The sequence below is a fragment of the Rhinatrema bivittatum genome, chromosome 1 (assembly GCF_901001135.1).
Source record: "Rhinatrema bivittatum chromosome 1, aRhiBiv1.1, whole genome shotgun sequence".
Classification (NCBI taxonomy): domain Eukaryota; kingdom Metazoa; phylum Chordata; class Amphibia; order Gymnophiona; family Rhinatrematidae; genus Rhinatrema; species Rhinatrema bivittatum.
Window position 1 is genome coordinate 516,691,738 of NC_042615.1, and position 127,010 is coordinate 516,818,747.

The window sequence follows — 127,010 nt, forward strand, 5'->3', positions numbered from 1 at the left end:
TAATGATTTGACCCTTAAAGTCATTTTCTTTGTGGCCATATGTCCAGCTAGAAGAATTTTGGAGCTACAGGCTTTGTTGTGCAATGATCCCTTCATACACATTTCAGATTCAAGGGTGTCATTGTGGACAGTATCTTCTTTTTTGCCTAAGGTGGTCTCAGCATTTCATGTGAATCAGACTGTGGAGCTTCCAGCTTTTCATGAAATGGATTCCTCCACACTTATGCAAGGGAGCTTAAGCTCTTGGATGTGTGAAGAACTTTGTTGAGGCATCTCAAAGTGATTAAAAGAAGGTCAGATCACCTGTTTGTTTTGTGGAGTGGTTCAAAAAGAGGTTGTCAAGCATCTAAGGCCACTATTGCATGGTGGCTTAAGGAGGCCATTGGTTCAGCGTACATAGCTAAGGGTTGTCTGGTTCCTGATGGTTTCAGGGCCCACTCAACACGCTCTCAAGTGGTCTCATGGGCGGAGCCTGAGTAGGTTTTTCTGCAAGAGATTTGCAGGGTAGCAACGTGGAAGTCTCTGCACACTTTCACATGGTACTATCATTTGGATGCTGGGGATCCAGCGAACAGGTCCTTTGGTGAGAGTGTTTTGTGACCAGGACTCTCCATGTCCCACCCTAGTTAGGAAGCTTTGCTCCATCCCAAGAATCTGGACTGATTTGGGTACGTACAGGGAAATGAAAATTGGTTCTTACCTTCTAATTTTCATTCTTTTAGTATCACAGATCAGTCCAGAACCCGCCCAATCTGTGAAAGTGGAGAGTCGTCCACTGTTGGCATGGAATACAGACTTGTTTGTTGGGGATCATACTTTTGGTTTTTGAAAAAAAAAAGAGTTTAGAATTCATTATCAAGTTCTCTTAGATTTTAGTATACAGTTTTTAGGATTGGGTACAGGTCAATACTGAGGAACTGCTGGTGGCACTCGGGGTTATGTAGTAGTGTCAATAAAACTTTCTCTGTCTCCATCTCCGGGCAGGGATGCAAAACCCTGAAGTCTGGACTGATCTGTGGTACTACAGGATTGAAAATTAGCAGGTAAGATCCAATGTTCTTATATTTAGCACAGTTTACCAAGTGGAAACAAAAAATAACCAGGTGTGAACTGAACCCCAAGTTTCCAATGAGAGAAAGGATAAACATAAGTAAAATAATATGACATCGTTGTGAGTCTAAAACAGCTAAAATGGAAATTACCACGGTAAGTTACATACTGCCCATGCCATCCATTGGCAAATAGGAGTTTTCTAATATTCAATGTCCAAGAACTTATAGAATCATGTTCACCTACAGCAGAATTTTAACCAAGGTTTTTTGCTTCACAAATATCTTTGTAAACCTGTGTTACTCTATTCTTCTCTTGCTTGATGTCTCCCTTTTGCCCCCACCAATCCCCCCCCATTTCGTTCCCCCACCTCTCTAGCTCTCTCCTTTTTCTATTTCACTTTCTCAGTGCCGATCTCTCCCTTACTCCGTGTATCAGAGCAAAATATCTTTGCTGATTCACTTCATAAACAGGGAAATCTGGCAACATTTTTCATCTTATCTTTGAAAGTAAAACTATTTGCACATCTTCATTGTTCAACAGCCAAATCTCAGCTGAATGCAGTTCTTTATGCTTGAGAAATATAAAAATGTAGCATTTGCTAGAGCCTGGCACTGGTACACACTCTGCTTTGCCATTAATAGAATGCTGAAAGTTTTTCATTTGCAAAATTGTTTATTAACTAATAATCCTACCCAGTCCTTTTGTCATGACAGAGCTGCCAATAGTATTCCGTTCTTATTTGAAAGACTATTAAGCATAAAGTGCTCATTTGATTTCCTGAAACTGCATGACTTATAAAGAATTTGCAAATATATATAGAGAGAGAAAGGAGATGAAGACAGTTTTTTGGCATTGTTTTAAACTCTACACAAAGTCATTGTTTAAAAGAAGTTACAAAATGCAATAGCAGCTTTCAGTCATGAAACTTAGCAAACATGTATAAAGTAACCTAAATATCCTTATTGGTAATAATAATAATGATAATGATAATAATAGCAGTGCAACATGTAATATTCACATTTCAAGTATCAAAGTTACACCCACTCAGTGCCTTTGCAATTGTACTTCTAGATTTCTTGTTATGTGACATACTCAAATCAGTTTCATGCTCTGCCTGATTGAAGCAGTTCATGGCAAACGTGTGCTGTTTTTAAATATACATGCTTGCAGCTATGATAAGCCAGCTCCTGGAAATGCTGACTCAAAGTGAAAAAGCATTTCTGTAGGAGGTGTGACAAACAAGCAGTAACTTTCCGCTTGCTGCCAGTGCTCATCCAATCGTTATCCTTCCATCAGAATACATTATATTCAGTCTGGGTTAAAAGGAAAAAAAAGTCAGCTGAGTGTTTCAGTCAGGCTAAAAGCACAGAGCCTGTCTAAAAGTTCATTTCACTTGTGTTCTAGGGAACGGGCTAAACCATGTCTGATCAAAACTGTGCTCCAGCTTTCCCAGCAGTGCCAGAACCACTCAAGAATCTGAAAATCCAATACACTAAGGTTAGTACAAGTGCATGGGTCAGTAGTTTTAAGTTGCTTGCTTTGTTCATATTGCAAGATACTGTTGATATGATTCTCAGACGGAGAAAAAGAAACTTGACTAGCTGCATTTTCACAGTCTGGCTAGGATGTTGACTTAATTGCAGAGTTGCTTTTAACTTTTCTGACAATTGTTTCTCTGAAATCCTCTTTCCTACCGAAGAAATGTTGGCAGGATTTTGTCATGTTTCTGCTAAGCATGTTGTTCTCTGATGTCCTTTGAGATACTTGACTGTAAGTGTGAGTGGAATGTGATCAAAGCAAAGAAAACATTTTCAGTAAACATCTAAACAAACAGCGCTGTTGCACCAGGTTTACTATAGTATATTGTAGATGTTTACTTCATAAGCAGCAATAACCTTCATATTTCATAAATGTAATGAGGATAATAATGTCATCAAATGCTTAACCTGCACTGGGTTTACAAGTTTAACTCGCCCATCCAGGCTGTGGCGCACATTTTTGCACTCAGAAATTAACACCTGCCGAAGCAAGCATTAATTGCTGAGCACTCCTAAAAGTAGTACAGAAAAGCAGAAAAAAACTGCTTTTCTGTACAGCCTCCTACTTAATATCATTATGATATCATTATGATATTAATATCATTTTGATATTAATATCATTTTGATATTAATATCATTTTGATATCATTATGATATTAATATCATTATGATATTAAGTAGGAGGAACAAATCTTTCAAAAAATAATTAAAAAAAAAAAAGCACTGGCAGTCGGGTGCAGGAAACGGCCGCTCAATTGACAAGCATCTATTTCCTGAATCCCTGGCTGTGCGCCCTTTAGGGAAACCGATGCTGATAAATTCTGTTTTCCTAATTGGCGGACAGCCGACGCTCACGGTCTCCTTGATAATGCAACCCCTAATTTAAATATTGCATGGCGCCCCCAGGAGGGGCACCTGGGGACACGTTAGGAAAGCGGGCGCTGACTGTTCAGTGCCTGCTTTCAGCGAACAAATATTGCATCGGTCCCATTGTTCGTATTGTCTCCCTCATGACTCCTCCCACTTTCACGTTAACTTCGGATAGCCTGCTTGTGTTCTGCATTAACATGCACTTAAAAGTCCTCTGAACTTTGAACAAAGCGTTTGCAGCATGTTTTTCAACTTTGTGCATTTGGCCATACAGGCAGACTGTTCAGTGAGAGTAAATGCAAGATATTTCAAAGTGAGTAGAAAACAGAAATGAAATGGTGGATGCCAAAGGGGTTGCATCTTTATTTGTTGTAAGCTGGAGAAGTGCACAGGAAATGTGTTTGAACTTGAAAGGCAATCCAGTATGTGATAGAACTGTGAAGCAAGAATTGATGCAATGTTCTAAAACTCCTTCTGGGTTTCATAAGGCAATGGCTGAATATTAAACCTAAATTTCTATTGTTTTCTTATACTTATACAAAAATATATACAGATTTATCCTTTATTCTTTTTTTTTCCCAAGTGACTATCATTTCTGAGTTACAAGTAAGCAAGTGAACAGATTGTTACATCAGGTATGCACGTTCAGTCCATAACAGTAAAGGTTTCATCCATAAAAGACCTTTGAGAATGAGGGATTATACTTGGGTTTTGGTGCACTGATATGACATAGTCCAGAAATGTACACCACTGAAAAGCAAGGAAAGTAAAATAAACATATACAGATATATAATTCATTTTTGTGGAAGAAAAGAATAAGTTCAAGTTTAGCACAGATCTGGTGGGATTTCAGGATAAAAGCTGGGTTACTCAGCATTATCACTCCTTGAAAGGAAATAGACAAATAACAGAAAGCGAGGCCAACATTAGCACACAGCTCAGTATGAGAATCACATGCTCCTTCTTCTGGCCCTGGCCACTTATCACCACACCCTTTCCATGAGACCTACAGTGGCATTTCAGACAGTAGATATAATATAGTTATTTAGATGAAAGACCTAGTGTTTCCTGTGGCAGCTCAGGGGTTTATACTGCGGCAGAGGTTAGAACATTCTGCAGCAATTTTCAAGACTCTTCAGGCAATTGTGCTGTATATTTGCATAAATCAGCATATGTTTAACATGATTTGATAAACACAAAAATCAATTTTTAAAGAAAAATTTCAGGTTTGGTTATTATGGGCCCAAAACTGAAAGCTGGCCGTTTAAGTAACTTAGGACTGGATTTATCAAATGCACATGTTAGGAAAGGGGGGGTGTTTTACGGTAATAGGCAGTTTATGCTAATACCTATCCAAAGTGCTATCTTAGCACAAAATGTCATAAGTGCCAGAATTGATGTATTTCCTACATACAACCACTGGGGGGGACCATGTTTAGTAGGTGGAGAGGGGGAGAAAGAGAGAGAGATGTTACCCAGGTAGAGAGTCCATCAAGCTAGGTTGAGAGAACATTGCACAAATCTCATCTTTGGGTGAGTTTCCTTACTCCAAAGGTCATCAAATCTTCACAAGAGAGCACTGTTCTGTTCGTACATCTCACTTTAAATGCCCCTAACCCCTACACTAATACCTAAACCTCACCTCGAGTGATTAGGTGGGCCTCCCATAGAGATATAAATACCGATCTAGTGTTAGGGTTTTACAGTTTGTCTCTCACTCTCTCTTTCACTCTCTCTCAGCTAATGAACATAGGGGCATATTCAGTGGCCTGTACTTAGCTGTATAACTCCTGCACTTTGAATATTGGGTCTGATCTATTTAAAAATTAAGACACCAATATTTAAAGAGGTTTATCTGAATAACTTGGGAGTTATCTGGATAAAACCTGTGGGATGAATATGAGGCCCAGTTATCTGGTTAACTTAGGGATATTCTGGGGCATCCCAGTGTAAAGATGAATTAATCAAATATTATTTGCCTAATTCTAGACTCCCCAATGATATCTTTAAGCTTATGCAGCTATATTCAGACAATACATCTGATTAAACACTGACGTGTAGTTGAAGTTCGGGCTGGTGGTCTCATACCCTCCATCCCCAGGTTCCCCAAAATCTTTAGAAAATGTTGTGGGCTAGCATCTCCTTTGCAATTGGAAATGTCAGAAAATGTAAGAGTGCCTCCTCATTCCCCCATCCACCCCTTCCTCATTGCCACGCCTCCCTCCCATTCCCCCAAGTCGACCCAAAACTTCCCACCACTTCTGGTATCCCCTAAATGGCCCTGGCCACCTGGGCCACAGCAGAATCATCTCACTCCCGGCTGCATTTTATGCATTGCCCTGACAGCAGTGCCAGTGGTTTGCCATACCGGCATTGCTGTCAAGATAGTACTTGACATTGCTGGGAGCCCTATGCTTGTATGGCAGCTCCAGTGGCCGGGATCATTTGTGGGGGTGCTGAGGAGGGGGCACCTTTACATTTCCACCAAGCAGGGGCTGACCTGCCTCCTTGGGCCTTTTGGCCATCACATTTTCAAAAGATTTCAGGAAACACAGGGGGTAAGGGGCGAGCCCAGCTTCAATGCCACATGTGGGGAGGTAAGGGCCTGGCCAGCAGCCAAACTTTTATTTTTAATGTCTTTTGGCACTTATCCGGCTGCATTCTTTGTAGTCTGTATTCAAACATCGTCGGCAAGTTTTATAGTTTTCTGACTAAAAGGACATTTATCCCACTGAATATCCCAGATTAACTTATCCGGCTAACTTCAGCCTCGCGTCAGTGTTCTTCTCTCGTTCTGTTTATTTCTAATGTTTTCCTTTTCTTTATTTCCTTTCCCTGACTCCTTTCACTGTTTTGTTCTCGGTCTCTCCCCTGTGACCTGCCTTTCCCTTCCTACTTCTGGAGGAGGACTCTTCTCTTATCGCACACCCTCTCCAGCTGCCAGGACGCCTCCTTTCTCAGCCTAACAGGCCTTCCAATTACCTCTGCTCAGGGCCTTTCTACCTTAGCTTCCCTCACCTCGCCTTCTTTCCCATCCCTTTAATCATCTTTCATTTTCTCCTCTGTTCCCCCATTACCCACTGTTTTTTTTTTCTTCAAACTCTCTTTTACAGTTTCATTCATGCACCTGCCAGCGCTTGTTTCAGCTTTTTCCGAGTGACTGTGTCTTTTATAACACGGCGTTGCAGGGCATTGGCATTGGTCCATGATTGTGTTTTGCAAGACAGAGAGCCGTGAGGCAAAAAACAGGAACAGGTTGCTGCGGACAGGGGTGGGGTCAGGCAGAGGTTTATAAAAAGAGAATGAGCTTGCAGGATTTGGGACAGGAGGGGTGGTGAGAGGACCAAAGGTTTTCAGGCAGCCAGATCCCAGCTAGCTTTATGTTCTCCGATTACCAGTTATTTTAAAATATCTACATCAGTGCGAATACCCTTTTTTTTTTTTTACTCATATTGTTGTCCTTATGCATTATAGCATGAATGCATAATGAATGTAAGAGACGCGGTTAATCTGTTGTTCTTTTACAGTGGAGACTGCTATCTTTTTTACACTGGACAGGCAGTGAGCCATCTTTCTCTCTCCTCTTTCACTGTCTTCCCCTACCCATTTCTTTCTTTCTTTCCCTCTTACTCATCTTTCTCGCTATCTTCTTTGTGTCCACCTTTCTCATTGTCTTCTCACCCCGTTTTTCTCACTTTCTTTCATTCTCTCTCTTTCTGTCGTACACATTTCTCTCTCTCTCTCTCCTGCACTCCTTGCTCTGTCCCCTCTTCTTGCTACCTGACCCGTCTCTTTCTTTTACCATCAGCACTTTTACCCACTTATTCTTTCTCCATCCGTTTGGTTGGCAGGACCTGAGGAATCGCACCCTGCCAGCCCTGTTGTGTAATCTCTTCAGCTGGTGGGGAGAGTAAATAACCGTCCCCTGCCAGCTCCACTCCTTCTCTTTGTCTGCCAGTCTAGCTGTTTAAGGAATGACCCCAGCAGTCTACCCCTCTCAGTGGCTCCCTGGCTCTTTGCCTCTGACACACACGTACATTTGTATAGGACAGTGTTTCTCAACCTTTTTTGATGCCAGGTGGGCTGACTTCCCAAACTGACGTGGACCGGCTGGCAGGTAGAGTCGGAGGAGACTTTGGAAGAATGAGGGAGGAGGAGTTCCCTGCTATTGGTGAACAGCATAGGTGTTGCCTTTGTGGCTAAAACTTAAGGGGGGAGTTACCTGATTCCCTCCCCTTCAGGAGTTCCCCCCAGTCTCAACCCTGTTTTAATTACAAGAATTATGACAAATGAGCTGTGCTTCTTGCACCCAGAGCTGGAGAGGGGAAAAAAGAGCAGGTCTCCAAAATACAGAGGATAGTGTTGCCAGGGGCTAAAATGACTTGTACTGGTGAAAGTATGGGTTGATGCAGGCACACATCCATTCCTACACACATACATGACCTTCAGGCAGACTCCCATTCATTCTTGCACACACACACACACACGGACCCCCCCCCCCCCCCCCCCAGGCAGGCATCCATCCATTTATTTTTACACACGCACCAGGCAGGCACACATCCATTCTTACACACACATACATGACCCCCCCAGGCAGACGTGTAGGCCAGGCAGACGTGTAGATGAAGTTCGGGCCGGTGAAACTCCTTTGAATCTGAGCCTCTTTGTGTTCTACCGATGGCATATTTAACACAAGTCTGTGCGATATAATTGTTGCACTGATTGCAGTACAATAAATGAAATAAACAGTTCAAGAATAACTTCCTAAATTGTAAAATCTTTTCTAAAATCCTCTTTTTTTAAAATAAAGAAGTTAATGACTTTAACCAGACGATTGTGCTGAACTGCTGTTGCGTTTCTGTGCTTACCTTTTTCTTACATATTGTTCAGCTATTAGAATTACTTTTCAAAGAGTCTTTCTTTCTTACAGTCAGTGGAGAGTTGGGTGTTTATTACAATTAATAAATATATTTGATCATGGCTGGAAAATTGAAGGCCATGGGTAAACAGCAGATGCACAAATTTCTTTATAGAAAGTGAACTTAAATAGATAGCAACGCATTCTTTGACATTTATTAGAGTAAATTAGGAATCAGAGATGAGTTCCCTCTTGAGAGAGCCACCCAGAAGTGTACTGGCTCCTTTCAGTAGAATAAGTGGCCAAAAACACAAACCCCCCATAACCAGAAGAGGCCAAGCCGATAGCCCAGTGCTATGTGCTGTTGTGCAGGAGATGCATGAGGGCTGCAAGCTCATTTTCAAAGGGAAACGCCTTGCAGAGTTCTCTTTGGAAAATGCAGGCTGGTGCACAAAATGTGGATACATTAAGCACCTGCTGGAAAGTCGGCATGGAGAGATCAAAACAAAATCTCTGAGAATGCCTTCACGCCCCTGACCTACCCTCTCCTCTTTTTCCTTGCGGCTAAAAACGCACTTACTTTTACCCACATCGGGGGCGAGGCGGGCCCTAATCCTAACACATTTACCCATGTAAAAACATTTGATTATTGCCCTCACAGTGTTGACAGTCTCCGAGAGGGAGGAGGGAACCCCAGCCAGCACACAACATTGACCCCTCCTGCCTCTTCATGAGTACAATGGCACCAGATTGTGAGGGCCCATGCCTCTTAACTAGATTTATTTATGGATATATTTCAGCATTTATGCAGTGTTCTAAATGAGGCCACTGTACAACAAATTGTTATAACGACTGGAATAGTTATTAGGTAGCTGCAAATAAAAAAACTCATGGCAAAGCAGCCCCAGTTGGGACACGTTCTGATTAAAGCAGAATAAAGTCCTCCCCCTCCCCCTCCCAAAAATAATGTTTGCCAGCAAAAATGAGCAGAAATATAACCATGACTATTTCACAGACAGCTATTTATCTCTATAGTTTAAGCAAATACATTTTTTACTAATCCAGTGCTCCTTGAAATAAAATATTGGCAGATACACAATAAGAATTAAGGAGCTGAGAACATACTGTATGCGCCAAGAGAGTCGTATTTTATTGAAATGCTCTTCACACCAGCTCTTGAATAGTATAGGCTGAGCCTAGTTCTGCCATCTGATCCAGGTTTACTGGGACAGGTGGATTCAGTCCTGTTTTTTTTGTCAGACCTCATTTCTTGTCATCATGGGAATTTGTGGTCCTGCTTTTATTTATTTTTTTTTTCTTCACATAAAAAGGTTCAGAAAGCAATAAAATGAGGTTAAAGAAAACTAGAAATGGATCAGCTTGCAGAAGTTGGGATAGATAAGATGGCGGCATTATTGTGCCTGAGTCACTTCGAGCATGAAAGAGTTATGTGTATCCACATTTTTAAATGAGATTTCTAGTCACACAGGCTGGGTTAGCTATGGGATGGCCTTCATAAGTCTTTTGGTGTTCTCATATACTTTTGTCAATGTGACAAGAGGCAGGTGGCATCTTAAAGACTAACCAATTTATGGAGGCATGAGCTTTCAAGGACAGCTTCCACTTTGTCATGCATCTGATGAAGTGGACTCTGTCCTTGAAAGCTCATGCCTCAATAAATTGGTTAGTCTTAAAGGTACCACCGGCCTCATGTCATTTTTGCTACACCAGATTAACATGGCTATCACTCTGAATATCTGAACCTTATGTCAGTGTGTTCAAATTACACTTCAGATCTATTTTTTTATTTCCATTTCTCCATGAGTCCTGTGATCTTCTAAAATTTAAAAATTTATTTATTTATTGTATTTATTTATTTATTTATTTAACATTTTTTATATACCGAAGTTCTAGCAACAATGTTGCTAATCACTTCGGTTTACATATAACATTGGAGTGACTTAACAAGTGTGTCTTACATGGAACAGGAAAATGAACTTGGAGAAAAATTGAATAAATACTAATAACAAATAACATTAAAACAAAAACAGTAGTAATAGAAATGTTATATACAGGCGATTAAAATGAATCAATTATGAATAAGGTATCTGCAAAATAGACAAGAGGGATTGGAAAATTAATTCTTTAGTTGTTGAGCTAAGAGGTATTATATGGCATAGACCTGGAGGAGGGATTTGTGAATAGTATTCAATCGTAGGCTTGAGAGAAGAGCCAAGTTTTAAGTCTTTTTTTAAAAGTGAGGGGGCATTGTTCAAGCCTGAGATCCGATGGTAGAGAGTTCCAGTGGATCGGACCTGCAGTGGAGAAGGCTCTTTTGTTTGATGAAATTTTGAGTGGAGGGGTTTTTTATTTATTTAACAGTTTTTTATACCGACCTTCATAGTAAATAACCATATCGGATCGGTTTAATGTAAAAATGTAATTTTAGTAGTGCAATAGTTCAGTGAACTAAATTTTCTTTTCTAATAACCTAGGCCAAATAAGCTCCACATGTTAAGCCTTGCCTCACCTTAACTGTCTGCAAAGAGGACAGGATGCACACTTAGGTCTTCATTCTGCTACTAGCTGCTGCCAAGTTGTTTTGCAAGAGAATTAATAGGACTACTCAATTTCTAGGGTATGGTCAACGCAATGAGGCAGGACACAATAGCTCCGGCCTAGCTTGGCCCATCTGTAGAGCTCTTCATGGATCAGAACTCTTCATGTCAAGGAGCAAAGTGAGCACTGAAAGAGCTGGGTCAGGCCCAATGTTCATTGTCAAAACTGTAGCAAGCAGCTATGGCAATTATAGTCATTCTACTTTATGCTGGCAGCTATCCAATGCTTCTCACTTTTAAAAGAAAATAGGGATATAATTTTCTTGATTGTAACCGTACATTTCTCTTTAATTAAGATATAACTTTCCTGGGAATGTTCTGAAGAAATATCCTTTGAAGTGAGTGCATTACTTTCCATGCCTGAAGAGATCCAAATGGCTACCACCCTCCCTATATATTATAAAAGGCAATTTGCGTGAGTTGTGCTTGTCTCTTGGCTGTGAGCAGCTTGTGCACAGCCAGCAGTTAGCATGTAGCACACCGTGCAGGCCGACAGAGAAATAGGCAGCGACCTGGAGCCGGAGGCTGTCCAGCGGGCAGGGAGATGGGGGGACGCAGCAGAGAGCGGCGGGAGAGTCTGCTGGAGAAGCGCGCAATGGCAATGCAGCACGGAGCTGGAGAGCTACCTGCTGCGGAACGGCCAGTGGTAGGGACACGGCTGGAGCCAGGTCCATGTTGAATAAGTGCAGTGGCCGTGCCCACCCATTATTTTGTGATGGGCCCCTCCAGCTACTATAATCACAGCTTTATTTGTGCATAATGAGAGATTCCATAAATCAACATCTAACACCCATTTCTCTTGGCAGAACATTATAATTGTCACAGTCAAGCAACGTGATTTCAACGGCTTGAGAAGTAAATGTTTTGTTGCTTCATGATACAAGGACAAAGTCCTTCATTTGAAAACGATTTTTTTAGCACTTACAAAGATTAATTAATGGACTTGCGTTTTAGATTATAAGTAAGTCCCACAAGGAAGTTATTTTCTTTCACTCCAGTTCATGACTAGCAAGACTTAAAAACCCGTAACTTTAAAAAGATGTAACACCTGGTTTTGTGCTCCTTTGTTTGTTGGACACTGAAGCATAAAAAAATAAATAGAATCAACATTCTGTTCAGCTTACATTACATTTTGTTTCTTAGTCCTTTGTCACAGATATAATTAGTTCACAGGCAAACTTTCTGTGGTGCTGCCTCTTTTGAGATAAAGGCAACTCTGAAATCTGGGGACAATGGGACATAGAAGTAATACAACTAAGAATCTTTTCTGTATAAAATCTGGTGAGAACTCATAGAACATGGATTCTGCAAATTCCAGAGTTACTAATTCAGTAGAAACATTTGCTTATGTGCTTTTTAGTTTACTGCAAAAAAAAAAAAAAATTGGATTCTTTTTCTCTGATTCATCGAAAACTGTAAATGCATTCAGGATCAGTAGTGGGAGAGGCTCCAGAGAGTCTCAAAACATCCTTATCTTTGTTCCACAACTGTGGCTAAAATACTATTGTGCCAAAAATGTTTGGAGAGATGCCGTGCAGATTCCTCCAGAGTGCATAGGTGTTCTGCTGTTCTTGCCTCTGCGATGGGGCTGGTGTCTGGATGCACACAGCTTCAGAGGAATTAATGGGAGCCCCCGTTCTCACACCACCAAATTTATCTCACCTCCATTTTTTCCTCTCCTTTATCTTTTCTCACCCCCAGATTATTTATTTTTGTCCCCTTCTTCAGTTTCTTTCCCCTCATTACTTCCTGTCATTACCCCCAAATCCATAGGGAGGGGAGTTTTTTTTGAACAACGTGCAGAGCCAACATTTTCAAAGTGGACTTATGTGTCCACTTGGAAAATTCCTAGGGCTATGCTGGTACCGCATGGACATAGGCACAGGAAGAAGTTACACCTGCTCCTGAGGAGCTGTAACTCCTTGCATGTACATTTACAGTACATGCATACTTTCAGAAAAGTGAAAGCATATATGTAATGATTTTTTATTTGGACCACCTGCAAGTACAATTAGACCTTTGCAGTTATTACAGAATGCTGCTGCCAGGGTTTTGACAGGCAGCAGAAAGTGTGATCACATTACTCCAACCTGAGTCGCTTTACATTGGTCCCTGGTAAAATTTAGAATAGACTTTAAAGTTCTCTGCTTATTACATAAATCTATCAATAATGAAAAAATAGAATGGTTAAAAGCATCCCTACATCTTTACAACCCCAAAGAAATTTGAGATTTGCAAACAAAAGCCTTTTAGCTATTCCGTCGGTACAGCTGTACATTTGAGCGAGGGGAGGGAGAGAGCCATTTCAATTGCTGGACCTAAACTATGGAACTCTCTACCCCCAGAATTAAGGTTGCAAAGAGACTTCCAGGTGTTTAAAAAAAAAAACTGTAAACATGGCTTTTTAAACAGGCTTTTGAAAGATCTGATTGAATAAGCAATGCACTGGAATCAGTTCATTATTAATGAGTAGGTAGCTAACTGAATATTGGTGATAGAGGCTTTATTTCCTTTTGTCTCTTCCTGATTTGTATAATTTGTTTGTTTAATTAGAATTATTAGCCTTGTTTTATTTTTTCTTGTAATGTATTTGTTATTTTATAGTACATTTATGATTTTATTTTTTTTACAATTTTTACTCTTTGTAAAGGACTTGAACAGGTTAATGTAAATTGGTTATTTACTCTCTCAGATAATAGAAGGACCAGGGGGCACACCATGAAGTTAGCAAGGAGCTAATTTAAAACAAATCAAAGAAAATTCTTTTTCACTCAGTACATGGTTAAGCTCTGGAATTTTTTGTCAGAAGATGTGGTTACGGCAATTTGTGTAACTGGGTTTAAAAAAGGTTTGGATAAGTTTCTAGAGGAAAAATCCATAAAATGCTATTAATTAATAAACAATAGTAGCTTGGGATCTATTTAATGTTTGAGTACTTGCCAGGTACTTGTGACTTGGATTGGCCACCGTTGGAAACAGGATTCTGGGTTTGATGGACCCTTGGTCTGACCCAGTTATGTTCTTATGTACCATCTTGGAAGCCCACATAAAATGTATGCCATGCATTATTAAGGGTTGAAGGGAAACTAATTGACTGCTAGCATGGTTTAGAGCTAGCTAAATGCAAAAGGGCATCATTAAAAAAATGGAAAGTTTGCCCAAATGGTGAAAATGGGCTTGAGCATAAGCACTGGCAAATTAAATGTAAAATAGTAATAAGGCAGGCCAAGAGAGAATTTGAAAAGAAGCTTGTCAGAGAAGCAAAAACTAATAATAAAAAGTTAAATTTGAAGTAACAAACCTGTTAGAGAGTCAGCTGGATTTCTAAATGACTCAAGGATAAAATGGGTGCTCAGGGAGAGCAAGGAAATAGCAGAAAAACTGAATGAATTATTTGCCTTTCTTCACTGAGCAGAATGCTGGGAACAGACCCACACCTGAAACATCTTCTGATGATGATTCTGAGCAATTAAAACATATCTATGATAATGGAGGATGTAAAAGATAAAATTAATAAACTAAAGAATAACAAATCAGTAGGACTGGATGGTATCCATCCCAGAGTTCTAAAAGAATTCAAACATGAAATTGTAAACTTTACTAGCTATCTGTAACGTATCATTTAAAACAGTCACAATGCCTGAAGACTGGAGGGTGGCCAATATAACGTCAGTTTTTTTAAAGGGCTCAAGGGATGAGCCAGGAATCTATAGACTGATTAGCCTGATGTTCATGCCAGGCAAAATGGTAGAAGCTTTTTTTTTTTTAAATAAATTATTGGTTATACGATAGAGATGGCTAAAATTGGAAAGAGTCAACATGCTTTTAGCAAAGGGAAGTCTTGCCTTACAACTCTAATAGATATTTTTGAAGGTGTAAATAAATATGTTGATAAAGGTGAATGAGTTGATATAGTATATTTGAATTTTCAGAGCGCATTTAACAAAGTCCCCTATGAGAGACTCCTCAGGAAATTAAAAAGTCGTGAGATAGAAGACAGTGTCTTATGCCTGGTTTAAAGACATGAAATAGAGGGTAGGATTAAATGGTCAGATTTCCAATTGGAGAAAGGTTATTAGTAGAGTATCACAGTGATTGATTCTGGGATCTGAGCTGTTTAACATATTCATAAATGATCTTGGAAAGGGAGCTCGAATGAGGTGATCAAATTTGCAAATAATAGAAAATTATTCAATTTGTTAAAAACAGCAGGAGATTGCGAGGAACTGCAGAAGGGCCTCGCGACATTGGGAGACTGGGCATCTGAATGGCAGATACAATTTAATGTGGAAAAATGCAAAGTGATGCATATAGAGAAAAATAATCCCAACTACAGGTATGCAATGTTGGGTTTTGTATAAGGAGTTGCTAATCAGGAAAAGGAACTTGGGGGTCCTTGTGTACAGTATATTGAAATCCTCAGCTCAGTGTGCAGCAGCAGTCCAAAAGCAAATAGAATATAGAAATGATCTGAAAAGGAATGGAGAATAAAACAAAACAGATCTTATTTTATTCTATATTCTGTCTTTTAGCCTCTTCAAAGCAGATTACATTCAGGTGCCACAGGTATTTCCCTATCCTCAGGGAGCTCCAATCTAAGGGGGTTATTTTCTAACCCTATCACACGTGAAAAGGGACTTTTCCCACGCAATAGCTAGATCGGGGCGGCATCGGCACCGGAAGAGGAGGAGTCGGGGCGGCGTCGGGGCGGACGCTGCGGAAACTTCGCTGGTGGTGATAAGGTAAGAACCCTTATCCCTGCCAGTAGTGCGCCCAATAGCACCACCTTTTTCGATGGAGCTATTGGGTGCGAAAACCGGCAACAATAACACCGCAGTGGTGCAATCGTTGCCGGCTTTCGCAGGCCCGCCCCCGCTTTGCCTCCCACTCCCATTACCGCCAAATTCAGAGAGCTGCGCTATGTTAGAAAATCCAGCCCTAAGTTTGCCCCTGAAGCAATAGAGAGTGAAGTGACGTGCTCATAGTCCAAGGTGCAACAGTAAGATTTGAATGCGAATTTCCCTGGTTCATAGCCTACTGCTCTAACCATGAAACTATTCTACTATCTCTATAATCAATCCATCTTGAGCATTGTGAGCAGCTCTGGTTCCCCCCCCCCCCCCCCCACCCTAGAAAACATGCAGAGAAGGGCAACAAAAAAGATCAAGGAACAGCTCCCCTGTGAAGACAGGCTACACAGACTAGGGTTCTTCCACTTGGGAAAAGACAGCTGAGAGAGAACATGCTAGAAGCTAATAAAATTACGAGAGAGTTAGAATAAGGAAATAGAAGTACAGTTATTTATCCTTTCAAATAATGCTAAAACAAGGGGACACTCCATGAAACTAACAACTAATAGATTTTAATTAAGTTATAGAATGTACTTTTTCACTCAGAGTGGGGTCATATTCAGTAAGGTGGGTAGTGAACAAGTTATCGAGTTAAAGTTAGCTGGAATGCTTGTCCTGTTTGTTCAGCAGCATAAACATCCCACTGAATGCACTAGCCTAAAGTTGTCCGGCTGTATGTAGACTGATATACACCTAACCAGCTATATCTGAATATAGCCAGGTTGGTTTTTAAGTACTATTTAACTGTTAGAGCAGCGCTGGAGTCGCCAATACCGGGGAAGTGGGTCCCTCACTCTCGGCAGGGAAATGTTAGTTATCAGGGAGGAAGAGGGTTGGACTGGATAGATGGGAATGGGGGTGGACTGTGTGACATATCAACACTGCGGGTGACTGGGAGGGGAAGAGGAAGCAGTCCGTAATGGATGAAAACTGGGGGAGAGGGCCTGCCCTACAAACCCTGGGGACTTTTACAGTGTTAAGAGAGATTTGGAGGGTGTAGGAAATAAGACCCAACAGGGCCATGTAAGATGTTTTGGAGGTAGGGAGAGGGATGGGATCTGGTTGCTGGCCCTTTTCTTTTCTTTTCTTTTTTTTTTGTGAAGATTTTGACAGTGCTACTTAGGTGGATAACTTTTAAAGATATCCAGTCAGATCTAAATTTATCTGGCTAACCTACAGGCAGATACAGTACAGTGCGCTCCAATGGAGCACACTGTTAGCCGGCATTTGGACGCACGTTTTGGACGCGCTAGCTTTACCCCTTATTCAGTAAGGGGTAATAGCACGTCCAAAATGTGCGTCCAACCCCCTCGAACCTAATAGCACCCACAACATGCAAATGCATGTTGATGGCCCTTTTAGGTATTCCCGCACGATTCAGAAAGCAAAATGTGCAGCCAAGCCGCACATTTTATTTTCAGAAATTAGCGCCTACCCAAAGGTAGGCGCTAATGTCTCCGGGCACCGGGAAAGTGCACAGAAAAGCAGTAAAAACTGCTTTTCTGTGCACCCTCCAACTTAAAATCATGGCGATATTAAGTCAGAGGTCCCGAAAGTTTAAAAAAGTAAAAAAAAAAAAATTAAAATGGGCCCATGGCTGATGGGTCAAAAACTGGACGCTCAATTTTGACGGTGTCCAGTTTCCGAACCCGTGGCTGTCAGCGGGCTCGAGAACCGACACCGGCAAAATTGAGCGTCGGCTGTCAAACCCGCTGACAGCCGCCGCTCCTGTCTGAAAAGAGGCGCTAGGGACATTAGCGTGTCCCTAGCGCCTCTTTTTACCACCGGGCCTAATTTAAATAAATTAAAATACTGTATCGCGTGCACAGGAGAGAGGGAGCTCGCCCGCTCTCCTGTGATTTTACTGTATCGTCCCGATAGCCGGATATATCTGAAATTTGGCTGCGTTAGCTGGATAACTAAAACCTTCTCCGGAATGTCCCTGGAATGCCCCTTTTTTATCTGGCTGTAATTTAGCTGGGTAAGTGGTTGAATATGTCAGATTTGCCATTTAGACCATTTGTGAGTTATCTGTCTAAATGGCTTTTGAATATTGACCTCACGTGTACAATAGAGCTGTGGAATCTGTTGCCAGATGATGTAGTCAAGACGACTAGCATAGCGGGGTTTAAAAAAGGTATGGACAAGTTCTTGGAGGAAAAATCCATAACACATTATTAGCCAGATAGACTAGAGAAAAGTATTGCTAACATGGGAATGAATAACAGATATAGATTTAAGTTTTGGGATCTGCTGGTTCCTTGTGATCCTGACTGGCTACTATCAGAGACAGGCATTGTGCTAAATGGACATGGGTCAGACCCAGTCAGACTTTTCTTAATTTCTTATGTTTATAGAGGATAACTCTCAGAGAATGCCACGTTAGGGGTGTGCATTCGTTTGCAATGTATTGGTAATCCGCAACGTATATGCCATATTCGTTGTATTCATGGGGATCGTGAAACGTATGGCGAACCCCCTTGAATACAACGTATCACTAATGAATAAACCCCCACCTTCCTGACCCCCCGAGTGCAGGAGATCGCTCCAGGACCCCTGCTGGACCACCAGGGACTTTTGGCAAGTCTTGGGGGGATCAGGAGGGTGGGGGGGGGTTTGTAGTTAATTAAATTAAAAGGGTTGGGATGGGTTTTTTTTTTTGGGAAACTAATACATATGTAACTAATGAACAGATCGGGATCCCCTGAGAACGGATGCAACGGATTTGGGTCCCGACGAATACGAATACCGAATGGGACGAATCCGTCCCTGCTGCACATCCCTATGCCACGTAGCCTCATATACACATGTATATGGCCACACAATCTACTACAGAAATTTATAGCCTTTGCATATCAGGTATGTGTGAAACTTGGGATTTACAGAGAGTTGAAACAGATTTACAAAAATTGAAAAATTGAAAAAATTGTAAAATTATACACAAAGGGCCTGATTTTAAAAAGCATTTACTCACTTAAAACTGGATTTTACTCGAGTAAATGCACTTTACTCGTATAAGTGGGCTTTTGAAAATTGCTACAATATATGCCATGAATTGTCCATAGGATTTGCTCGCGTAAGTGTCCTTTACTCTAGTAAATGGCTTTTGAAAATTGCTACAATAGCAGTTACATTTACACGTGTAAATCCTTATGAAAATTACCCCCAAGTTGAAATAGACTCGGACCGTAAATGATTAGAAGACCGGATGGCTTCCCTTTGAAAACTGTTGGGAAGCATGTCGTCAGGCTTGCTGATGCGGTCTAGATAGCAAATACAATATTGACTAATACAATTTTTTGAGTGTTGTTGAGCACAAGAGAGGGGTCTTTGCAGTTTTTTCCTTTTTGGACATATAATTTGAGTGGATGGAAAAATATTAAGCTCTTTACTTTTTTCAGATTATAAAATACACATATGTCTACCCTCACGGGTGAATATCTACTATAAAACGTACGCATGAGTATTTAATGTGCACAAATAATTGACTTGCTCACACAAAACCCTATTAACATGCAGAAGCTGGTATATTTTAAAAGATGCATGCTTAATTGAAATTGCCATTTCATTGAAACCTCCACCAGTTCACCCAGATCTTCTCCAGGTTATTGAGACCCTCCTAGTTCTTCACAATTAACTTCTCCTAGGCCACCCAAATCTCCCACCTGGCCAATAGCAGACAAGAGAGGAGTCTGATGTCAATTGCGCAAGATAATTAGCAGAAGTAAAATTTCACAAATAATTTGCCAAATATGCATGCATAAATACAAGCTACTGACATGTGTATATGCTAATTTTACATGTGTAAATGTTTTGAAAATTCACCTCTTAGTTTCTAGCGATGTCTTATCCATAAAGAAGTGCTTTAGATGTAATACACCATGCTACAATCCAGCATTAAGGCTATGGCTATAAATTGTACCAGATACCACCAGATAGATGCAGGGATTGTCTTGCAGGGGCAACATTTCTTTCAAGTCAATGAATTAAACAGGCAATAATCTTAAAATAACGTTGGCATCTTGTTTTCTTGCAGATATTTATAAACAATGAATGGCATAATTCTTGCAGTGGCAAGAAATTTCCAGTGTATAACCCTGCAACTGAAGAACTGATTTGTGAAGTCGAAGAAGGGGACAAGGTAAGTTGTCTAAAAGCAAGAGATGCCAAGTGTAAGAGATTTCTTTTTCTGGTACATCAAATATGTGTATTAGATGCTAACGGCTGGGCTCCCTTGATCAGTGCTCCCAGTTTTCTGTGGCAGATTTTTCAAAATTATGCAGGAATTAACGTGGCAAATTTTCATAATTTTGCATATGTGTGCATACTGAAAGGTATTTTTTTAATTTATAAAAATGGTTATTTTCTCACATTTCTGTGTCCATTGTTTGTTTAGAGGAAAAGGGATCCTGGTGATTGGAGCTGGGGAAGGAATCTGGGAATGGGGGGAGAAGGGAGCTGCAGAAGAGGGGAAGGGGATCTCAGGCAAAAGGAGCAGAGGGATGAGGATAAGAGATAGGAAAAAGAGAGGAGCGGAAGGGAGGGAATGGAAGAGACTTCAGGAATGAGGAGAAAAAAGCAGGGACAGTGAGGTGAGAAGAAAGGGAAGATTGGGGATGGGGAGGAAGAGAAGGAGGAAGGCTCAGGCATTAGGCAGGAGGGAGGAAAAGAAGAGAGAAGGGAGGTCCTGAAATCTTGGCAGAGGGAGATCGGAGAGAAGATAAGGAAGGATCACTCTGCAGGCTCCAGCCCAGCCTCCCCTCACATCCCAACACCCGAAACCCAGCTCTCTTTTTCTATCTCCCTTACCATCCCATACTCTCTCTTTTCTTTCCTTTCCTCTTTCCACCTCAGTTATTTTATTGCTCCATCCCACCTGCCTATATATATTATATATACCCTCCCCAGCATCTCTTTCACACAACCCTAATTCCCAGTCCCGCTATCACATCCCATTCTCCCCATCCCTTGTCACACTTCCATCCAGCCTCTCCATCAGGCACCCCGTCTCCCAGCCCCTTTCCCACAGCCCCTCCATTCTCTCTCTATCATGACCCTATTATCTTCTGTTTCACACAATCCCCATCTCCTCGTATCCCCTTTTTTTTTTTAACTTGGTGATAGCAGCTTGGAAACAGCCAGAAAAAAGAATAAGGAGGCAGACTCTGGCTGTTTCCCGTTGGTGCAATTTATTTACAGTGGAGAATGAAGAGTAAAGCAAAATCAACAAATAGTACAGCTCACCTTCACTTCAGGTAGATACACAGTCCTCAAACATAGCAGGCTTTCTCATGCAGTGGCTTCCTGCCTGCTCCCTGGGGCCTCTCTAAACCTTCCAGGTCCTGAGTTCTTAAACTCCCTTCACCCAGGATTCCCTGTGGGTTTGTATTTTAAGGAGGACCGGGAGAGACAGCTGTGCCCAGTTCCTTTAAGATAGTCCGGGAACTTCCTGTACACTTCCTCACATTCCCCCCCCCCCCCCCAGCCACTTCCATTTCAGACAATCACCATCACTCACCTATCCCCTTTCCCTTATCCCTCAGCCTCTCCTATTTCACAAAACCCACCCATCACACTTTTATCCCTTATGCCCAGCTTCTCTCTCCCCCTTATCCCACAGCCCTTCTCATTTCACCACCCCCCCATCATACCTCCATCCCCTTTCTCTTTTCCCATTTCACATTACCCCCCCCCCCCATCAGCTTTCCTTTAACCCCCCCTCCCATTTTACCCATGCCCCCCATGGCCAGCCTCTCCCTTCTCCTCCTTGTAGGTGCTGGCGAGGCTGCAAGGCGGAGGAGGAGAGTGCAGCATGTCAGGTCATTTCCTCCTCTTCCTCTGCCAGTCGGGTCTGACTGCTCTTTTCAACTGCACTAGAAAGCAACGGTGGGGCCTGCCCGGCAGAGGAGAAGGAGGGGGCAGCCCTGTATCCTCCTCCTCCCATGTGATGAACATGTGGGTGGGGGGGAGGTGGAGGGGAGAGAGAAACATATCAGGAAGGGATTCTGCTTCGGTGGCAGCTGCAAATGCCCCTACGGAACAGTCATCTTCACCGGACTGGGCCCAGCTTCCCTGTTCTCCTGCGGCAATTCTGCAAATGCAATGCAAATTCCACAGGAAGGGACAGATGTTTTTGTCATGTTTGATCCTACGCAAATCAGAATTTTTCATATCGACCGACCTTCAACAGGTCACATAACACAATAGACTCTTGAAGGTTATGAAGTTGATATTCAAAGGCTTTGGTCAGGTACCGTTTGGAGATTCCCAAACAATAACTGAAACTTGAAAATTTCCCTCTGCTCCCTGACAAAATTTTGTGTGGGTACCTCATCTTCGGCACAAAATTTAGCAAGATAAAAAGAGGCGGTGGTAAAGGCGTCCTGGGATCATAGTTAAAACTTAGCTGGCTAAAGCTAGCTGGATAAGTCTGGTTAGAAAAATACCTATCCTAAAGTTGTTTAGCAAAATATTTATTTGAGTTTTTCCACTGAATATCCAGATAAAGTTGTCCGGGTAACACTACCCAGGTAACTTTCCATCTAAGCAGCCCGCTAAATATCAACCTTTCTCTACTTTGTTTATACAGGCAATCTAGTTACTTGTTGCACAGTTTCATATCTACTTTCTCTCCTGTTATTCTGAAAACGTGGAAAATGGCAATTGCTTCTAGGTAAATTGCCATGAGAAGTGGGCAAATCCAGTAACTGAAGCAATCGCTCCAGACCCAGCGATCTAGATTCCAGTCATCTACTGAGGAACCAACAAGTTTTTAGAATCGGAGTGAACAATGACGTTAACAAAGCACTCCATATCGCCTTTCTGTGGCATTTTTAACAAACAAATTTGAGATTCCAAAGCAGAGAGGTAGATGAGGGTGGGAGAAATATTTTTTTCCTTTCACAGACTTTAGCAATTCTAGCTCACCTGGAAAAATTCACGAAAGAGTATACGTGTCTAACAAATGATCAATGAAATCTAAACTAAATACACAATGGGGCGGATTTTAAAAAGCATTTACATGCGTAAAACTGGGTTTTACGCATGTAAATGCACTTTACTCGAGTAAGTGGGCTTTTGAAAATTGCTACAATATATGCCATTGAATCGTCCATAGGATTTATTCGCATAAGTGCACTTTACGTGAGTAAATGGCTTTTGAAAATTGCTACAATAGTAGTTACATTTATGCGCGTAACTCCTTTGAAAATTACCCCCAATATTACAAATGGAGATGCTAATTAGTCTTTTCTTGGGAGCATTTTTCTGTCTCCATTTCCCAGATGGGTAAATTTCCAGATTCACTTGAGTCCCACAGAAGTGAAAGTGTTAACGTTTTCCTGTTTTCCCTCCTACCCGTTCTGATTGTCTCTACCTTATGACATGTTAACTGACAACTGCAGGGCTCCGTTCTTCATACACCTTAGTCACCTCACATTAAAGTGGTCATTTGTGAACGTTTTTGCTGCATAAAGCTGGAAGTTATGCGTGTAAGCAGCGTGCGTGCCAGCAGTGTCATGCATATATGTTAAAGGGGGAAAAAGGGGGGACGTTTAGAGACATTCTGGAGCAGGGCTCGGAAACTCGTGCCCAAGTTAATATTTTGTAAGCAGCATACGTGCATACATTACCGAATGTACGCATGATTTTACACCTGCTGACTGAGTCGCGGAAATGAAATTGCATTTCTCTTCTGTCGACAATTTTCGGATGGGAGTTCTGGGCTAAGTGTTGGAGGGAGTCAAAGTGAACCGGTGGAGGAGTGGGGATGCTGGTGATTACAAGGATGTGCACAAGTGAGTATTTTCATAAACAGAGTAAGAGCATACTTTATAAAATCCCACCTCTGTGCAAATACTACTAATTATGGGGCAGATTTTCAAAGCCCTACACGCGCCGGGCCTATTTTATAAAGGCCCGGTGACGTGCGTAAAGCCCCGGGATTCGTCTGAGTCCCGGGGCTTCAAAAAAGGGGCAGGCGGGGTGGGGGCCAGAGGCCTCCGGCACAGCGGCCATTTGCCGCTGTGCCGGAGGATCGCGTGCCGGCAGGCTGCCGACGAGTGCAACTTGCGCCTGCACGGAGCAGGCGCAAAAGTTAAAACAAAGGTCGGGGGGGGGTTAGGATAGGGCTAGGGGGCGGGAGGATTAGTGGAAGGGGAAGGGCGGTTAGGTTAGGGGGTTAGGAAGTTCCCTCCGAGGCTGCTCCGAAATCGGAACGGCCTGGGAGGAAACGGGGGAAAGCCGCGGGTTTCGGCGCACGCAAGATGCACTAGTGTGCACCCCCCTTGCATGTGCCGACCCCCGATTTTATAACATACGCACACATGTTATTAAATCGGACGTCCATATGTGCGCGCAGGGTAGCGCACGCACATGGACGCCCGTGCGTAGGTATTAAAATCTAACCCTATGTGCACATGTGGCAACTGTTTTACACATAAAATTGGTACATATACTTTTCTAAAATAGGTGTAGAAAGTATGCAGATCCCTGCATTTAAAAGGTGTGCACATAATGAAAAATAAGTATGTACTTTTGGGGAGGAGATACACTGTATTTTATAAACTATAGTATTTACAAACCCTGCACATAGCTTTCAAAATGCAGCCTTTATTTTCGACACAGCAACTTGTATGCATATATTCTAACGTACATGCACTAATGAAAATTATCCTCTTAAAACTTAGTTATGGGCCGTTAAATACTCCGATTACACTGCATTGAATGTCACGTCACACTTTTGGTAAGAGCTCCTGACTGCTCAGACTGAGCAGAATGATTTTTTTTTTACTATCTACACATTTTCGAATAGAAAGTATTCCGTGCAGCTATGGATTCTGATTCCATTTAACATGAAGGAGGAGGATGGGTGGTTGCTAATTTGGAGAATTTGATTCTGAAGCAGCCGTGCACTGCTGACATGTGGAACTGGTTACTAACAGATGATATTTATTTTGCCAAAAGATAAGATGCTCTACACTGTTTTTGTTATTGTAGTAACATGGGTTGGCCTGACCATTTCCATCATTCCCCTGCCTTGCCAACCTGGAACGCTAACATTTAGAGCACAATATACAGATTGTATATGTTGGGGGGGGGGGGGGGGGGGGAAACTGCAGCAGCTTTATTTAGATGCAGAATATGCAAAACCCAACCCAAGCCAAAATCCAATGGTGTGTCATGTGACCTGCCATAAATGGGCAAGCGAAGCCACCAACTCCTTCCTCCTTCTGGCTGGCTGAGCCCTCTACAGGACCATAGGTAGGCCCGAGATCAAGTAAGAATTACTCCAGGTACCCCCGCCGTGCTACCAAGCTGAAGTGTTGTGCATACCTGGGAGCTATACCCTAGCAACCTTCGCTTGTTTTTCAGTATATTCACTCCCTCTGGGTAAGATTCACAAAGTCTTCTACCTAAGTATTTCAGGCTTATCTTTTGAAAATTCACCCATTGGCTGTAGATCTTGGGGGATATCTGTTGTGTCTGACATTGGCCACAGGATAGATTACTAAGGTGACATGGTGTTAAATATCCGGTAATGGTCAGACTTAGGCCAATGAATTTTTAAGGGGGCTTTATCTTCTGCTAGCTAAACGTTTCAAGGAACAATCTTTTCTTGCCAGGCCTTATCTTGACTGAAATAACTTGTGCAAAATAGGGGGGGGAAAAAAAAAAAGCTGAAGTAAATGTGATGTGCAGCAAGATGAGATCAGTCTTAGCTCCCTGCAACTGAACCTAGTTAGTCCATTTCAGTCCCTGTGGCTGGGAAGTGATCTAAACATGTGTCACATATAGCAATGCAGCACTTTCACAGGCACCTGATAATATAATGTTAGAGCCTGGTCATACTGGGGGATTGAAACATCCTGTTAAAAAAAAAACATAATCCAAAACCTATAATTTCTCTCTCTCTCTCTCTCTCTCTCTCTAGAGAGTTGGGTAATAGATATGGAGGTTTACTTACCAGTCACCAATTCTTTGCACCAGGAATGGTTGAATTCAAAATTTGTGATCCAAAATCTATTGTCTGTGGAACCCTGAACCTACTGTTTTGTGATTTTGCTTAGTAAAAAGGAAGGGGTCAAAAATCTTTAAGAGAATGAAGGGTTTTGGGTTGCTGAAACCTTCCTGTTTTGTAGTGTATGGTGAAATACTCCATACTTGGAGTATTTGGTTAGCATAATGTAGTGAGAACCACACAAACCATGGTTCAACTCTCACTGATGCTCCTTGTGACTTCAGGCAAATCATCTCCCTTTCCATTATCCCAGGTAGAAACAGATAATAATCTCTCTGGGGACAATGAGTTACATTCTGTAGATTGCAAGCCCTCTGGGGACCTGAATACAACTCATCTTACCAATGGAAAAGTGTATGCTAAATTGAAATAAATAATTTTACTTGTGAAAAAATAAAACATTTGTAAAGACAAACGTGGATTTTGAAAGCCCTGCATGCACCAAAGTCGGGAGATACACATGTCTCAGGCCAGTGCGTAGGGATGTGCAGAGCAAAATTTTATGTTCATATTTCTTATGTCCGAAAGGGGGTCCCACTTGCGGCCAATATGGACATAAAAAAAATCTAATGAGTTGGGTATATGTACATATGTCGCCCATTAAAGTCAATGGGGGAAGGATTTCCAGCCTATTTTTGGCTGCAGAATTGTGGTTTTCTTATCAATTGGCCCAGGAGAGAGTTCCCTTTCCTTTGTGCAGGGAAGTACTCCCTGGAAAGGGTCCACCCCTAGAGTTGTGTGTACCCGGTGTTTACATTGGCGTCCAGTGAATATCGTTGGCGTCTAGTGAATTCCGTTGGCGTCTAGTGAATTCAGACGGTACTTACGCACTTCAGCAGATGACAAAGGAATTGGAGGATCTCTCAGAAATAAGAATACGTGTGGGAACACAAGGTCTGGATGAACAGGCAGGCACAGCAATGGAGTTAAAACAGCAGTAGGAACACAAGGCCTGGATGAACAGGCACTTCCTTCGAGGACAGAGGTCAATCCCAGCTAGGGACACAAGGCCTGCATGAACAGGCACAGGAACTAGGTTAAAACACTGGTAGCTCGCCAGCATCTTTCTGATGCATGCTAGAATATTGGCAGCGGTGTGGGCATGGTCCGTCAGGTGGGTGTGCAGTAAAGCCCACCTCCACCCTCATGCTTGTTCAGGGAAGGACTCCCTGGAACGGGTCCACCCCTAGAGTTGTGTGTACCCGGTGTTTACATTGGCGTCCAGTGAATATCGTTGGCGTCTAGTGAATTCCGTTGGCGTCTAGTGAATTCAGACTGTACTTACGCACTTCAGCTGATGACAAAGGAATTGGAGCCTAGGATCTCTCACAAATAAGAATACGTGTGGGAACACAAGGCCTGGATGAACAGGTACATCATTCGAGGACAGAGGTCAATTCCAGCTAGGGACACAAGGCCTGCATGAACAGGCACAGCAACCAGGTTAAAACACTTGTGGGAACACAAGGCCTGGATGAACAGGCACAGCCACTGAGTTAAAACACCTGTGGGAACACAAGGCCCGGAAGAATGGGCACAGCAACTGAGTTAAAACACCTGTGGGAACACAAGGCCTGGATGAACACGGATACTCGGATAGTAATTATGTGTTTTTTTAATGTATTTATATTCTTATTCGAAAACGTTTCTAGCACGTCATACTTGATTACACTCAGGTACTGTAGGTATTTCCCTATCCCCAGAGGAACACAAGGCCTGGATGAACAGGCACCGCCACTGAGTTAAAACACCTGTGGGAACACAAGGCCTGGATGAACACGGATACTCGGATAGTAATTATGTGTTTTTTTAATGTATTTATATTCTTATTCGAAAACGTTTCTAGCACGTCAGACTTGATTACACTCAGGTACTGTAGGTATTTCCCTATCCCCAGAGGAACACAAGGCCTGGATGAACAGGCACCGCCACTGAGTTAAAACACCTGTGGGAACACAAGGCCTGGATGAACAGGCAGGCACAGCAATGGAGTTAAAACACCAGTAGGAACATGGATGAACACTGATACTCGGATAGTACAATTTTTTTTTTATGGATTTATATTCTTTTTTTAAAAAGTTTATAGCACTTCATTTATTTTTATATTTATTTGTCATTTTTATATACTGACATTCTTGTATTCAATGCAAATCATACTTGCTTACACTCAGTTACTGTATGTATTTCCCTATCCCCAGAGGAACACAAGGCCTGCAGGAACGGGCACAGCAACGGAGTTAAAACACTTGTGGGAACACAAGGCCGGGATGAAGAGGCGCAGCAGTCGAGCACAGAGGTCGATCCCAGCTAGGGACACAAGGCCTGGATGAAGAGGCACATCATTCGAGGACAGAGTTCAATCACAGCTAGGGACACAAGCCGCGGAGGAAAAGACACTAACCAGGATCCTCCAAGCCCTCATTTTCTCCAAATTAGACTACTGCAACTCTACATTTCTTGGACTCCCTTCCTCATACACAAAACCACTCCAAATGGTTGAAAACGCAGCAGCCCGTCTACTAACAAACACTAGGAAAAGAGACCACATTTCCCCAGTCCTAAAAGACCTCCACTGGTTACCAATTCAGTTCAGAGTCATTTACAAATCCATCACCTTGATATACAAAATCTTTCACCAACACACCATAATCGACCTACAAATTCCTCTCCGTTTATACAAATGCACAAGACCGACCAGGGAAGCCTACAGAGGATGCCTCCTTGTTCCACCCTCCAAAACCACTTATCACAGCACCTTTAGAGATTGAGCCCTTTCCACAGCAGGTCCACCGTTATGGAACTCCATCCCCCCAGATCTCAGAAATGAACCTTGCCTCCTAACCTTTCGGAAAAGACTCAAGACATGGCTTTTCAGGCAAGCCTTCCCGAACTGCACCTAACACACACCATCAATAAATTCTCAGCTCAGAAGCTGTATATATTGGACGCCATATTTGTAATGTACTCTTGTATATTTTTATATTCTACACATGTATATAATTAACCTCCTCTATCCCTCTTTATTTCTTACACTCCCAGTTCATAGCCCCAGTTAATTGTAACTGCATCTCTTCACCACGTGTATTTATGTTATAGGTTGTTTTCTTTGCACCCCTGTTTTCTGTAAAGCGACATCATGTGAACGATTTCATGAATGCCGGTATAAAAAAACCTTAAATAAAATAAATAAGTAAGTACCGCAAGGGAAAGTTGAAAACAACTTTGAAGAGGGAGTTCAAGAGGGCGTGAAATTGTAAAGAGGTAAATGGGTGGGGTCCGTGCAGTCCGCCCGCAGGATTCAACCCGGCGGGTTCGGTCGGACCGGGGTTTCGGCGGATCCCCCACCCCCACCCCTTTCGCGGGGGGTGGGGGAGGGGCGGGGAACGCCTCCCGGACGGCCCCGGGCCCCGCAGGGCGCATTTCCTCCGCGGCGGTGCGCCGCGACCGGCAACGGGTCGGCTGGGAAGGCCCAGGGGGGGCAGGTGGCCCGCTGCTCTGGCGGCGCGTGTTATAGCCCCCCCTCCCGGCGTTTCCTCCTTCCCCTTTGGCAACTGTTAGCTTGTCTTAACCTCATTCACTACATCTATGCAGACGATGTTCAGATTCTTATTCCCATAACAGAATCTATTAACAAACTTGGCTATTCTTACAAGCCTTCCCTGATCCTTCAAACTTTCACTAGATAAGTACAGCTACTCAGCTTTGAATATGGAACTTCGCCCCTCCAATATTCTCCTCATTTAGCTACCCTACTTATGCACTTCAGAAAATGACAAAGGAATTGGAAGATCTCTCAGAAATAATAATACGTGTGGGAACACAAGGTCTGGATGAACAGGCAGGCACAGCAATGGACTTAAAACACCAGTAGGAACACTAGGCCTGGATGAAGAGGCACATCATTCTAGGACAGAGGTCAATCCCACCTATGGACACAAGCCGCGGAGGAAAAGAAACTAACCAGGATTCCCTCCGTAACGGCGAGTGAAGAGGGAAGAGCCCAGCGCCGAATCCCCGCTCGTCCGGCGGGCGCGGGAAATGTGGCGTACGGAAGATCGCCTCTCTGGCGCCGCTCGGGGGCCCAAGTCCTTCTCATCAAGCCTCAGCCCGCGGACGGTGTTAGGCCGGTAGCGGCCCCCGGCGCGCCGGGACCGGGTTTTCTCGTAGTCTGTTTGTTTGGGAATGCAGGCCAAAGTGGGTGGTAAACTCCATCTAAGGGTAAATACCGGCTCCGGCGCGTGTTATTGCCCCCCCCCCCCCCGGCAGCAGCTTCGCCGTTTCCCCGGCCGTTTCCTCCTTCCCCTTTGCCAACTGTTAACTAGTCTTAACCTCATTCACTACATCTATGCTGACGATGTTCAGATTCTTATTCCCATAACAGAATCTATTAACAAAGCCATCGCACTTTGGAACAACAGCTTACAAGCCATCACTAATCTCCTCAACAGTCAAAGCATGAGATCTTATTAAGAAACTGACATTATCCTCAACAAATTCTTACTCCTAGCAAAACCTCTACCAAGTAAGTACACAGGGGTCTGTATTTTCATACCCCAGTGCTTGCTGTTTGAATACCGCTCTTGCCGTACCGACCCGCAGGGACCACCTAGGGACACAAGCTGTGGAGGAAAATAAACTAACCAGGATTCCCTCAGTAACGGTGAGTGAAGAGGGAAGAGCCCAGCGCCGAATCCCCGCCTGTCCGGCGGGCGCGGGAAATGTGGCATACAGAAGACCGGCTCCCCAGCGCCGCTCGGGGGCCCAAGTCCTTCTGATGGAGGATCAGCCGGCGGACGGTGTTAGGCCGGTAGTGGCCCCCCAATAAAACCACCAAAGACTGCTTCTATAAACTGCAAGTTTAAAAAAGGATAAGACCACTCTTCCACGCCAAACACTTCAGAACCATCCTCCAAGCCCTCATTTTCTACTACTGCAACTCTACATTACTTGGACTCCCTTCCTCATACACGAAACCACTCCAAATGGTTGAAAACGCAGCAGCCCGTCTACTAACAAACACTAGGAAAGGAGGCCACATTTCCCCAGTCCTAAAAGACCTCCACTGGTTACCAATTCAGTTCAGAGTCATTTACAAATCCATCATCTTGATATAAAAAATCATTCACCAACACACCATTATCGACCTACAAATTCCTCTCCGTTTATTCAAATGCACAAGACCGACCAGGGAAGCCTACAGCGGATGCAATGCCGGTATAAATAAATAAAATAAATAAATAAAATCAATAAGTACGTAAGGGAAAGTTGAAAACAACTTTCAAGAGCGAGTTCAAAAGGGCGGGAAACCGTTAAGAGGTAAACGGGTGGGGTGCGTGCAGTCCGCCTGGAGGATTCAACCCGGCGGGTTCGGTGGGACCGGGGGTGGTTTCGGCGCATCCCCCACCCCTTTCGCGGGGGGGCGGGGAACGCCTCCTGGACGGCCCCGGCCCCGTCCAGGAATAAAAAATAAAGTAAATATATAAAATCAATAAGTACGTAAAGGAAAGTTGAAAACAACTTTCAAGAGCGAGTTCAAAAGGGCGGGAAACCGTTAAGAGGTAAACGGGTGGGGTGCGTGCAGTCCGCCTGGAGGATTCAACCCGGCGGCGGGTTCGGTGGGACCGGGGGTGGTTTCGGCGCATCCCCCACCCCTTTCGCGGGGGGGCGGGGAACGCCTCCTGGACGGCCCCGGCCCCGTCCAGGAATAAAAAAATAAAGTAAATATATAAAATCAATAAGTACGTAAAGGAAAGTTGAAAACAACTTTCAAGAGCAAGTTCAAAAGGGCGGGAAACCGTTAAGAGGTAAACGGGTGGGGTGCGTGCAGTCCGCCTGGAGGATTCAACCCGGCGGGTTCGGTGGGACCGGGGGTGGTTTCGGCGCATCCCCCACCCCTTTCGCGGGGGGGCGGGGAACGCCTCCCGGACGGCCCCGGCCCCGTCCAGGAATAAAAAAAATTAAGTAAAGCAGTAAAATCAATAAGTACGTAAGGGAAAGTTGAAAACAACTTTCAAGAGCGAGTTCAAAAGGGCGGGAAACCGTTAAGAGTTAAACGGGTGAGGTGCGTGCAGTCCGCGGCCCCGGCCCCGTCCAGGAATAAAAAAATTAAGTAAATATATAAAATCAATAAGTACGTAAGGGAAAGCTGAAAACAACTTTCAAGAGCGAGTTCAAAAGGGCGGGAAACCGTTAAGAGTTAAACGGGTGGGGTGCGTGCAGTCCACCTGGAGGATTGAACCCGGCGGGTTCGGTGGGACCGGGGGTGGTTTCGGCGCATCCCCCACCCCTTTCGCGGGGGGGCGGGGAACGCCTCCTGGACGGCCCCGGCCCCGTCCAGGAATAAAAAAATAAAGTAAATATATAAAATCAATAAGTACGTAAAGGAAAGTTGAAAACAACTTTCAAGAGCAAGTTCAAAAGGGCGGGAAACCGTTAAGAGGTAAACGGGTGGGGTGCGTGCAGTCCGCCTGGAGGATTCAACCCGGCGGGTTCGGTGGGACCGGGGGTGGTTTCGGCGCATCCCCCACCCCTTTCGCGGGGGGGGCGGGGGGGCGGGGAACGCCTCCCGGACGGCCCCGGCCCCGTCCAGGAATAAAAAAAATTAAGTAAAGCAGTAAAATCAATAAGTACGTAAGGGAAAGTTGAAAACAACTTTCAAGAGCGAGTTCAAAAGGGCGGGAAACCGTTAAGAGTTAAACGGGTGAGGTGCGTGCAGTCCGCGGCCCCGGCCCCGTCCAGGAATAAAAAAATTAAGTAAATATATAAAATCAATAAGTACGTAAGGGAAAGCTGAAAACAACTTTCAAGAGCGAGTTCAAAAGGGCGGGAAACCGTTAAGAGTTAAACGGGTGGGGTGCGTGCAGTCCACCTGGAGGATTGAACCCGGCGGGTTCGGTGGGACCGGGGGTGGTTTCGGCGCATCCCCCACCCCTTTCGCGGGGGGGCGGGGAACGCCTCCCGGACGGCCCCGGCCCCGTCCAGGAATAAAAAAAATTAAGTAAAGCAGTAAAATCAATAAGTACGTAAGGGAAAGTTGAAAACAACTTTCAAGAGCGAGTTCAAAAGGGCGGGAAACCGTTAAGAGTTAAACGGGTGAGGTGCGTGCAGTCCACCTGGAGGATTGAACCCGGCGGGTTCGGTGGGACCGGGGGTGGTTTCGGCGCATCCCCCACCCCTTTCGCGGGGGGGCGGGGAACGCCTCCCGGACGGCCCCGGCCCCGTCCAGGAATAAAAAAAATTAAGTAAAGCAGTAAAATCAATAAGTACGTAAGGGAAAGTTGAAAACAACTTTCAAGAGCGAGTTCAAAAGGGCGGGAAACCGTTAAGAGTTAAACGGGTGAGGTGCGTGCAGTCCACCTGGAGGATTGAACCCGGCGGGTTCGGTGGGACCGGGGGTGGTTTCGGCGCATCCCCCACCCCTTTCGCGGGGGGGCGGGGAACGCCTCCCGGACGGCCCCGGCCCCGTCCAGGAATAAAAAAAATTAAGTAAAGCAGTAAAATCAATAAGTACGTAAGGGAAAGTTGAAAACAACTTTCAAGAGCGAGTTCAAAAGGGCGGGAAACCGTTAAGAGTTAAACGGGTGAGGTGCGTGCAGTCCACCTGGAGGATTGAACCCGGCGGGTTCGGTGGGACCGGGGGTGGTTTCGGCGCATCCCCCACCCCTTTCGCGGGGGGGCGGGGAACGCCTCCCGGACGGCCCCGGCCCCGTCCAGGAATAAAAAAAATTAAGTAAAGCAGTAAAATCAATAAGTACGTAAGGGAAAGTTGAAAACAACTTTCAAGAGCGAGTTCAAAAGGGCGGGAAACCGTTAAGAGGTAAACGGGTGGGGTGCGTGCAGTCCGCCTGGAGGATTCAACCCGGCGGCGGGTTCGGTGGGACCGGGGGGGCTTTCGGCGCATCCCCCACCCCTTTCGCGGGGGGGCGGGGAACGCCTCCCGGACGGCCGCAGGGCGCATTTCCTCCGCGGCGGAGCGCCGCAACCGGCTCCGTGTCGGCTGGGAAGGCCCAGGGGGGGCAGGTGGCCCGCCGCTCCGGCGGCGCGTGTTATAGCCCCCCCTGGCAGCAGCTTTGCCGTTACCCCCGCCGTTTCCTCCTTCCCCTTTGCCAACTGTTAAGTAGTCTTAACCTCATTCACTACATCTATGCAGACGATGTTCAGATTCTTATTCCCATAACAGAATCTATTAAGAAAGCCATCGCACTTTGGAACAACAGCTTACAAGCCGAAGCCACCACTAATCTCCTCAACAGTCTAAACCTGGTCCTCAATGCCTCTAAAACTAAACTCCTCTTCATTTCCTACAAGCAAGAAAACCTCCCATCTCAGATCCATCACAAACACCTTCTCACCCACAACCATGTGAGAGACCTGGGAGTAATTATAGACAACCGTCTTGACCTAAAGAATATGATCCAAACCACAACTGTAAGATATAATATTATATCTTAATGGGCCTCGACAAAGGAAACTCTTTCCTATTGATCTTGTTAGACCTTTCCGCAGCGTTCGACACGGTCAACCACGCCATCCTCCTAAACCAGCTTTCGTCCATAGGAATCAGCGGCACCGTCCGATCCTGGTTCAAAACGTTTCTCGATAACAGAGGTTACAAAGTTAAACTCCAAAACAAGGAATCCTCAAGATTTGACTCTGTCATAGGAGTCCCTCAAGGTTCTTGATTATCTCCGACCCTATTTAATATCTATCTTCTTCCTCTCTGCCAACTTCTTACCGACCTCAATCTAAAGTACTTCCTTTACGCAGATGATATTGAAATCATCATCCATATCAAAGACACATACTCTAAAACTCTTGACTACTGGGAAACATGCCACCAGAAAATCAAACAAGTAGTAAACAACCTACACCTCATCTTAAACTCATCCAAGACAGAAATCCTACTCATCTCTCCTGAAAACAATATCTCCAACACTACTCTTCCCAACAACCTACCTACCACACAAGTTACAGACTTAGGAGTGATAATAGACAACCGGCTAAACTTCAAGGCACATATCAACAAAACAACCAAAGACTGCTTCTATAAACTCCAGGTTTGGAAGAGGATAAGACCTCTTTTCCATGCTCAAGACTTCAGAACGATCATCCAAGCAGTCATTTTTGCGAAATTAGACTACTGCAGTTCCCTATTGCTAGGTCTGCCCTCATCCTATTCCAAACCACTACAGATGGTTCAAAATTCAGCAGCCCGATTACTAACAGGCGCAAGAAAGAGAGACCACATATCTCCCATTCTGAAAGAGTTACATTGGCTACCCGTCCACTTCCGTATCATCTATAAAGCCATATGTGTCATCTTCAAAACTATTCATCAACGCATCTTATGCACTTTAGCTGATGACAAAGGAATCGGAAAATCTCTCAGAAATAAGAATACGCGTGGGAACACAAGGTCTGGATGAACAGGCACATCATTTGAGGACAGATGTCAATCCCAGCTAGGGACACAAGCAGCGTAGGAAAAGAAACTAACCAGGATTCCCTCAGTAACGGCGAGTGAAGAGGGAAGAGCCCAGCGCCGAATCTCCGCCACTCCGGGTTCGGGGATCTGAACCCGACTCCCTTTCGATCGGCCGAGGACGACGGAGGCCATCGCCCGTCCCTTCCGAACGGCGCTCGCCTATCTGTTAGGACCGGCTGACCCATGTTGAACTGCTGTTCACATGGAACCCTTCTCCACTTCGGCCTTGAAGAAGAATGCTCAGTCTGTTTAAAAGAACAAAATTAACGGACCCACTCAAGGAATATGCTCAGTCTGTTTAAAATAAGAAAATTAACGGACCCACTCTGAAGGTCAATGCTCAGTCTGTTTAAAAGAACAAAATTAACGGACCCACTCAAGTACAGGCAGGAACAGCAACGGAGTTAAAACACTTGTGGGAACACAAGGCCTGGAGGAACAGGCACATCATTGGTGGACAGAGGTCAATCCCGGCTAGGGACACAAGGCCTGGAGGGACAGGCAGGCACAGCAATGGAGTTAAAACACCAGTAGAAACACAATGGCTGGAGGTACAGGCAGGAACAGCAACGGAGTTAAAACACTTGTGGGAACACAAGGCCTGGAGGAACAGGCACATCATTGGAGGACAGAGGTCAATCCCAGCTAGGGACACAAGTCGCATAGGAAAAGAAACTGACCAGGATTCCCTCAGTAACGGCGAGTGAAGAGGGAAGAGCCCAGCGCCGATTCTCCACCACTCCGGGTTCGTGGATCTGAACCCGACTCCCTTTCGATCGGCCGAGGACGACGGAGGCCATCGCCCGTCCCTTCCGAACGGCGCTCGCCTATCTGTTAGGACCGGCTGACCCATGTTGAACTGCTGTTCACATGGAACCCTTCTCCACTTCGGCCTTGAAGAAGAAAGCTCAGTCTGTTTAAAATAAGAAAATTAACGGATCCACTCTGAAGGTCAATGCTCAGTCTGTTTAAAATAGCAATATCAACAGACCCACTCTGAAGGTCAATGCTCAGTCTGTTTAAAATAACAAAATTAACGGACCCACTCAAGTACAGGCAGGAACAGCAACGGAGTTAAAACACTTGTGGGAACACAAGGCCTGGAGGAACAGGCACATCATTGGTGGACAGAGGTCAATCCCGGCTAGGGACACAAGGCCTGGAGGTACAGGCAGGAACAGCAACGGAGTTAAAACACTTGTGGGAACACTAGGGCTGCACAGTAGATGCCGGTCAGACACAGCGATTCATGTCAAGAACATGTGCTGCAGTGCTTACTGCTTACATTATCTTGAGCATAGGAGGCAATTGGAACTGCTGCAAGGCTCCTTTCAATAGCTTTTATTCATTTTGCCATTCACAAGGAAAATCGGGAAAGCCAAGCACTGGCAGGTTTACTTTCAAAAACACTAGCATTTCCATCAAGACCGGTGAAAGCCTTGAGCGGTGAGGGCTCATGATATCCCCTGTCATTGAAAAAACACGTTCACTGGGCACACTTGTTGGTGGACATGACAGATATCCTTCAGCCACTTTGGCTAGGTGTGGCCAGACAGTGGACTTGTGTGCCCAATATGCCAGCGGATCTGTCTGCGTATTCTCTATCGGCTCTGAGAGATACCGTTTCACTGACAGCTCTGCTGCTGTCTCCTCCTGTGCTTGGGAGGGCTGAGAATCACTCAATCCAGTTACTTTCTCTCTCGCCTGTTGCACTACTGATGTATCTTTATGGCCAACATGCCTTGGGCGTTCTGACGTTGAGGTGGAGGCACTAGTAATAGTATCTGTCACTGACACAGTCCTTCTCCTGCCAGGGCTAGCAGCAGCACAACTCTGTGACGTGCCTGCTGTTTGCACCTGTGCTTCAAGCCTAATCTGTCTCCGCCTATGGTGCTCCTGTTCACGGACCTGTGCTAACAACAGCTCCTTCACAAATGACAGACAATTGGTCTGTAGGGCGATTTTACCTTTCACACGGGGATCACAGACAGAGGCGAGCATGTATGTGCTGTCCTCTGTTAAAGGCCTTAATCTGTCTTTCACCTGCTGCTGCAAAACGTCCACACACTGCAGCACCTCAGCAGTCATTCCCTCTTGCCGTTTAATGCCTTCCAAATGGTCATCCAGGAATTTCACTATAGGGATGATGTCAGCCAAGGTGGAACTTCTGGAACTCAGCTCCTCCGTGACGTCCTTGAAGGGCTGCAGGATTTTTACCAGCTGACTCATGACTAACCAATCGTGATGCCCTAGGGGATTCTGTACACCTATGTCTATTGTACCAGAAAGTTCATGAAGGGGTGTCTGCAGCTCCAATAACCTCTCCAGCATCATAAAGGTGGAATTCCACCGGGTGGGAACGTCTTGAATGAGACGCTTCTGGGGCATATCCAAAGCAGTCTGATTTTCTCGGAGAACCTGCCCCGCCCTGACACTTCTGTGGAAGTGTGCTGCTATGTTCCTGCACTTCTGTATTAACCTACGCAGGTATTCAGTCTCCTTGTCCTTGGACTCCAAGCCCAAACCTGACTTCACTACCAGATGCAGAGTGTGTGCAAAACATCGGATGTTCTTAAACCGCCCATCGCTTATTGCCTTAACCATGTTTGCACCGTTGTCTGTGACAAAAAAGCCTGCCCGCGTTTTACTGTCTCGCTGGTGTACTTTCCAGCTCGCCAGCATCTTTCTGATGCATGCTAGAATATTGCCAGCGGTATGGGCATGGTCCGTCAGGTGGGTGTTCAGTAAAGCCCACCTCCACCCTGATGCTTGTTCAGTAATAGAGCTGCTGGCTGCCCCTGCCTCTGCCATGTCCCACCAGTGTGCTGTCAGAGAGAGGTAAGAGTGTGCAGCATTCATGGCGGTCCAGATATCGCAGGTGAAATGCACTCTTCCGTCTGCCTTACCTAGCAGTGCTTGCACGCGACTGACACAGTGCTTGTACAGGCTGGGGATGACCTTTCTACTAAATGTGGTTCTGGAGGGGACTTTGTAATTTGGAAGTACGACCTTCAAGAAACGTTTGAAACCCACATTCTCAACTAACTGCAGGGGCTGGTCATCAAGGGCAATCATTTCCCCAATGCTCCTGGTTACTACTTTTGCGGCTGCCTGCCTCCTACCCCGGGATAGCGTTACCGCACTCCACCCCATTTCCTCCATGGTGCATTGTCGCTTCTCCCACATGTCAGTGGGTTTCTGGCCTGCCGCCTGACTGCTAGAAGGGTATGAGGGCGTGGGCTGACTCTGCTGCTTTCCTACCACTGCACCCTGGTTGGAAGGGGAAGGGGTCCCCTGACGGAAAATGCTACCATCCCCAGATGGCAGTAATCTTGTTGGGTGTTGCCTCTTAACATGATACTCCATGCCAAAATTTGACAGATGTCCCAGTTGCTTGCCTCTGCTAATATCCCTGGCACAGTAATTACACCGAGCATAACGCGGGTCTTCTGTCACTTTAAAATGTGCCCAGATCGCAGATTTCTTTTGTGATCCTCCTCTCTTTCCCGCCCTGGGGGTGGATGGTGGCACTGGAGTTGAGGTACTACTGGGTGTGGGTGGTGCACCCACTGCACCCGGCGAAGCAATGCCAGCGGGGGCAACAGTCACCCTCTGTCTCCCTTCTGACAGCTCTTCCTCCTCCTCGATATCAGTGGAATGTCTCCCCTGCCGCAGATTTCTGGAGGTGGAGGCTAAAACAGGACTAACTGACAATTCTACCGAAGATTGCTCAGGTATAACATCTTCCGTTTCTGATGAGAATCCCATCCAAGAAGATTCTTCTTCTGAATCAGAAGCTAACAGTGCCAGCGCTACCTTGTCACCGCAAAGTTTTGCAGGACACTTCTGTCCCCTGGATGCTCTTGGGTGTGTAACTTTTGTCTGGCTAGACTCTGCCTCCTCTTCACTCTCCTCCAAAACTACAGTGCCAGAAACAGGTGCTGGCGATTGCAAAGTTTCATGGTCTGATTTCTTTTTTTTTGCCATGGAACTGCCATCCCCTACAAAGACGTTTGATTGCGACAGTTGCCTTTTTACCTGTACTGGTGGTGTTGCGCTGGTGTCTTTTGCGGTGCCTCCGCTGCCATTCCCACTAAGTCGCTTGCATCTCCCTTTCCCTGACATTATGGATTTAATGTCAATGAGTACTAGTGGTAACACTGCCCACTGTCCCACAATAATAATGTTCGGTCAGTTTAAAATAACTAAATTAACAGACCCACTCAAGAAGAATGCTCAGTCTGTTTAAAATAACAAAATGAACGGACCAAGTCAAGGACAATGCGGTTAAGTCTGTTTAAAAATAGCAGATTGAACAGACTCGCTGAAGGCCAATCTTCACTCTGTTTATGCCCACTGCCTGCCTGGCAATGCACGGAATGTGTCTGTCTGTGTGTGTGCAGTGAGTGCACAGAGAACAAGCTTCCTTTTCAGTAGATATGAGGCAGGGTACTCCCAGCCCTGGAACTGCTGCCCACCCAGCACTGAACCACTCAAGGACAATGCGGTTAAGTCTGTTTAAAAATAGCAAATGTAACAGACTCGCTGAAGGGCAATGTTCACTCTGTTTACAATGCCCACTGCCTCACTGTCTGCCTGGCAATGCACGGAATGTGTCTGTCTGTGTGCACTGCAGTGCACATAGAACTAAAGTAGATATGAGGCAGGGTACTCCCAGCCCTGGAACTGCTGCCCAGTGCCCACCCAGCACTGAACCACTCAAGGAGAATGCTTTTAAGTCTGTTTAAAAATAGCAAATGTAACAGACTCGCTGAAGGGCAATGTTCACTCTGTTTACAATGCCCACTGCCTCACTGCCTGCCTGGCAATGCACGGAATGTGTCTGTCTGTGTGCACTGCAGTGCACATAGAACTAAAGTAGATATGAGGCAGGGTACTCCCAGCACTGGAACTGCTGCCCACCCAGCACTGAACCACTGAAGGAGAATGTGTTCACTCTGTTTACAATGCCCACTGCCTCACTGCCTGCCTGGCAATGCACGGAATGTGTCTGTGTGTGTGCAGTGAGTGCACAGAGAACAAGCTTCCTTTTCAGTAGATATGAGGCAGGGTACTCCCAGCCCTGGAACTGCTGCCCACCCAGCACTGAACCACTCAAGGACAATGCTTTTAAGTCTGTTTAAAAATAGCAAATGTAACAGACTCGCTGAAGGGCAATGTTCACTCTGTTTACAATGCCCACTGCCTCACTGCCTGCCTGGCAATGCACGGAATGTGTCTGTCTGTGTGCACTGCAGTGCACATAGAACTAAAGTAGATATGAGGCAGGGTACTCCCAGCACTGGAACTGCTGCCCACCCAGCACTGAACCACTGAAGGAGAATGTGTTCACTCTGTTTACAATGCCCACTGCCTCACTGCCTGCCTGGCAATGCACGGAATGTGTCTGTGTGTGTGCAGTGAGTGCACAGAGAACAAGCTTCCTTTTCAGTAGATATGAGGCAGGGTACTCCCAGCCCTGGAACTGCTGCCCAGTGCCCACCCAGCACTGAACCACTCAAGGAGAATGCTTTTAAGTCTGTTTAAAAATAGCAAATGTAACAGACTCGCTGAAGGGCAATGTTCACTCTGTTTACAATGCCCACTGCCTCACTGCCTGCCTGGCAATGCACGGAATGTGTCTGTCTGTGTGCACTGCAGTGCACATAGAACTAAAGTAGATATGAGGCAGGGTACTCCCAGCACTGGAACTGCTGCCCACCCAGCACTGAACCACTGAAGGAGAATGTGTTCACTCTGTTTACAATGCCCACTGCCTCACTGCCTGCCTGGCAATGCACGGAATGTGTCTGTGTGTGTGCAGTGAGTGCACAGAGAACAAGCTTCCTTTTCAGTAGATATGAGGCAGGGTACTCCCAGCCCTGGAACTGCTGCCCAGTGCCCACCCAGCACTGAACCACTCAAGGAGAATGCTTTTAAGTCTGTTTAAAAATAGCAAATGTAACAGACTCGCTGAAGGGCAATGTTCACTCTGTTTACAATGCCCACTGCCTCACTGCCTGCCTGGCAATGCACGGAATGTGTCTGTCTGTGTGCACTGCAGTGCACATAGAACTAAAGTAGATATGAGGCAGGGTACTCCCAGCACTGGAACTGCTGCCCACCCAGCACTGAACCACTGAAGGAGAATGTGTTCACTCTGTTTACAATGCCCACTGCCTCACTGCCTGCCTGGCAATGCACGGAATGTGTCTGTGTGTGTGCAGTGAGTGCACAGAGAACAAGCTTCCTTTTCAGTAGATATGAGGCAGGGTACTCCCAGCCCTGGAACTGCTGCCCACCCAGCACTGAACCACTCAAGGAGAATGCTTTTAAGTCTGTTTAAAAATAGCAAATGTAACAGACTCGCTGAAGGGCAATGTTCACTCTGTTTACAATGCCCACTGCCTCACTGTCTGCCTGGCAATGCACGGAATGTGTCTGTCTGTGTGCACTGCAGTGCACATAGAACTAAAGTAGATATGAGGCAGGGTACTCCCAGCCCTGGAACTGCTGCCCAGTGCCCACCCAGCACTGAACCACTCAAGGAGAATGCTTTTAAGTCTGTTTAAAAATAGCAAATGTAACAGACTCGCTGAAGGGCAATGTTCACTCTGTTTACAATGCCCACTGCCTCACTGTCTGCCTGGCAATGCACGGAATGTGTCTGTCTGTGTGCACTGCAGTGCACATAGAACTAAAGTATATATGAGGCAGGGTATTCCCAGCCCTGGAACTGCTGCCCAGTGCCCACCCAGCACTGAACCACTCAAGGAGAATGCTTTTAAGTCTGTTTAAAAATAGCAAATGTAACAGACTCGCTGAAGGGCAATGTTCACTCTGTTTACAATGCCCACTGCCTCACTGTCTGCCTGGCAATGCACGGAATGTGTCTGTCTGTGTGCACTGCAGTGCACATAGAACTAAAGTAGATATGAGGCAGAGTACTCCCAGCCCTGGAAATGCTGCCCAGTGCCCACCCAGCACTGAACCACTCAAGGAGAATGCTTTTAAGTCTGTTTAAAAATAGCAAATGTAACAGACTCGCTGAAGGGCAATGTTCACTCTGTTTACAATGCCCACTGCCTCACTGTCTGCCTGGCAATGCACGGAATGTGTCTGTCTGTGTGCACTGCAGTGCACATAGAACTAAAGTAGATATGAGGCAGAGTACTCCCAGCCCTGGAACTGCTGCCCAGCCAGCACTGAACCACTCAAGGAGAATGCTTTTAAGTCTGTTTAAAAATAGCAAATATGAGGCAGAGTACTGCCAGCCCTGCCTGGCACTGCCCAGGATAAAATGTACAGACTCACTCAATAAGAATGTTCTTTTTTTTTTTTCCCTAACAAAGAATCTGTTCTGTGTTGTCTATCAAATCTGGTTCTGTTCTGTGTTGTCTATCAAATCGGGTTCTGCTATCTTCTCTGCCTCAGCCTGCCTAAGCCCACCCAGCACGATCCCAATCCCACCTCCCCACTGAATCGCTGAAAATGTCCGTCAGTCCTCGTGCTGCTGCTGCTTTTATAGTGCTGCTGGCTCGTCAGGAAATCCTCAGAGAAGCACGGAATGACAGCGCGATTCGCTGCATTCAGTGCTTCTCTGAAAAGGTGAACGCAGATTCGCTGCGTTCCGGTATCCATGCCGACCTGTCCCACCCTTTCCTGTGAGTCACTGAGACTCACAGGACAGGGTCAGACAGGTTGGCATGGTTACCGCAGGGGCGCCGCCATTTTCAGGTAATCCGGGGCTCCGAGCTCGAGTCGCAGGTAATGGCGGCGAGAAAGCGCGCGCATGGCGATTCGCCGTATCCGACATATCTATGTTCATTTATGTCGGAAATCTGCTCGTATACGCCCCATCTTTTTTTTAAGTTAAAAAAAAAATTTGAGTTGCGTTTTCCATATGCGGTCAATCCGAATGCACATCCCTACCAGTGCGTGCTGCACGGATTTTAAGAAGAGCCCATGTACATGCGTATCTTCCGGTATGTGCACAAATCCAAAAATTCAAGAAGGGTGGAGCATGGGCGTGTTAAGGGAAGACCACGCACAAGCGTGTGTGCCAGGGGTCTCCACTGCGTAACTTTACTTCTGCTATTGCTGGCATGTAAGTCAAAAAATAAAAAAAAATCAGGGCTAGCCAGCGGGGTTTTAAGGGTTGGGTCTATCAGGGGAGAAGGGAGCCTTTCAAATTAGGAGGGTTAGGAAGTCCTATCCCTATACTGGGCGAACTGGGAATTAACGGGAAAAGGGGTGAATAGCTTCGGTGTGCACCCTTTATAAAATTCCCCCACTTTCATGGTAGACACAGTATTTGTGTGCACATGAGCGCATCTATATAAAATTGAGTGCACATATATACGCGTGTACAGCCAATTTTAAAGCATACACACACATGAGTGTGTACGTTATAAAATCATTGTGTCCATGCGCATGAGCCGGCATACGTGCGCATGTGCGCAGGTCTTAAATTTCATCTCTATTATTTTTCCTAAACTCGATTATCAAGAACCATCCAGCTACTTCAATTTCCAGGATATCTACAGTAAATATTCATGAGATTTATTTTATTTATTTATTTATAAATGTTATATGCCATCGTTGCAAATGAAGATCACAATGCTTTACAATAGTAACATACATATTAAAGGTCAAGACATCAGGATTGATATATTTGACAACTTGGAGATGGTGCAGGCCAGGCATATGTCTCTCATGTAATTATTATGGATATCCTAAAATCCAGACTGGCTGGGTGGCCTTTAAGGACTGGGTGAATACCACTGATTTATAATGTGCATTTTTTATTTCAAATAAAGTATTATTTAAACAATATGTTTTTTGTAATATCTACATTACTGTTATAGTTTGATTAATATGTATAAATGAGAATATGAATGTCTTTGTACATGCATGCATGAAACATGATATGATGGCTATGATAAAACTGATGTACAATTCTCGATGTCACAATTCCTAATTTTGGCTCTCTTTTTTTGTAGGAAGATGTAGACAAAGCTGTTAAGGCAGCACGAGCAGCCTTTCAGCTTGGGTCCCCATGGCGTACGATGGATGCTTCAAAAAGAGGAGTGCTCCTAAATAAACTAGCTGATGCAATTGAAAGGGACCGTTTGATTATAGGTGTAAGTGATAATGTTGTCATTAAAAGCAAGGTGGAAAGCTGGGGAATAGTGCTCTCTTGTCTAATCCATTACAGTTGGTGACATAGTCCAGGTAATAAAGACTTCAAGTGGGGTAGACATGTATTTAGCAACAAAAATGTACTGTCTATAAGATACCACCAGCCTCTTTGTCATAACACAAGTAAGCTATCACTTTTGAGAGGAAATGATAATCCATTTTGAACTGCATAGCAATTGGCAAATTACCATACTAAACTTTTCCCATTTTAAATTTGATGACCATCCTATAGCTGTTATGGTTTCCAATAAAAGAATGAAAGGTAATGTTCCAGCAGGGGGAAGTAAGGGACGATATATGGGTGTAATAATGTGAGGAATGCAATCCATGTGCTTTCAGCTCTGGAGAAGCAGAATATGTTGCTATGACCCTACAGCCTGGAGTATATTATTACATTTATAGGATGCTTAATTAAATGTTGTAATTATCCATGTTATGTGTATGTATATATGAAAAGAAATGGCATCATTTTGGACATCATTCAAGTTTTGATCAAGGTTCTCAAAAAAGAAAGCCTCTGAATTGTTATTATCCAAGATTTGATTATAAACTGAATAACTGATTAATATTCTCAAAAATCTGTTTATGGTTTCATCTGTAGACAATGGAATCAATTGATGCTGGAAAACCATTTGTTGCTGCCTACTTGTTCGATATAGATGGTGCCATTAAATCTTTGCGTTACTGTGCAGGGTGGGCTGACAAAAATCAAGGCCGTACCACCCCAATAGGTGAGTGGCATTAAGAGAAGTGTTTCAGAAATAAAATTATAATAGTTTTGTTTTAAGGCGAGATTAGGCCACCCGGTAGAAAAATTATTTAGCTACAGTGATTAAAAGCATTTCTGAAGCAAAGGATCTTGACTTGAATGAAAACTCCCTTGGGCCCAGCTTCAGAAAATCTGAAGCAACTTTGGTTTGGCTTTGGATTTCCTTTTCAGACATTACTCTGTCAGCTAAGGCTTATGACAGAACTAATTTCCGCCATATAGTAAACGGGAAAAGAAAATGATCTAACATGCTAGACAGTTCCTAGGCTGTAATTCTGGAGGCTATAGATGGGAAAGAAAGGAAGTGATATGGTCTAGAGACATACATGGAGTGTGAGGCAGTACAACAGTACAAAGAAGTAAATACAAAGCAGCTCGCTTCATTTACAGACATGGGTTACATAGCTCGATTCATTTGCAGTTATGCTATTTTTCAGAAGATTACTAGTGTATGAGGGCCTTTCCCACTCACGTCTACTTGTCAACTGTCGTACTTTATAGGTTTCTTCCTCTTTTTCTCCCCGTCAGTCTGCGTCACTCCAGTCCCTTGTCCCCAGCCAGCATGTCCGGATGGCCGAGAAGACCATTGCCAGCCAAAGGGAAGAGGATTTCCTCTCCAAAGCATACCCTCAGCATTGCTCGTTAGCTAGCAGGGTGCGGCACCATCGGGTGTGGGGTGGGGGAGTCAGGGTGCAGTTCAAGAAGCTGCTGGTGAACTGGAGAAGGCTGGGAGAACTGGCGGAGGTGTTGGTGTACTAGTGACTGCAAGTACTCGCTCGTGCTTTAAAACATACCTGCCTCTGCATTTAATCCTGGGTGCTTATTCATGCACTGTCACGATCATTTCACCTGTAAAATATGCGTGCATGTGATTATAAAACAGGTAGAGAAATTATTCGGTGCAGCATGTGCATGAGTACGTGGACACACCTAGATTAAGGCTGGTATTTTACAAACTGCATGGCAGGAGTTGCATAGTTTATAAAATGCTGTATAGTTAGGGCTTTCAGAGAAGAGATAACGAAAGTTTCAGTTCTCTTAAATAATAACCCAGATTTATATGCGGAGGCAATTATTATGTGAAGTATGCGTGTATAGTGTTTTTAAACTACTTGCTTGCAGCAGTTCACCGATATCTCAACCAGTTCCACTCAATCCTTCTCCAGTTCACCTAGAACTCTAATACTTCACCCTGCACCACCACAAGTTCACCAAGACCTCCCACCCAATAACTTTAACTGTCAGAGAAGTCCTATTTCACTTACAACAGTCAATTAGCAGGTATAAAAGTATATGAACAAGTTTGTTAATATATATGCATATATCTCCTACGAAATAGTAACTACCGCACATATGTCTGACCCCACCCTGGAATGCTCTAGACTGCCCCTTTCTTCCCAGTAAAATACATGCCAGAAATTAATGTGTACTTCTATTTATAAAATAGCATATACATGTCACATATATGCTATTTTTATGCTCCAAACCCCTGTAACAATTTACTACTACATGTACTTCCAGCGTCTAGATGACTACTCTGTCCACCGTCACCTCCCTAACTAGCTACAATGTTAAAACCCAGAACTACTCATAAATTACCCCACTTTCAAACTTCATTTGCGCAAATGCCTTACCTTCATATTCAGATGTCTTTATTCTGTTTGAAAATTGTAAGCTTACCATAACTTTAAATTTGATTTAATTTTGATTTTAATCCACCTTGAGACTAATGACACTGCAACTGTAAATTTGGTTTAACTTTGTAATCTGCCTTGGGAAAAAAACAGAATATCAAATGCCTGTAAATCAAATAAATAAATAGAATGGACTTGGATGCCTGAGAAATTTTCAAATATGAGTTAAGCATCTAAGTAGATTTAGACAGCTAAAACTGGACACCTTGGTGTAGGAGACTGGACGCATTGAGTTCACATTCAATAAGGTAGAAATCTGAAACCATCCTAAGTTAATGCATCAAGTATTTAGACATCAACCAAGATGGTCCAAGAAAACAAACCGGTAACCGATCCAATATGGCTAACAGCGAAAAGACAACAAGGTGGATTCAATAAAGTCCATTTTTACCGATTCCACCTTGTTGTCTTTTCGCTGTTAGACATCAACCAAGATGACTCATTTAGGGGTCCATTCTGGTATTCAGATGAATTCTTAGATGTTGTGTAATATTGACTGCAGTCTCCATTCTTTTGCATTTTCTATGGGCATAAACATAGTTGCCTAGAATCCCAAGTTGGAACACAACTGCTTAGCTTTCAATCTTCGCCCTACGTGTGCAGTATTGTTCAGCTAGCACATCTATTTATGTCCGTTTTCAAAATTCGACTTAGAAATGTGTACACTTTCAGCAGATCTGACTCAATAGCCAAAGAAAGTAATAATTGTGATATAACATTTCAGGTACAAAAATGTATAACTGCAATGCATCCAAATACACAGTTTTTTGAAACATTTCTGTGATCTTGTTTCCTTCTAGATGGAAATTTCTTTTCATTTACCAGACATGAACCTGTTGGTGTATGCGGACAAATTATTCCCGTAAGTGGAAATCTTTGAAATTATATTTTGTTACAAAATACTTTTTTTTTCTTGTTCGAATGGATATTTGTAAGCGAAACAATATCTTTTCACCTGCACCAAGGTAGCAAAACTTAACAGAAAACTCCAGGATCATCTTATATTGCTTTTACTAAATTTGTATTTATTCATTGGGGCAATTTTTAAACCCTGTGGGGAGCTTGCAGACCCTAGGACAGTGTTGTTTCAAAGGGAAACTGCTTCACCTTTGAAAAATCACGGCATGCCAGCCAGAGCCAGAGGTGCTTTAATAACCACAGACTTTGCACTTGTTTTTGAAATTTCCTCTTTAGAAAATCGTTCTCTATGAGGCCTATTTACTAAAGGTTTCTCCAGTTTTGTGTCTTTGAGAAAAATGCTTAGTAAATGAACCCCCCCCCCCCAGCCCCCTATATTTATTATAACATTTTCTAACGTCCCTTTATTTCTTAGAGCATGATCCTGGCTGTCCTCAAAGTGGTTGTCTGTTTCTGCTATAATCAAAAGCAAATTTGGAAAGGAATGTTTGAAGACAAAATGGCTTCTGGCAGAGATGAACTTGAATCTTAATATTTGCCCAATGCAGTCCCTTTGACTCTGTTCACATCCAAATGGAGGCCACACTCACATTCACAAACTGCTTGAAGATTCAGTAATGCTTGACATCTGATAACATTCACACAATGTGGGCAGTGGAAAGGCTACGTCTATAACCTTTCCCCCCACCCCCCCTGGAATTTGATCTCTAAAGACTCACGCAGCTGAATACTCGATAACAAGAGTTTTATTATATTGGACAAATGAATGGCCGCAGCCCATATGCATTACATTAACAAGTAATAAATAATAATAAATAAATGCAACCACAAGCAACATTAGCAAAAATAAACAATCCTGAAACTTTGTTAACTTAACTAAAGATTAACTCTTAGTGCGAATCACATAACTCGCTGAGGCGCATGCACACCCCACCCCCCCGGCCGTAGAAGCCGGGCAGCTGCCACTGAATCCCTGGCCGTGGAAGCCACGGCGTCATTACCGGTGACCTGACCGTAGAAGTCAGGGTCGTTTGTTCCAAGTGCCTCAGTACTCATCTTGTCCCTCACCCCTCTTGGCCGTTGAAGCGTCGAGGGTCTGTGTTGGGCCGCTGGCCCAGTCGGAGCCGCCTGCTCCAGTGATCCGAGGGCCGCCGGCTCCTGGGCCGTGACCTACATAACCTAAAGGCGGGGGTGTCGCTTTGCTGGTCACCACACCAAGGTTCCCTGGTAGCGAATCCGCTTACCAGGAAACCCCCCCTGCCTAAAAATGAAACTAACCCGGCAGTGCCTGGCTGAAAAGGGAATCGCACGCGCTGTGCTTCCCCTTTTCTACCCAGGCACCGCCGGGCCCGCCCTCACCCCCCCCTCCCCGTCCTTCAGCTCCCACCCTGCCTTGCCTTCCCCACCCACATTGTGCCCTGCTCCCTAATGGAGTCACGGGCTCTTTATATTCAGACCAATCTGAATGCTAAAAAAAAAAAAGTCAGGTTTGAAATGAGTCAGTGTTGCTTCTGGTCAGCAAATTACATTAAAGTCAAATATTCACAGGTCCAAAAGAAGATTTACACACCCGTTTCTAATGTTAAGACTTAGAGGAAATTTGAAGAAATACTATTTTATTGAAAGGGCGGTAGATGCCTCTAGAAGTGGTGGAGACCAGTACTGTGACAGTATTCAAGCAAGCTTGGGACAGGATATAGGAGAGAGTAGCAAAAACAGGACTGAGAGATTAGAAACAAATGGGGGGGCTTGTGTGTTGGTATAAGTACAGAAGTTTGTATCTTTCCCTACCAATAATGACAGAGGACCAAAGAGGGAAGACAATAAATCCTGCAGGTGGTCAAGCCAACAGCTGAGATACATTCGTAGAGGTAAATTTTCAAAAGGATTTACACATGTAAATGTGACTACTATTTTAGCAATTTTCAAAGGTCATTTACCTGTGTAAAGTGCACTAACACAAATAAATCCTATGGAGAATTCAATGGCATGTATTGGAGCAACTTTCAAAAGCCCACTTACACGTGTAAAGCCCAGATTTAAGGGGCTAATTTTAAAAAGCATTTACATACTTAAAACTGGGTTTTACACATGTAAATGCACTTTACTCAAGTAAGTGAGCTTTTGAAAATTGCTACAATAGTACGTGACATTTACAACGCGTTAACTCTTTTGAAAATTCCCTCCCAACAAGTACATTTTCAAAACCTCGTGCATGGAAATCCCGGGAGATACACGCATGTGCACTGTCCTGGTGAAGCCGACATGTGGAACTTACTCCTGCTCGGTGCAGCGAGTAAGTTCTAAAACAAAAAAACATTCTGATAGTTAGGGTAGGTTTAGGGTCGAAAAGAGAGGAGAAAAGGGAGAAAGGATAGGAAAGTTTCCTCCCATTCCGACGTGCGTATGTTATAAAATCGGCGTGTCCATGTGCTCGTGCCAGGAACTGCACGCACATGGACATCACGCTCGTCTTTTAAAACCTACCCCTAAGCGTGCAAATGCTTTTTTTAAAATCAGGCGCTTCTCTTGAGCAGTGGAGAGCAGGGGCTTCCCAAACTGTCCTGGTACCCCAAAGCCAGTTAGGTTTTCAGGGTATCCACAGTGAATATGCAGGAGATGCATTTGCATATTCTAGGTCTCCAATATTTACATTTCATGCCTATTTATTATGGGGATCCCAAAAACTCAACTGGCTGATTTGTGTATGCCCTGGTGTAGACATTATCAATCAGGCTGATTGGGAGGGCCACGTGGTTCCTGCCTTTCAACATAACGTAAAGACATTAGTTCAGTTCAGCCAATCTGTAAGTTAGTTACATTGTAATTTTTTTATAGCTGTGATCTTCTGAAGAAAGAATTAACTAAGAAAACAGGGAGTTAATTTCCTCTATAACTTTTGTTGCCATGCGCACCAGGAACTTTCTCTACACTCTGTGATGACGCCATCAGTGTACACAGCATTGTACAGGAAGATTTGGTTTTAGAATAACATTTACTTTAGAATAATGCCTATGTTTTGAGCAGCACATGTTTACATAACTTATTTGGTCATAGGATCTCTTTCTCAAAGGGCTCACTGAATAAGTTTAAGAATATATGTGTGTAGTGAAGGGGGAAGGACGAAGTTAAATAACTTGCTAAAGGTTACACAGTGAGTAACAAACAGGGGAAGATTATCAGGGTGTCCAGGTTGACAACACTGTACTGTAATCAGTGCGTGCTACCCTGAACGCCCTAACTGTATAATAAGACATAGAATAAAAAATAATGCTTAAGCTGATATCATCTTCAGATTAAGGTTCAACATGAAAATCACATTCTGATTTCTCCTTGACTTTCAGTGGAACTTTCCATTGCTCATGATGGCTTGGAAGATCGCCCCAGCTATTGCTTGTGGCAACACAATTGTCATTAAACCATCAGAAGAAACACCGCTGAGTGCTCTATATATGGGAGCTTTAATTAAAGAGGTTTGTACATAATTCAATATTATCACATGTCTATGAGCAGGGATCCTCATTTTGGGGGTTTTTTTCCCCCCTGGGAATTTATCAGGGTTTATTATGACAAGAACAAAAAGAGGATAAAATCAATGGGAAAATGTGACTCATTATTTTTCTGGGTAAATCTTGGAATTTATTTTGGTGAACAAAAGCCAGGACAATAAAACATGTGGATTCTTCCACTCGCACCACTCAGCAGCATCCCTATCTCTGCCTCTATCCCCTGCCTAGCATGTCCCTCTCTCCTCATACCCCCTCCCAACAAGAATCTCTCTCTTTCATCCATCCCCCTCATTAGTATTGGCACCAGGTTTCTCCTCTTTCCTTCGGCAGCATGGATGCTGAGAGTCCTGTGCTCTGCAGCACCTCACCTCCTTTTTTGCAGGGCGAGGGAGCCTGCTGGGAAGTGCTTCTGGTGAGCATGGGCTGCTTCAAATGCTGCATCGGGGGCATCAAGCAGCAGGCACCTTATTTAGGGAGAGAGGGAGGTGGGACTTGAAGTGCCATATCTGTGACCCTGAAGGGCTAGCATTCGCTGGTGGAGGGCAGGATTTTGAAACACTGCAGGTGCCTTGGCCCACACTGGCTTCCAGCAGTTAATGGAGGCCTTGAGACGCTGCATTTGAAGCTCTATAGTTGCTCTTTAATCATCTTAAAATCAGGGTGAAAATCGGTTTAAACCAATTGGCACTTTTGGAAAAATCAGGGAACTTATGGGTAAAAATTGCTCTAAAAACAAAAGACCCTATCTGTGAGGCACAATCTGCTGCCCTGCATGTGGTTTAGCCAATACCTTTTCTAGTTTACTAGGTATTTCCATCTTATCATACTAAAGCAATATTCATCCTCATACAAAAGAACTTACTTTTTTAGACTTTTGCCATTGAAATACATTATGACTAAATTGTGATTATTGTTAGAGATGGACTGATCTAACTCTGGAGAATTTGTGATCTTAAATCCCTGTTCTGGCAGATCTCCAATCACAGGTAAATTGTTTTCAAGATGGAAATGTGTAAGAGAGGTAGTGACAACCACAGAGAAAAAGAAAGAAAGGCTCATTCTCAGTACAATCTAGAACAGGGATGGTGAACTGCAGTCCTCGAGTGCCACAAACAGGCCCAGGTTTTCAGGATATCCACAAAGAATATGCATGATATAGATTTACATGCACTGCCTCCATTGCATGCAAATCTATCTCCTCCACGTTCATTGTAGAGATCCTGAAAACCTGGGCCTGTTTGTGGCACTTGAGGACTGCAGTTCACTATCCTTGATCTAGAGAAAGTTTAAAAAGCAATATTTAATACAAGAAAATTTGATACATATCAAAGTTTGTTTCCTATGGTGGAGTCATCATTACGGTGTTCCCAAAAGAACTTGCTATGTACCAGCAAGAAACTGTGTGTCTGTTTCTTCCCATCAAGACTGTAAATGAAGATATCACAATGCTATCAACCTCACAGCATGCCTGAATGAGTTTATACCCCATAGGGAGAGTAAGTTTGTAACATTACAGATTACTATGTGCATAAGTAACACCAATTTTCAACTAAATGACTGAATCGGTCTTCTCTCCTTTCCCTCTCCCCCTCCAGTTCAATCCCTGATTCTCAATTTTCATCTCAAAGCCAAAAATGGTCTTCTCTCCCTTCTATCCCTCAGCACAATCTCTGGTTCTCTCTCCCTGCCTGCCTTCCTTCCTTCCCTCAAGCTTCATCCCTGCACTGGCCCTCCTTCTCATGAGCTTAATCCCTGGTCCTCTTCCTCTGTTTTCCTCTCTCTCTCTCCATCGCAGTTCTTAGACCTTTTTCCTCTCGTTTTTTGCCACCCAACTCGTGGATCTAACCATGTCTGATTCTGCCAGAAGCAGCAGGTCTGGCAGTGGTACCCTAATGACAATCAAGCCGCCTTCAGAGCATGTGCACAGCTGTGGAGGCCTCTGCAGGAGCAGCAGCCCATCACTATGTCCTCTCCCTGTTGAAACATGCATCTAGGAACACATGAACTTTCTTACATAGGAACAGGCTACTTTAGTGTCAGAGCACAGTGTTTTGTGCCTCCCTCCCCTTTCCTCTACTACTGTTACATATTCATTTCTATTGCGCTAGTAGACATACATGACAGCTTGCATAAGCTAGCTCTTCTGTGCTCTAATGGCACGCTTGCTTCTGCCAGAAGGTCACCAGAATTGTTGACAGCCAAATCTGAGACATTTGTTCCCATGGGACTAATAATGGGTTCACTGAGCAAGCAGTTCATAAGAAGTCTGAGAAACTTGTCCCTGGGGGAAAGTTTTACCAGCTGAGCTTCAAAATATGTAATGTTCTCATACCTAAAAAAAACATTTTTTTTTGTTAACAAAAATACAGGATGGCCCATGGAAAAGTAGCCTGCCTCCAATGCACTGGTATTAGAGGTGGGCTACTTTTCCGTGGGCCACCCTGTATATTTGAGGGCGATATTCAAAGGGTTTAGATACTTAATTCAGGAAATTAGGCTCCTAAATTGGTCCTTTTGAAAATTAAGAAGGGTTGAATGCCTAAGTGTAGGCTTCTAGTTTCAGTAGTCTCCAAAATTTAGGGACTTAATGGGTGGGTGACTATGGGGGCAGAGTTAGGCTAGGGAAAAAAGTTAGGTGCTTAGTCTGACTTTTCACACTAGATACCTAAGAGCCAAAACCTAGTTACATTAATAACAGAACTAAATGTTAGGCATGTGCATTCACTTTTCACGAATTAGACAATTGCAATGGGTGCTGAAAAATGAAATGACTTTTTCCACTAACATGAAAAATGGGACCGATGGAAAAAAAAACCCGAACTGCGGGAAAAACAAAATTTCCCACGGGGGCCTGAAAATGAAGCCCGAACCAATAAAAAAAAAAATGCACATCCCTATTATAGGTTTCTATGTTTTAGGATCCCTAACTTAGGTGAATTCAGCTGAAAAATAAAGGGCATATTTACTAAGCTGCGCTAACACATTAACAGAATTTACTGAGTGTTAAAACACATTAGCTCAGCAAAAATGGAAATAATGTTCAAAACTTGCAAGTTCTGCCTATTTCCTGGCCCATAAACCCGGCACAATGAGAGTATGCAAATGAGCTGATTTGTATGCAAATGCATGCAAAGAAATGTATTGCCATGCAAATGAGTAGCACAGCTCGCCAAAAAAAAACAACTTTGAATGCTGCGCTACTCCTGGAAATTTAGGTACACCAAAAGAGATATGTTTTTGATACTATCAGGGGCAGAGTTTAAAGGTACAAGTTGTATCATCCAATGTTCTGGGCGGCTTCCAAAAAAAATGTATAATTTTACAAAAAAAAAAAAAATCCAACATAATACAAATAATCAAAAAAGAACCTACACATTAAAACAATTTAATAATGATCAGCAACAGTTGCTAAATAAACACTTTAAAACTTAAAAAAAAAATACTGTTGGGGTAGATTTTCAAACCGCGCGATTTGGTGTACTTTTGCTGGCGCATCAGGCGCAAGCAAAAGTACGCGGGATTTTAGTAGATACGCGCGTAGCCGCGCGTATCCGCTAAAATCCTGGATCGGCGCGGGCAAGGCTATCAATTCTGTATAGCCGGCGCGCGCCGAGCCGCGCAGCCTACCCCCGTTCCCTCCGAGCCCGCTCCGAAATCGGAGCGGCTTCGGAGGGAACTTTCTTTTGCCCTCCCCTCACCTTCCCCTCCCTTCCCCTACCTAACCCACCCGCCCAGCCCTGTCTAAACCCCCCCTTACCTTTGTCTGGGGATTTACGCCTCCCGGAGGGAGACGTAAATCCCCGCGCGCCAGCGGGCCGCTAGCGAGCCGGGATGCGACCTGGGGGCGGGTCCGGAGGGCGAGGCCACGCCCCCAGACCGCCCCGGGCCATAGCCATGCCCCCGGGCCCGCCCCCGGAATGCTCCCGACACGCCCCGAAAACGCCACGCGGTTCGGGCCCGCCCCCGACACGCCCCCCTCAGAAAACCCCGGGACTTACGCGAGTCCCGGGGCTCTGCGCGCGCCGGTAGGCCTATGTAAAATAGGCTCACCGGCGAGCAGGGCTCTTAAAATCCGCCCCTAAATGTTTTGCAACAAGTCTGCTTACTTAAAGCCACAGATTTGATCCTGCTCCTTCCTTATATCCCATCCCTAACTGGTTCCGCTCTGTCTGGCTTCAAGTCCAAAAAATGCATTGCTTTGCTTCCCCTGTAGATTTTAATGGAACTGAACCAAATGAGCTGAAAAGGATTCAGATTTTTTTTTTAGGGACTTTGGCTAAGAGATTCAGTTGACCTGAGCCAAGCCAAATATCAACTCACTTGTTGCATGTTGCCATTTGGATCATAACAAATGCATATCCCTAATACACACACACATATAGCCTTCAAACATTCAGTACTGCACAAAACAGTATACCTTCAGGATATTCCACAGTTGCTTCCCTGGTGGGAAGTACTTGAATGAGCCTTTCTTGCATCCACAAAGACTATCATCCTACTGAGGCAAGGTGCTCAGTATTCTCATCTTCATCCCTGACCTGAAAAACCAAAGTACATTTTAAAAAACTGTAACATATGTTAGGGGCAAATTTTATAATGCTCAGGTTGCTTACAAGCCCATGGGTACTTTGTAGCTGTGGGCTTACGAGCAAATTTTCAAAGGGAAATTCTCCAGGGTGTTTTCATTTGTAAATTCAGGGCTTGCAAGAACCATGGGTACTTTTATTCCGGGGGTGGGAAGATGGGGTGAGGGGTGTACTTTTCAGTTACCTTGATAAAATTGTTTGAAAGTTGTCCTCCCCAGCCAGTATAGAGCATTGCACCATAGCCTTCTTTTTCATGGACCATCATGAAACCTTTCTAGCCTCCCGTACATTGTGTATGTTCTAAGATCAAATAGTCAATTAGAAAAGTGTATGCTTGCTGGGTACCTCCTCCAATTTTTACTACTCGTCCTAGAGTCTCTGTCTTTAGATTGGGAAACTATACTGGAATGAGCCAAACTAAAAACTAAATTTAGCACTAATTTTGAGCTCGTTCAGTCAGTATGGAAATTAATTTAGGTGATGTTGTATGGAAGAAACAATGTTGCAGCACTACACTTTTTTTTTTCATCATTCACTTGACATTGTCAACTGCTACGTTTTGTTTGGTTTTTTTTTTTAGGTAGGAATTCCACCTGGGGTAGTGAATATTGTTCCAGGATATGGATCCACTGCAGGAGCAGCTATAGCCCACCACATGGACATAGATAAAGTGGCTTTCACTGGCTCTACAAAGGTATGCCTTTCTGATTGCAATATTTGTTTGTATAAAGTCTACTTAAAAACACATTATCTTACTGAGTCTTTTAAATATAAAATTCAGACCATAAAGTTATTCCATGATGCTTAGTTGAATTGCAAGCATGGCGTAGTCTCTGCCGCCACTATTGACATGGTGACGACCGGCCAATTCACCCATGGTTGGGACAATTCATGCGAGACAGGGGTTTGGGAAGAGAAAGGAGAGGAAGGGAGAAAATCAGCATAGAGGTTTTCCAGGGCTTAGCATTATGGCCTCTTCCCCTTTTTTCTCTAGTATTCCACATGGGAGTTTGATCCAGCCAGGAGCAGGGTCTGCCACTGGTTGGTCAATTCAGGCATGGTTGCTGTTTGGGGAGGAGTTCGGTGCCCCTTTTTAAACCTGAGCACAGGGTTGGATCCCTTTCTTTTCTCTTTGCTTGTGGTAGCTTTTCCCTTTTTCCTGCCCCTTTTTTTGCAGAATCATTACAGTTGTGGATAACCTGAGCCCTGGTTATTTTTTATGTATGATTAGCTGGTTTATAAATGGAGTTTAAGTATGTTTGGGATTGGCTTTAGATTCTAATGGTAGTAGCATGGCAAGATCATCAGGTGCTCTGCAGGGCTTCCTCACCTGTTGGGATTTCATAGGAGGAGGTAAGCGAGGGTGGATGGTGGTCCATTACCTGCTATTAATTAAATGGACTTAGGAAATAGCCACTGCTATTACTGGCATTAGTAGGATGAAATCTATTTAATGTTCTGGGTACTTGCCAGGTACTTGTAACCTGGATGGGCCACTGATGGAAACAGGATGCTGGGCTTGATGGACCCTTAGTCTGACCCAGTATGGCATGTTCTTATGTTTTTATGGTGATGCAGCTTTGTAAGCCGGGTTTGTCTGTTGGCGGTACCCATGGGGCATGGCAGGTTTGCCCCAAGGCTGCAGGCATGATGACAGAGTGGGGGGTCTTAGTTCATTGTAAACACATTTTTGCTTGTCCTATTGGGCTCTGGTTGTATTATTAATAAACTGGCCTATTTAAATTCATTGCCTGTTGTGCATGAATTTTTGAGTGTATCTTTTGTTTGTGGTTGTGGCTGAGGTGTCCTCCTCATTTACCTATGTTAGTATTCTTTATTGCATATAACTCCTTCTAGTTAAGAGGTGGAGGCAACCATGAGCATACCTGTGATTGCATATGGGTAACCTTCTTGGTTTTTGTGGCTCAATCCATGGGGGTCCGTATGAGTGCCCACAGTTTCTCACCAATTTAGACTAGACAGGATACAGATTTGGACAAAACACGCCCCCAGAAATGCCCCCCCCCCCTCCAGGAAAGCCCCGGGACTTACGTGCGTCCCGGGGCTTTGCGCGTGCTGGAAACCTATGCAACTAGAGATGTGAATCAGAACCGGATTCGGTTCTGATTCTGGTTCCGATTCACATCGTGATTTTTTTTTCGTCCGGCCCGATCAGGTTTTTTTTATTGGCTGCGTCCAAGCCAATAACAAAAAACCCACCCCGACCTTTTAAAACTAATCCCTTAGCTTCCCCCACCCCCCCAAAACCTTTTACAGGTACCTGGTGGTCCAGTGGGGGTCCCGGGAGCAATCTCCCACTCTCGGGCCGTCGGCTGCCACTAATAAAAATGGCGCCGATGGCCCTTTGCCCTTACCATGTGACAGGGTATCCGTGCCATTGGCCGGCTCCTGTCACATGGTAGGAGCACTGGATGGCCTACGCCATTTTTAAAGATGGTGCCAGCCATCCAGTGCTCCCTCCATGTAACAGGGGCCGGCCAATGGCACGGATACCCTGTCCCATGGTAAGGGCAAAGGGCCATCGGCGCCATTTTGATTAGTGGCAGCCGACGGCCCGAGAGTGGGAGATCACTCCCAGGACCCCCTCTGGACCACCAGGTACCTGTGAAAAGTTTTGGGGGGGGGGGTCGGGAGGGTGGGGGAAGCTAAGGGATTAGTTTCAAAGGGTCGGGGTGGGTTTAGGGATTATTTTTGTGTGCTGTTTTTCCTGCCCTCCCCCCAAATGATAAGAGAACCCCACGAACAATATTGTGGGGTTTTCCTATCTGTTTCGGGGAGCTCCCAATTTCTGACGATTTTGAAAATATCGTATGAAATTTTCAATCGTCCGAAATATGATTCACATCCCTGTATGCAATATAGGCTCGGCGCACGCAGGGGGTGTTTGGCCAGGTTTTTGAGGGGTACGCAAGTACCTTACACGCGTACCCCTTTGAAAATCTGGCCCATAGTATACTATTAAGAATGACACCAAGACTTTTCAGCTAGTTTTTGATTTGAGAACTTGAACTATCAAGACGAATGGTGGTTTGATTGAGAGGAGAATATGAACTAAACAAAGCTAAAAACTCCATTTTGGACATATTTAAAGTGAGTTTATTGTGTTTATTTATTTATTTGAGGTTCTTTATATACCGCCATTCGTTTAGTAACATCATGACGGTTCACATCTTGTTTGAGTCAAGAGTTGACAGGAAGCAAATATTGAGATGTTCTAAAGTTTCGTTCCAGTTGGAACGAACTGGAATGACAAACTGGATATCATCAGCATATATTTTTTAGAATTATATCAAATTGGATACAATTTTAGTGATAGGAGCTAGATAAATATTTAAAAGAACAGAATGGAGCAAAGATCCCTGTGGAACACCAGTTTTGATAGGAGACAGTGAGGAAATTTCATTATTGACTTTGACACATTGTGATTGATGAGACAGATAGGAATGGAACCATTCAGGAACCTTTCCTGATAGACCGCATTCTTGAAGTCAGAAAATAAGAATGTTGTAGTCAGTGGTGTCAAAGGCAGATGAAATGTCAAGTGAGACAAGAAGGAGTTGATGACCATTATCTATTCCTCTTCTGATGCTATCAGTTAAAGAAAGTACAAGGAGTTCAGTGCTCATGGCATGTCTAAATCCGATTTGATTTGGAAAGAGAATTTCAAATTTTTCAAGATGATCTGATAGTTGATGAAGAACTGCAGTCTCAAGGATTTTTGAAAAAAAAAAAAAAAAAGGAAGGGAAGGGAAGGTTCCAGCAGGAATCAAAATCATTCCTGCTGGAACCAGAAAACTACAATGGCCCTTTGCTACACCCATCCCTATGGAGCATACTGTAGATTTAGTGGCAACAGGAGAGCAGGCTCAAAACAACTATTTCTCTTTCAAATTTTTCTTCTGTCTTTTCAACATGTCAATTTTGTTTCTCATTCTCAACTTTTATACCCTTCTCTCAGGTTTCTGCAGGACACTCTTACTTTGTTACGTTTAGAAATTGTTTTTTTCTTGTTTTTACTCTCCTAATCTTCCATGTTCTTCTCAACCATTTGATTACTTTCATGCTTTCCCTTGGGTTTCTCTCCAGTTTCAGGTTTCCTTAATCCATTTAACAACCTGTGATAAATTAGAGTAAATTCTTATGTCCTAGACATAGCTGACTAGAGAAGATAATCCCCTGTCTGTCACTTCTTTTCTCCTGCTCTAGGTTGGTAAACTAATCAAGGAGGCTGCTGGGAAAAGTAATTTGAAGAGGGTCACACTGGAGCTTGGCGGCAAGAGCCCTGTCATCATATTTGCAGACGCAGACTGTTAGTAATATTATTTATCTTTGCTTTATTTTGTATATTTTTTTGCCATAATTGCTTGTATTTTCACAGGTAGGTTGTCTTCAAAATACAATAACTTACATTTATTTTATTCCACTTTTCTGGCACATCAAAGTGGATTACATTCATGTACTGCAGGTATTTCCCTGTCCCCACAGGGCTTACATGCTAAGACAATAACTTTCAAACCAGTGCGTGGGTGCACATGTGCGCACATTCGTCGGCCTATGGCCAGGCACATGGCTATTTCATAACTTGCCCGTGTATATGCATACGTGTTATAAAATAGCCTGCCCGCGCACATGTGTGCCGAATTTTAATTGGGCGCATGCAAGTGTAAGCAAATGTCACTTCTACTGCATAAATCGGGGGATTTTAAAAGGGGTGTGTGCCGACGCCATTTCCAGTTTTACCAGTTCATCCGTAGTTTACCCAGTTAAGAGATAGGTCCTCCAAACTGCTCTGGTTTAATAGCCTTCGTTCCCCCCAGTTATCCCTGATCCTTAAAACCCTGCCGATCTGCCTATTTATCTTTCTTTTATAACTTACACGGCATCCATAGCAGAAGTAAAGTTACGTGGCAGGGGGCATCAGCTCATGCCTGAGCGCATAAGTATTTGCGAACACATCTCGGCTTCATGCCCTGAAATGCCCACAGCCGCTCCTTTTTCAAAACTTCCAAGATGTGTGTGCTGCTGCATTTATGTGTGGCTTTTAAAAAGCAGCTTGGTGTGTGTGCACACCTGACATAATCATTCATCCTCTAATTAATGTGTATGTCAGGCTTTTATGTTTTTTTGTACCTGAGGCAAGGAACAGTGGTGGGATTTGAATGCTGGTTTTGTTGGTTCATATCCCACTGCTTTAGCCCCTAGGCTACTCCTCCACTCCTGTTTTTTGCAGGAAAAAATTATGCACTGGAAAAAGTGCATGAAGACTTCTCAGTTACAAATGTGCATAAAAAATGTAGATGTTCTCATCATTATTTCATGTTGCCTGGTACAGGTTTTCCATGTGTATAAGCCATTTTATAAATAACAAAAGTCATGCAAATTATTGGTTTTGCACGCACATTTTATTGGCACAAAAAGGGGTCAGTTGTAGCGGCATTCTGATGCAGGGTCAAGAAGTATACATGGGCATTGCTATTTTATATGAGACATATACATATAAATTATCAAATTATTCATGCAATTGCTAATTACTGTGCAAGTGAAATCAGAATTGTCTACAATTTTTGAGTGGGAGATCTGGATTAAATTGAGGGTTCACAGGTGGAGGTGAACTGAAGATGGACTGGGTGAACTGGTTGAGGTATCAGCAAACTGGTGATTTCAAGTACGCACACAAGTATTTTCAAAATGGTATACTCGCATACTTTATAAAATACCTGCCTTAGTACATGTTATATTTTTTTCACATATGAAATATATGCGCTTATGTTTATAATAGAGAACGTAAGCACTTCCATTCTTTCATTAGAAATATTTGTGCATACTGAAGCATGCATGCATACTTTCAGAGCAGAATCATGTGGTATTTTATAAACTGTGCAACTTCCACTATACAATTTATAAATACTAGAATAATTCTGCACGTGTCTACTTACAGGTACAAATACTGTTCTGCGGATAGGTTTGAAAGTTAGGATCTCTGAGTGAGCACACAGAGATTATTGCTAGCATTTTATAAACCCTGTCACGAAAGCTGTATGGTTTATAAAATACTTCGTAATTCTGCTCTGACAGTATGCACATATGCTTCAGTACACGCAAATATTTCCAATGCAAGAAAACTCATACTTTCTCTACCCAGTTTATAAACATAAGCAAGGCTCATTTAAAAGCTTTCTGATATTATAATCTCCCCACCAATTTCTTTTCAAATGGCAAACAATATAGGGGCTAAACAATATACTAACATAACTTGAGTGTAAACTAGGTAGAGAAAGTTGCAACACTTACGAGAAGCCCTCCGATGTATCATCAAACTCTGAAATTTTACAGAAAGATGGCCATCATAATAGGCACTACCAGCTGACTCAAACCCAGACCTTCAATTGCCTTATTAATAATCATTGATCTGTTTCAGTGTCACATCATTTCTCAATGAATGTTACTGTTTAGAACACTTTGATTCTTCATTTTGGATTTTTTAAATTGCAGATAAAAGTACTTATCTTAAATGTCTGGCTTCTTCTCATCGATATTATAGGCCCGCATTTCAAAACGGAATCTGTATCAGGGTAATCGTTTGTACTGCTATTTAATTTTGCAAGAATGATTCTAAAGGCATAATCATTTGGCTTCAAACAGGTATATAAGACAAATCTTCTTCATCTGCTCTGCCATTATAATCGCATGCTGGTAAGAGCTTCTCTCTGTGCTCTTCCAAAAAGAAGAAAAAGAAAACAAAGCATTTTAAACAATAACTTTCACTGAGAAATGATGTGACACTGAAAAAGATCAATGATTATTAATGAGGCAATTGAAGGCTGGTGTTTGAGTCAACCGTTAGCGTCTACTATGATGGTCATTTTTCAATAAATGTTCAGTTTGATGATATGGTGGAGATCTCATAATTAATTGAAACAATATAGGGGGTCACAGATGGAAAAGAAATGGATATATTAATCTTTTTTGGGGCCATAGATTAGCCTTTGGTTATATTACACTAATGATACTTTGATTTGGGAAGCATCAGAAGCAGATTTCTTACAGCTTTTTCAATTTTTAGATTCATGACACTCCAGCTTGTATTTTATTTATGGTGTCTTTTGTTTAGAATTCCAGGCTTGTTGGGAACTTGCCTCGGAGAGCTGGTTTCCTTCTGCAAACAAGTAAAGCAGTGAAACATTTCATCATAGCCCTTTGAGGCAAATTCTCATTTTTGGATCACAAGCCTTGCTTAACAGAATCCTTTTTGCTGATTTTTAAAAAGTATGGGCTTTCAGCTTAATCAGAACAAATCTCTGCTGGGGGTTAAGGGTCCATGAACTTCTGTATTCAAGAAACTTTGACAATACCTGTGAAAAGGTTAAGATATTTGGCTCAACTATTAGTTGCAACATTTAAGATCAAATTTCAATGTTCCAGGATAACATCTGCTGGAAAGGAAAGGTGGAATATATGGTGTTGCATCGGAGGTGGACCCTTGGACCGAGGAGGGGTTGACGCAACCTGTAGGTGAGGACCTACAGGTCCCCACCATCAGCAGGTAGAGTGGGATGAAGCTAGAGGCCACTGGAGCTTCACCTATACCATCACTCATTCCCCTCGGGTTGAGCCTTTGGGTGCCGGGGCCGGCAGGACTTAGGTGGGCCACAAGGTTAGCTAGGGATGGAAGGTAATTCAGCCCAGAAACAGCAGTCGGTAGATGGCGTAGTCCTACCCTGGACTGGATTCGGTACTGGAACTCAAGCGCCAAAGGAACAATGAGTAACTGGAGGTGTTCAAGCAAAGAAAGGCCTAAGCCTTGTAAGTCCACATCCAGAGGATAGGTGAGAGGAGCCGTCACTGACAGGCTAGGATCAGAGCTGGTGGCAAGTGAAAGTTGTGGCAAGCAACGTAGAATTCTGGACACAGGAAAGACTGTAGCGTAGTCATTCAAAGCAAGAGTCAGGGCACGGAGAAGGCAGGCATAGTCAATCAAGGCAATGGTCAGAGCACGGAGAAGTTAGGCATAGTCAATCAAGGCAATGGTCAGAGCATGGAGAAGCAGGTAGGGTCAATCAAGGCAATGGTCAGAGCAAGAAGAAGGCAGGCATGGTCAGGCGTAGCGGAGGTTCGGGGCTGGAGAGAAGCTGAAGTGTAGTCAGGCATAGCAGAGGTCAAATCCAAAGAGTCCGTCCAATACATAGACGAAACAGGAACAAGGAGAACAGGAACCGGGTACCACAGGAAAAGAGGAACACAATGAAGAGACAATTCTAGGATCAGCAATGAGTACTCGGAGTATGTGGAGTCCTGTTGCAAAGGCAACAATATGGAGTGAGGCCTGAGCTTTTATACGCTGAAGAGTCTGATGTCAGCATCCGGGTCTGCGGCCAGGTTACCGCCGCGGGCCCTTTAAAAGAGCTAATGATGCGCGCTCACGCGCCTAGGAAGGGGTGCGGCGTTGATGGCGGCGTCTCTCCGCAGGCGATGCGGAGAGGCCCGACGAACAGGGACATTTTGGCTGGTAACACTGGGTAGCGTGGCAGGGCCGGAGGCACCGAAGGAAACCTGAGGTCGGAGCTGGCGGCCCACCGCCGCCAGCGACGAGGAGCCAGGAGCTGGAGTCTGTGTGAAAAGGTGAGAGGTCCGCGCCGTGTAACATATGGGCCCAGATCGTTCCTGCTGCTTAGATTCAGACTTAATAATGGAAGCTCTTTTGGTCACCTTTTTATTAAATGAGATCAATTTTATGTTGTCTCCTCTTTAACAAAAAATTCTTTTTATTTTGCAGTCGAGAATGCATTAGAATATGCCCACAATGGGCTGTTTTACCATCAAGGGCAATGCTGCATAGCTGGATCTAGGATTTTTGTGGAAGAGCCCATTTATGAAGCATTTGTTCGTAGGAGTATTGAGAAAGCTAAGAAACGTGTGTTAGGAGACCCTCTAACTCCTGGAATATGTCAGGGTCCCCAGGTAGGATATATTTAATTGGCATTTAATAAATGTGATGTTTAGAATTGCACAATTTGTTTATCAACCTTTCGATAACAGAATTCTTGTTTAGCTAGTAATCTCACAAGACTTATGACTGATGCACTGTGGTTCTCTTAATTAAATATGAGAATACTAAGCAGGTACTTTAAGGTGAATTATAAAAGCCCGGCACATGCCAACATTGGGAGGTATGTGCACATCGAACAAAGAGTTCAGTTCAAAGCACTTTGCATAATACACAAACTGATCCATGACGAAAAAGCTGAATGACTGAACACAGCACTTCGAGTACACGGACCACACAGAAATGTAAGATCAGCAAACAATGCTCTCTTAACCATTCCATCAGTAAAAACAGCAAGGCTTACCCAGGACAGGGAACGCGCACTATCTCTGGCCGGTCCCTTGTTATGGAACATTATGCCCCTCAATCTACGACTCCAGAGAAATTTTAAACTATTCAAAACAAACCTCAAAACCTGGCTTTTCAAACAGGCCTTTTACAAAGAGAACGGCGCAAATAAGTAAGGAAGAGCAGGAATAGAGCACATAACACATAATCTCCAAGTACATACCTGGAAATTATTTTTTTTCATTACACAGATGATTGTAGTCAATAACCCGTAATGCCATGAATGAACCACATGTTATCTCCTAGAAGTCATTCATCAATGGAAAATCCATGTCATTAACCAAATAGCTTTTAATCTTTATTTGTTACCGGATACTATTGGCACCTCCATTGTAAAATTTTTGAGCTAATCTCCTCTATATGTGCCATTTTGTAAACCGTTATGATGGTAAATAACTTAATGATGGTATAGAAAAAACTTTTTAAATAAAAATAAATGTAGGACATGAGTGCTCCCAGCAGATTTTAAAAGCTGCCTACATGTGCACGCATCTCCTGATGTGCGAATATCACACTTTGATTCAAAAAGGGGCATGATATGGGCATAGTTTGGGTGGGGTGTGTGGGTGTTACAGGGCAGGGACAGGAGATGTGCATGTAAATACTTATGCACCCCGGCACGTGCCCTCATCCACTGTGGCATAAATTTACTTCTGCTATAGAGGAGGTGTAAGTTTAAAAAAAACCAAAACAGCCATTGTCAAGGGGTTTGAAGGGTTTGGAGTAACTGGGGGGCGTGCAGGCTATTAAACCAGGGGATGTTTGCAGGACCTAGCTCTACTCTGGGCGAACCGGTGGATGGACCTGTGAAACTGGTCATGGCGTGGACTTGCGCCAGTTATGAAATTCCCCCATTTATGTGGCCGAAACCCGGTTTGCATGGTTGGGCATGCCTACTTGCAAAATTAGGAGCACACATACGTGCACCTAGGCTATTTTATAACATATCAAGAACATTTTCAAAGGGCTACGCAGGTAAATTTGGGGGTTTATGTGCGTAGCCGTGCCATGTGTGCGCTGCGCGCATTTTACAACGGGCCCGGCAATGCACGTAAAGTTCATAAGTGCATAAAAAGTGCATAAGTTCCAGCCGAGGGAAAAGAGGCGGCCCAGGAGTGTGGACTGAGTAGGGGGGATTGGTCTTCTGGGACAGCACCACTTGCTGCCGTCCCGGGAAAATGCGCCCCGGGATCCGGCCGGCGCGCACAGATTACTTCTGCTGCGGAGGAGACGTAAGTATTAAAATTAAAAAATTAGGGATAGTTGGAGCGGACTGGGAGGGAACTGGGGGAGGCCCAATTGCGTCGCCGCACGTTGCTTGTAAAATTCCCCCTATGCACGCGAGTCACGGGCCACTCGTTCATGCTCATGTGGATATTAAAATCCGGCGCATGCATGTTATAAAATTGGCATGTCCATGTGCGTGCACTCCTCTTAAAATTGACCCCATGTGTGATTGTGCACGTATATTATAAAATCACTGCATCCCTGGGTGCAGGCTGAGGCACGTGCGTATATGTGCGCCCGCGTGCCTGTTTGAAAGTTATTGTACCTTAGAGAAATGAAATGTAGAGAGAACAATGTTCAAAGCAATGCACTCAGATAAAATAACTTAGCACAAAATGGTCCCCATGTATCCAGCTAAAAGTCTGCGTGGTCTTGTATAGTGCACATACTTTTAGCCAGACTATGAGGAAGCGCTCCAAGAGGCGCTTTTAGGTCAGAAAAGGACAGTAGCCCAGGTGCATGACATTTTAACAAGTGCATGCTCTATTTAACCCCTCTCAGCTACCTGCACAAAACAATAGATGCAAAGTACATGGGTGCTTTTAGCACAAGTACGTTACATTAATTTTCAAAGTGAGAGCACCCATGCTCTTTCTGTTTGAATTAGCATAATTTAAACACGCTAAATGCGTCTGCATACTTTAGATGGATGTGAACCATTTGAAAATTGACCAAAACAATTTGCGGCTCAAGTTATTGTGACTCTATTCACTATGGGGGTAATTTTCAAAGGAGTTATGTGCATAAATGTAACTACTATTGTAGCAATTTTCAAAAGCCATTTACTCACGTAAAGAGCACTTATGCGAATAAATCCTATGGACGATTCAATGGCATATATTGTAGCAATTTTCAAAAGCCCACTTACTCGAGTAAAGTGCATTTACACGTGTAAAACCCATTTTTATGCATGTAAATGCTTTTTAAAATCAGACCCTTTGCATCTAGAGATTATCACACAGTGAACCTCATCTTCAAACCTATCCGCGGTACAGCATTTACTTGCATAAGTGGGCGCGAAGCTTTATGGCAGCATTTTATAAACTGTGTGGCAAGAGCTGCTTAGTTTATAAAATACCATATATTTCTGCTCCAAAAGTACATGTGTATATTTCAGTATGCATGAATATGTCCAATGCAAGAAAATGCTTAAGTCCTCTGCCTATTCTATAAACTTATGGATGTAAATTTTAAATCTGTAAAAAACTATAACATGTGTGCATAATAACCCCAATTTAAACACCCTGACCAGCTCATACAAACCTCTCACCCAAAACTGCAGACAATAGACAACTTTAATTTCACTTGTGCTGGTCAATTAGCAGGTGTATAAGTGTAGGAATGAATTCGGTACATCTCATACAAAATAGCAAATACTGAGTGTACTCCTGTAACACACTGTGGAAAGTGCCAACCCACCCCATTTTTCCACTAGTAAAATATGGGGCAGATTTTAAAAGCCTACGCCTGTAAATCCAGGTGGATTTACGCGCGTAGGAGGGGGTTACGCACACTGCACCTATTTTCAAAAGGCCCAGCGGTGCACGTAAAGCCCGGGGATGTGCGTAAGTCCCAGGGTTGAAAAAACGGGCGGTCTGGGGGCGGGGGCATGGCCAGAGGCCTCTCTTCGGCCGCTGGGATAAAGGTACGGGGGTATTTCTTTTTTGGGCTGGGAAGGGCGGGACAGGTAGGGGAAGGGAGGGGAAGGTGGGGGAGGGAACGGGGAAAGCCATCAGGGCTCCCCTAGGGCTCGGCGTGTGCAAAGTGCACTAGTGTGCACCCCCTTGCGCGCGCCGACCCCGGATTTTATAACATGCGCGCGGCTGCACGCGCATGTTATAAAATCGGACGTACATTTGTGTGCGCGCCGGGTAGCGTGCACAAATGTAGGCCGCGCGCGTAAGTTTTAAAATCTGCCCCTATGTGCGCAAAATGGAAAACACACATGCACTCTCAGCTTTTATAAAATAATATATCCGCACTTACATGCTACTTACTTGTGAATATACTAATTTTACACACAAAACCTCTTTGAAAACAAACTCTATAGTTTTGAAAATCCAAAACTATATACGTATTTATCTCCCCAGAGCCAACCCGACCCTGGGAATACCCCAGCTACAATGTAAGTAAAAGCTTGTGCCTAATGAAACTATGGACGTTGCTTTTCCCACATACTGAGAGAGCAATTTTCAGACATCTGATTTAGACAGGAAATCCCTTTGAAATTTGCCCCTCATCTGCTTTCATCTACTATGTTGCTCTAATTTGAGCTTGGAGCCTGAAAGTGAAGTCATGGGATGCAGAACATACACCAGCTGCTCTGACTTCAGACTTCTGATTGCTTTTTGCTTTTTTGATAATCTCATTGTATTCTATAATGTTAGTCATAAAGGAATCCCATACTACAGTGAAATAAGGTGACTGAGAAGGGTTTATAAAGCAGATAACCCTGGGAAAATTATCAAAGCTACCAAATGTGTCAGGTTCCCAAGGTTCTCAGACTTCATCATTAGGTCTGCATTCAGGATTTGTAAACATATGACCAGTCTCCCTTGGCAAGGTCCCCCTGTGGCTGTGTTGAGGCCCATCCTAATAATTAAAGATCTTGAATGAACAGCTGTCAAAATGATTCTTTCAGTATACAAATATTTTACAACCCACTTGATAAGAAACCCTATCAGTTTCACAGGTTATACTGTAGAAATACTTATTACTTGGCTGGAGCTTTAATGAGATCTCAGCTGGTATTGTAGGATTTGGAAATGTGTTTTTTGGCCCATATTTCTGTTCAGTTGTTAATTCAAAGTTAATCAGAGTATCATTTTACGCAATAATAGAGTTCTGCATCTTTAAAAAGATGGAACTCATAGCAATAGCTTTTTTATTTTAAATTTACAGCAGCTGTCTAAAAAGGTCAAGGCTGACTTAAGTATAGGTGAGCGCTTATAATTTTGTTTTTAAGCATATTTCTGTCTAAAAATCCTTATCCATACGCAAGGTGTTATGTTGTTGATAATGAATAGATAATAAGAAGAGGGAAAAAAAAACACTCTGATAGCCCAAACTGAAATCTTTTCAAGCTGCTGTATTTTGTTCATAGTACAGAATCACTCCTGTTTTCTTGGTCCCATCATCTGAATACACCTTGGGCAGTTGTAACAAGCCATTTATGCAAGTGAATAGTGATTTCTGTGCCTCATGAAGCCATTTGAAAACCAGCCTCCCTCAATATTGCTAAAAAAAACAAACCACGTAGTGTTCCACACTTTCAGCTGCATTCGAGGAAGCTTTCCCAGGGGGTGGGTTAGGCAGAGTCGGAAAATAACGCACGCAGATTGTATTTTCAAGTTTCAGCGCGTTGTTTTCTGTAGATAACCTACCCACACAAAAATGCAGGAGCCAGTGTCCATAGGCACTTTGTACCTGTGGCAAGTTGCAAAGTACATGAGTACCTTGAAAACTGGTGCAAAGTCCTCAGGTGAAAATTTCCTGTGGACCTTGTCTCAAAGTGGACAGTCTGAAAAGTATCCCCCAGCCTGTGAAATCAAAAGATAACTAACAAAGGAGCTGAATTCACAATTATAGCATCGATTGGCCAAGATTGCGTGAAAAAAACACATTTAAAGGATCAAATTATGGAAATGTGGAACAACACATGAGTGGTAGAGGCTTTTTCAGTGCTTTTATTTACAGTGCTTTAAATATTCAGTAATCACAAAGCATTCAAAGTCACAAAACATTTAAGCATTCCTACTTATTTTATTTATTTTTAGTTATTTAAAAGACATTTATGAATCACTCTTCCGGATTAAGAATCAGTCAAAACGATGTGCATAATAAACATCAGCTAAAATAAAACTAAAACAGAACAGAACAAAAATCTGCACACATAATTAAAATGTTGAGAGTTTATCTGCTGCTAACAACCTAGCTTAGCCCTTCAATATACTTTATTTACTGCAACTGCTCAACTTATTTTAGCCCCTTCCATACACTTTGGGCCAATGCAATACTGTGCACTGCGCTAGCGCATGGCTTAACACGCAATTGGACGTTTGTTTTCGATGCAATACAGGATTAGCGCATCCAAAATGTGCGTTCAAACCACCGTATAGCTAATAGTGCTCATCACGTAAATTCCATGATGATGGTGAGGCTAGTAGCTAATACCTGCAAAGCAAAAAAATTGCCACACAGCCAATTCACCCATTGCAATGCGGCAAATTTTATGTCAGCCCAGGGCTGATGGAAAGGTATGCCATGATCAAGGACTCATTCATAAAAACAAAAAAATCCTTTCTGTGATTCCTCCTATTACTATCGTTGTAATACTAAGTAGGAGGAACCACAGACAGCAGAATCCGGCAAAAAAAAATAGTGTCATGTAAAAATAAAATAATTCTGGGCGCCCAAAATAAATGCACAAGATATATGGTCCAGGCCATGTATCTTGTGCGTGTATATTATGCCGGTAGCAGGAGTAAACGGATGCTCGTGTAGAGCGTGCATTTTCACAACCCTCACTGACAGTCACCTCTCCTAGGTGCCTGATGTCAAGGAGGCGCTAGGGGTGCATAATTTTCCCTAGCTCCTCCTTTTTAGCGCAACCCCTCATTTAAATATTGCAGGAGAGGTGGTTGGGCGCACATTAGGAAAACTGGCGCTCAACATTGCATCGGCCCCTTTATTCTCAAGGCTGCTCCACCTCTTTACTCACAGTTCTGGATGAAGGAGCTGCCTTCTCCTGTACTTCCTGGGCCTCCTCCTGCTCCTCTCTGAGGCTATGTTGCATCCTGCTCTGGGAGCCAGCTGGTACCCATAAGGCTCTGTCTTAAGGTGGACCAGGACCAGAGATGGCTGGGACCGATCCTTTACACTGATCTGGGGGGTTTCTCAGGCACCCTCCCTCCCCTACACTCTCCCTCAGCTCAGTCTTATCAGATTGAGCGGCTACTGCTACCAGGGCTATGTCCTGCAGTTGGAATCCACTATTCCTTTGCTTCATTTTTACTCTGGCCTGGAACTTTCTTTTTTTTTTTCTTTGACCCTTGTCAGTATTGTGTTACGAGGTCCTAAACTAGGGACTGCCTCCCTCCTTAACTCAAGAGAATCCAATTCCAGTGTGGCCCTTTCACCTTTTTCCAAGGTTCCCTTCCCCCACCCCTCTGGGGTCTCAGCTGAGGGTTCCCTGTACAACCCCAATTTTTCTTTTACCATCTTCAAAAGTTTCTCTTGTTTCTCTGGATCACACCCCTTGGTTGGTCCCAGAGTCCAACTCTTTATATCGTTAGTTTGTTAGTCCCATCTTGCAGCTTGTCCTCTCCAAGCTGGATCACCAGGACCTCAAGTTCCTCCTTACCCTTCATGACTCGGGCTCCAAGGATTCTTGACCCTTTCTCGCTCACATCTTTGGCCTTCTCCTCCACCTTGACTTTCTGACGATGAGTTGGTCCAATGCTCCTGAATAAGATCTGACTCTTCTTCAGCCAGCTGGACATCCTGGCTCAAGGAGACAGCTTCCGCTCAGAACTGTCCTTGCCTTCTTTCTCTGGCCTTGGCCTTTCAGCTCCTGTTTGTCATAGTCCATGGGAAGTAGGTTAGTCATGATAAGGCACTGTTTCTGCTCATTAAGAGGTAGATTTTAAGAGCCGCGCACAGGCGCACATGTGCCGGCATGCACACCTGGACGCGGCGATTTTGAAACAAATGCGCATATATGCGCGTATATTTCAAAAACGGCTATTCACATGTACATTTGCGTGCTATTTCATACTGACACGCGCATGTGTGTGCAAATGCCACGACGCTAGAGCCCATTTTTCAAATGTGTTCTTGGTTCATCCAGTTAATCAATCAGCCTTCCTACCCCCCCCCCCCCCTCCCGTTACTTTGCCTACCTTTTATCCTGTTAGGCCAGACCACCTAAACCTTACTAAGCAGCCTATAGACCCCAGTGTGTGCTTGTGCACGTAAATATGTACGCAGAGAAATCGTGCATCAGCTCCAGCCTGCCCATGCCCCGCCCCTTTCCCCCCGGAAAACTTTATGCATGGAATGGGAGATACGCGCGTTGTCACAAGCCTTTTAAATCTCTCGTTTTTTTTTTTTGGGGGGGGGGCGCGAGGCTTTAAAATTGACCGGCAAGGTGCTGCTGTTGCTGCTCTCCAGCTTGCAGTGATGCTTTTGTGTCCTGGCTTTCCACCCCCTCTTCCTCCCCCCCCCCCTCCCGGCTCAGGCTTCTCCTCAGCGTGCTGGGTACATGGGGAACACTTCTTGCCTCTCCTATTCTCAGTGGTTTCCAGCTGCTTCTGTACTGGCTGTTCTTCTCGCAGCAGCACTGGCACCACTTGTGTTGCCCTTCTCTCAGGATCTGCTGCTGCCAGGCTTGCTGCTAGGCCTTCATTGACGGTTCCAGCTGCCTCTCTCTCACCAAAGTTTTGGCACCAAGCTTCCATGGTACCAGAGGCTTTCATGGCAGCCCTGCCTTTATTCGCGGGCTCAAAGCTTTTCCTTTTCCTTCAGGGTAGCACTCCAGCAGCAAAACTTTCTTTCATGGGCCACACCCTGTTGCAGCTCCGCTTTCTTCTCTTTTCTCAGGAGACAATATGGCAGCAGGACTTTTCTTTCACCGGCCCAGCAAAAGGCTTGTCCAACACTTTATTTTTATTTTTTTTTTCTTCTCTACACTGGCAGAGCTGCTCTCCGGCCTGGTACACTTTAAATATTTTGACTACTCCTGAAATCATTTAACTACCTGTATCTTGCTTTCCTCATCCCTTGTACAGAACTGTTATTTACCTCAAGTTTAATGCCTCATACCTTGTACAGAACTGTTATTTATCTCAAGTTTAATAGTTATCTGTAAACACTACTGCTATTGCATAGCGCTGTTGTGAGTTCCTGTTGAATGTAAACCGATGTGATGTTACTAAACGATTATCGGCATATAAAAGCCTCAAATAAATAAATAAATAAATAAACTTTAAACTGCCTTTGCAGCCAGGCCCAGGAAAATGTTCTTTTCTGTTTTCTCTCTGTGCACAAATCAGGCTCTGTGTCCTTTTTAATAACACAAGTTTCCAAACAGTGGAAAAAAAAAAACATGTCCTCTTCTTTTTATCTCTCTCTTCCTTCCTTGGAGGCTTGAGCACTGCTCTATAAAAACTTTAAAGCAATCAGGCTTTCAAACAAATCTTTTTTTTTTTTTAAGCTTGGATATCTGGCTGTAAAGCTTAGAAAATCCCACTGCTAACATTATATGTGACACAACACATACGCAGTCAGTGCTTTTATTTACAGTGCTTTAAATCTTCAGTATTCACAAAGCTTTCGTAGTCACAAAACATTTAAGCATTCCTATTCTCAAGGCTACTTCACCTCCTTATTCAAAGTTCTATATGAAGGACCTGGCTTGGCTTCTCCTGTAGTTCCAGGGCTTCCTCCTGCTCCTCTTTGAGGCTATGTACTATCTAAGGTGGCCAACTTTTCCATGGACCAGAACTGGATACCCCACTAAACTTCAGGCTTTGGGAGGGGAGGGGGGGAGGTTACAGAGTACTGTCAGTTGTCAATCCACTCATTACTTGGCTTTCAAGTACCCCCTCAATATGCTTTGTTTTATAAAATGTTATTTCAACTATCCTCATAAACACATCAACCATAGCCTCTCTCATGCAGTTTTACTCTCTTATCACAACTAAAGCCTTTCTAATACACACTCACCTCCAAACTTCCCATAAACATACAGCCTCATATCTTGCACACACACACACTCCCAAACACACAGCCTCTTCTCTCATCCACACATGCACACTCCCAAACACACAATTTCCTCTCTCATATACACTCTCCCAAATGCACATCCTCTCCCATACATACAGCCTCCTCTGTCAGACCCACACAGCCTCCTCTCTCACACACATGCACACTCCCAAACACACAATTTCCTCTCTCAGACAGACACATATACTCCCAAACACACTGCATTTTCCTAGACACAGGCAATTTGCTCTCACTTTCCTTAAAATCTTCCCAGCCTTTCATCTCTGTCTCTCTGGTGCCACCTGTCTCTCAATATGCCCTCCTGCTCCTCTGTGCACTCCTCTCTTGTGCTTCCCTCTGTCTCTCTCCTCCCCAGTGTCTTCCTCTTTCTCTATTTCCTTTCCTTCTGTGTCCCCTTGTCTCATTTGTGCCTCTTCTGTCTCTTCCTTCCTTTCCCCATCAATGTCTCCATCCTTCCCTCATGCTCCCGTTGTGCCTCTCCCCTTTCCTATGACCTTCCTTCCTTCCATACCCCCTCTGTGTCTAACATCTATGCTCCCCATGTGTCTATCTTCCTTTCCCTCCCCTTTTCTCTGTGTCCCCTCTGTCTTTCCCCTTTCCCCTACCCTGTGAGTCTGCTTCTTTCCCCTCCTCTATTCCTGTATCACTTTGCTGGCTCGCTGCAGCCTCCCTCTCTCGGGTCTTAGCCCAGCACTCAGTGAGGGAGGGGGAGGGATCCAGAAGGCATTGCTTCAGGGATCTGTGGAGCCACTGGGAACTGATTCTACTGACTCCCTGTTTTTCCCTCTCCTTTTACCTTTCTAACTTTCTTGAAAGGTAGAGCTAGCAACATTGTGAATTACGCACTTTGTTTTGCTGGTAAACTGAACACGTTTTTTCTCACGTGAGGTCCATGGGATGTGGAACACATGTTTCTAGGATTCTCTTTCTGATCAGAGTAGGGTTGCCTTTTCAGTGCCCTGCCCTGGCGTTTACCAATAAAAGCAGTGGGAACTGAGGGCTGTGTTGTGCCCCGCCTCCTCTCCCCATCCCATTCAATCACAACAAAGGAAAGGAGGCAAGCGGGCAGGAACACAGCTCAGTTCTAGGCTCTTTCTTTCCCTGTGACCAGGAAGCTGTGGGAAACAGGAACAGCCTCCTGCAAAATCCAGTGTCCGGTCAGTACATCTGACCGGACACTGTACAGCTCTGTACAGCACATCTGAAAACCTGGCTGTCGGTCCAGAATCGGGCAGTTGGCAACCCTAGTTCTATCCTGCTCTGGGAGCCATTCGGTAGCAATAGGGCTCTGTCTCTAGGTGGACCAGGACCAGAGATGGCTGGGACCGATCCTTTACACTATTCTGGGGGGCTTCTCAGGCCTTCTGAAAGGGGGAAATTTTGTAACATTGTCCATTTAAAAGTTGGCAAATATGTGCATAAGTAAGGGGACTTATGCATATATTTGCATCAGCTGACCTTCCTGTTGTGAAATTGAATTGTATTAAATATATTTTTTATGACCCCATCCAAATTGGAAGGAGTTCCTCAAAATGGGAATTTTTCATCTGAGTTGCCTGCATAGTACTAATGGAATTTATTAAGGGCTTTTAGAGTTTGGGCTATTATTGTTAGAATCTTATTTGATTTCTCCCCCAAGTAAGGGCTAAATAAGGCAACATATACAAATATGATTTTTTTCCTTATGTGATTTTTTCTTTTTTTTTTTTGTATTTCTAAATAATTGCTGTGCTTTCTATCAAAGCTTTTTTGATTTGTTCTTTTCAAAATGAAATAAAGAGATGATGATAATAATAATAATAATAATAATAATAAAGCAGATCTCCGAAGTATAAACAAATTTGATTTGCAGTCCTGATCCCCACAATGTATTCTTTGGCACAGAGGAACGTACCTGAAGATTGGAGAAATTTAAATTATCGCAAATGGTTTCCTGTGCAATTAAATTCCTCAGTTCAACAGTTGCCACTTCTATGATGTCAGAAGTGGCAAATTGTTCCTGATTGTAGCTCATGAATGTGGCTTGCCCCATTATATGTGCAAACAGGAAAATTAAAGAAAGCTAAAGAAACCAACCCAGTTTCTCAAGTAACATATTTGGGCACATTCATCATTATTCCATAAATGCCAGAAGTTCTTTTATAACATGAGGACTACTTGTTTTCTTACTTCAAAGTAAAGTAGTGTGGATACTGCATTATACTTTGATACAAACAAGCTGGAGGCACTACCTCATCATTTGACAATGCATTTGTGACTTAAGCTTTTATTTTCCCTTCATCAAATCAGTGCTAGCTTGCAAACTTGATTTTACACTGATCCAAGGAAGGGAGCACAGCTCTCGAAAACTAGTAACTAATGCATTTAGTTAAAATATAAAGGTGTTGCCTACAACTTGTTTGTTCACATTATTTATTCTTCAGAGCGAAAAAGGCATGAAGCAACTTGACTGGTGAAACCTGAGAGTATCATTTTGAGTTAGTATGCAGCTGCCAGATGAATTCATGGCATTAAGGGATGGGCAGAGGTAATTTTGCTTTTGGACTTGTACCTTCAATATTTATTTATTTATTTATTTTTTAGAAAAAGCAAGGCTAAAATTTCTTGGGTACAACTGGACAGAATTAGAATTGACTGATCATTGAGTCATTTTGTGAACTTACATTGATCTATGAAGAAAGGGGGAAGTTGCTCAGAAGTTACATTGCTATATAGAGTTCAGTTCACCCTGGAGGCCTGGGTCTTCAAAAGGTGAATGGAAATCAAATGACAGAATTTTCCAAATATCTACTTTCATAAAAGGGAATATTTATAAGGAGCAGAGTGAGCATGAGTTCTTTGTGCCGCGGCTTAGTTAATGCTCCTTGGTCCATGAGGCTATGCCAGCAGCTGGAGAGCTCACTTTGACACAGGCCAGGCTAGAGCTTTACCTGTACCAACTGCCTACATCACGGCTTGAGGCCTTGGGTTCTAGCAGCCAGGAGGATTTAGATGGTTTGAGAGAAGTAAGATAGAATCCAGAGACAGGCCAGTAGTTGGGGCTGGTGGTGACAAGACATAATCTAGGTTCAAGATGAAGGTCAGGTCCTGGTGGCAAGTAAGGGATATATCTAAATCCAAAGCTGAGATGTGTACTGGAGAGCAGGCCAAGACAGACAAGGAACAAAGAAACAAGACAGGATAAGATGGGCATGGCAAAGCAAGATGAGACTTTGAAGAGAAAGACAAGGTCAAGGCAGGGAGACAAGGCAAGGCAACAAAGAGGGGTGGGAGTAGGAACAAGACAAGATGAGGAGAGGAAAAGCTGTAGTGTATGAGGTTGGACTGGGCTGGTAGGCAGGATGAGGTATGGCTGGACTGGAAAGCAGGGCAAGGCTTGGCTGAGCTGGAAGGCAAGATGAGATGGCTGGGCTGGAAGGTAGGACAAGACTTGGCTGGGCTGGAACACAGGATGAGGCTTGGCTGGACTGGAAGGCAGGATGAGGCTTGGCTGAGCTGGATAGAAGGACAAGGCAAAGCTGGAAAGCTAGACAAGGCAAGGCAGAGACAAGACTAAAGGCACTGGCAACTTGACTACAAGTAGCAAGACATGTTGCTGAGGTGAAATGGGAGAGTCAGAAGAGTCCCTTTATAGGGATGATGCAGCTGATATAAGTGCCATGGCCTTATCCTGATATGTGCGCTTTAAGGCTGGGCATCCTACACATGTGGACTCCTAAAGAGAGCAAGAAGAGGGGCGAGGATAGCTACATCCATGCCGCATGGGAGAGACCTTACCATCTGCAGAAGCCTGGCTGTGGTGCATTGCTACGGGTGTCGGGGTCATTTGTGCTGGCTCAGGGGGACTTTTCACAAGCCATCAATCATAACAATACCCCCCTTAAGCCCACTCCTCAGGCCTCTTTTCTTCAGCTTCTGGAGAGAATGTCAATGGTGTAACTTTTCCAACTGGGGACCTGGGAGGTTCGATCTGAGTTCCAGCAAAAGTTTAAAAAATGGATTTTGAAGAGACATGAAGGCGAAGAATCCTAAGAGAAAGAAAATCATGAGTTGAGGGCCCTTGGATCATCATGTTGAATGAGGACAGCCCCTGCTTCCCTGGTAGTTGAATCTACGTCAGCGAAGTGTTTCAAGGTGTCCAAGCTGTCAGCAAAGCTGCAAGGTGACAAAGTCCTAGGTTGTTGCTTATGGCCTTTGTCAGAAAGCAATGTGTACCAGAGTGGCAGATGTGACTGATCAGGCAAGGTAATCTGAACTGCTGTAACCAGAGTGGCACAATGCTCTTGGTAAGAGGGGCCCTAATGCTCAATCTGCAATGTGGGCTAGTCAATCAATAACTGGTGGAGTCTTAGCCAGGGTAACCCAAGGATGACAGGGTTCACTGCCTTAGATAGCATGTAGAACTGTGTGCTTTCTCTATGTGAATCAATCTTCATGGTGATGGGCAACATGGCCAAGGTCATACTGCCAGGCAGAGGATCACCATAGAAATGGTGTGAGGTCTTGGTTAGCTAGCCATATTGGTGTAGCAGTAACTCCTGAATAAAATTGACCCCCCACTCCAGGTTCCAGTATAGCTTAAGTTCTCATGGTATGTTCCCCAAAGGTGAGACATACTGGTACCACTGGTTGTAAAGAGGGAGCCGGATAACACAGTGCCATCTTCCTGACTAAGCATCTGTTCTGAGGATTTACCAGCTTCTTAGGGTAGTGGAAAGTGAAATTCCCCTAGGTGCACAGTAAAGACAGACATTATCTTGTCTTCGCCTCTGTTTCTTTTCTTCTGAGAACCAAGTCCTACCTAACTGTATGGGTTCTTTGGAGGCACTAACCTTCATGGGTCCATGCAAGCTTCATGGAATACTGGAAGTCAGGAGTCAAATGAGTAGCTCAGAGACATCTTCTTCTACAGAACTTGTTCCTGGAACCTTAATTCCATGCAGATAGTCAAGGCAATGAGCACTTCTAGAGAGGGAGGAAGATCTCAGCCTGCCAACTCGTCTTTTATTCTTCCAGTTAGACTTTGCCAGAACATGGCCATTTTGACTATCTTCTCCCTAGCCAAGCTTGCAGAGCAAAGTGGGAAACTCTACTACATACTCTCCCACAGTGCGAATGCCTTGGCGAATACATAGTAATTCTGTTGCTACAGATGAGACTCAACCAGGATATAGAAAATCATATGGAACTGTCACACAAAGTTGTCCAAACATCCAAAGAAAGGATCATCTAGTTCTCACGAGGGAGAGGCCCAGGCAAGGGTAGGACCATCCAACAAGGAGGTTATCTTAACATAGTCTAAAGAAAAACAAGCTGCCTGTAGCTTGAAATGCATTTTGCAGACAGTGAGGAAGCTTCTGCATCCTTTGGTCTCACCACTGTACTTAGGAGGTGACGGAAGCTGCATCGTAGATTCCACAGCCCGAACAGGCCCAGGTGGATGGTTCACCAGAACTGGTCCTGGAGCTGGAGCTGGTAGTTGGGCCTGCACGGCATCCAATCGCTGGGCCAAGGCCCGAAGTAACCTAGTTACATGGACAAGCTGCTGTTGGGTTTGCTGCAAAATCTGTAAGGAACAGAGTGAGCATGAGCCCTTCATATTGCAGTGTATTTGCCAAGAACTACACTGGCAGCTGGAGATCATGCTTTGATATGGGCCAGGCTAAAGATTCACCCGATTCAGCTGCCTCCACTGTGGGTTGAGCCCTTGGGTTTTGGCAGCCGGCAGGACTTAGGTTCAGAGACAGGCCAATCACAGGAGCTGGCCCCTGCTACACTGCTTCCTTTTACTCAACTGAATTCTATTGGTGTGGAATTAGAAAAACAGTCTCTGTAAAAAATGTATAAAAATCTCATTTAAAATGGTTTTCAGTGATATGGGGAACCCTACTGATTGCACAAGAATCTCAATACACTATCCACACAGGTCCCCCCCCTCCCCACTCCCATACACACACCCCATTCCTACCTCCTTCCTGCAGATGCTCTAACAAGTATACACTAGAGGGACCTACCCCATACCCATGTACTCTAGGAATGTATAGCTACTTCTCCATATGCAGCAATATATTTTGTTCTAAAAACCAATGAAATTTGCCTTTGAATTGATTTAGTGAGGAGGTGTAGCTGCCCGTGGATTTCAGCCATGTAACTGCATAATGGTTCTCTCTCCTTGTTCAATCAAGGGGAAGGTGAAAAAAAAAACCCCACTTTGCTTCTGTCCTCGGTTCTGAAGAATAATTAAAAATGTTCATTTCCTCTCTACTCCCAAAAGTCCCTGCTTCAGCACTTCTTCCCAGACTATTACCAGACTTGAACAACTAAATCAGCCTTAGTTTTACAGGTCAAAATATATACTGTAATTTCATCTACTGTGACTCTTGCCAGAGAACAAATATTACAAAAGTGACAACTTATTGTCATTTAAAACAGGTACTTTAATCACATTTATGCAAATGTATGCAAAAGATGCCAAATACAATAAGAGTTAATTTTGTTTTAATGCATTTTTGTGCTGCGTAATAGCGTCCAGCCACCATTGCAACATTTCCCAAAAGTAGTAAAACCAAGCTGAATTTCCAGCAGACACTTCAAACCAGAGGAAAACATTAAGCCTGTTAAATGTTCTTGGGAAGGGGTGAGAGGGAGGAGCACTACTTATCTTTCCTGTGATATTCTTTCATGCAGATTAATAAGACGCAGTTCAACAACATCCTTTCTTTAATTGAGAGTGGGAAAAAAGAAGGAGCCAAGCTGGAATGCGGAGGGGCTCGCTGGGGAGACAAAGGTTTCTACATCCAGCCCACAGTCTTTTCCAATGTTACCGATGAAATGCGCATCGCCAAAGAAGAGGTAAAGACAAAAAAAAATAAAGATTATACTCTGTGTACCTTCCATACCATCTTCATTTTTATTTAACAAATGTCGAAATAAGTCACTAATTATAGCATTTGCCGTTCAGCTTATAAAACCCTGCTCCCGTGAAGAGGAATCTCATTCTCTTCTATATCCCAAGCAAACAGACTCAGCTTTCTTTAGGAGAAAATGGTCAGGAACGTTTTGAAAGGCCAAGTCATGATGCATGGTGAAGAAGCTTCTCCCAAAGAAATAGGCCTAGATCTGTTTCATTTTCATTGCTTTTTACCCATCTGAGACTGCGTGACATTTCTCTTTCCTTTACGATCTACTCTGTTCTATCATGGTAGCATCTCTTCTCCATAATGCATTAAAATCTATTTCAAATCATTTCTATACATATTACAAGATGCTTGGAAAAATTCTATATTGCATTGTTCAAATAGTTGAGACCGGTTTCGGTCTCATTCAATGGGAAAGTGAAGTGGGAAATCCACTTTCTCTACTCTCATTTGACTTTCAGCAATAAATCTCAGTGGGAATATGACAAACGACACATATACACTCAGTACAGACACTTTGGCCTGGATTCATCATTCTTCGCAGAATGATGAATCCTGTGAAAATGGGGGGCAGGGGGGTGAAGGAGGGTGGTCCTTCAAAAGCCCACAGCCTTCACACCACAGCGGTGCATCGGCTGCTGGCTTTTGCACTGAATAGCGCCACCATGAAAGATGGTGCTATTCAGCGCGCTACTGCAGACGATAATGTGTTAGTAACATTATCGCTGGCAGCGAAACCACCGCCGACTCCACCCCCTGCCCCGACTACTCCCCCTAATTTGCATTATATCGCATGCGAAAACGCCCTTTTCACATGCGATATGGCCTTATCACGTGCGTTAGGGCCCTAATGCATGCGATAAAGCTTTGTAAAATAACCCCCTTTGTCAGTTACATGGGCTAGATACCTCAACATGTATTGCTAAAAAGCAGGCTATTTCTGTAGTAACCAATGGGGTAGATTTTAAAACCCCTGCGCGCGTAAACCCTCCCGGATTTACACGTGCAGGGCACTCACGCGCCGGCGCACCTATTGGGGTAGATTTTCAAAGGGGTACGCGCGTAAGATACGCGTGTACCCCCGAAAACCTACCCCAAACCCCCCCTGTGCGCGCCGAGCCTATTTTGCATAGACTCGGCGGCACGCGCAAGCCCTGGGACACACGTAAGTCCCGGGGCTTGCAAAAAGGGGCGGTCAGGGGCGTGACCAGGGGGCGCAGTTAGGGATTGGGGGCGAGTCCGGGGGGGCATGTGGGCAGTCCGGGGGTGTGGCTGAGTGCCCCGACACAGCGGCCTGTGTTGGGGCCTGCCGCGCCGGCGCACGTAAGTTACTACTGCCCGGAGGCAGTAGTAACTTCTCCGATAAAGGTGGGGGGGTTGTAGATAGGGCCAGGGGGTGGGTTAGGTAGGGGAAGGGAAGGGAAGGTGCGGGTGGGGGGGGGGGGGTAGAAAAAGAGTTCCCTCCGAGGGCCGCTCGGATTTCGGAGCGGCCTCGGAGGGAACGGACAGCGCGCACAGGGCTCAGCACGCACAAGTTGCACAAATGTGCACCCCCTTGCGTGCACCAACCCCGGATTTTATAAGATACGCGCGGCTACGCGCGTATCTTATAAAATCCAGCATGCTTTTGTTCGCGACTGGTGCGCGAACAAAAGTACGTCCGCGTGTATGTTTTTAAATCTACCTCATTTTGCATAGGCCGTTGGTGCGCGCAAAGCCCCGGGACGCGCGAAAGTCCTGGGGCTTCGTAAAAGGGACGAGAGGGGACGTGCCCGAGGGGCGTGTCCGGGGGCAAGGGGCTGTCCGGGGTGGGTCTGGGGTGGGTCTGGGGGCGTGGTGACGGTTCGGGGGCAGGCTGGGAGGGCGGTTCCGAGTCCCCCGGCACTGCGGCCTGTGCCGGGGGATGCCAGGATGGCGCGCGCAAGTTACGCCTGCTTCAAGCAGGCGTAACTTGCCCAACATGAGAGACTCTTGAGGAAATTAAAAAGTCATGGGATAAGAGGCAATGTTTTATTGTGGACTGAGAACTAGGTAAAAGGTAGAAATCAGAGAGTAGGGCTATATGGTTGATTTTCTCAATGGGGAAAGGTGAATTGTGGAATGCCCCAGGGATCTTTACTGTGACCACTGCTTTTTAAAATATTTATAAATGACCTAGCGATTGAAACAAGGAGTGAGGTGATCAAATTTGCTGATGATACAATTTTATTCAAAGTTGTTAAATCACCAGAAAATTCTACGAAATTGCAAGAGGACCTTGTGAAACTGGGGAGACTGTGCATCCAAATGGCAGATGATATTTAATGTAGAAAAGTGCAAAGTGATGCATATAGGAAAGAGCAACCCAAATTATAGCTATACAGCCCAGGGTTTCACACTGAGAATCACCACCCAGGAAAAGGAACAAGGCATTATCATGGATAATATGTTGAAGTTCTCTGCTCTGTGTGTGGCGGCGGCCTAGGAAGCAAATAGAATGCTAGGAATTATTAGGAAAGGAATGGAGAATAAAAGAGAGAATATCACTCCATGGTGCAACCTCATCATGAGTATTGTATGCAGTTCTGATCATCACATCTCATAAAAGATATGGCAGAATTAGAAAAGGTACAGAGAATGATGACCAAAATAATAAAGGGGATGAAATGATTCCCCTATAAGGAAAGGCAAAAGAGATTTGGACTCTTCAGCTTGGAGAAGAGATGGCTGAGGGAGATATGATAGAGGTCTATAAAATAATAAGTGGAATGGAATGGGTAAATGCAAATTGGTTGTTCACTTTTACAAAGAGTTGGGGGCCACACAATGAAGTTACTAGGGTAATTAGGAGAAAATATTTGTTTACTCAATGCATAATTAAGTTTCAGAATTCATTGCTGAAGTCTATGGTGAAAGCTGTTAGTGTAGTTGTGTTAAAATATTATCAAGTTGGACTTGAAGTAATCTATCAAACTTTTGGGATCCTGCTAGGTATTTTTGACCTGGACTGGCCACTGTTAGAAATTCTCAGTGTGGCTCAGTATGGCAATTCTTATGTTCTTGTGTTTTTATTGTTTCGATATCCTTTTGCTATTTACTGGAACAGAAGTTTAACTTGCTAACCCCTACCCCTTCCCCCATCTACAAAAATATTTATAGTGAAAGAAGACAGGTGATGGATTGAGAGAGCTTTCATGAAGCTTTATAGAGCGTTACAACTTTTTTTTTCTCTTTAAACTCTTTGAAATAGATATTTGGACCAGTGCAGCAAATCATGAAATTTAAAACAATAGACGAAGTCATCAAGAGGGCAAACAACACTACATATGGACTGGCAGCAGGCGTTTTTACCCAAGACATTGATAAAGCATTGACCGTTGCATCTGCTTTTCAGGCTGGAACTGTATGGTAAGCATCAATTCACTTGAGATATGCTGTAGACATTCAGATGCCAAAATTAATATTCAGCAGGCTGGTGAGCAAGAAATGTACTGACATATAACAGCAGAACACAGCCGGATAAGTGTTCTGCTGAATATAACTAGCTAAATATACTCCAGAAAAGTCATCAAGGGAATACTAGGTCAAATATTTTTCTGACCAGACTCACCCAGGCAATTTTCTGTAGCCGAATTTTGAAAAGGCAATCTGTTACACAGACAAAATGTAGACAGCACAGGGCAGGGGGATATTCAAATCTCTAGTTTTGTCTGGGTAATTTGAAAAGTTGCCTGGACAAACTCTTCAAATATCAACCTCACAATTCCTAGTCTGCACATTCATATAAAGTTACATTTTATTTTTTCTCGTGGCATCCCAGTTAACTTGTTTTTCCCGTTCATTCTGGCATATAGGTATCTTCCTTACACCACTCCAGACATATAGAGGCCAATATTTTAAAAAAAAACATATAATGGATCATTTATCCTGCTAAAGTCAGCGGGATAACTTATTCTGGATATTCAGTGGAATAAACAACCCACTGAATATCCCCAAATAAACCCACTGGCTATCTTTTCAATATCCTCCTCTCCAGCACCTGAAAAACAAACCAAATAATTCCTCCCTCCCGCCCACCCCAACAAAAAGCAATAGTCCTCCCCACTAGCATTGATCCCTTCTCCTGATCCCCTTCCCTCCCTCTAGTGTTGTCAGAGCAAAACTGCTTGCGGAGAAAGCAGGAGGGGGAAGAACGAGTCCTCCTGCCAGCTCGGTTTGAGGTCACTTGGGGGTCAGTTTTGGGGATTCTGAGGAGTGCGTGTGGGGGTGGGGTGGGCAGGTAATGGTGGAAATAGTTTTCTTATAGGGAGGAAGAGGGAAGGGGATCCCCTAGCACTTTTAAACTTTGGGAGGGAAGAGGGATCAGCCCTAGGAGAGGCATTCATACATTGGTAGTGCCAGGAGAAGAGCTTGTGGGACAGTGTGTTTGTTTCTCAGGGGCTGTGAGGGAGGGCCTCAGGGGGGGAAATCAATGCCATGGTGGGTGGGAGGAGCATTTCTTTTCGGGTGTTGGGAAGGAGGATTTGGAGGACATTAGGGTTGCGTTTGTGTCCTGAGAGGGAGAGAGAATTGGGGGGGGGGGGGGGGGGGGGGGGGGGGGGGAGGGCGATAGTGGGTTTGTTTCTTGGATTCTGGGAGGGATCAGTGCTTGGGGGAACATTGTTGGGGGTGTTTTTGGGTGCCGGGAGGGAAGGAGGGGGCTGCTGGCTTTTTTTCTCTAAAAGAACTTAGCAGGTTAGTTCAGTTTTCATTGCTAAATTTGATTGGCCAGCCCAGTAGCACAGCTAGATTTAGCCAAATTTTCCGCTGGAGGTCTAATCCATTAAATCCAGATGAAAATGTGCGTTAAGAGAACCAGTTATCTTTGCTTCCGAGCAGCTTTTTGAAAATTCACCCCCTCAGTATCCAGACTTTCTTGGATTTGGATGGGAAAATTCTTGGTTAGGTAATAATCAAAAGACTGCAATAAATTAATCCCAGGACAGGCATGACATAGATTTTGTTTCTAAAATAAACCTAATACCTTGCTTACATAATCTTGATTTGATTAGATTATTTTGTTTTTTACTTGACAGGTCTAATCACTCTCCTTTAGCCAGGGTCTTGGTAAACAGTTTTTTGTCCCAGGAATTTGCATTAAAATATGGTATCTAAAAAAATTGTCTTTTTTTTCACCCCTTTAAGTCATTGCGGCTCTTGAACTCTTAGCAGGTGCATTCAGGAGCATTTTCAAAGTATAGAAGCTGGAAACATCAAACTAAAATCAACTTTTTTCTTAAATAACATGATTGTTTTTGAAAGAGGGCCCCCAGTCTCACCCTTCCCCCAAAAACACTTTGATTGATGAATAGCTCCATCCAGGGCTGTCACAATGGATGGTCAAGCAGGGTGACTGCCCTGGGCGTCAAGCCTGGGAGGGAGGAAGGAACCACACTGCCCTTTGGAGTCAGTCTGTGAGTCTGTGGGCGCATGCACACCCAAAAGGGAAGTGGGACACCAAAAGCAGTCCTTTCCCTGGGCACTGTTTTATCCAGGGACTCCCTTTTTTGTAAGGAAAGTTTCTACTGAAATGAATCATAGAACAAATTAAGAAACACATTATCCCGGTCAGCTGTCCTGAGATTCTCCCCTCATCTGGCACCTCACCTCACACTGGCTTGCTGCTACCCAAGAGGACCAGTCTGGAATGAGGCAGACGGTCCCCTTTTGACCTCATCATGTAGTTTATAAAATAAAGCCCTTTTTCCCCCCAGCTGCTTACTACTAGAGTATGCTAAAATGAAGGTTGAATGCACATCTCAATAAGATGAGTTTCAAGTGATTTCACTAGCAAAGTGTAAGACAAAATGTTCATCAAAACAAAAACACATGAACAACAGGTTTTTCAGCTCTGCAGGGGGATTTATAAAAACTGTGTTCTTTGACAAATGCTCCAGCCATAGAATTTAATCTGAACATGTTGAAGGACATTTTTTGGTAGTGAGTGAATTTCACTCTTTTTGCTCATTTGCAACTCTCCTTTTTTAAATTATTTTTTTGGGGAAACTTAAAAGGCTGCAGGAACTGATGAATGTCACCAGTTTCTGCCTCTCTTATGGAGATTTCCCCATACAGATCTTTAAGGAACAGTTTTACATATATAAATATTGTGCTTTACTCATGGCCTTACATGTCATGTGCCAGCACAAGATAGTGGAGAATGTTGCTTACGCTTGTTAGTCGATGTCTGGAAATGACCTAATCTGGGGATACAAAGCGCATTAATATGTTAAAGTGCAATAAAGAATTTAATTTGAAATTCAATAGTTATGATAAGCAACCTTCCATTCACCTGTTTATTCAGAAATCATTTAAAAATTAGATATCAATGGAGGAGCTAAGTTATTTAGTAACATATTCAACCTGCCCCCTGCGTGAAGTGCATATGTTATATCTCAAGTCTAGAGCCGGGTGGATTTTTTTCAGAACAGATTTGTTGATCAAGTCACTGAACCTAGAAAAAATGGGAATTTGTCTGTCAAAGCATTTTATTGCTGCTTTCTGAAGACTCATGCTTGCTGTGTCTCTGTCACTGTTAACTTTTGCGTTTGTTACTCTAGCCACACCAGATTTTCAAGGTGTGTCAGAGGGGAGGGTTGGGGTTTTTTTTTTAATCTGCGCAGGGGCACATCCCGGAAAGTAGGGGCTTTTTTGGCTTTGGGTGCAGCTTTTTTGTCAAAAGTGCATTTGAAGAATTTGCTTCGGACTTTTTAAAAATTCACTGCAGATTTAATTGGATTACAGATACGTTTAGGTTTTTTTTCTTTTAATCCAAAACATAAATAATTCAATCAGTTAAAATGTTTTTCATATTTTCACAAATTCGCTATTGAAAAAGTGAAATGAATTTTCCTGGTGGATCTGAGAAAAAAAATCAGAAAATTCTGTCTTGCTCGAACCAGGCTAATATCCTCCTGGTTCAAATTTGACTTTGACTAGTTTGTACTGCAGCTCTCTACTCCCTTGTTTTGATATTCATCTGAGGGTCTGTCAAATCTTGATTAACAATTAAATACAAGATACACAAATTTTCATGCCAGCATGGCAGCTAAGCTTCTTTGTTAACCTAGATTGTCACAATAGGTTCAGTGCTAGTAACTGGAAGGGTAAAAGAGCAGATCAGCAACTCAGCACATGCCCTGTTTCTTATAAATTTCCTCTTAGCATCTGTTGCTTGCCTCCATCCTTACCAACATGCTGGGCTATCTGGACCTTTGTTCTGACCCAATCTGACAAGTGTAAAGTTCTTTAAATACTAGGTAAATTAATGTAATATAAGATTTCACCTGTACCCATTCTGCTATTGGAATGAAATAGTGCTGCACTTGAAAATATGAAAGGATAACTAATGCCTGGTTATTTACATGCTGGGTTCACTAAGTATAAATCCACTGACTAAGCTCATGGTTCCTGGATCCTGTCCAGCTGATTAATATTGTTTAACATCACGCACATATTGCCAAAGTAAATTAGAGGATTAAGTGCTGAGCTTCCCTTAAGCATTTAGGATTGTGTCCTTTAAGGTGGAATCATGATGATTAATGTCGGTAGATGGCACAGGCAGTCGTGTGTATGATTGTGATTATTACTTTTGTATGCGTGTGTTAGAGTTTATGAAAGAGCAGTAGCAAGATCTGTCAAGGGTATTTATGAAAATAAGGAACAAAAATTGTAAATATGTTGCTGTCTATTGAAGGATATATTATTAACATTTATAGGAGCTTGCGTTAAGACTTGTGAGTTCTCTTGATAACTGACTCAAGGCAAGGAGGACTTTGTGTATGTAAAGTGGCATCTGTGGCCATTGTATTTTGTGCCATAGTGGGAAAATGGTAGGGATGTGCAGCCCCCAGATTTTCAGTTTGGATGTTTGGGGTTTATATGTTTGTTTTTTTAGGGGGGGGGGGGGGTGTTTTTATTCACTTCCTGTTTAATTTTTTTTTATTTTTATTTGGTTTGTTTGCCAAACCAAAAAAAAAGAACTAATTAAAAAAAGGCCTCCGGTAGCCCTGACTGGGCCTTCCTGAGCCAAATGACTGCCCCGAGCTGGGACCAGCACTAGGGCCTAGCCCCAAGCCGGAGCCAAGCCGTGAGCCAGGTATTGCCTGGAGCAGGCTCGGAGCCAGGTCCCTCCCCCCCATTTACAAATGCTGGGGTCAGAGAGCCCCCACCTCAGCCCCCCACTTACCCTATTCCCAGATCTTGATGGCAAAAGGGCAGGTGCAATGCCCAATTGTTCTCACCTGGTAAAGTTGCTTTAAAAATGCCACCGTTTGCTTGGAGGATAATGACAAAGTGACATCACTTTAGCACCTTCCTCCAAAGTGGCTGGCACCATTTTTAACATATTTTAATAGAAATGTATGGCCATATATCAAAATGGCACCAGCTGCATCAGTGAAAGGTGCAGAAGTGACATCACTTCAGTGTAATCCTTAAAGCAGACAGCATCACTGGGCAGGGTAACTGGGATTCACTCCTGACCTTTTCTCATCAGGATCTTGGAAGTGGGTAAGTGGGGGTCCAGGGTGGCAGCTGTCCAGCTATAGCACTTTTAAATGAAGGGGAGGGGCCAGCCTTAGCCCTGGCTCTATCTCTGGATCTGGGCAAGCCTCAGCACCATATCTAGCTCTGGGGCAGGCTGGATTATATTTTTTGGCTCAGGGTGGTCTAACCAGGACCACTAGAGTCCCATTTTTTAACAAATGCCACCAGTACAAGAATACTCAAAAATTTGGGAATATTTTTGTAGGAGGCTATTTTCAGTTCATTTCATTCAGAACAAACTGAAAATGGACTCATTCGTTGCATTTTGGGCATTTGTTAAAAACAAATACACATTCTTTAAAACTAACAATCCAACTAAATGCACCACTGTATTACCACAATGTGCACAGTAATTGAATTTATGAAGATGGAGGTGGCTATTTCATATATGTCCCAAGTACCAACCATGGTTATGGCGCCATAATTATTTCATCTGTGGCCCAACTAACCATAATTGGTACTTGGAACACATATGAAAAAGCCACCTTCATCTATATAAATGTAATTGCTGTGCATGTTGTGGTAATACAATGGTGCATTTAGTTGGATTGTTAGGAATGTTGAGTTTTTAGAGTTCAACTGAGTACATTCTCAGTGTGAAGATCAGTTGATTGCATCCTTCAAAACTGGCAGGGCATATAATTTAATTTTTCCAGTGCAGTTTACTCAACCCTTAGAAGATGTTCTTTGTAGTGTTATTTATTAATGTCTCTTCATTTTCTGTATCACATGCTTGTTTCTAAACAAAAATCTTTTTATAGAAAATGGATTCCTTGAGACGTAATAAAATGTTTTGATTGCCCAAGCTATAAAGAAACAAACACTGTTCTTTTTAATAATGTGACTACATTTTTCTTTATGAATGTTTGTTAAGTGGGGCAAACAGAAAATCAGATTGCCTGCATGTATACAATACGACTTTTCAGAAAGGCCCAGCATGGTATACTGGGAATTGAAAGAATATTATACTATGCTTAAAGGTATCTTAACTTCTTCATCAGGGTTAACTGCTACAGTTCATTGTCTCCTCAAGCTCCCTTTGGAGGATTTAAAATGTCAGGAAATGGACGAGAAATGTAAGTAAACAAATAATCTGAACATAATAACAATTTTATAAATTAAGGGTTCCACTCCTTAAAGTGCTTTGATTTCATATAGAAAATGCTGAAACACAGAATCACTTTCCTATGTTTGTGAGTTTATTGCTTGTGAGTGACCTGTCAAATCTCTTACTGAAGCTTACAATGCAATAGCTATGCAGTCATTACTTACCGTTTACCATATTTTTGCTAAAATAGCAGACTGAGAAGAACCCTTAAGGAACAAAGTTCTGTCTGCATAAATCGTTAGGAAAACTATTTCATGTTAACTCAGCTTGTCTCTGTGGAAATAATTTCACATCCCCAGCATTAAAGTAAATGATGGTACAGAATACATGGATCTCACAGAACGTTGGCTTGAATAGCAGCAATATTTATATTTTTTACAAAGGCTGGAAAAAGGAAAAGAAGCATGGCTTTTAAAATTATTTTACATTGCATTTACTGACTCATGAATTTTTCATCTTGGCGCCGTCAGGTTTCTTATGCACATCTGCTCTGTAACTTTCACTTCATATCTATGCCTTCATGTACATGAAAATTAATATCAAATTCCAGGATATGTGCTTTTTCAACCCAGATGATTGTTTCAGGACTTGGCATTATCAGACAGCAAGATGGCCATTGTCTAATGGTATTAGTTACTTAAAGAATCCTCCTGTCATTTGTTACTTTTTACAGCTGAGGGGGGCGTAGGGACATGTTCAAAGGAAAATGGGAGGGAACGGGGAAGGCAGTGCGGCTCGGAGCAGGGGTCGGCGTGTGCAAGGGGTAGATTTTAAAAAGGACCACGCGGGAATACATGTGCACCTGCCGACCCCGGATTTTATAACATGTGCATATAGGGCCAGATCTTAAAATCCACATGCGGGCGTAGATTTGTTCGCACAACCCGGCGCAAACAAATCTATGCCCGATTTTATAACATGTGCGTGCTGCCCGCATGTTATAAAATCCGCATGTTATAAAATCCGGGCTCAGCGCGCACAAGGGGATGCACACATGTGCACCTTGCATGCGCCGAGCCCGAGGGGAGCCCCGATGGCTTTTCCTGTTTCCTCTAAGGCCGCTCCGAAATCGGAGCGGCCTTGGAGGGAAATTGTTTCCAGCCCCCCACCTTTCCCTCCCTTCCCCTATCTAACCCACCCCCAGCCCTACCTAAACCCCTCCCCACCTTATCTTGTTGAGTTACGCCTGCTTCTGGCAGGCGTATGTGCGTATGTGCCGGCTCGCCATCCCCCCGGCACAGGCTGCTGTGCCAGAGAATTCGGCCCCGCCCTCGACCCGCCGTGACGCCCCCGGCCCCACCCCACACCACCCCCCCAAACCTGCCCCCAGACCGCCCATTTTTGAAAGCCCCAGGACATGCGTGCGTCCCGGGCTTGCGCACGCTGCCGAGCCTATGAAAAATAGGCTTGGCGCGCACAGGGGTAGGTTTTCAGGGTTTACGCGCGTATCTTACGCGCATAACCCTTTGAAAATCTACCCCATATTGTAGCACTTTTCAAAAGTATGGGGCAGATTTTAAAACATCTGTGTGGGCATAGATTTGTTCGCGCAACCCGGCGTGGACAAATCTACGCTTGATTTTATAACATGTGCACGCTGCCGCGCGCATGTTATAAAATCCAAGCTCGGCGCACGCAAGTGGGTGCACACATGTGCACCTTGTGCACGCCAAGCTCAAGGGGAGCATCGATGGCTTTCCCCGTTCCCTCCAAGGCTGCTCCGAAATTGCACACATGTTATAAAATCCAGGGTCGGCGCGCACAAGAGGGTGCACAATTGTGCAACTTGCACACGCCGAGCCTCGTAGCCTTCCTCCGTTCCCTCCGAGGTCGCTCCGAAATCAGAGCGGCCTCGGAGGGAACTTTCCTTCCGCCTTCCCCCACCTTCCCCTACCTAATCCGCCCCCCAGCCCTATCTAAACCCCCCCTGACCTTTATCGTCGAAGTTACGCCTGCTTCCGGGCAGGCGTAACTTGCGTGTGCCAGCTGGCTGCCGGTGCACCATCCCTTGGTAGGGCCGCAACAGAGGAGGCCTTGTCCCCACACCCGAACCGCCCCCGAATCAGTGCCCCACCCATGGCCCCACCCCCAGAATGCTCCTTTTTCAAAGCCCTGGGACATATGCAAGATAGGCTTGGCGCACGCAGGGGTAGGCAGGGGCAGGTTTTTGGAGGTTACTCATGTATCTTAAGCGCATAGGCCGGATTTTAAAAGCCCTGCGTGCGGAAATCCGGCTGGATGTACGCGCGCAGGGCACTTGTGCGCCGGCGCACCTACTTTGCATAGGCCGCCGGCGTGCGCACAGCTCCAGGACGCACGTAAGTCCTGGGGCTTCGTAAAAGGGGCGGGGGGCGTGTCCGGGGCATGTCCGGGGTCAGGGGCCGGTTTGGGGCGGGACCGGAGGCGTGGCACCAGCCCACGGGCGTGGTCAAGGCCTCCGGACCAGCCCCCAGGTCGAGTGATGGCGCGCCAGCAGCCTGCTGGTGCACGCAGATTTACGCCTCCTTTCAGCAGGCGTAAATCTGCCAACAAAGGTAGGGGGGGGGGGTTTAGATAGGGCCGGGGAGGTGGGTTAGGTAGGGGAAGGGAGGGGAAGGTGCAGGGAGTGGAAAGAAAGTTCCCTCCGAGGCCGCTCCGATTTCGGAGCGGCCTCGGAGGGAACAGGCAACGCGCGCCGGGCTCGGCGCGAGCAAGTTGCACAAATGTGCACCCCCTTGCGCGCACCGACTCTGGATTTTATAAGATACGCGCGGCTATGCGCGTATCTTATAAAATCCAGCGTACTTTTGTTCATGCCTGGTGCGCAAACAAAAGTATGCGCTTGCGTAAATTTATAAAATCTACCCCATAACCCTTTGAAAATCTACCCCATAATTGGTATTTTATAAAGTACGCACATATACCATTTTTAAAACATGCATGCAAAGCTGAAATCACCAGTTCGCCATCTCCATTTCACCTACCCTAGATCTTCTAGCACTTCACCCCGAACTCCTAGCAGTTCACCCAGACCTCCCATCCAAAAATTATAGATAACAGACACATCCAATTGCACTTGTGCGAGTCAATAACAAGTACATGCACGCATGTTATAAAATCCGGGGTCTGCGCATGCAAGGAGGTGTACAATTGTGCACCTTGCACGTGCTGAGCCGCGCTGCCTTCCTCCGTTCCTCCCAGGCCGCTCCGAAATCGGAGTGGCCTAGAAGGGAACATCCCTTCCCCCTAACCTTACCTTCCCACCCCTTCCCCTAACCTTTCCCCTCCCCTAGCCCTACCGGCAATGACCACTCTGTCGGAGGTCTCTGGCCCTGACCCCGGACTGCCCCCAGACCACCCCGCCCCCCTGCCCCTGGACTGCCCCTTTAGTAAAGCCCCAGGAATTAGACGCGTCACCAGGCCTTTTTAAAATAGGCCCGGCATGCGTAACCCTTTGAAAATCTGGCCCATTACCTTTTACAAAATAGCAATCTGGAACTCCCTTTGAGTAAATCAGGAACCCCTGAGCTGATGCTTCCTATATGCACCTGTTTGGCCACCTTAAGATCATCATCAGCTGAAGCTTCCTTTTAGGCAGCAGCTCTGAACACAGACCTCCAAGTCTGGCAGCCTTTACTAGACTCCAACTTGAAACACTACTTCCCCTGTACAGGTGAGAATAGGAATCTACTTTTCAGACTCTGGAATTCAGACTTCTCCCATCTGAAGTAATCCCTCTGAACTGGATCTTCAGGAAACTAGGAAACCTCCTCAGACTCCTCTGAAAAACTCTGTAGTCCTAGTGCATTGGCACCCTAACCTTGGGCCCTAACCACCCTCCTAGGATAGGATATTCCTTTATCCCCCTCCCTATTGAGATAAGAACCTTTCCACCATTACTTCTTCCCTTGGAGCAACAGAACCTCTTTCTTGGAAAGACACACCCTGAAAAACCCTGTACCACTATGGCACAGGAGTTTTGTTAAAATGTGGACACCTTCCACTGGAGTGCCAACTCCCTACCACTCCTATTCTGACATCATTCACATAAGAATTGCTTTACTGGGTCAGATCAAGGTCCACTGAGCCCAGCATCCTGTCTCTTACAGTGGCCAATCTTCGTCACAAGTACCTGGAAGATCCCGCAAAGAAGTCTATTGAGACCACTGATACTCAATAGTAAGGGGCAAATCTGAGATTCCTTTACACTCACCTCAACAAAAAGATTTTAGAACCACTGTGATAAAATCCTTCCAGGTAGAAAGGCAGGTAAAATACAGAAAGGAAAATCATTGGTTAGTCATAAACAAGCAGATGGCATTTTGTGTAGGCATAAACATGACAAGGTCTGCCACTACAGACTCCATCTTGTACACAGCGCCCATCCGGTGAGGCAATGTTCTTCTTGCATCATCTGCAAGGGAACTTAATAGTTATTGCATTACAGGAATATATATTCAAGGCCATTCATGTGGAAACTGAATGCCAAGACATGTCTGCAATCTTTATGCCAGGGCAATGATCCTAAACTTCAACTCACACCCTACTCAAACAGCAAAATCACACACCTTAGGACTAGAGCTTGGCTGGCATCATTCCACTCTTGATTGCATTGAATGTCTTTGTGACAATCCTCTTAGTTTCTTCACTCCTTCTTCCATGGCTTCTCTGGTTGAAAATCCAGGTATGTAAAAATATAAGAAAGACACACTTTTCCACATTTCTCTAGGAATAGTGAAACATAAGGAACTTCCACATAGACTAAGTACTGGATTTAAAAAAAAAAAAAAAAAGAATATAATATTACACAGTATCACTTTTGTGTAATCTGGCCATCTAGCATAAAATATCAAATTAGTAGACAAATGCATGAAAAATGCAAATGAAAACAAAATTTGGATGAACAACAATTTTTTATTGCATTTAGTGCTTTTTATAGAAAGAATTTTTGAAATGTTTATCCTTTTCAGAATATTTTGTTCCTTTTAAACTAAATATAAAGTCCTTTTAAACCATTGTAATCTCCTTTTATTCTTATACTCTTGAACTGGGTAGGTCATCAACTTGTTTTAAAATGTCCACAGTCCATAAACCCAACAAGAAAACTGGAAATACAAGTCTAAATTCATTTCAATAGGTGTAGCATACTTCTCATCTCATTCTCCTGCTTCCACAGACCTCAGGAATTTCACTGTCTGAGGCTGCCTGGAACCATCCAGCAAATTAAATTCAAACTGCAAGGAATTTGGAAGCAGACATTAGACCATTCCCGAGCTTCACTAGATCCCTCTGAATGTTTTCCACTCCTTGCTGGCCTTCCACCCTGTTACAGATTTTGGTATTATCGGCAAAATGACAAACCTTTCCCGACAATCCTTTCGTTATGTTGCTCACAAAAATGTTAAAAAGAACTGGTCCAAGGACCAATCCCTAAGGCATACTGCTAAAAACAACTCCCTCCTCAGAGAAAACTTAATTTACTACTACCCTTTGTCATCTCCCACTTAGTGGGAGACTCTATTCTAACCCAGTCAGTCACTCTAGGATCCATACCAAGGGCACGCAATTTATTTATAAGTCTTCTATGAGTAACTGTGTCAAAGGCCTTGCTGAAATCCAAGTACACTATGTCTAGCGCTCTCCCTTGAACCAATTCTCTGGTCTCTCAAACAAAGATATTGATCAGATTTGTCTGACAAGTTTTACCTCTGGTAAAACCATGCTGCCTCGGATTTTGCAATCCATTGGATTCCAAAATTGCATACTCCTCTGTTTTAGCAGCAATTCCATTTTTTCACCACAGAGGTCAGATTAACTGACCTGTAGTTCCCACCCTTCTCCTTACTTACACTTTTATGAAAAGGAACCACATCCACTCTTTTGCAGTCCTCTGGAACTACTCCAGACTCTAAAGAAGCATTGAAAAATTCAGCCAGTGGAGCTGCTAAGACATCTCTAAGTTCCCTTAGTAACCTCAGATGTATCCCATCTGGCCCCATTGCTTTATCTACTTTAAGTTTAGTTAGCTCCTCATGAACACACTGTTCTGAAAATTGATTGAGGTTACCTCACTTCCAGTCTTATTTGTATTTGTTTTATGTGGTCCTGCTCCAGGCCCTTCCACAGTGAACACCGAACAGAAATATTTAAGCAATTTTGCTTTTTCCTCATCAGTCTCTGCATATTCCTTCCCTTCACTTTTGAGTCTTACAATGCCACTTTTGCATTTTCTTCTATCACTAACATATCTAAGAAAAAGTCTTGTCCCTCTGTTTCACTGTATTTGATATTTTTTCTTCTATTTGAATTTTCACATTCCTGTCTACTTTCCCAGCTTCTCTTAATTTTTTTCAGATATTGTCACCTTCATTCTATGATCTCTTGTAGTTTATGAGTGCTAACCTTTTATCCCTTAACTTTTCACTACTTCTTTAGAAAACCATAATGCTCTCTTTTTCCTCTTCCCTTTATTTACATTCCTAACAAAAATATCAGTTGCCCTTATGATATCTCCTTTTATTTTTGCCTACTACCTTCTACTTTCCCTAGATTTTCCCATCCAGCTAACAACTCCTTGAGATATTCCCCTATTTTGATAAAGTTAGTTTTTCTGAAATCTAGGACTCTCGTCTTAGCATAAACCTTCATTTCTTGTGTCCTAATATTGAACCATGTCATCCAGATGATGGTCATCTACTACAATATCTGAAATATTGTCCCCATTGACAAGCGCCATGTCAAGTATTGTCCCCCTTCTATGTGGGTTCCTTTACCAGTTGACAGAACAGTTCTCCTTGCAAAGAATCCAGGATCTGCTGCTTCTAGAAGAAACTGAAGTTGGAATGTCCCAAGCAACATCTGGAAGATGCTGAGGATAATCTTTATACATGGGGGTTCAGATATAGGTGCTGCAATATTTCTAAATATAACCATTCATCCCGTTTAGTCTTATTGTAGTACATTAAGTCCAGGGAAATATATGGATAGCAATATCCCCACCATCATTCTACATACTTGTGCAGCAGTCTCTCCTCACGGGACCAATTTGGTAACTGGCAATTCTGACCAGCTCTTAGCTTACACCACAACCAAGTGTAAAAAACCAGAGATAGGTCTAACTGAGTAAGCTCGTATTTGCATACTCCAGATTCTGCCTACATTTGGATCCATGACTGGACTCTAATCCAAGCCCTGGAAAACTAAGGGTGGGCAGGGACTTCCAAAATTGATGACCAAGGTAGCTGGGAGAAGTAGTTCAGGCATGAAGAGAGTTTGGTGATGTCTAAAGTTGATCACAAAGGCAGTACCGGGGTTTTCTATGGTATCTGATTTCTGAAATTCAACTCTCTATGATTAAACAGAAATCTGGAACTCCCTCTGAATAAATCAGGAACCCCCAGAACTGATGTTTCCTTTTTAGGCAGCAGCTCTGAAATACAGACCAGCAAGTTTGACAGTCTTTCACTGGACTACAACTTGAAACTCCACCATTTTCCCTCTGAAGCATTTCCCTGGACAGATGAGGAGCGGGAAACCTACACCTCCTTTCCTTAAGACTATCTCTATCTTCACCAATAGACTCAGGAATTCACTCTTCTCCTATCTGAAGAAATCCCTCTGAAAAGGATTTTCAGGAAAGTAGGAATCTTAATTGTAATCCTAAGAAGAAACTCTCTAATTCTAGTGGTCTGATCATCCCTACCATAGGCTCCAGTCATCCTCCTAGGGTAGAGCATAAGAAGAGCCCTTCTGGGTTAGACCAAGGTTCTTTGAGCCCAGCATCTTGTCTCTGATGGTGAAAAATCTGGTTCCCAAGTATATGACAGATTACAAATAGTGATGTATCTCACTCCTAGGGATAAGTGCCAGCTTTCCCAAGTCTACCTGGCTAATAACTGTTTATGGACTTTTCCTTCTGGAACTTGTTCCACTCTCTTCTGAACCTCACTATGTTAGTTGCCTTGCCCACATCCTCTGGCTTAATTGTGCGCTGAGTGAAAAAACACTTCCTATGATTTGCTGTAAAACTGTTGGTTGCTAGTGTCCCCTAGTCCTAGTGTTGTTTGAAATGGTAAATAAGTTACTTGTTAATAAAAGCACCCTTCCACCATGGCATTTCCCTTGGAGGGAGAGACCAACAGAACCTCTTTCTTGGAAGAATAGTCTCTGAGGAACCCTGTACCATGTGAGCACAGGAGGTTTGTTGAAATGCTTTTGTCTCCCACTATAGAATGCCAACCACTTACCACTCCTCCTCTGTCATCACTCACTTGTAGGGTCTATTGAGACCACTGATGATTTAATAATAAGAAGCAAATCTGGGCTCCCCCTTGTGTCAGTTATGCAGTGGACTCACCAACAAGAGATCTACATTATTCTGATGTAGAGGTACCCAAGGCATTACTCACTGGCGATATCTCATGTTTACCTTGATCTGAATGAGAATAGGAGATAAGCTTGGCTGTGGAATCATCAGTCTTTCTACAGGTTTTTAGACGACTGCTTGTAAGTAGCAAGGAGCTATGATTTCAGGGCTTCATTTTTCCATTACAACATTTTCTCCAAGTTCTGGAGCCTAGGAAAAGTAAGCAAAAATGATCCCCTTGTCCTCCAAAGGAGAAAATCAGGCTGTTATTTTCTATCTGGGCCTCAGGTCCCTGACCTCAGCTGCCCTTAACTAATACTGCTAAGGATGACAAAGATGATAATGGGGATATATGCGGACAGGTTATTACATGTTTTCTGCTGCAAGGCATATTTCTCTGCCAGAATTTCACAAGAAGTTGATCGCTGGTATTGTAGCACTGTTACTACTCTGGAAAGGAGAAAGGAGTCCCATCGGCTGCGAGGGTTGACGTTGTTCCTCATTTTACTCCAAGCTGCACTGCTCATCCTTCAGGCCGCGCCTCTCTCTTCTTTTCTTCAGGCTGATGCTGCACACACTAGCTGGTCTCTTCTTCCCGTTGCACGCACCTGCTGCTCACTACTTCCTCTTCCGGGCCGCGGGGGTGTGAGGGGGGAGGGTGTGGGAAGGAAGAGACCATGCCGATTGCCGCTGACTCCAGCTGTCTGCCATGTTCCGCCCAGGCTGACAGCATTTTAAGCCTGGGCAGAGGACCTATTTTGCTTGGGTAGGAGGAGCAGCTGGGTCAGCAGGGGACTGGGAAAGTATGGCGACACACCTGCGTGTTCTTGGCGACACACTGGTGTGTCGTGACACACCGGTTGAGAGAACCGCTGGTCTAGAAAGAAAGATGTTTGGGCATGCAGGAGATGATACCATCTTAGATGATCCATTAGTACCCTCCTCTCTGCTCACAGACATGCCCGCCAACACTGCTTCACCCCAATGCATACATGACTTGTATTTATTAACTCCAGTACCCCATATACTCCTACGCAAATTCAGTTTCTCCCATTCCTGCCTGGTGTAGGTCAGGGCTAGAGTGCTGCTTGCTACAACAGTGCAACTCCCATTACTTCTTATGGGATTAATTTGGTGCTTTCAAAATGTTTTTTTATATATGGCAGAAAATAGGAAAGCTAAACTGTAACAAAGCTGCTTTTTTTTTTTTTTTTAATCTGTCAGGTAACTCCTCAAAATCTTTATGTTTTTTGTTTCCCACTGATTAAAGTTTCCTTTCAAAAGTCACTTTAAGGAGTCGGTGCTACTTTTTCATTGCCAGGTATGATTGGTGCTTACCTTTTTAAAACTAGCTTTGACACACCATGATACCTATATTAGCCTGCACAGTATCCACAACATCTCTCTTATCCTATTCTAAAACCTTTACTGAAACACACAGCATACATTGGGACTGATTTCTGCCGGAACAGGATGGAATGACATCCCGGTACTTGTTTGATTAGGCTTAACAATGGAAATGGTCACCAGAGCAGAAGTGACTGCCTTTGGTCCCATCCTCAAGAAGGCAGAGCAGAACGGCTGCGTTCTTTGAGTTCCTGCAGCTCTCAGGCAGCAGAGGGAGAGCAGGAGCCCTGCTTGGAGTTATGCACCACTACGCTGCAACACCCCCTCTCCACCCCACCCAGCGGTAGCAATACCGTGGTTGGCTCTTCCACTACTTTCCTCCAGCAGAGAAAGAGCAGTACTGTCATGGATTTTCTCCTGGCAGCCTCTTCCTTCCCTCCGGAGGCAGTAGAAGAAAGTAGTGGTGGTGGTGGTGGTGGTGGTGGTGAGGATTTGCTCCCAGCAGACATTCCACCCCCAGAGGAAGTGGAAAGGATCCACCCCCAGAGGAAGTGGAAAGGAGCAGGAGCAGCAGCACCAGTTTGGTCTTGCAGTTTACACGCTTCCTCTGGAGCAGTGCAAGCACAGCTGCAGTGTGGGTTTGCTCCCGACAGGCTCCGTCACCACCCCCCCCCCCCCCCCCCCCGAGGCAATCCAGAGGATCAGCAGCAGCATGGATTGCTTCTGGAAGCCCTCCCCCGACCCACCACAGAGGCAGTGGAGAGAAACGGGATCAGCTGGCCACATGATTGACTCTCAGCACTTCCCTCCAACTTACCCTGGAAGCAGAAGAAGATCTTGTGGGCAACTGGGACCCCCTACACTATTGGCCAGGGAGGGAGGGAAAGGGTAAGAGCAAGAAAGTCAGGAAGGCTGCTTTTTTTTTTTTTCTATTGTGGCGCAGTGGGGAGGGGAGGGAATTGGTGATCACCCTGGGACTCGAGGACCAACAGGGACTGGGGAACTAACAGACCTTCTAATGCTGCCTCAGGGTCTCCTACTGTGCTTCTCTGCCACCGACTCTTCATCACTGGGCCGCAGCTAGAAAAGGAAAATAAAGTGCTGGGGCATGCAGCTTGCCCTCCCCCTCCCATGCTAAGGAACACCTTCCAGACTTCCCAGAGCATTACATGGCAGCCCCCCCATACCTTACTCTCCTGGAGCGGCCCTGCCTGGATCCTCACAGACACCAATGTAGTTAAAGCTTTTTTTTTTTTTAACTTATGTCAGTGAGTTAGTGAACTGTGTGTCATCAGTGAACCAGTGTATGGGAATGAGCATATATGTGAGATACTGGGCATGTGTGTGTGTGAAAGTGTTTGTGCAAGTCAGTGAGTGTGTGTGTGTGTGTGTGTGTGTGTGTGTGTGTGTGTGTGTGTGTTTATGAGAGCGTTTATGTGTGAACTCCCTATCCCCAACTAATCTACAGCAATCTCAGGGGTGACTGGAATCAAAAGTTCCCAGGTAACGAAGAACAAGGGATTTTTTTTAAAATCCTTATTAGTTTTAATTATTATTTGATGTGTCTGCTAATTTGAAATATTTATTGGTGTTTGGGAACTTTTACAAATTCTACTGTATGAGTTTATTATTGGATATTCTATTCATCAGCTGTTTTGAAATATTTATTCTTTTTATTAGTATGCTTTTCTATTATGATTCATTTTGTTTATTTCTTGATTTTCTTGTATGTTTTAAGCTGCTTGATGATGGTTTCAACTTCTCCATTATTACACTGCTTAGAGTCTGGCTTGTGATTTTCTGATCAATTTCTATCTGCATATTTCTATTTATGGTCTCTTTTTTTCTGTATTTGGTTAGGATCTGTCCTATGTCCTGCATGTATTACTGAGGTGCAGTATTCTGCTAGTGTATAGTGTCTTTGTAGGGATTTGTCACAGTTGGGTTTGCTTTCTTTCCCAAAAGGAAGTGTATTGGTGTTTTAGTGCCTGTTGTAATATTTTCAGTATTGTCTTTTCATAGGTACTGAGTGCTGGCAATTAGTGCTGTTTTGATGTGGGAAGTTTATTCTACTGTGATTGTAATTCAGTTGGCATATGACTTTCTGAAGACTGCTCACATCCAACGCCATCACAATAGGCCTAATATCATAGGGCAGGGGTGGCCAGCTCCGTTCCTTAAGAGCCACATATAGGTCTGGTTTTCAGATTATCCACAATAAATATGTTTCCATGCACTGCATGCAAATCTATCTCCATGGTATGCAAATATACTTCAAGAATGGCTTGTTGCAGTTTCCAATTCAGTTTTTGTCTGCATGCTTCTAGTTATGCATTTTGGTCTCTTTGTTAGATGAGGGTCAGCACATGTGATTCAGGTGAGGTTTTCTGCTGGGGTGTAGTTTCTGTGTAGGGCTCTATAGCAGCCTGACTTGGTCCATTATCCTAATGGGAGATGTATTGGTATCTTAGGCCTGGTGTAATATTTTCTGTGGTGCCTTTCCTTAAATAAGGTGGTTACTGTTTAAGTGCTGGAAATTGGTGCTGTTTTGGTGTAGGCTGTTTACTATTTATGCAATTTCTGTTCAGACAGAATACATATCTTTCCCTTGTGTCATTCTTAACAATAAAATAATACTGGACCTTTATTTTTTATTTCCGCTGTGAATTGTAATGAGCAGTGTGTCACACATGTGAGCGTGGTCTGTCAGGGTGTGTCATGATGGGAAAAAGGTTGAGAACCACTGTTCTAGACCATTCTGAACATTGCTTTTCACTTTCTTCTGTAGAGCATTTGTTTTTACAAGTTGTTACTCGGCTTTTTTCTACTATGCACTCTCCAGATGCCAAATGTATTCAGCGCGACTTGAGCCTTTGTGATCTGTAATTTTTGAAACCAAAGTTCAGTTTCTTATAAATTGATTACAAAAAATAAAAGTGAGATTAAAGATGTATAAAGTTTGAAAGTTACAAAGAGCTAATCTCAGCTTGGAAAGTCAGCTGAGTAAATTTTCAGAGGGGTTACATGAGGAAAATGAGCATAAGTAACCTGTTGTAACCCAAGGCTAATTTAAAAAAAAAAAACAAACCCTATCCTTACTTGACTAGCTGGTCGTGATCCATGATGGAATTGGTGCGACAGGGGCAGAGCTTTGTGGGCTGCAGGGGCTGTCTTAGCCTGTGGCTCCTCAGAAGGGTTTGTTTTAAAAAGAAGCATGGGGCTACAGGAAAAGAGAGAAGGCAGCATTGCGGTGGCAGCGTTAGGCTGCAACAGCATGAGTTGGAGCGGTAGCGTTGTGCTGCCATGAAGGGAGCCAGTGAAAGGCTGCAGAACAGCTGCGGGAGTGCTGCTGACCCTCACAGTGCTAGGGGGATGGAGCAACTGGTGATTCCCGAGCTCCAAGAGAGGCAGCCATGATCACTTTAATATTTGCTGCGGCAGTCTTCGGGAAGCTTCCACTGCTACAAGGAGCCTCTGCTAAGTGTCTGAGGTAGGGGACCAACTTTTCCATGCACCAGAACTGGATACCCCACTGACAGTACTCTTTAACCTCCCCCCTCCCCCAATTCCCTCCCAAAGTGGGGAGGGGGGAGGTTACAGAGTACTGTCAGATGTCAATCCACTCATTACTTGGCTTTCAAGCACCCCCTCAATATACTTTGTTTTATAAAATGTTATTTCAACTATCCTCATAAACACATCAACCGCAGCCTCTCTCATGCACTTTTTCTCTCTATCACAACTAAAGCCTTTCTAATACACACTCACCTCCATACTTCCCCATAAACACATAGCCTCCTATCTTGTACACACACGCGCACACACACACACACACACTCCCAAACACACAACTTCTTCTCAACACACACACACTCCAAAACACACATCCTCCTATTTCATACACACATACACACTCCCAAACATACAGCCTCCTCAATCAGACACAGGTGGTTTGCTCTCCCTTTCCTTAAAACCTTCCCAGCCTTTCATCTGTGTCTCCCTTGTACCACCTGTCTCTCAATATGTCCTCCACCTCCTCTGTGCACTCCTCTCTTGTGCTGCCGTCCTGTCTCTAGTGTCCTCCCTCCCCCTGCTCTTGACTTTCTCTCCCTCTGTCCCTCCTGTCTACCTCTCTTCCCAGTGCCTTCCTCTTTATCTATCTCATTCCTCCTGATCCCCTTGTCTCCTTTGTACTCTTCTTTCTCTTCCTCCCTTTCCCCATCTATGTCTCCTGCCTTCCCTCATGCTCCTGTTGTGCCTGTCCCTTCCTTCCATGTCCCCTTCCTTCCATGTCTCTTTCCTCCCTTGCTCCCCATGTACTTATCTTCATTTCCCTCCCCTTTTCTCTGTGTCCTCTCTGTCTCTTCCCTTTCCCCACCCTGTGACTCTGACTGTCTCTTTCTTCCACCTTCCCTCCTCTGTGACTGTATCCTTGGCTGACTCACTGCAGCCCCCTCTCTCAGGGTCTTGGACAGCACTCAGAGAGTGAGGAGGAGCTACCCAGAGGGCATTGCTGCAGAGTTCAGTGAAGCACTGGGAACTGAGTGCTGTGCTATGCTCCGCCTCCCTTCTTCATCCCAACCAATCACAACACAGGAAACAAGGCAAGAAGGTGGGGAACAGCACAGCTCTCAGCTCTGTCTTTCTCTGAACCAAGAAGCTGTATAAAACCCGGATTTTCACGGTCCGGTCAGTACTTCTGACCAGAAACAGCTGAAAACCTGGCTGTCTGGTCCAAACCGGGCAGTTGGCAACCCTAGTCTGAGGGCATTGGGAGAACCCCTGGTTCAATAGTGGAAGTACAGACCGCATGATTCAGTGACACTGTGATGGTGTCATTTTCCGGGCCACGGTCCAATTGGAAATACATTTTTTGAAAAGTTTGAAAATCAGAAAATAAAAATAAGTAAAAGCACCCCTGAGCAAGGGTTAGGGGAGCCTAAAAAGGGCCCTTCAAAGTTTTTGAAACTTGGGCAGAACTTTGGCAATCCTGATGCTAATATTTACAAAATCACCAAAATACAGCAAACAGATTTTAAAAAGTATACAAAACACCTGAATGGATATCAGAGAGACACAACTGATATCAGATGGGTTTTTAAAGTTTTAAAAAGGTAAAAGAAATAAAAAAAAAATATTTAAAAGCAACATTTCCAGCATCAACAAAAAGTTGAAAAAGCAATTAAAATGGTTAAAAATAGTGTAAAGTGTACTTACAGGTGAATTTTCAAAGAAGTTACTTGCGTAAATGTTACATAGTACTGTAGTAATTTAAAAAGCCATTTACATCTGTGAAGTGCACTTACATGTGAATATCCTATGGATAATTCAATGGCAAATATTGTAGCAATTTTCAAAAGCCCACTTAGAGGGATAAAATGCATTTACATGTGTAAAACCCAATTTTAAGTATGAAAATGCTTTTTAAATCAGGCCTAAAGAGATTTAAAAGCCCAGCGTGTCAAAATTGGGAGACACACCTACAAGTCAGGCTGGCACGTGCCCACCGAATTTTAAAAGTCGCCCAGATACACGCAGATCTCCTGCTGTGTAGGCATCTCAAAAAGTTTTCAAAAAGGGCAGGGCATGGTCTGTGGGCAGGACATGGGCATTTCCAGGGCGTGGCCAAGAGATGTGTGTGTAAATACCTATGTGTGTGTAAATACCTAATCGCTTGGTATTCTCAAAACACCTTAACCTAAAGTTGCTTCTAAATAATGCAGTCTCAAAAGTGCAAATGACACCTGATGTTATACTTGCTGGTTTAGGGAACTTACTCTCTCATCTATAACAAAGCTTCATTCTAAAAGAGCAAAAGAGTTTGAGTGTTTGTGTAACCAATCGCACTCTACTATAATACAAATTCCTTTTGTGTCATCATAGAATTAGGGAATTGTAATTATCTATTTATTTTGAACAATTAGTTAATTGTTCAACAAGTCAACTAGACAACATAAATGGAGCATTTTAGATTACCACCCAGAAGAACTGCCGCGTTAACATAGAAAGGCTCTTTCTCTTTTTATTTATTTAAAGTGCAGTATAATAGGGTGTGCCAGAGCAAGACCATCAAGAAGATCTATGAATTTCTGTAAACAGTGCAAGGATCAATTTGCGCCCCTCAGATATGCAAAACTTCAAATGTTAGCTGTGCTCCTGTACGTACTCAAGATATAGCGTTGTGTCAATTCAAACCCTAGCTGCTTGTTTGAAGAACTACAGAAAAGTGCATGCAGGCTGAAGATACAAAAGCCAAGAGAAAATCTAGCTCAACAGAGACACATTCATATCAACAGAGTGATAAGAGAGAGAAGATGTTAAAAAAAAACCCAAAAAAAACCCACACAGAGATAACAGGACAGAAACAAGAAACAAAACACAAGAGAGAGAAAAGAGGACCACAGAGAAAGAAAGAGGAACGAAATAAACAGTGTATACCGTACCTTGTCTACCGTCTCCAGAGGAAAACGTCCTGGGGTAGATTTTCTAAATCTACGCGCACGCGTACTTTTGTTCGCGCACCAGCCGCGAACATAAGTACGCCGGATTTTATAAGATACGCACGTAGCCGCGCGTATCTTATAAAATCCGGGGTCGGCGCGCGCAAGGGGGTGCACATTTGTGCAACTTCTGCGCGCCGAGCCCAGTGCACACTGCCCGTTCCCTCCGAGGCCGCTCCGAAATTGGAGCGGCCTTGGAGGGAACTTTCCTTCTACCCCCTGCACCTTTCCCTCCCTTCCCCTACCTAACCCACCCCCCCCGGCCCTATCTAACCCTTCCCCCTACCTTTGTTGGCAAAGTTACTCCGGCCAGAGGCTGGCATAACTCTGCGCGCACCAGTGGGCTGCTGGTGCGCCATCACCCAACCTGGGGGGCTGGTCTGGAGGGTCTCAACCACGCACCCGGGCCGGCGCCATGCCCCCAACATGCCCCCGGAATACCCCAAAAATTGCGTCGCCCACCCGGCACGCCTCTTGACACGCCCCCCCCTTGAGAAGCCCCGGGACTTACGCGCATCCCGGTGGCTTGCGCGCGCCGCCTAGCCTATGTTAAAATACGCTTGGCGCGCGCAAGGGGATTTAAAGGGTTATGCACATAACTTATGCGACTAACCCTTTTAAAAATCCGTCCGATGGTGTGCATGTGGAAGTTGCTATTTTGGAAGAGATATTTGTATATAAATTATCTAACTTATTCCTGCAGTTTTACACCCGCTAACTAGCACAATTGATATCTGACTTTTTCTGTTGACTGCAATTTGGGGTAGGAAGTCTGGGAACTGGTTGGGATTCAGGATGAAGTGCTAGTGGGTCTAGGTGAACAGAGACAGACTGGGTAAAATGATAATTTCAAAAACATACTCAATAAAGTATTTATATGTATATACATTATAAAAGACCTGGTTTTATGCATACATATTCTACGGGTATTTTCTTTGCACTTAAAATATGCACGCATATGTTTATAAAATAGATAGGAAAAGTATGCGCTTTCAATGCAATGGAAATATATGTGCATTCTGAAGCATGCATGCGTACTTTTGGAGCATAAGTACCCCTGTATTTTATAAACTGCTCATCTCGCACTACATAGTTTATAAAATGCTTGGATAAATCTCCACACGTCCTCTTGTGAGTGCACATGTAGTAACACAAGTAGATTTAAAAGTTATCCTCCCTATAATTTTTTTTTTCACAGTCACAATCAGTCGCCTGATGGATGTGGTAAAAATTGCCAATAGTTCATGCTATGGAAGTGATGCACATAGGCCTGAGGAGGGAGAAAATATGTCTGCTCTAGTTGTAACTGTGAAGGCCTTTACTGGCCAACGAATGGCATTGAGGGTGCATCTCGGAGGAGATGTCTCTTCCTTGTCCTCTGACCAGCAATGGCATGCTGCTGTCAGGGGAGCGGGCGCTAGCAGAAAAGACCAAAAGAAAATGGAAAGAAAGATAATGTTTAAGAATTTTCCTTATTTTTTTTCTGTCCCATTATTTCTGTAGGGGAGAATATGGCCTTAATCAGTACACAGAAGTGAAGACTGTTGTAATCAAGATTCCACAGAAGAATTCATAAGGCTGCTCTGGATCACAAATTAATACTAAGCATCTGTTACGCAAAGGTCATGTGATCTGACCAAGAGCTTTACATTCATGACATTCCCTTTTTCATATTACATTGTTTTTAAGAGCATTTACTAAAATACATAGCAAAAAAGATAGACTTCAAACTTGTCCTGCATTAACTGCATGAGGAGCATTTACATTTAATCTCTGATATTTCAGCCAACATGAATACTTTTAAAAAGTATATATGTTTGAACAAATGATTTAATTGTGATTTATCCAGTGTTGAAAATCTGTTCTTTGCTGCTTGTATTTCCTTCACAGCCGTAGTAGTAGATTTTTTGTAGACTTGGTGAATTATAACTTTCCTTTTCATTTTATTGCTCCATAACATGACATGAATGCAAATATGTAATAAAAAAAAAAAGGACTGTCAGGCTTTATGCTATATTTTGTGGGTCCAGTCCATACATTTGGGAAGTAGTCTGTGTCTCCTGTACAGAGGGAAATAGATGCAGCAGAAATAACTAAGGCCTAGATTTTCTAAGACACCGCGGCGGTGTGAATCGCGTGGAACAGGGGGGGGGCGAGGAGGCGAAGTGGGGGGCGGGCCTGCGGAACCCGGCAGCCATCGCACCTCTATGGTGCGATGGCTGCCGGCTTTCGCACCCACTAGCACCATCATAAAAGGTGTTGCTATTGGGCACGAAATAGGCAGCGAAAAAGGTTCTTACCTTTTCGCTGCCCACTATGTCTTCGCGGCGTCCGCCCCGGTGCCGCCCTGACGCCTTCTGTTCCGTTCTTGACGCCGCCCCTTTTTAGTGATCGCACGCGAGAAGGGACTTTTCACGTGCGATCGCTTTGATAAATGACCCCCCCCCCTAAATCAGTTATCAGGAGGTCGATATTCAAAAGCCATTTAGATGAGTAATTGAAAAGTTATCAGTCTAAATGACTAACTGGTGATAATAAACGCCGTCTGCGGCTAAACTCTAGCCACATAAATTGGGGGCATTCTGGGGGGTAGCTGGGAGGCGTTTCGGGGAGAAGTGGAGTTAGGCACATAACTTATGCGGGTAACTTTGGTTGAGCCATAGGGCTGACCTAACGTTAGCTGCTGAATACTCCCATTAAATTAGCCAGATAGCCAGTAGCCACATCCAGCTAACTTAACTAGCGGCTCCACGGCTGAATATTGGCCTCCAGATGTCTTTATTGAGTTTAAAATATATGTGATTTTTTTTTTATAATGTAAATTCTTCTTATCGGTATCAAACTGATTTAAGGTTCTCATACTGTATGATCTCGGTGTAAGCTCAATTAAAACTGCCTTAATTCCCCGATTTTTCTCATTTCTGACTGGTGTTCGAAACTTCTATAAAGCATCAAACCCTGCACTGTGAGTTTTTTACAATGTTTCCAACAAGATTGCAGCAAACACTGGGCTCAGGGGTAACGGAACGCCTTTGTGGTTGAGGGAGCAGCGAAGCAAATCAACAACCGAGCTTTGGCCTTAACTCTACCCTCAGCTCCGCCCCAGCTTCCACCGACAATTTCTTTCTTTATGTTTACGGGTAGTCAGTCTTTCTTACAGACATTCTTTGTGTAAATCATCGAGTCTAATTATTGATTCCCAGACCAATTAATAAAGAGCTTGATAGCAGAAAACCAGACATGGTGGTAAAGGAGAAAATGACAAAACACAGCATTCCTATAATAGAAGTATCAATACTAAGTGACTATTCTGTACTACTGTGCCTGGAGAGAGAGAGAAAATCACCAAGCACCAAGAAATGTAATCGGAGACCAGAAATGTGGCCTAAAGATACAGAAACAGCCCAAATTGTTTGGGCAGCCAACCAAAAAAGTACTCTAGCAAAACACTAATTAAATGCTGATATTCATAAAAAGGAGAGGAAAAAAAAGCCCTCAGGATTTTACTAGTGTTGCCACTTAGCTCAAAAGGAGACTTTGCAAGCACACAGATTCAATCATTGGTCAAAAACCTCCATCCAACCTTTTATAAAGATCTAAACAATTTTTTCTTCTTTTTTTATTTTTATAAATCTAATGAATTGCAACCCCCACTGGTAGTGAATTAGTAAGCACTGAAATATTCTCATCTAATATGTTTCATTATCTCCTTACGGTTCTCCAAATGCTTATTTCAGATAATTAAAACAGTTTGCAATAACTTGTCTGTACAAGTTTTGCAGGTTCTAATTTTCTCCTGACACACTCTCTTTTTGCCCCTGGCTCAGTTTTTCCGTCTGTCTCCTTTCCTGCCTGCACCTTTTTCTCTTTCTCTCTCCTGCCCCCAGCAGAGGACATGGGATGGGAAGAGGAGGCAGAGAGGATAGGAGGACCAGTAACAGTGAGAGGAGAGAGAGAGGGATGGGGAAAGGACTAGGGGTGAGGAGAGGAGAGGGGGAAAGGACTAGGGGTGAGGTGAGGAGAGGGGAAAGGACTGGAGATGGGGAGAGGAGAGGAGAGAGAGGGTAGATGGCTGATGGGGAGGATGGAGGATGCGACATGAGGAAGTAGAGATACAGGAAGGAGAAGAAAGAGAATTTCCTGGGCAGAATCCGGTATCCAGGATAATTCTGAACTGGGGGGAGGGAAGGAGGAATTCCTATCCCTATTCTTGTTCTGCTCCCTCTCATATTTCCACCTCCTCTCCAGCCTCTTTCCCTCTCACCATTCCTCAATCCTGCATGCCCTCTCCTTTTCTCACACAGCTGCCCCCTTCCATCCCTGCCAGCTTTCAAGCCGGCCATCCATCCCAGTCCCCCCCAGCAAACTAGCCTGCCTGCCCTCACAACCCACCATTGTCCACCCACTCAGCCAGCCTGTCTTTAATCAACCATTCCTGCTAATCAGCCAATCCCGCTGCCAAAACAGACCAGCAACCTGCCTGCCTCCACTCCTCCCAGCAAGCCAACCTGCCTCTAACTTCCCCTCTAGTCTGCCTCCACCCTCCACCTCCAACCTGCCTGCTACCTCCAAATTCTGCTTCAGCCTGTCCCCTCCCTCCAGCTTCCCTCTCTAGCTTGCCTCCTGCCTCCCCTCAAGTGGCTCTCTGTGATATGAGCCACACCGGTTTCTCTACTCTAGTGCTGAGCTAGCAGTCTAAGTCTTGTGAGACCAGCATGAGAGCAGAGTGTACTCTTGCGCTGATCTCGTGAGATTTAGACTACAAGCTCAGCAGCACACTACCTTTACCTTAGAGGCACAGGTGAGGTGCTGGCATCAGATGTTTCTAGTTGGGAATAGCCAAAACACAGTGAAAAACACTGTCCCCGGCAAAAGAAAAGGTTGGCAGGGCCAGGGCTCAAGTGACCCACCCAATTCTGATGTCTATACTTTGCATTAAAAATCTTCTAAAAATTAAAAGGGTGAAACCACTTTCATGACCATCATTTGAAATTATGTTGTTTTTTTAAAATTAATAATTGAGATATTTTCGCATGCACTCCCCTCCCCCTCCTCCCCTCCTACACCTCAAACAGAATTGAAAATGCTTATGGAGTTGCATGCATGGAACATTTTCAGCTACTTAAGATACAATTTTAGCTAAATTCAGTAAACTGCACAGTATCTTGAGAACTGGGAGGAGCAGGGGACATAGAATTGAAGCTGATAAAAGGTAAAAGCAGTGTAAAAATCAAAGCAAACAGTTTTTTATGGTTCATGCTATAAGGCTCTGAGACGGGACTGACTTTTGATTTAATTGAAACAGCTTCACTAGAGGTATTGTAAAACAAGCTATTTTTATTTCCATTTAACATAATGACATATTCTTAGATTCTTAAAACACTCATAAACATGAAGCTGTCTAAAAAGCAGAGTCCACTCTAGATGCCCAAAACACTTGGAGGGAAAACTGAACATGATAAGTGAAGGGCTAGTTTGTCCTAAAAACCATGAATGTAAAGTAAACCCTTTATCTGTCCTTGATGTGCTTACAAACATAAAAGGAGACAGTAAGTCCCCAGCTCTATTAATGTAGGGTAAGGGTGACCATAAACACCCAGTCCTGGGTTTTGACCTCCCAAGCCACTAAATTCAGAAGATTGTAGTCCCTTTGCTTACATAAGATACTGGATGATAAGATGGAATGGGATGGAATTTTAAAACTGGATAAGAACTCAAAGCACGAGTGCTTCATTGACCTAATGACAAATCCCATCCATGACAGAATTCTGAGAAGATTCTAGATATGACACATGGAACTAATTAAAACTCAGGCAGATGGGCAAAAAGACTGCAAATCAGTTTTTGCAATGTTTATTGCCCTTTTTTTATTTTTTGCCCAAGGTTTTAATTTCTACAGCTTCTGGAAAGCAGCGGCTTAGCCAGAACTGATTTTTTGGGTGGGCACAAGTACAACATGGGTGGACTGTAGGCTTGCAGGTTGTATTCTTATTGATAAATAATGCCATATACTGCACCCTACAATGGCTTTCTAAGTAGTTTGCAACAGGTGTGAAAATGTAAAACATTTTACCTCAATTATTTCAAGCACTTAGTAGAATTAAAATTCCTTATTAATCTGTAATAATTTATTTCATATTTATTGCAGTTTATAAATGCACAAGAATATCATATAAAAAAAACAAAGAAAACAAACAGATCCAATCAATCATATAATAAAACCAAAATTAATGTATTCTTTCAGGAATCCTTTTTGCAGAAAGCCAAAAATCATCATAACTACATTAAAATATCATTAATCATCAGAACAGGTGCAAAGCAGAGAAGGACAATTCACATTACAACCAACATGGAAAAAAAACAGTCAAAATCTGGTGTCACCTCAGCAAAAAATATCCCTGCACTGCTATTTTGTGATGTAACAAACTCCTGCAAAAAAAGAGATAATTAGAACCTTGCTATAAATACAGTCACGCACTGACTCTCAGGACTCAAATAACAGCAACCTTATTAAAAAGCAGCAATGCAAATACTACACTAGGCCCTAGAACAGAACAAGCTGCTACAGAGAAACTACACTTCAGACATGCAAAACAGAGACCGACCCTTACCTAATATAGAAATAAGAGACTACAAATTAGAAACAGAAACACGCAAAATCAAAATAGAAAGCCTGATAAACTAGACTCTGAACAGTGTAATCCTGAAGAAAGAGCAAAATACAAAAATATAAGAACTGTACATTCCCAAAGATGGTATATTCCAATTGCTAAAATATCAAAATATTTTTTTTTACCTTTGTTATCTGTTCTTTGTATTTTTCTAATCAGTTGGTCTGGGTCTCTTTTTTCCCGTATTTTCCTTAACACTCATTTCCTAATTCCTTTTCAGTGTTTCTCTTCTACTGTCTTCTTCCCTTCCTCCCTCACACACACTTTCTCTCACATATACACAAGCTCTCACTCTCATATGCTCTCCCCCCCAAAAGCTCACACACACACACACACACACACACACACATACAAGCTCTCATTCTACATTCTCTGTAATAGCAGTTCTCAACCTTTTCCCCATCATGACACACCTGGCAGACAATGTTCACATGTGTGACACACCACTCATAACAATCTGCAGCTGAACTAAATAAAAAAAAAGCTTCCATATTACTTTTATTGTTGAGAATGGCACAAGGGAAAGAAAAGAGTACTCTTTCTGAAAAGAAATTACAAAATTTTTTGTACAAACTGCGTTCTCTGTCCCTTGCAGATCCACTGACCATTTTTCTTCTGCTGTCACTTTCGGACCCGGTAGGGGATGATAGAATCAGTTATCACTAGCCCAGAAGAGAAAGAGAATTGCCATTTCTTGCTGGACACTAGCAGGGATGCAGAACAAGAACTGTGTCCATGTATTCAGTGTGGGCTTAGCACTCAGAAAGCCGTGAATAAAGAATCAATAATAAGAAAATATAGTAAACCTCCCAGAATAGAAACAGGTACAACCCTACCTATGAAAAGGCATCAGTACCATTATTACGCCAGGCCCTAAGACACAAAACACACCTCCTATTAGGAAAATAGAACAAACCAGGCCGCTGTAGGCCCCTACACAGAAACATGCTGGCAGAATTCTTCACCTCAGTCATACATACAGAATACAGACAAACCCTCACCAAACAGAGACTAAAAAGACCATACATATAAATAAAAACATGTAGACAAAAAATGAACTAGAACCCACAACAAGCCAGATTCTGTATTCAGTAAAACAAGAGAAAAACAAAATGACCATTCCTCAGAAAAAAAATCAAATAAAATCAATAGTAATAAAATCATACTAATAAAAATAATACATATTTCATAACAGCTGAAGAATAGCATAACATCCAACAATTAAAAACTCATAAAAATGTTCCAAAAACACCCAATAGTTAAAACAAAGAAGGATAAAAAAAATCCTCTGCTCTCCATACCTGGAAATCTTTGAGTTTCAAGTGCCCTGAGATTGTCTTGGATTAGTAAGAGAAGAGGAGAGGACTTGTTGCTTAAACTTTCTCCTCTTTCTCTCATATATGCACATACACTCTCCCTCACTCTCACATGCTCAGCCTCACAAAGTTACACACACACAGGCTGTCTCTCTCTCACATGCTCAGCCTCACACAGAAACACACACATACACACACAGGCTGTCTCTCACTCTCACATGATGAGCCTCACACAGGCACAAACACACAGGCTGTCTCTCACTCTCACAAGCTCAGCCTCACACAGGATACACACATACACAGGCTGTCTCTCACTCTCACATGCTCAGTCTAACACAGGTGCACACACACAGGCTGTCTCTCTCTATCACATGCTCATTCCAACACAGGTACACACAGGCTGTCTTTCACTATATCATATCCTCAGTCCAACACAGGTACACATACACAGGCTGTCTCTCACTATCACATGCTCAGTCTCACAGAGGCACATACAAAGGCTGTCTCTCACTCTCATGTGCTGTCTCACATATGTACTCATACACACATGCTGTATGTTTCCTCCTGGAAACACAAGTGGCAGCAGCACTAGCTTCAGCCTGTCCTCTTCCAGGCTCTGTGGTCGACACAACTCGTTCTCTTTTTTAGGGCCAAGGAAGCTGACACTATGCCTCTTTAAAGTTCGCTTGCTGTGTTCATTCTCCTCAATCAGTCCTTGAATCTTTTGCTTACTTATGAGAGTGGCATGCCTCTTGTTCCCGCATGGGTTCACCTCACTTCCTCTTCCGGGACGTACCAGTAAAGAGAGGCCAGTCCACATGTGCACCCCTCCCCCTCCCAGAGCTTAAAAAAAAACTGGCAGCCTGGGTGGAAGAGGAGATGTCTATTTCACAGGAACAGAGGAGGGGGAGGATAAGCAGCTGCACTAGCAGGATACCAGGGAGCTCGGTATTCTGACTACAGAAGTGGCGACACACCAGCTTGTGCTTTGTGACACAGTGGTGTGTCACACACACCAGTTCAGAATCGCTGCTTTATCATAAACACACAATCTCTCGCTTTCTCACCTTCCCTTCCAGACTCCCATTCTTATGCACAGACACAGATACACACCCAGGCTCCCATTCTTTATACAGATGCACACCTAGGCTCCTATTCTCACCCACATACACATATTCAAGCTCTCATTCTAATCCACATACACACATTCAAGTTCCCATTCTCACCCACATACACACATTCAAGCTCCCATTCTCACCCACATATACATATTCAAGCTCCCATTCTCACCCACACACACGCAGGACCTTTTCATTAGCACAGCCAAAGTCCGACTTCCGCCACCGCAGGGATAGAAGGGATTCCACAATGGCATTGCAGCTCCGTGCCTCCTCTTTGCCATCACGGTGATGAGATGCCGCGGTGGTATTAATTCTTCTGAGGGCTCCTCTTTGCCATGGTGGGGATGGGATCCAGCAATGGCCTTGCTTCTTCTGAGGACTCCTCTTCACCATCTCGGGGATAGAATCCCGCGATGTCATTCCTCCAACAGGTCTCTTCCAGTTGGGTGGGCCAGAGTCCAAAGTGGGTGGGCCATGGCTCACCCAGGCCCATGCCATTGCTGGAAAGTAAACAAGTCCACAGAAAAAGCTATGCAAGTGAAAACATAAATGTGGGAAGAGCTCTTCTAAGTGCAACACACATTTACAGAGCAATGTTTAAACCTTATTACACAAGCTGCTAAAATTTGTGCCCCCCTTCCCCCCCCCTCCCACACACACACACACATATTGCAGGTAATAAAACTGAGGTTCAGCATCAGACAGCCTGGCACTGGCTGGGCCCAAGCCTTAGTTTCTGTCCTGGGCTCAGGTGTCTAATGTTGGCCCTGTTACTCCCCTACCTTCTCCAATACCAATTCTAGTACTACCTCTTCCACACTATTGCTCTTCATGACACTCATGATCTACCTCCCTTCTTGTTTATCTTCACCTAATCACTCGATTCCCCTATGCACATTCTTACAAGTCATACTCTTATGCTCCCATGCATTCACAATGTTTCTCAACCCCTTCCATGCTCCATGCTCTCTACTGTCATTGCTCTGTTGCAAATCCTAACATGCACACTACCAAAATTTGACACTGACAAGCCAACAGCAGATACTGACCTCATACGCATACCAGAAGAAAAACAATAGGGAAGAAAGCAGGACAGAATATAAGAAGCGCAAACTGCAGCAACCAAAGCTGTTCAACAGTCACTTCCTTCACCTCAATCAAATCCTCCCTGCCCAGGTCCAGTTGCTCTGCATGCGGCACTGATAGTGAGAGCAAGTGTTGGGCTCCATTGTGTATGTTTTTGGAGGGAGGAGAATGGACTGAGATAAAAGCAACACTGCACATGCACACAGTAGCACACAGGAACAATGAATAGAGAAATAACCACACAACTGCTATTTTCTGCTACCGTTCATGACATGTAGTAATTTTATTTCTTGGGGGGGGGGGGGGGGCACAATTTCAACATCTAAGCTAAAAAGTTTTAGCTGTGCTAAAACTCGATGCTAAATATTCTGTAGCTTGAAGTTTAGTGAATTGGGTCCCATGGCTCTTTTTTGGCTGAAAGAAGTGAATTAGAAGAGAACAAATACAAGATTCTGTTCCCAAGTGTAGCAGTGGCCATCATTATACTTTTCAGCATCACATCTGTGAGAATAACACTTTCTCCCAACACTGTATCCTCTCAGGCAGTTAATCATTACAGCTCTCTAATAATGTATGCACTTTGCCCAAATTTTCAAAGCCCGGCGCACATTAAAAACCAGGGGTTACGAGCGTGGCCGGGCCGCGTGCGCGCCAAGCACATCTTAATAACGGCCTGTCCCAGGCAAGCCTGTGCTGGCAGCCGGCCTGCGCGCGGAACTTACTGCTGCTCAAAGGAGCACGGACGTTCTGTAAGAAAAGAATCCAGAGGAGTTAGGGTAGTTTTAGGGATCGGGGAGGAAAGGGGAAAATGGAGGAAGGCTAGGGAGGGGGAAAGGAAAGTTCCTCCCAGTCTGTTCCTTAATTGGAATGTCGCTGTGTGTATTTTTTGAAAATCCACCCCCCCCTTGCGCGAGTGAGATGCCAATCAGCCGCACATGCACGCGCCAATATTAAAATCGGGCTCATGAGCACGCGGGTATCTTATTTTATAACGTGTGCGGCAATGTGTGCATGTTATAAAATCGGCCCACCCATGTGCGCCTGCCGGGAACTGCCACACACATGGATGCGCACATGTTTTACAATACACCCCTTTATTACACAATAGCCACTTCGGTGGTCCTTTGCCAACAGTTTAGACTCCAACCTAATATCCTTTGCCAGTATTTCCTTGTCTGTGTACCTTGTTCACCTCACCTTGTTCATAACATCTTTATGAGCGTTGCTAAATATCATTTTGAATACCTTGCAGAACTCCCATGCAACCCTTTTACAGTAGTATCCTGAGATTCCTGCCCTCCAGGGCTTAAAAAGACCTGGTGTAATTCAATCCCTTAGTGACGTTAGACGTGTAATTCAGTCCAAGGGACCTATATGCTAAGCATTTTCCCATAGACATAAAATGGGAGAAAACCTTTAGTACATACATGTCCCTAAACTGTTACAGTTGAAAACCAAGCCAACGGTTTAACTAAAACTTTGGTGGAACAGATTTCAGTTGGATGTAGTGCAAAGCAACAGTGTAGGGGATAAATCCAAAAAAACAATTACACTAATGTACTTTGTTTATATTAACTAATAAATCACCTTAGATTAGGAAAAAAGCAGTGTGCACTTTATTTATATTATACATCAGCTGATAATGCACGAAGCCACCCCCTATCAAGGTTACATAAGTGGAGGGGGCATGATTCTCATTTTATTTAGAGTGTCATGAGAGCTCTTAAAATGGTTCCATAATGACCAAGAACCCAGAGTAGTTGCAAATTAGCACTTCATACTCCAGGTTGAGTTTCCCAATAGCTTGCATTTTCCTAAGATAAACGTAGTCGATATTTACAGTTTATTTGCAACCAGTATTTCTGAGCTAGATTTTCCTTTCTCCTTCTGATCCTCTGTGTTAGAGGTAAGGCAGCAGTTTGGGCAGCAGGTTCCATGACATGGGATAGCTTTTTATTTATGGCAGAAAAGTTTCCATCGAAGTTCATCATAAGTGGTTATGTCCTGCCTTGCGCTACTGTCTGGCCACCATGCTAAAAGATAAGGTTCGACACTTTCCTTCGATAAGATCATGATGAAAGGCAGATTAGGGATTCCAATGCCCAGATGGTTTCTCCTCGATACAAGATACTAATAAGACTGATCTACTAGATTACCTCTCTTGACGCAAGCCTCATTGATTAGGGCTATATTTTGTTTAGGGGGTCCTACTCAGAAGATAAGGCCATGGGTTCATTCTGAATTCTCACAGTACCTCCATATTCTTATGGTATCTTTACTGCCAGAAAGCACCCCAACACAATCAGCAGCTCTAATAATGTGTCTGGAATTCACTCAAGGATCCTAGTATACTCCCTACTGGAATGAATTATTAATTGTCCTAAGATAGGGGTGATGGGATCATACAATCACCCTGAGCTAGGGAATTGCTACATGCCGTGGCTCGCGGGACGGCCCTGCGAGCTGCCTTACTCACCTCCGACACCAGCGACAGCATTTTGGAGCTGGGATGCCGTCAGCAGCAAAGCCTCAGGATGCTGTTCCATGTGGTATGGGATGCTGTCGACCACCATGTCTTTCAGCCTCCCATAGGTGTGCGCGCGACCGGAAGTCCCACATTTAAAGGGCCTGTGGCAGGAACTTGATGACATCATTGGCTCACTGCTATTTAAGGCTCCTCTGGAGGAACATCAAGACACCTCACAAATGGACTCCTGACTAGTAGGGCATGTTGCCAGTGTTCCTGATTCCTGCTTCCAGCCCTTCCTTGTCCAGCCTTGCCTTCCAACCTTACCTCATCCATCCTTCTCTTCCAGCCTTACTTTGTCTCACTTAGTTGTCTCATCCAGTGTCTTCAGTCTTTGTTCACCCTTGGCTTGTCTCTCCAGATCATGACCTCTTGCCCGGACCAGACCATGTTTGCCTGCCACCTGGATCTGACCCCACTTGCCTGGACCTGACTATTCTTCCTACCCCATCCTTGGCTTGTCTCTGACTCTGTTAGTCTGCTACCTGTCCTGACCCTGGTGGGTCTCTGAACTCTAGTTACTCCATTGCCCTAGGGACCCACCTAAGTCAGCCACCAAAATCCAAAGGCTCAACCTGTGGGGGAGGCGGCTGGTAAAGGTGAAGTTCCAGACTGTCCCACTACAGGGTGTGTTTGCCAGCTGCTGGTGTAGGCCTTGGGGGTTCGCCCTCACGACTGTGTCAACTATACCACAGCACTAAGGGATCACACACCCACTACCCTTCACAGATTGCTGAGGCTATGAGCTTGATGAACTCGCCTCCGCTATCACCAGCCAAGTATACCAAATCCAGCAGCAGCAGTATCAGCTCAACACAATGACAGGATATCTTCAGGGCATCGCGGCCCAGCCTCCACTGGCTACCGCCCCAGCACCTGTCTTGTGTCCTGCTACTCCCAAGCTCCACTTGACTCCACCTCCGAGATATGATGAGGATCCCCTAAAATGTAGAGGTTTTCTCAACCAATGTTAGATGTAATTCAAGTTGCAGGCACTTTTGTTTCCAATACTTCAAGTCAAAGTGACATTCATTTCTTGTTGAGGGACAATGTGCTGGCTTAGCTCTCACCCCTTTGGGAAAGGGATGATCCAATCTTGTGGAATCTGACATGCTTTCTGTGAAAGTTTCAACAGATCTTTGATGAGCCTGGGTACACGACTTCCAAGGCATCTGAACTCATATAGATAAAGCAAGACTCCCAGTCTGTGGGAGAATATGCAGTGCATTTCTGTACTCTGACCTCGACCTCTGACAAGGACCCTCAGAGCACATTAAAGATGAGGTGGCTGCCTAGGACATACCAGATACCTTGGAAGGCCTGATTAGCCTAGCCGTATGACTGGAACTAAGGTTCCACGAATGGACCAAAGAGAGAGGTTTAGCTCATTGCCTTGTTTAATTTGCTCCAAATTTTCAGCATCCTATAGCCACCTGCTCTCCTACAGAGTCAGGATCTGCTCCAGTAAAACCATGCAAGTGGATCACTCTGGGCTGTTGGCAGAAGAGAAGCAAAAGCACCATAAACTTAACTTCTGCTTATACTGTGTTGCACCTGGACATTTCACAAATTGCAGCTTTAAAAAAGCTGGGAAACTCAAGGTCCTAAGTCTGGTGAGAGTGGCCACTCTAGGTCATCCCTGCATCTCTCCACAACCACTAGTCCCAGTACATCTGTCTTTTAGGTGCATTCTGGGGCATTTTTGGATACCGGTACTGGAGGTAGCTTTATCTACGAGGGTCTGATCCAACACTATCGCATACCCATGGAGCAATTGGTTCAGGAACTGATGAGAGGGGGAGCAATTTTATATCTAGTTCTCAGTGGAGTGCAGGATTTGGTGATAGAGGTAACGATGGTGGGGCGGCTTGGCAATAGTGATCATAATATGATCAAATTTGAATTAATGACTGGAAGGGGGACAGTAAGCAAATCCACGGCTGTAGCACTAAACTTTCAAAAGGGAAATTTTGATAAAATGAGAAAAATAGTTAAAAAAAATGTCAAAGGTGCAGCTACAAATGTCAAATGTATGCAACAGGCATGGAAATTGTTAAATAATACAATCCTAGAAGCACAGTCTTTATGTATTCCTTGCATTAAGAAAGATGGAAGGAAGGTCAAACAATTGCCAGCATGGCTAAAATGTGAGGTGAAAGAGGTTATTTTAGCCAAAAGATCTTCATTCAAAAATTGGAAGAAGGATCTATCAGAAGAAAATAGGATTAAGCACAAGCATAGGCAAGTTAAATGTAAGTCATTGATAAGGCTAAGAGAGAATTTGAAAATACATTGGCTGTAGAGGCAAAAACTCACAATAAAAACTTTTAAAAATATATCCGAAGCAGTAAGCATGCGAAGGAGTCGGTTGGACCATTAGATGACGGGTTAAAGGGGCACTTAGAGAAGATAAGGCCATCTCAGAAATAAAACATCCTGGGCTGGATTTTCAAAAGGTTACACGCGTAAATCCTTTGGATTTACGCGTGTAACCGGCCTTACGTGCACCAGGCCTATTTTAAAAAGGCCCGGCGGCGCATGTAAAGCCCCATGACGTGTGTAAGTCCCGGGGCTTGCAAAAAGGGGCGGGGAGGGCGGGGGAGTGGGCGGGGCATGGGCGGTCCAGGGCAGGGTATGGGCGGGGTCAAGCTCCGGGCACAGTGGCCATTTTTGCTGCTGAGCTGGGGATCGCGTGCTGGCAGTCGGCCGGCAGGCACAAAAAGTAATACAAACATTTTGGGGGTGGTTAGAGTAGGGCTAGGGGGGAAAGGTTAGAGGAAGGGGTGGGAAGGTCAGGTTGGGTGGAAGGGAACAGGGGAAGTCTGTGCGGCTCGGTGCGTGCAAGGTGCACAATTGTGCACCCCCTTGCACATGCTGACCCCTGATTTTATAACTTGCGTGCGCGGGCCATCCATTGCTCCTACCATGTGTTAGGCGCCGGCCAATGGCAATGATAGCCCCTGTCACATGGTAAGGGCAAAGGGCCACCGGCGCCATTTTGTTTACTGGCAGCTGACGACCCGAGAGCGGGAGATCGCTCCCGGGACCCCCGCTGGACCATGCGGTACTTTAGGAAAGTTTTGGGGGGTCGGGAGGGTGGGGGACTGTAAATAATTAGATCTAAAGGGTCGGGTGGGTTTGGGGGGTTTTTTTCTGTGTGTCCTTTCTACCCCCAAAATGTTAAGAAAACCACACAAAAATTTCGTGGGGTTTTCCTATCATTTTCGGGGACCCCTGACAGATGACAGATTAGAAAATATCGTATGATATTTTCATCTGTCAAAAAAACGATGCACATCCCTAACAATTACCATGTAAAATCAAAACATATAAAACAAAATAAAAACAGATAAGTTCTAAAAAAACAGATAAGGAAGTTTGAGGTGCATGCGTCTAATAGCATGCACTTCTGGTCCTCTTCTGCTGCAAGGGGTGAGGTGCCTCTGGAAGCTGGGGCTATGGAGTCCGAAACCTGGATCACTCGCTGTGACTTCTGGAATCCTCTCCAGGGCCTGATGGGTGGAATATGCAGATAAGCTTTCTGGTCCTCTTCTGCTGCCACAGAGGCTAAACCCCCACCAAGCCCACTGGTCATTGGTTTTTAATTGGTTTGGCTTTGAGTTGCAGTACTGTCCCGCAGAGAAGAACCAATGAGCAGATGCCCTCTCACATTCTCTTTTGATACCGAGGACTCCCTGGAATCCCCATGGCATATCATCGACCCTGCAAAGATTGTGGTTACATTTCCTCCTGAGAAGACCGTGAAACACCAGCACCTACAGCAGAAAATTCTTCAGTGGGCTCGTGATTGCCACTCGGCCATACACCTGAACCTTGGAATTAATCCTGGGACACTACTTGGTAGCCTCAGATGAAGACCAATGTGAAGTGTTACGTAGAGTCTTGCCCCACATGTTCCATGAATAAAAGTGTATGAGCATAACTTTGGGGGTTCTTATAGCCGCTGCCTTCCTATAAGGAACTGTGGCCTCACTTGGCTACTGACTTCGTCACTGACCTTCCCCTCTCTGGCAGAAATGATAGCCTGAGAGCTGAGGCAACACCTCATAACCACATGTCCCTCTGGCATCCCCAGCAATGTGTACATGGATGAAAGATGAACCACATTGCTATATGCCTGTGTGCCCGCCTGTGTGCCCGCCACATTTGACAAGTCCTAATGTGGGCCAGGGCACTCCATTGGTGGGGCTTACAGCTCTGGCTCTGGTGCAGGTACTACCCTAGGAGACGTTGGAACCTCCCTTGCCTGTTGTAGTCATTGTTCTTGTTGCTGTTGTTGAGCAGCCTGAAGCAGCCAGTATCTCACTGCTAGCACAAATCCCCCTAACACTGTAGCCTTAGGGCAGATAAGAAAACCTGTTTTTATTGTTCCAGCATGGCTGCAAAGGACTCATTTCATCACGTGCAATAATAGCTGTGATCATTAATAACAGCCACTATGGCGTGAAAACCTTTTTTTTTTTTTTTGCCATTCTACCACAACTCAAATAGGTGGTGTTATTTCCCACATTAAACCCATGTTATATGTTCTTTTAACATAAAATATTGTTTTACCTGTAGAAATGCTTTTGAACATTGCCCTAAATACGGACACAGAGGAGTGTTCTGTAAAGGTCAAGAGAATGGAAACGACCTTTGCTGTGTGTTCTACAAAAAACACAAACTTCTTCATATATCATATCAAGTTATGAAATATATTTCTACCTGGCTATATTGCATCTATTTAGAAAATTCAATCTCTGTTTCTTAGCTTTCTATTCATATTTTGTATTTTCTCTAGAGACTATTGCCAGAAACCCCAGAAACATACCGTTGCTAAATTGCATGAAAAGCATTTGCTCTCAAGTTTCACAAATGGATTAAATGGAAATCAGTTGGATCTGATAAATAAATGTATCAACGTTTCTCGAGGAAATTCATATATAAGAACAACCGAGACACACCTTACATTTTAGCATGCTTCTGAACTGAAGGACAGGTTAAGAGTGCAGGAGATAACCAAGATGCCATTCTCTGGAGAGAGGGTTTATATTGTGGGGATATGTACCTTTCAGGGCTGGGACATTGCTTCTGGCAGCCAGGCCTTCAGTCATGCTTCTACCTCTTTGAACCTTCAAACTACTGACGTTCCATTTGCTACTGGAAAGCAGAAGGGAAAATGCAGAAAGGACAGTAAGTTTTGCAAGGTAAACTTCCATTCCAGGGAGGCAGAGATCTTGCCCTGAGCAATGATGTGACCTCATATTTTTCTGAAGCCCTCACAGTCCTTTGGGAGAAAAAGGCTCCTCCTTTGTCAACTTGCATTATTCCCATGCTTTACCACCCAAGTCTGCCCAAAGGGCAAAGGGTTTGTTTGTTTGTTTGTTTATTTATTTATATTTAGCTCCTGCTTTTTTTTATTGGTAGTTCCATGGGCTGGGCAAAGAGAAGGTACAGAGGTACTGTAAAAATGTCACCCCCCCCTCCCCCATAGTTATGACTTTCAGTATTGAAAAGAGATGATGGGAACATGTTCAGATTCAGCAGGACCAAAAAGCTTAACTTGTCAATTCTTTTCTGACTTCTTAACTAAATTCACAAACTCAGCCTCTCACTGAGATGTTTGGCATTTTTGATATACAAGATGCTATTTTTGTTTTCATACTGTATATCATATGTCTTAGGAAAATGTGAAGTGGCTAAGTGACATTTGACTGGAATTTGTGAATTGTGCTAGCAGTAATATAGAATAATGGAGGTACAACATATAAATTTCATGTAGAGTGCAGGTTGTAAGAATGCATGATGTCACCAACAGTGAAGTTATTCTGTTGCCTGCCTGAGACAGATTATCGGATGGTCAGTTGCCTTGGAGTCAGATAAGGATGACTGGTTCTAAGGTATATCAAGAACGTTTGGTTCCTTATCTGCCCTCTAGGTCACAATCTCCACCTTTGAGAGTCAGGAGTTCTGGCACAGGCTGAGGAGATGCAAGCTGAAAGAAGGGAAGGCCCCCTCAGGCAGAGAGATAAAACTTCCCCTTACCTACACCTTTGTCATCTTTTCTCTTTTTTATCATCAGGAGGTTTGTAGTCTTCATGATGTGTGATGCCCTGACACTTCTTCGTTCTGTATCTGTTTATACTAGTTTAGCATCTCCCCAAGAAATGAAGCAGAGCTCTGAAAACATTTGACTGCTAAAAGGTCTGCCTTGTGCTGTAAATAAATACATAAATATTGAGGCTGTGCTATACTGTGTCTACATCTTTGCTGGACTTAGCCTGCATTCCTTGGGGGTCAGATGTACTCTAGTGAGAGATGTTTTCAGACATGTATGGTGCATATGAATGCAGAGGAGATAACTTCTTGTCCCAATCTGTAAAAATGCATACAGATGATGGGCAGGAAGTGAATGGTTCAACATTTGCATATTTTTATGATCTTATTTTTGATTGTAGATGCTCTTTCTTGTTTCCACGGACTCTGTTTAAGTGCAATACCTAATGTTCACCCTGAGGATGAATGTTGATTTTTTTTCCTTTACTGCTTTCCTTTTCTTTATTGTGATGATACCTGATGGATACATGGCATAATAAAAAGTACAAAACATACAGGGCCGGATTTTAAGAGGTACGCGCGGGCGTAGATTTCTGCGTGCAACCTGGCGTGCACAAATCTATGCCCGATTTTATAACATGTGCACACAGCTACACACACGTTATAAAATCCGGGGTCAGCGCACGCAAGGGGGTGCATACTTGTGCACCTTGTGTGCACTGAGCCCTAGGTGAGCCCCGATGGATTTCCCCGTTCCCTCTGCCCCCCCCCACACACCTTCCCCTCCCTTCCCTAACCCACCCCCCAGTCCTATCTAAACCCCCCCCCCCGACCTATGTTAAATAAGTTGCGCCAGCCTATGCAAATTAGGCTCGGCGCGTGCAGGAGCGGGTATTTGCGGTTAAAATCCGCCCCACAGAGTGTAACACCGGCACATGCAGATGAATAAAGGCAATTTAAAAATCCTGAACATTGAGATAAATCAAATGACTTACATTTTG

The 127,010-nt window shown here is 44.0% G+C and overlaps 1 protein-coding gene across 1 annotated transcript; it reads left to right on the forward strand.

Moving 5' to 3' along the window:
* The first annotated feature begins 2,389 nt into the window (after positions 1–2,389).
* On the forward strand, positions 2,390–109,266 carry ALDH1A1 (aldehyde dehydrogenase 1 family member A1). Its single transcript, XM_029612350.1, has 13 exons — positions 2,390–2,550; positions 19,824–19,928; positions 44,292–44,432; positions 45,092–45,221; positions 47,754–47,815; positions 51,216–51,344; positions 56,547–56,660; positions 60,194–60,296; positions 64,761–64,945; positions 81,138–81,302; positions 84,597–84,754; positions 90,934–91,008; positions 108,735–109,266. Exons 1-13 carry the CDS (start codon positions 2,473–2,475, stop codon positions 108,805–108,807), a joined length of 1,518 nt encoding a protein of 505 aa, XP_029468210.1. The 5' UTR covers positions 2,390–2,472; the 3' UTR covers positions 108,808–109,266.
* Positions 109,267–127,010: the final 17,744 nt, after the last annotated feature.

Bases quoted from the DNA above. Each gene is read 5' to 3' on its own strand.
- ALDH1A1 (XM_029612350.1), top strand. From the start codon at position 2,473: ATGTCTGATCAAAACTGTGCTCCAGCTTTCCCAGCAGTGCCAGAACCA. The intron at 2,551-19,823 runs GTTAGTACAAGT...GTTTTCTTGCAG, and splicing joins TGAAAATCCAATACACTAAG to ATATTTATAAACAATGAATG. The intron at 19,929-44,291 runs GTAAGTTGTCTA...CTTTTTTTGTAG, and splicing joins AAGTCGAAGAAGGGGACAAG to GAAGATGTAGACAAAGCTGT.